General features: G+C 40.9%; 3 protein-coding genes across 3 annotated transcripts; 2 read left to right on the top strand and 1 right to left on the bottom strand.

Annotated features, from left to right (window-relative positions):
* Positions 1–4170: 4170 nt before the first annotated feature.
* On the bottom strand, positions 4171–23246 carry LOC139446181 (uncharacterized). The gene is made up of 11 exons (XM_071227487.1): positions 23217–23246; positions 17652–17753; positions 13426–13519; positions 11859–11926; positions 10621–10739; positions 9095–9170; positions 7431–8077; positions 6457–6575; positions 5399–5584; positions 5086–5181; positions 4171–4242 (listed from the first exon to the last, which is right to left on the bottom strand). The coding sequence occupies exons 1-11, from the start codon at positions 23244–23246 to the stop codon at positions 4193–4195; spliced, it is 1587 nt and encodes a 528-aa protein (XP_071083588.1). The 3' UTR covers positions 4171–4192.
* Positions 23247–29279: 6033 nt separating this feature from the next.
* Positions 29280–92837, top strand: LOC139444875 (ERC protein 2-like). The gene is made up of 15 exons (XM_071225874.1): positions 29280–30719; positions 63104–63478; positions 64890–64988; positions 67418–67564; positions 68643–68810; positions 69273–69440; positions 70153–70301; positions 71053–71176; positions 72403–72549; positions 73625–73824; positions 74975–75110; positions 76025–76156; positions 78919–79079; positions 83981–84128; positions 90369–92837. Exons 1-15 carry the CDS (start codon positions 29769–29771, stop codon positions 90525–90527), a joined length of 3264 nt encoding a protein of 1087 aa, XP_071081975.1. The 5' UTR covers positions 29280–29768; the 3' UTR covers positions 90528–92837.
* A 21794-nt stretch (positions 92838–114631) lies between these two features.
* LOC139446819 (protein mono-ADP-ribosyltransferase PARP3-like) lies at positions 114632–130375 on the top strand. The gene is made up of 11 exons (XM_071228154.1): positions 114632–114734; positions 119405–119618; positions 120318–120443; positions 121073–121258; positions 122496–122849; positions 123293–123355; positions 123988–124083; positions 124547–124630; positions 125757–125934; positions 126769–126912; positions 127941–130375. The coding sequence occupies exons 2-11, from the start codon at positions 119424–119426 to the stop codon at positions 128114–128116; spliced, it is 1602 nt and encodes a 533-aa protein (XP_071084255.1). The 5' UTR covers positions 114632–114734; positions 119405–119423; the 3' UTR covers positions 128117–130375.
* The last annotated feature ends 13804 nt before the right edge of the window (positions 130376–144179 follow it).

Raw genomic sequence — 144179 nt, 5'->3', positions numbered from 1 at the left:
CCCATGGATTTTTTTATAGAAAACAGTTTTCCCACAAAAAGACGGGAGTTTGGGAGTACGTGTGTACATGGTGATGCCCCTTAATGTAACAGTTCCTGCCACTGATTGTGTTATGTTGTGTTTATTTGTTGTTCAACGCCACACTCTGCAATATTCCAGCTGTATGAGTGAGTGAGTATGGTTTTACGTCGCTTTTAGCAATATTCCAGCAATATCACGAAGGGGGACACCAGAAATGGGCTTCACACATTGTACCCATGTCGGGAATCGAACCCGGGTCTTCTGTGTGACGAGCGAACGCTTTAACCACTAAGCTACCCAACCGCCTCCACCCCAGCTGTATGATGGCGGTTTGTACATATTCGAGGCTGGACCAGACAATCCAGTGATCGATAATGTGAGCAATGATCAACACCATCGAGGTTTGACAGCCAGATCCATTGGATCCCCTCTGATGACCGTTGTTGGGGTCCTACTCTACCCCAGACTCCCTACGGAGGGCTTGGGCTCGAGTCATGAGGTTTCACAGTAATATATAAATAGGAGATTATTAACAAAATCAATCAGTGGTTCATCATTTAATTCCTCGTCAATAAACACAGGTCATACTGAAGTACATATATACAATATCACAATCCATGTTCATAAAGACACTGTGGGTAAACACAGATCAATCAAACAAGTTTGATATTATTCATCTAAAAACTCTTTAATATCATTGCACTTCATTCTGAGGTAACACAAGATTACAGAATCATTTCATTCTAGGTGAATTTCAGTGACATCTACTACAAAAATTTAAGTTTTGAGAAAATGAAGTACTGGAACCTTTTTTCTGAAAACAGAAATGACTACTTGTATCAAGTATCACCATTGAAAGAAAAAGATTCAAACAAGAGACATAAAACGTTACAATTCTTAACAATTTCCTTATTTAAGGATTAAGAAAATATAAGAATTGGTTCTCAGGCAATGTTTTTTTAAAGTATATTGCACGCAGGCAGGGTCTTTTTTTTCAGTTGTTCAAACTAGTATGCAACCAAATAAACAATTGTTTACAATCATCCCAGGAAACGGCCTCCCTATTAAAATGTATTCCTTGATGAGTAAAATACTGGAATACAGTATTTGACTACCATTTGGACTTTAAATATTTAAGGATTTTTTTATTTTTAAATAGAAATAAAAACAAAACGTGCAGCGAATTTTATGATGATGTGGGCAGTGCCTGAGAACCAAGACCCTTATTTTTTTTAGCCTAAGACACATACTTAGAACTACGCCATCACTAAGAGCTTGTACCACCCAACATTATTTACACTATCTCATGATGGATACACTCTCTATTGACAATAATATTTGTGTAGCTTCCATGAGAAAAGTCATCACCGGTCGAGGTAGTAAATTCCAACATGATTAAAATCAGATTTTTTACTCCAATTCGATACCTATCTGTGTCCAGAAGTAGAGAGCATCCATATAAGGTGTGACCTCATCAATTTAACAGACTGATGAAAGTAATGGCCACATCAGAGTTTGTATTGGCACTATCGTCTGATAGTGACTTTGTTTGTAATATTCCGCTGCTCACCTAGCTGTGAATGGGTACCCGGTAGGATGAGATTGTAATGTGACTGTTAACCTTCTATCACCTCATTGTTAACTTGGGTTGTAAACTCCCCAGTGAGCTGAGAATGAAAATCGACTGCAAACTCATCCATTGACCAAGGTAATTATAATGTAGAGCCACGAGCCCTAGCAAACAGAAAGATCAAACTATTATTTATGAAATAGATTATGTGTATCATAAATATAACAAAAACAAAGATAATATCAAAGTGCACATAAATAACAGGATGTATATGAAGTCTATTGAGGCTGAGTTTCATCATCTTCCCAAGGCAAGAGAGTTAACTGACTATAAAAGTCCAGTTTCCACCCTTGCCGAACTTGGCTGGTATTATGGAGTTACATTTTGGCTGGACTAACGAATCTATGCATAGTCCAATCAAAATCGCGCACCAAAATCGAAATCCGGTTCGTAAACTGTCGTGCAGATTTCAGTCGATTGCAGGATTTGCAAAGCATGTGCACCGCCAACACGTTGTCAGGAGATATTTACCAAATCTTTTCATGTTTTTAATCAAGGTGTTCACATGATTTGATGCATTTTGCGATGTAACGCATTTTGCGTTTTATCACAATATAGATCTTGATTATCGATCAGATTGTCCTGATCAGATCGCGCCACTATTTTGTGTGAAGCAAACGCAAGTGATACGAGAGGTGGAATCTGATTGGTCCATAGGAGAGGCTTAGAAGGGACATAACTGGTAATAGCCACTGGTGGCGCTACGATCGAGCCCAGTAATTCCAGCCTAGTTCGGCAAGGGTGGAAACTGGACTTTTAAAGTCAGTTAACTCTCTTGCCTCGGGAAGATGCAGTTTCATAGACCCTTGGGATCACAGAAACTATACTTCTTAAAAAAATAGTGTGATAGCCGCTTGTCATCATGATATCATGACATAACAACAACAGAATTGAAAGGTGAATATTGTGGACATTTTTACTATTGCAATAGTTAGATGTTGACATTTTCCCGAGGCAAGGGCGTCAAGTTGGAATTTCGTGGCACTATCGTAGCATCAACAGTGGCTACGATTATGTCCCTTCTATGTCCCTCCTATTGACCAAACAGATTCAGCCTCTCATATCAATTACATTTGCTTCAAACAAAATTGCGGTGCCCAGTCAAAGAGATCTGATCGATAAGCCAAATCTCTATTGTAATAAAACAGGTCTCACCTCGCAAAGTGCATCAAATCATTTGAGCACCATGATAAAACACATGAAACAATTTAGAAAATACCTGAACACCCAGTTGAAAAGCTTTGCAAATCCTGCAGTCGACCGAAACTTGCTCATAGAAATCCATGTTGCATATAAACCGGATGTCTAGTTCGTTTTATATACGTGCTTTTGATAGGACCATGCATAGACTCATTTGTCCAGCAAAAATGTAACTCTGGAATTCCAACCTGGTTCGGCAAGGGTTGAAACTGGACTTAATAGTCAGTTAAATCCCTTGCCTCAGGAAGATGGATGTCGAATATTACAAAATGCAAAATGTTAAGTTGAATGAAATACAAGATGATTAATCTCTGAATGCATACTAAAACACTCAAAACTTGAAATCAGAAAAGATGTGTTTCTGTGCTTCAGCCCATCTCCAAACACATCTAATGATTAAGAATGCAGAAACAGGTCGGACAACTGCCAATTATCATAGCAGACTGTTTATTAAACATGTTAAAGTGTCACACACACTTGACATATATATGCACAAATATATGTACAAATCAAGTGTGTAGAGCCCCATGTTGGCTAATGAGAACTAAAAACCAGAATGTACAAGATAAGATGCATGGAAAGTGTGACTTTAAATAATATTTTACAACATTTTTAATAAGAAAAAAGGGATGTCATGGAATATGTGTCACCTCAGTTGCTGTCTTTTAAACATCTTAAAACAGGTGATGCTAAGATTTGTGATTGACATCATGAGCATTGATCCCCCCATCAACAAAGTCAGCGAGCCTATGATTTTAAGAGATTTTGAAGTGTACCATCATTCATAAGATATTAAAAATGATCTATCAATGGCCAAGTTTCTATACACCAACATCTAGGGGTCCCTTTGAGTGCTGCTTCAGTAATCCTGACCTTGAGCCTTGATAACTGGCCTTGAACTTTAACCTGTGTCAATATACATCAACACTCCCAAGAATGACGATATCAGTTTATTGTCTCACGCAGGGAAAGTGATATCTCTCTGACAATAACATAATAAATTGAATATAATCAGTCATTACACTACCAATATTTGGCAAGATTGCTGACTTTGTGTGCTGGCGATTAGGTGCCTCACTCTGGCGGTTTGGGTTTGAATCCTGGACGGGACTCAACCCCAAAAAGTATGAGAATCTGTAATTTACTAAGAAAGTGTTATCCTAAACATAACATTTGTTACATTTGACCACCTTCTAAATGGCATTGTGTGTTCATAAGTTTGGGGAATATCTCCATTCCTCTCCCATTGCTGTGTCACAGAGATACATCACTGTGAGGTGACAATACTACAGTGTTGAGGCATCAGTTTTTCTTGCGCTGCCATTGTATGTCTGTCAGTCATCAAGACAGGAGTTCATGAGACAGCCTCTTCCTCTTGGCTCTGTTTTCCTCTGAAAGTACAGAAGGTAACAATATAATACGCTTGAATATACATGTGAATATACAACACAGGACCCACTTTCACAATGCGATCTTAGATCTAAGATGATCATAACTCCCATACTTTAACATAGGCTTACAATAGTCTTAGTGCTAAGATCACTTTGTGCTAGTGGGCCCAGGAGTTTTACCATAGAATTGACTTGCCAATCCAGGAATTAGTGTTTAGATGAAGTTTAGCTACAAATGTTAAAATACGACATCAATTGCTTGATGGTTCAAATGTTCAACCTGATCGGACTTTCCAACAAATAGCTAGGCTGTGGAGCAACATGTCCAACTTGCCCCAGTCTGGTAGGCTAGATTGTCAGACAACTACAATTGTGTACTTTAATTTTTCATGGAAAAATGAAAACAGTACTAGAAATATCAAATCAAATTACCAAAGACTAGTATTTTGACCAAATACATCCCATTCTGAAGACCAACCGCCATTTAAGCTGGTTCATCGGCAAGAATTGGGTACTGGGGATGTTACCTACCCAGGACACCCTCCAAAGGGCAGGTGACTGACAGCAGCCGACTGTGTGTCCTCAAAGAGCCAGTCAACAGTAGGCACATCAATCTCCATCATCAGTCACCATGTTAAATAGGATCAGTCACAGAAATAGAATCTTCTCAAGTGGTCATCTGTCTGGTACTGATCTTATTCAGTTGTTCAGATAATCAAACCAAGGCACTGCTCTACCTTAAAGCTGCAGGGTACTGGGGACAAGCCTTCATATACCCTGTGGCCCTGACAAGGCTAGGGTCAACATGCTGTTGTCTTGTGCTGCTGTGCCACTGTGGCGTACCTGCTGACTTCCTGGAGCTGCTCCTCACGGTCCGGCTGTTGTTCAGCTCCTCCAGGTTGTCTGGGTACACCACCTGGCTCCACACCTCGATCTCATCTGAAACACACACACCCTAACATAAGACCACCTGACTCCCTTCTGGTTCACTAGAGTGCTATACTAGACAAACAAGCTTCTTACCGAAGTCCTCTGCCAGCAGAGGAACTGGTCTACTAGAGTTCTATACTAGACACAAAGCTTCTTACCAAAGTCCTCCTCTGCCAGCAGAGGAACTGGTCTACTAGAGTTCTATACTAGACACAAAGCTTCTTACCAAAGTCCTCCTCTGCCAGCAGTGGAACTCGTCCAGTTTGCTGGTTGTGCTGTAGTCCCTCATTCTCCACAGACTTGCGGGACTTGACAGAAGGTGCCGGTGTGGATGTTGCTACAGGTGGACCGAGGCTTGGGGACGCTGCGGCTGTCGTCACCTTGGATGCACTTCTGGTTCGGGGACTTGTGGCTGTGAGGGTGAAGAGATAAGAGATGTCAAGCATTAGTAGCACTTTCTATATAGAGACTTATGATTAATGAAAATGTCCAAACAATTATTCTTTGGTCAAAGACTGTTGATAACTAGGTTTCAGATGGCAGACATATTTTAGAGACAAAAAAACAATATTAAGGCATCAAAAATCTCATTTTTAGCTAAAGACAATATTTCAGCACAAAAATCAAATGTTTACTTTGAATCAGATATAAATGATTAACATGTTTTATCAATGCCAAAACCATATTTTTGTCAATAAATATTTCGTTATTTGCATATCTCGTTCTATATCCCTAAGAGACTAAGAGACAAATCTGTATAAGGTCTCAGTCGAAGTTTTCCTAAAGACATGAAACATTTATAGATATAGACTTCTTAGTTGTTGGTAAGGAGGTTGTTTGTCCCTGTGTTCTTCTGGACGAAGCTTTTGAATTGATTGATGTCCTTCTGGACGAAGCTTTTGAATTGATTGATGTCCTTCTGGACGAAGCTTTTGAATTGATTGATGTCCTTCTGGACGAAGCTTTTGAATTGATTGATGTCCTTCTGGACGAAGCTTTTGAATTGATTGATGTCCTTCTGGACATAGCTTTTGAACTGATTGATGTCCTTCTGGACATAGCTTTTGAACTGATTGATGTCCTTCTGGATGAAACTTTTGAACTGATTGATGTTCCTCCGGACGAAGCTTTTGAACTGATTGACTGCCTCATCCCAATGTTGATGTCTAATCAAGTCTTTGACAGGTACTTAGCAGTTGTAAAAACTTGTTTAACATAAAAGTGCCATGTCTCCATATCTTCCAAATGTCTATCAAAGACCAAGTTTTCCTATCCTGATATTACCGTTTTCCTTCTGTCCTCCGGAGTGTTTGTGCTTGAGCCTGGCCTGAAACTCTTGCTGCTTCAGCTTCTGGCGAAGGATGCGCTCCTGCCGTGCTCGCTCCTCTTCATTCTTGAAGTTCCTGCAACATGCCAAGCATGTTACTTCCTCTTAAAGGTGGGTTACTTTCATACATCATACTAATTTACCTTCAAAACCACAAGGCCTTTTACAAAAATGTCAAATGTTATACTCGGGAATACACTTTTCTTAGTAAAGTACAAATTCTAGTATTTTCTTGGGTTGAGTCCCATCCTTGATTCTCTCAGTATGAGGCACCTTATTGCCTGCACACAAAGTCACCGATCTAACCGGGTTACACTCAGCCACCGAGGTTTCCACATAGTCCGACCACTGGTAGTCCAGATCACATACTTTGTGTACCCCTCCAACAAGAGTAAATTGGCACGGCTCCCACTTAGTGGTACACACTTGGTTGATGCATGTCATCGCATCCCAATTACGTAGATCAATGCTCGTGATGTGAGTCACAGGATTGTCTGGTCTAGATTTCATTATTTTCATGCACGCCAAATATAGCTGGTACAACCGGGTGTGTATAGTGTAGTATGTAAACAAAGAACCAACTCTCTTGAACAGTATTAAGTTATATTAAGGAGTGACAGCTTCATGTGGGAGGAAAGTCCGAAGTAATGAAGATGTTTGGTTAAACCCATGAGCACAAGTATAACGCTGACAAACCTAGAAACATAATCCGGGCTTACCAGGATTCTAACGCAAGATCATAGGTTTATGGCACGTCTAAGGGATGCAACTCTGCACAGTAAATTGCAGTGTCTTAGACGAAAGTGCCACAGACACCGTAATTGTGAAAACAGACCAAAACCACCAGACAAACTGATCGGTACCAAAATTACAAAATGCAAAACAAAAAACGATTTTGTTCTACTCACATTTGCATAATTTATATACTCACCCTTTGGCTAGCATTTGTTCCACTAGGACAGAGGTGCTGACATATGTTCCATCCCCTCTGCTCTCAGTTTCCATGGTAACCATCTCCGATTCACTCTTGACCTTGTTCTGTTCATCCTCACTGACCTGGCCAGCACCTTCAGCCTCGACATTCTTGTCTTCCATGACAGCACAGGCTGCTGCAACATCCTCATCATCCATGTTGAATGATGTATGAACCTCATCTTTCCCCGTCCCTGGCCTCGTGTTGGGCACCATCCTGACTGGGGGCTCACTGGAAGGGTGAGGTCTGGAGATCTTCGCTGTGCTGGGCACCACCCCGGCCGGCAACTCACTGGAAGGGTGTGGTCTGGAGATCTTCGCTGTGCTGGGCACCACCCCAACCGGCAACTCACTGGAAGGGTCAGGTCTGGAGATCTTTGCTGAGTTGGGCACCTCCCCATCTGACGGCTCATTTGCTGAGTTGGGTGCCACATTGAACGGAGGCTCACTGTAAGGGTCAGGTCTGGGGGCCTTTGCAACACTGGGCCCTGCCCTGTTCACTCCATATGCATATGGGCGGGGAAATGTTGACCTCTTGCGTGACTTTGCAATGGAGTTGTCAATTGTCTGATGCTTCATATCTTCCACCTTGTAAGCTTCTGGGGGCTGAAAGTAGCATGTAAGTGTATGTTATGCCAAACAACACAAACACATATACACATAAAGTGTTTAGAGGCTGGACTGATACACCTCCAGGTTTAGAGGCTGGACTGATACACCTCCAGGTTTAGGGGCTGGACTCGATACACCTCCAGGTTTAGGGGCTGGACTGATACACCTCCAGGTTTAGGGGCTGGACTGATACACTTACAGGTTTAGGGGTTGGACTGATACACCTCCAGGTTTAGAGGCTGGACTGATACACCTCCAGGTTTAGGGGTTGGACTGATACACCTCCAGGTTTAGGGCTGGACTGATACACCTTCAGGTTTAGGGTTTGGACTGATACACCTACAGGTTTGGGGGCTGGACTGATACGCTTACAGGTTTGGGGGTTTTGACTGATACACTTACAGGTTTGGGGTTTGGACTGATACACTTCAGGTTTAGGGGCTGGAGTGATACACCTCCAGGTTTAGGGGTTGGACTGATACACCTCTAGGTTTAGGGGTTGGACTAATACACCTTCAGGTTTAGGGGTTGGAGTGATACACCTCCAGGTTTAGGGGTTGGAGTGTTACACTTACAGGGTAATGGGCTGGACTGATACACTTACAGGGTAATGGGCTGGACAGATACACCTCCAGGTTTAGGAACTGGACTGATAGACCTTCAGGTTTAGGGGCTGGACTGATTCACTTACAAGTTTAGGGGCTGGACTGCTATACCTCCAGGTTTAGGGGTTGGACTGATACACTTCAGGTTAAGGGGCTGGACTGATACACTTACAAGTTTAGGGGCTGGACTGATACACTTACAAGTTTAGGGGCTGGACTGATACACTTCAGGTTAAGGGGCTGGACTGATACACTTACAAGTTTAGGGGCTGGACTGCTATACCTCCAGTTTTAGGGGCTGGACTGATACACCTTCAGGTTTAGGGGCTGGACTGATACACTTATGTACAGGTTTAGGGGCTGGACTGATACACTTCAGGTTTAGGGTTTGGACTGATACACTTACAGGTTTGGGGGTTCGACTGATACACTTCAAGTACTCCTTGTCTCCGAGACAGTTGCCCATACAGTTTCCAAAACTCCTGCAGAGAGAAACTTCAACATGAATACCATGACAATACTAATAAACATTACTCTCAAATATCAGATATTATTGTTTGAAGTAGGCTATATTCAGCTGGGGCTGGGGTGGATGCATGTTCATTACCTGAGTATCTGACGTGTGTCAGACATTAGTGTCTACCTTTATTACCTTATACATGTTTATATAGTAGACACAGTGGACGTGCTACATGCAAGTTTGATGATTGCAGTGAGTCCAGAATCAGTTTGTTTGTTTATTTGTTTGTTTGTTTAACACATCACTCAGTAATATTCCAGCAACATGATGACAGTCTGTAAATAATCGAGTCTGGACCAGACAATCCTATGATTGACATCATAAGCATCGATCCATGGGATACGATGACATGCATCAACCAAGTCAGCGAGCCTGACCACCCGATCTCGTTTGTCGCCTCTTATGGCAAGCATAGTCTCGTTTTATGGCAAGAAAACGTTGCTGAAGACCTATTCTAACCCAGATCGTCTTGGGTGCAAGAATCAGGTATGATTCATGTTGAACAGTGGCTCTAACAAGCAGAATATTTGGATGGAGTTTTTTTGCAAATTAATCAAACATCACACACTTCAAGAACAATATTCACAAGCCTGTATGAATGTTCTTCTTGTCATAATGTTATCTCAACACATAATTCCATAGATGACAGTCAACAAAATCATGTGATGTTAGACCCAGGTGCTTAAAAATTCAACATGGACAGTAAATTCTGTAACCTGTGCTACCAAATGGCTCTATTCACTCATAGTCTTCAAGGGGCGGTCGGGTAGCCTAGTGGTTAAAGCGTTCGCTCGTCACGCCGAAGACCCGGGTTCGATTCCCGACATGGGTACAATGTGTGAAGCCCATTTCTGGTGTCCCCCCACAATGATATTGCTGAAATATTGCTAAAAGTGGCGTAAAATCATACTCACTCACTCACAGTCTTCAAATTAAGTTATAACTCAGGATATAGGCTGCATAAAAAATGGTTCTTGGGCATATTTTTCTCAAAAGTGAGAAGGGCTGTGGGACTTTACTTATATTTTTTTTTTTTATTGAAAACAAATGTGATGCAGGAGGAGTACTTCTTTCCCACCAGAATACCAACAAACACAACAAACACAAATTGTTCTCGGCCCTTTAGGAAAATGGCAGTTGCCAAGCATTTTATTTAATGGATAAGAGAGTATGCTTGGTATCACATGGGAAAATATTTTTTAATGGCAATAAAAATTGCTTACGTTTAAGAATTAATGTGACTCACCGTGTCCAATAACCATTTCCTTCCTTCAAGTGTGGGCGTATTTACCACACAGACAGGTCAAATATAAATCTCAAATGTTACCTATGCATCATATCTGTAATGAAGTGAATTAGTGATGACAGACAAGTACTCAACATGCTCAACAATGTTATAGAATGCTACTTACTTGAGAGCTCTCTTGAGTCCATCAGTGACAGCCTCCTTCCTCGCCTTCTCGATAGACAAAGCCTTAGACCGGAGTCCCTCACTCACTCCATACCCGATGTCCTCATGGTACACTCCATCCTTGACACACATAATACACAGGGTTAGAATAAGCTGGCCTTAGACCAGAGTCACTCACTCACTCACTCACTCCATCCTTGACACACATAATACACAGGGTTAGAACAGGCTGGCCTTTGACCGCAGTCCCTCACTCACTCCATCCTTGACATACATAATACACAGGGTTAGAATAAGCTGGCCTTAGACCAGAGTCACTCACTCACTCACTCACTCACTCACTCACTCCATCCTTGACACACATAATACACAGGGTTAGAACAGGCTGGCCTTAGACCGCAGTCCCTCACTCACACACTCACTCACTCACTCCATCCTTGACACATATAATACACAGGGTTAGAACAGGCTGGCCCTAGACCGCAGTCCCTCACTCACTCCATCCTTGACATACATAATACACAGGGTTAGAACAAGCTGGCCTTAGACCAGAATCCTTCACTTACTCCATCCTTGACACACATAATACACAGGGTTAGAACAAGCTGGCCTTAGACCAGAGTCCCTCACTCACTCCATCCTTGACACACATAATACACAGGGTTAGAACAAGCTGGTCTTAGACCGCAGTCCCTCACTCACTCACTCACTCACTCTATACCCGATGTCTGCATGGTACACTCCATCTTGACACACATGATACACCAGTGATTGAGTCTTGTTTTTAACCCTTGTCAGCAATATTCCACACAGATAACAGAGACCATAAACAATCAAATGTCTTCCAGGCAAATCAGTGGTTGACAATCTAAGTTGGGTATACATGTAAAACTGCAGCACAGTGTCTCAGTGGGCGAGCACTACAATACCGGCATTTGTCCAGACAAGTACAAGCAGCCACACACATGGGCATGCACGTTGTCAGACCTTCACGCAGAAGGGAGGCGGTCGGGTAGCCTAGTGGTTAAAGCGTTTGCTCGTCACGCCAAAGACCCGGGTTCGATTCCCAACATGGGTACAATGTGTGAACCCCTTTTCTGGTGTCCCCCGCCGTGATATTGCTGGAATATTGCTAAAACCGGCGAAAAACAATACTCACTCACTCACGCAGAAGGTATTGTACTGAGATTGGTTTTGGGCTGCCCCTGCCCTTTACCATGAATCTTGATGTTTCCTCACCTTCAGCTGAACTTTGACCAGAGCACTGACACCAACATAAAAGCGGCCATTGTTATGATCAACAAAATCTGAAGAAAAAAATTTGAATTCCTTGAACATAATTTCATCCTAAAGTAATTATACAAAAATTCAATCTCTATTGCAAACTCCATACAAGTTGTCTCAGCTATGCTAGCAATAAGAATAATCTCACTCAACAAACTAAGAACCAGTCACAAATCATGACAGGGATTCACAACAGCCAATTAAACAGGCGAACCAATCCACATTCTAAAGCCAGGATGGCCACTACATTGTCCAATATTAGAAATACCTAGAGTTGTTTTTTGCAAACCGCTAGTTGTTATCGATATTTTGGAGTGACATTGAGACATGGAGTGAGACAGTGTGAGACACAGGGTGAGACACAGAGTGAGATACAGAGTGAGAAACGCAGTGAGACACAGTGTGAGAAATAGAGTGAGACACAGTGTGAGAAATAGAGTGAGACACAGCATGAGAAATAGAGTGAGACACAGCATGAGAAATAGAGTGAGACACGGAGTGGGACAGTGTGAGACATGGAGTGAGACACAGCGTGAGAAGTAGAGTGAGACACAGCGTGAGAAATAGAGTGAGACACAGCGTGAGAAATAGAGTGAGACACAGCATGAGAAATAGAGTGAGACACAGAGTGAGACACAGAGTGAGACACGGAGTGAGACACAGAGTGAGAAATAGAGTGAGACACGGCATGAGAAATAGAGTGAGACACAGCGTGAGAAATAGAGTGAGACACAGCATGAGACACAGAGTGAGACACAGTGTGAGAAATAGAATGAGACACGGAGTGGGACAGTGTGAGAAATAGAGTGAGACACAGCATGAGAAATAGAGTGAGACATGGAGTGAGACACAGAGTGAGACACGGAGTGAGACACAGAGTGAGACACAGAGTGAGAAATAGAGTGAGACACAGAGTGAGAAATAGAGTGAGACACGGCGTGAGAAATAGAGTGAGACACAGCGTGAGAAATAGAGTGAGACACGGCGTGAGAAATAGAGTGAGACACAGCGTGAGAAATAGAGTGAGACACAGCATGAGACACAGAGTGAGACACAGTGTGAGAAATAGAATGAGACACGGAGTGGGACAGTGTGAGAAATAGAGTGAGACACAGCATGAGAAATAGAGTGGGACACAGAATGAGACACAGTGTGAGAAATAGAGTGAGACACAGAGTGAGACACAATGTGAGAAATAGAGTGAGACACAATGTGACACACGGAGTGAGGTACAGAGACAGACAACATAAGGATGACTTCCTACACTGCTACATCAGCTTACCCACAGTCTGGTGAGACACAGAGTGCAACACGGAGTGAGACACATAGTGAGACACACTGAGAGAGACACACTGAATGAGACCACATAAGGATGACTTCCTACACTGCTACATCAGCTTACCCACAGTCTGGTGAGACACAGAGTGAGACACAGAGTGAGACACATAGTGAGACACACTGAGAGAGACACACTGAATGAGACCACATAAGGATGACTTCCTACACTGCTATATCAGCTTACCCACAGTCTGGTGAGACACAGAGTGCGACCAACCATTGAAGCCAAACGTCTCATTAGCGAGATTGATCAGTCGCCATCCCTCGATGTAGGCCAGCTGAAACATAACATGCGATTCCTGATTCCTTAATCATCCTTATTATACCTTCAATATTCAAAGTTCAATCATAAAATCTACTACAGTGAAATCTGTCACTCAAACTGCAACAAGCTAAAATATTTCAAGTTAAAGGGTTTTGATAATGACAGCATAATGCAGTATGGAGTTGGATATGTAATCTACATGAAACAAACAGAACTAAACCTACCTGTCGACTGTATATTGTGTTGGACATATTAACAACATGTTCAGTATCTGTCATCTGCATATTGTGTTGGACATAATAATAGCATTAAACATGATTAATAGCAGATTCTACAATCTTTTTATTGTTCCATAAATACAAGCTTTGCAAAAAAAATAGAATCAGTCAACTGCTAAGTGTACTAGGTATAATATGTATCATTAGTACTGAAACCTACATGTTGTCTACTTAAAGATGCACAAACAAGCTTCATCCGGAGTAGTTTATGACAGATGAATATTTTCAAAGAGAGGGAACTTTTCAATAGAATGATTTAGAATTATAAATTTAAATAATTTTCTCGAATGACTAAAGGCATAAAGACATATTAGCCAGTATTAATGTTTAGGGATCATAGAACAATCCACTCACCAAAATATACTGAACAACAAAAGTTCCTGTGTCATTGAATAAGATAAGTTATGTTTTTTACCAAATCTGAAACAGTTTCTGTTTGCAACAGATAAAAGACTCCTGTAAGTGTTCAAATGGTTTAATTTGCCATACTGACTTGAAAATGAAAATGCGTGATTTCATAAAAAACATGAACATGCCAAAGGTCAATTTACAAAACAATAGCTTGTGTGTCCACCACTGGTTGCGATGCAAGCAACACATCTCAGTCTCATGGAATGGATCAGGGGTCGCACAAAGTCCTGTGGAATATCTGTCCATATCTGCTGGAGCATGTTTCAAAGTTCCTGGAGTGTCTGTGGACCACGTGGTTGACGTCGAAGGCGCCGATCCATCTCATCCCACATGTGATCAATTGGTGAAAGATCAGGGGAGCGAGCTGGCCAGGGGATGACATTCACGTTGTTTTGTTGAAGAAAATCATCAACAAGTTGAGCAATATGAGGCCAGGCATTGTCATGTTGAAAGGTAATGCCTGGGCCATGACGACGCAAAAACGCAAACAACAGGGCTGATGATCTCGTCGTGGTAGCGCTGTCCATTGAGATATCCCTCCACCACTATCAAACGGGTCTTCTGTCTTGCTGTAATCTTACCCCATACCATAACGCTGCCGCCCCTGAACCAATCTTCTTCCATGACACAATGATTAACGTAATGTTCACCTCGACGTCAGTACACTCGAATCCGTCCATCGCTGTGGCTGAGGTGAAAACGAGACTCGTCAGTGAATAGAACTTGTCCCCACTGCATGGCCGTCCACTGTAGATGCTGTCTGCACCACGGTGATTTCCTGTCAAAATGGGACATCTGGCGGATCTTCTGGCGAAATCCCTGCACATCTGAGGTGACGACGTACGGTTTGTGAAGATATTCGTTGAAGGCCAGGGATGCTTATTGCAGTCACTGTTGCTGGCTGGAATCGATTTTGTAGGTGTGTTGTTCGAATCCAGTTGTCTTGTCGATTATTGGTAACGCGTGGCCTGCCACTTCGAGGATGGTCTCTGACTGCATTCGTCTGTTGCCAACGTTGCCATAAACGCCAAATGGTTCTTCTGTGGACGTTGAATTGTCTTGCAACATCACGTTGACTTGATCTTGCTTCAAGCATACCAATGGCTCACAGACGCTTATTTTCAGACAGGCGTGGCATTTCGTTGTGTTGATTAATTGCGTAATTTTGTTGTTTTTCTGCGTGGTCGTTGTCAGTACGATGCTAAACATGCATATGGAATCCCGTTAACGCGCATGTTTTTATACCCATTCTTGGGTATTGAAATACATGGGCTTGCATAAGTTGACTTTTGCATGGAATGCATGCTTTTCTGTAGTTGCGTTTTTGTGACTTGATTCCATGCATGTACTACAATATTGAAAACCCAACTTTACTTGTTTGAAAAATACACAAAAATATTGGTGTCACAGGAACTTTTGTTGTTGAGTATATACTTTTCGAGGGAACGCTTGATAGTTTCTATGCATAAAGGTCTAGCAGTGACAGATCATCGTGACAACAAAAAGGTCATGGTTGTGTCAGGAGATCTGGTAATGGTGGAAGCGCTGCAACTTGCACACTCACCAACTCCAACCATGGCTGTGCCAGCCACCGAGCTATCTACATAAGGCTAGGTGATTGAGACTGATCCTTCCAGTGTTCTCTGAGAAGTATGGTGGCGGTGGAAAAGTATAAGCAACCATAACTATCCCATCTAACATCACACGACTAACGGGATCAATGTTCATGATATCAATCACTGGATTGTCTGGTCCAGACTCAATTATTTACAGACCGCTGTCATATAGCTGGAATATTGCTGAGTGCGGCGTTAAACAACAACCAACCAATGTTATAGAGTCTGGTTGCAGATAAGTCAACGTTGGGCGTGTCAAAATAAGAAAACTAACCACAGCCTACATTGTTCTGAGTGTCCGCATTGCACTCCCTGACCCCGTCCACTGAGGAAGTCAGCACTGACTGACACACAGATGGTAGTATTAGATCCATACAGATGATAGTCAACAGTCGACTCAGTCCCTGCATGGAGACAGGAAATGTACGACAATACCACAACAGCATGCACACAAAATCCTCCCACAGCCTGACAACATCAGATGTGACTAGCTGGCCAGGGACTGTAGCAGGAGACTAGCAAACTCCTGAGATGATGGTAGAGGGTAGAGTGTACAGTGCATCGCTGTCACCCCGGACACCTCACTCTTACAACACAAACTAGCCCGCACAGACAAGGTCAAGGCAGGTAATGTCCAAACCCAGGTAAAAAGTGATATGCTCTCAGACCAGAGAGCAGACTTTCTGAGCAGGTGATTGGAGCTCCATTAAAAGTGAGCCAGTATTAAAGAGAGGTAGACACCTGGTGGTACATGACACCATGTGGCAGCATCCAAAGATGGCTGTTCGAGGTGTCCACTCCCCCTCTGTGGTGCATAGTATAGTATTGGGTCATTGATAGAATGAGTTAGGATGACTACTTTCATTGGAGGCAGGTATAAGCAATATGAAAAATATTATACTAGAAAATGAAGCAAAACAATCTTAAAATAAGCATGGCATAGACCTTGGCGTGTAGGCGATTTAATGACAATTCATGTCCGTAAAATCTGAGAACTTAATCGACTTTAAAAGTCCAGTTTCCACCCTTGCTGAACTAGGAGTTATGTCCCTTCTAAGCCTCTCATATTTACCAATCAGATTCCACGTCTCGTATCCTTTGCATTTGTTTTTAAAAAAATGTCTGCGCCCAGTCAATACGATCTGATCTATATTGTGATAATACAGGTCTTACATAGCGAAGTGCATCAAAGCACGTGAGCACCTTGATTAAAAACATGAAAAGATTTGGAAAATATCGAGTTGGCGGTGCACATGCTTTGCAAATCCTGCAATCGACAGAAATCTGCATGACATTTTATGAACCAGGTTTAGATTTCTGTGTGCGATTTTGATTGGACTGTGCATAGACTCATTAGTCCAGCCAAAATGTAACTCCATAATACCAGCCTAGTTCGGCAAGGGTGGAAACTGGACTTTCATAGTCTATTAACTCACTTGCCTCGGGAAGATGAGATCACTATGAAGTGAGAGAGTGATGAGGTTTAAACTGTCATCAACAATACAACCATGATTACACATGAACCAATAAACAGATGTTTAAAAGAACAACATCCAGGGATATATCTAGGATTCCACCCTAACTGCCCATGCAATTGGGAAAAAGCTGTGAGATTGTTCAAAATTGGATTTTTTACTGTTCTTATTTTTGTAAATACTGAGGTATTGGGACATTTCTAATTCAAACTGGGAATTGTTTCTTTTATTTGCTGCAGACTTAGGGCCAAATATCCACCTCTGAACAGGTCTAGATAAATCCCTGAATATCAAAGTTTGGGTGTGGTGGCTTTTTTGTCAATGTGTGTGGAAATAGCAAGACTGTGCACGTTTTGCCTGCTCACCTTGAGTCCTGCAGCGCCCGTTCTCTGACTGATGAACTCTGGGCCGAGTCGCTGGCGGAGAGCATTCTGGATGGCACTGTGTTCCTCATCAGAGAACTCAGCCTACAGTAAATACACATATGTACTCATCAGCCTACAGGAAATACACATATGTACACATCAGCCTACAGTAAATACACATATGTACTCATCAGCCTACAGGAAATACACATATGTACACATCAGCCTACAGTAAATACACATATGTACTCATCAGCCTAAAGTAAATACACATATGTACACATATGCCTACAGTAAATACACACATGTACTCATCAGCCTACACTAAATACACATATGTACACATCAGCCTACACTAAATACACATATGTACTCATCAGCCTACACTAAATACACATATGTACTCATCAGCCTACACTAAATACACATATGTACACATCAGCCTACACCAAATACACATATGTACACATCAGCCTACACTAAATACACATATGTACACATCAGCCTAAACTAAATACACATGTGTACACATCAGCCTACACTAAATACACATATGTACACATATGCCTACACTAAATACACATATGTACTCATCAGCCTATAGTAAATACACATATGTACACATCAGCCTACACTAAATACACATATGTACACATCAACCTACACTAAATACACATGTGTACACATCAGCCTACACTAAATACACATATGTACACATCAGCCTACACTAAATACACACATGTACACTTCAGCCTACACTAAATACACATATGTACACATCAGCCTACACTAAATACACATATGTACTCATTAGCCTACACTAAATACACATATGTACACATCAGCCTACACTAAATACACATATGTACACATCAGCCTACACTAAATACACATATGTACACATCAGCCTAAACTAAATACACATGTGTACACATCAGCCTACACTAAATACACATATGTACACATATGCCTACACTAAATACACATATGTACACATCAGCCTACACTAAATACACATATGTACACATCAGCCTACACTAAATACACATATGTACTCATCAGCCTACACTAAATACACATATGTACACATCAGCCTACAGTAAATACACATATGTACTCATTAGCCTACACTAAATACACATATGTACACATCAGCCTACACTAAATACACATATGTACTCATCAGCCTACACTAAATACACATATGTACTCATCAGCCTACACTAAATACATATATGTACTCATTAGCCAACACTAAATACACATATGTACTCATCAGCCTAAAGTAAATACACATATGTACACATCAGCCTACACTAAATACACATATGTACTCATCAGCCTACACTAAATACACATATGTACTCATCAGCCTAAACTAAATACACATATGTACACATCAGCCTACACCAAATACACATCAGCCTACACTAAATACACATATGTACTCATCAGCCTACACTAAATACACATATGTACACATCAGCCTACACTAAATACACACATGTACACTTCAGCCTACACTAAATACACATGTGTACACATCAGCCTACACTAAATACACATATGTACACATCAGCCTACACTAAATACACATATGTACTCATTAGCCTACACTAAATACACATATGTACACATCAGCCTAAAGTAAATACACATATGTACACATCAGCCTACACTAAATACACATATGTACACATCAGCCTACACTAAATACACATATGTACACATCAGCCTACACTAAATACACATATGTACTCATCAGCCTACACTAAATACACATATGTACACATCAGCCTACACTAAATACACATATGTACTCATCAGCCTACACTAAATACACATATGTACTCATCAGCCTACACTAAATACATATATGTACTCATTAGCCAACACTAAATACACATATGTACTCATCAGCCTAAAGTAAATACACATATGTACACATCAGCCTACACTAAATACACATATGTACCATCAGCCTACACTAAATACACATATGTACTCATCAGCCTAAACTAAATAGACATATGTACACATCAGCCTACACCAAATACACATCAGCCTACACTAAATACACATATGTACTCATCAGCCTACACTAAATACACATATGTACTCATCAGCCTACACTAAATACACATATGTTCTCATCAGCCTACACTGAATTTCATAGTTTTGCAACTGTTTCACACATGTCAAGCATTTTTATGATAAACTTATCCATGACAAGAACAGCTTATTGAAGTAAATCTGGAGATCACTTGTGTGACCATACAGACATGCACTCTCTCAATCCACAGGTTTACTTTGTGAATCATACTGTGCATTAAAGCTTATGTTCATTTCTTCAGAGCTCCAGATAAGTTGGTGAGCAGTTGAGTTTTTACTCTAGGGTTTCTATTTTTTTTGGGTTATTACATTTTTCATTGGGTAACCAATATCTTTTCACTGATCTATTCATCTCTCTATTAGGTTTTTCCAGTGAACATTTTAAGATTTAAAATAAATGAAATAATGTCTAGAAGTATATAAATGTTTTAAATATATAGGCTTGACTCGGAAAGTAAATTAGCTCGTCAATGTGTTTCAGAAATTAGCTCCTTTATATGCATGATGAAAAAGCTTCATTGGATATTTACGCGACCTTTTTATTTATACATTTGAGTTTTTCATTCAATGCATGCGTTTCTGTACGCAAGTTAATTGAAAGTAATTGGGTTTTGAATATTATGAGCATCGATCCACTCACTTGGGATCGATGACATGCATCAACCAAGTAAGCGTATCTGACCACTCGATCCTGTTAATCGCCTTTAACGACAAGCATAGTCGCCATTTACAGCAAGCATGCGTTGCTAAAGACCTGTTCTCCCCCAGATCTTCACAGGTCACATCACGCATAAGTACAGGGGATTTATTCTGTTACCATATGTTCATTAACCACTGTTAACCATCATCATTAAAGCCACACATTACTTATATCAAACCAAAAGTTATGTTACTACAGAATGATACCACATCAATTCAGAACCCATCCGCAGACATACGGAGCAGTGACACCAGTATACGTTGTCTTCAGAGTCCTTTTATGCATGCTTCAGTGACTCTGCTCAACAACACGAAAAGCCAGTTCCTGTAGTTGGAATTGAAAATATACAATTTCAAGAGGCCACCTTGACTGTCAGATGCAGTTCTCAAATGAATTGCTGTAATTTCATCTTGACCATGTAGACATAACATCATATCTCTGTATCATTCGTAATATCACTGTGAGTTTAAAATGGAAAAGAAATTTCATTTCATTGAAACAATGAACAAACATTCAATTTCACTTACTTTTATTGTATTATGTAGGGCTGGGGAATCTATAGCTCACCTGGTTCCAACTTAAGTTTTGCATATGTTTAGGTAGATATACATTTGATCTAAACATATCAATTTTTTTTAAAAAAACGAAAATGGACTGGTAAACAAGCATATTGCTTATGTTAATACTGCTCCATGACACAAAATGCATGGTACATTTAAAGGGACAGGATGTTGATCATTCTGAAGCTTTGTTTGTGAAAAAAAGCTGATAACCCTTAAGCTTACTCGGCTCTGCTTGCCTTATTCTGCAAGAGAAGTTTCTGCTCCAGTGACCACACTGCGGGTGCAGGCTTATCATGTGACCAGAATTTTCTCTTGTTTATAAACAAACACTTATTCCGAAATAAGAACAGACTAATGCAAGCCTTTCAGTGCACTTTACATGCTGTTTTGTATAATTATATAGACATACCACTACACTTGCAACAGTGAGGTACATGACAAAATAGCGTTACTCTTCAAGTGTAATCACATCCCTAGCTTTCCGTTGGGCTTCAAATGACAGCATGTGGAGGATAAATGCGCAAATGGGAATAGTTTGTCATGTTTTAAGATATTTTTTATTAAGTTGTGTTCATCTAAATGTGAAAACTCATCTAAAATGAAACAGATGTAAAAAAACATGAACATGATGAATGGGTCGTGTACGATGTGACTGAGGTAGTTTGCTAGGCTGTCCGCAAGGACCTCTGGGTAGGAGAGTAATTGGCTTCATACGGCCGAGGCATTTATATTGTAATCTAGGTGTTGGTAATCACTGGCATCTAATCTAATGAAATTGACAATTAGTACTTTGTAACTCATCCGTTAGGGACGTGATGTCACACCCGGAAATTATTTCATGCATGATTTAAAAATACACAGAACTGTCCACATACTGTCCCTTTGATACAACAATGAAGGTCGAATGTAACCAGTGAATTATACATGCCAAGTTATATGTGTATATAAACGTGCAGATTCTATTAATCAACACTGGAACATCTCTACATTTTGGAAGTCATAAGCTCGGCTTACCAGACTGGACGACATTAGGCACAGGGTCATCAAAAATTCATGAATCCACCTCTGATTAAATCATGTTTTGAGGCATAAATATTGATCATCTAGAAAAAAATAGGCAACAATGCAGTTTACCGGGCACAGCCCGAGCTACAGCATCCAGTCAATTACCGCGCTTTAGTGCTACTGGGGTCTCGCTATACCGTTACCATGCCTCACACTCCGGTGACTCTCGCTTCACGATCCAAAACCCCTTTTCGGTCTTAGGGAAACTTACACATCTTAACGATCCAACACACGTTTTTGGTCTTAGGGAAACTTACACGTCTTTACAATCCATCACCCCTTTTCGGTCTTAGGGAAACTTACACGTCTTTACAATCCATCACCCCTTTTAGGTCCTTAGGGTTAGCTTGCTTTGGGCAAGGGTTAGCCATAATTTCTTACCTTTTCAAGTGTTAATCCAGTTAATCTGATTGGTCGGTCATGTTGACATAAACAATGGCGGGTGTGGTTTCAAGAAAAGATTAATGGGAGATCGGATGGTGACGTCACACGCAAGCGCAATTCATTGTTTCCTGAATTACACATCAGCGGTAGAAACTAACATTTTTGGTCCGCTAGTCCTTATAATGATAATATATAACAAAACCCTTAAAGATGGTAAATTTCTACTAGTCCTTATGATACTATTGGGCAGTTTGGCAAGGACTATAGGACTACTGCCAATTTCTAACCCTGCGCATGCTTGTTAATGACCCGTTAAACAGGCACTGATTACGTGTGATAGGGCTCGTGGTCCAGTGTCAGAGTGTCAGCTAATTACCGCATTAATTAGCCCAGCTGGTGAGCCGGGGAAGGGCGTTTGAGCCCCCGCAGCGCTAACTAGTCGAAACTCGACGAAACTAGTAACTCTAGCTACAACGACTATACCACCAGTGCAGCCCTGCACTTCATTTACTGGATCTGAAAAAGTGCGCCCGGTAAAGTGCACTACTCACCCCCAAAAAATTCAGAATCCTGTACGTTACAGTGACGTGTAGAAAACTATGGTGCGCATATGAAACGAGGATAATTATTCTCACTGTCGAGTCGAGTTGTAGCCTAATATGTCGTGGGAGTATGTGACTATGCAGATGCCACATTCACCAAGTCAGGAGATTCAATTCGAGACATGAGAGAATATTTTACCTGTCCAAAACACGCGGGCTTGGGCTCCATTAGAAACTTCCTTATGTCTCTCGTTGATCGGTACTCATATCAAATTTAAATTTACCGCCATGGCACGGTAGATTTGACATTTTGAATCCCGCAAATTCAACAAGCCACTACAACATTTCAGACGAATACATTTGTATCGTCATTTCGTTTCTTTTTTCTTTAATTGTACCCTGTTTTTCACAGACTTGTGACAAGCAGTGTCGTTATTTCATTACACTGAAATTTCTCAGAAACTCGATAAAAAATAACATCAACAATAACAAATTGTCAGAAACCGGAAACGGAACAAGTTCATGTACCATGGTTGGGATGCAAGATCCGGACCAAACCGTAAATTATCCTAACATTAAACCGGAGAGTACACACACTGAAAAGATTCGACACATTTATATGAAGTGGTCCCTAGAAAACACATTTAAAAAGTATTTATTCCATATGGCATAACAAAAACTCTGAATACTGTGGTGAGGTGAATTCATGAAACGGGGTTTCAACAGATCATATATTGCGCTCATATAGCCACCTGCATGCACGCGTCTGTGTGTGAAGCTGCTTGTACTTGTCCGGACTAATCCCGGTTTTATCCTCAAAGAGGTTGTACATAATGTTGATATCTTGTAGACGAAATAAACGACAAGTGGTCGTTGTTTATCGTGCAAAAAAGGGAGAAAAAAACTCTTGGGGTTGCGCGCCTAATTGTTTATTCTCCCTGAAGTGTGGTATTAGGAAATAAACAACGACCAAGGGTCGATTATTTTTTATATGAGATATCAATATTATGTACAGCAGAGACTATATGCATCTTGACCACAGCCGAGAGAAAAGCCGCAGGCATACTCGGTGTATCGCTTACATTCATTACCGCGGCAGTGATCGTTAATGATAATCTACTGCTGAGGCCTGTCCCTCGGTATAAGGTCTCTGTTAGTCCTGCACCATGACCGTGGAATATATTTATTTTATGAAAAAATAATAATCTAGAAATGCATACAAAGGCAAGTCTAGACAGCTCAAGCTAGCTCTATTCCACATCAGTATAGGGATTTTTTATTTTTTTGAGTCAAGAAGGATCTTGTGTAATATAAGATTTCAGAGACTAAATGTTAGTCTAGGTCTCTGTGTACAGCATCTTTAAGGGTGTTACTAATATGTACAAGCTTTTTCAAATATTTACCCGTAGTAAATAATGATCACTCCCTGAATAGGATCCGACCTTAGGTCGAATTATCTGTACCTTTCCTCCTAATACCTATTGTCATATCTCTACCTCTTTTGGATGCAATCGTTCGGCCACTGCGATTATCTGTATAACCCACCTACATTTATGGGGAACAACTTACCACACACTTCTCTCTAAACATTAATGTCGTCCAATAATGACGTCATCAAGTTGTTAGCGCATATTCGAATCTCCAGAGATGACGTCATGACAGAACAATGTCTTGTCGTGAAATATAAGATAGCTTCGCTATAAATCGCAAAGGGCAATGTAGAGCGAAGCGTGGTTTATTTCACGATAAATCATTGTTCTATCATGGCGTCATTTATGGAGATTCCAACATGCGCTCGCAACCTGATGACGTAAATCGGACGACGTTATTGTTGAGAGGGACGTGTCGAGTGAGTTGTTCTCAATAGATGTATCTGGACAATTTAGATGAACGCAATGGCCTAACGAACGCTTCCAAACGTGGGAGAGATATGGCCATCGGTATTAGGAGAAAAGGTACAGATAATCGACGTGAGGATGGTGAGAATATGCGGGAAAGACCAAATTTAACTCCCCTGTTCCTAAAATGGACTTGTCGGATTCGATTCAGGGAGTCATCATTGTTTAAATAGGGTAAAAATAAATAAAAACGTGTACTTTTGATATCTCATATAAGAAATATAGACTCTTGGTCGTTGGTTATCGTACAATAAAACACTTAAGGGAGAATAAACTTTTAAATGATAAAAAAAAACTTACGTGTAAATTTCTTGCTTAGTGTACAAAGGCGCAACAAAAGATTTCGATTTATATTAGAACAACTTATCTGAGTTGTACATGGGAATAATTATTACAAAACAATACACCTCATTATATATAGACACACCACACACGCACTCAAGAGATATGGATGTACGGACCTTGGAAGAGTAAATGTGCTCACACAAATTCCAGGGTTGTTTTCGTGCATACAGAAATTAGTCTGGAGTGTTATATAAGCATTACTTTAAACCTCCTTGGCGGTCATCACAACTTAGCGTGAACACGAAGTATTTGTTTATCAGAATATGTCATAGATGACATAAACAAATGTCATTCCTTCTGCAAATCTTATCTTGTACGTTTGATTCACATTTCATTCACAGTATGTGCAGTTTCATTGACGGCAGGGAGACGACTTTCCAACATGACCTTTCAGAAGCAGAAATATGCAACATTATCTAAGAGTGCCTTCCCTGAATGTTGTAGATCTTCGGTAATTACTGTAGCTGGAATATTACTGAGCGGGCGTTAACAATATTTACAGGGGTGCTGCCATGGTTGTCCAGTGGTCGTTTTGCAAAGTTCAGCCCTTTAATCTCTTATGGTCTGCTGGTCGTGGGTTCGAATCCCAGATTCGCTCCGATTATGATCCATGGTACAACAGTATATACACTATCTGAAAAGAAGGCCTGCCACAAGTGCAAGTTTTCATGCCGTTTTTCTTTCCTCCCACCATTGTGACACAACTATTGTTCAAAGCAGCGTATTATAAATGAACTGCGTTTGTTTGTTGTTTAACGCCGCACTCCATATATTCCAGCTATATGACGGCGGTCTTTAAATATTCGAGATTGACATCATGAGCATCGATCCACGCAATTGGTATACGATGACATGCATCAACCAAGTCAGCGAGCCTGACCAACCGGTCCCGTTAGTTGCCTCTTACAGCATAGTCGCCTTTTCCGGCAAGCATGGGTTGCTGAAGACCTATTCTACTCCGGATCTTCACGAGTACAAATGATCTACGACACATTCTATATCAGATAAATATGACATACATGGTGGTACATGTTGGGAACTTCATCAGTTCTCTGCCAGCAAGGAACTGAATGATAATAAGAGCTATGTAAGATGCATTCAATCTCATTAAAAACAGACATTTGTTCTCGCTGCCACTACACACAAGTACGGTAGCCAGCACTAAGATATGAGTTCATGAGATTGAGAAGCATGGGGTATCTTCTGATTATCGCTGAATGGACGACTCTATCGAAAGAGAAGAAACGTCAGGTGTAGTTAATATATAAGTGAGGGATTGGTCATTTATCATCGGGAGGACGGGAACTGAAACTGTTCTTGAGACTGGGTTCGGTCAAATGGGGCATACATCATGTTTTGTATCAAGACCAGGTCTATCGATATAGAACATCCATTTCCTTTGCATAGATTTGTGACCTTTTCGCGAACACCTGGTATCATCACTATTTGATAGTGATTCATAAACACATGCTTATCGTATAGTCGGAATCGTACAGTCGACTCTGCTTTATGCCGATATTTCTATTGGAAATGGAAGGGGTTTTGTGCAGCTTTATTTCAACTAAGCATTACAACTGTATATTGTATGTGGATCCGGGTCGGGATGTAAGTCCCCAGTGGTGTGTAGTCAGAGCCCACTAAATGTGGGTCCGGGTGGTCATGTATAGACTGTGACGTGGCTGACTGTAACACGATACGCTGTTCCCGCTATGAACCACTGGTTTGCCTGGCCCCTGCTCGATTATTGCGTTTTGAAGCATTCCAGAGATTTATACATCCGACCTTTATATGTGATCTGGCATACTAAATTAAACGTGTGACAATTTTAATACCACGTCCAATCCTTTAGGCGGTATGTTCAACACAATTACACGATTACTGAATGCGAAATGCCAAATCACAAAATACATCCGTCCTTTTCCAAAAAGCGGTATCCGGGCTTGTAATCTATATCAAAACATGTAATCTATTGAATGACTTGTGTAAAAGATCTTGCCTAGATCATGCTAATGTTTACACAACATATATCACATACAGACTGAATACTACAATTAGCGACTTGACAATTGGTACAATAATTGTACCATAGCGTTTACACAACATATATACATCTACGTAATGATCCAAATGCCACAAATTAACGAGATGAAGATCCTACCACGATCGTACTAACGTTTACACTGGCGATTTAACGGTCACTTATTCTAAATGGGGAAGTGTGTCTTTTAGTTATGTACACTTGCATAAAGGAAGAAGAGAGGCATGCACAGTTACAATTGTTCGCGGGGTAAAGGGGCAGATAACGAAGATTGGTGGACGGGGATTATGCAGATGTCAGTGATGACACGACCTAACTTCTGTAGCTATTGTATTTTAAATTACTATAGCTATTGTATTCTTACGTTACTGTGATATGTTTAACAATGGACTAATTGACAGTGAAGAACAGGTGCGCCCACATACCAGTAACTGGTAGGAGTTAATTTTGCCAAGAAACTTTCTACGAAGATTCATTAAACAAACATGACAGATAAAAAGGTGTAAACAATTACAAACACATCAAAAATACCTTGTAAATATACTATACACAAAAAAACACTTTGAAGTCATAAATTGTATTTCGAACGAAATTGAGAATATTTTCCAACTCTTGATTTCATTAACAGTTTAAGGTTAAAAAATACTGTGAAAACCTAAACAAAGAATAATATCCTTTTTTTCCTGTTCATAATCTGAGATGTCACCGAAATATATATATATCGATTATTTGAGAGCATCCTGTGGCGTCTGCAATGTGGTGCTTTTGTCCGGATTTTAAAACTGACGTCCTACGAGGTACTATTTCCATTACAACTTACTCACATGCATCATTACCCGCACACGAAACCAGTGTAAGCTAAAGACAATCTAGCTCTTAAAGAACACAAAATGTATAGAATAAATAAAGAAGAATGTGTTATATGACCGTATGTCTGTTTGAGTTAAATATTTTAACCATGTTTGATCATTTTTAACTTTGACTTTAAAAAATATATGACTAAAGCCATTAATTTTCTTATGTTTTTTTCTTATCCATGAATATGTCACCTGCAAGTTTATCTGCACGGGAATACGTAGCTACACATACAGAAATAATATATCGACCCATGTATCCTGTGGGTCAATAACATATTTCGTGTTTGTACAGCTACGTACACCTGTGATATAAGTTACATAATGCTGCATTTCAGTACACATCAAACCTGTTGATATATATGTGAGACAGCCATAAAATGAGTATATTTAATATAACGGCACACCAACTGACAAGGAATATATATGACCTTGAATTTGCGGACAATACACAGAGGTGCCATCTGCATATTGAGACCTAACTGGCGATATCTCCGCTATTCGCTGCCGCACAAGATTTCAGTTATAGGAAGAAAGTAAATAATACTAGGTGGGGCTATAAACTTTTTAAAGCCCTCAACGGTCAAGCGATAATGAGAAAGACATAATTCTTAATGTTGTGTTGCAATTAAAATGATTTTGTTTATCAGCAAAGCCAGAACGCATTGAAAGAAATAGAGGGTTACATCACGCGTTAACGCAGGGTAGAATAAACACTCTTTATAGTCGACGCAAAGTTGTTTTTTAACCAGATAAGAAATGCAATAACAAGATACAGAGCAAAAGTCAATTCTCTTCGATCAACAAAAAAAAAATTATGATGTATCCTCAGTCATACTATCTGTCGTCTATTTAGATACATAAATTCGAAGAAAGATACAATTTTCATTTAAAAAATGGCGTTATATCAAGTGAGTCTATAAAACTTGTTATGTGACTTAAAAAGCCTTCCTTTTATTTATATTTTAATTTTGAAGACGAATAAATAACTTGCCCATCCCTTCTCACTAGACCCAATGTTTCTATTGACTCCTTTCTCGGTCAAGGAACGCGTTCATCAGACGCCTGTAGAAATCTATAATAGTAAGTCATACAGATAGTAGTACAAACAGGATGCTGCCATTTTGGGAGGGAGGAAAGAAGATGGTCGCGGAGCGAGCGATGGGCTAAGTGTCAAATCTAACAAAATGCGATGTGATGTGACAGTGTAACAGCATGGAAATTATTCATTTTCGGAATTACTACATATGGAATAATCTGAGGTTTGAATAAGCCTATACATCGCGGATCGCTCATTTCGTGTTGTTTACACCAAAAATGGCATGAATAATGGAATCGGTGCCAGGCATGGCGATGCAGCCTCAAAGTCGGGCAGTGCATTGAGTCATTAATGATAATAAGATCATTGGACTTGTCAATTTCGATATGATCACATCATATTTGCTTTGAAAATCTCTCTGACGTACATTTACAGCAATATAATGTCAGTTTAAAGATGATACAAAGCATTCTGAAGCGATGATGATCCCAGACAAAACTGGAGAATGACAGGAAGTTGGGTAATGAATTCCAAAATTCTTCCTTTTTGACGAGACCATAACTTTAACTCAAAAACCATGTTCAGCCAAGGCTCAAGTCGGCCTTCGAGCAAGCAAAGCAAGTTTGACCAAGCTCTGAATCTCAGCATGGGTCGACCAAGTGGAGGTCAGCGCGACCTAAATATGGACAAAAGTCCTGGCAACATTGGGCAAAGGAGTGCATCTCTCGGGCGTGTCCGGGGCAGGACATCATCCGAGGGTTCGGGATCGGGGGCACTGGGATACCAGCCGGGATCAAGCCGAACCAGCCCCCTCAGTCTTCCCATGGATAACTACAGTTCCCTCTATGGATCAACCAACCAGGGATACATCATTGAAAATCTTGGCATCGCTGGGATGTCCCTGTCAGGCAAAAGTCCCATGGAGCCAAGCAGTCCAGGTTCATCTATGCATAGCAGCAGGACTAATAGTTTAACTAATGTGAGGGACAGATCACTAGATCGTCTGGACAGAGAACACATTTTGATGGGTGAACGTTCTTTAGATAGGCACATTGACCGCATGCAACTGTCAACCCCTAACATGTCATTTAAGGAAAGTTCATTGGAAAGGGAGAAGCGAACATATAATCGTGATCGATCGCTGGATCGTGATCGAGATTACCCTCATATGGGAGCACGATCTTTGGAACGTAGTGAGCATTCTATGGGAAGATCTCGATCCAATGAAAGAAATGGGGACTATATTCCCCCAATGGGTCCATACTTATCCCCAAGCCCAACATCACAATCAGAATATAGAAACTCCCTCATTTTTGAACTCCAAGTGCAGGTTTCAGAATACCACAAAGAGTGTGCCAAATTACAGAAAGAACTGGAAACTGCCAAGGAGAAATTAGGCTCTAGTATGAACAGCATTAAGACTTTTTGGAGCCCAGAGCTTAAGAAGTTACGAGCCTTGAAGAAAGAAGAAACTGCTAAATGCAACCTTTTGAACGAACAGTTAAAAGTAGCTCAAGCTGAATTAAAGGTAAGAAGGAAAGAAAATTGTATGATTTTCAAGAATTTGTATTCTGCATAATTTGCTATCCATTCATGTTGAGGGAATGCCACAGATGAATCTCTTCATGCTTTTGGAGATGAATAAATACAGATGATATCTGGCTGCATGAAGAATCTTATAGCTGTTTCATCTATGTTGGGGTCCTGGGGCCAAGGTGCCGGGTGAAGTTATTTTAGTTTGTGTCTTCTGTTGATGACCATCATCAACAATCCGATGTTCATTTCTCACTTTGTACTTCCTACCTGAGCAGACACTTTGCCGAGAAATTTAGAGATACATAATTACATGTTCATTGTCTGCCAAGCCTAGACTTACATCTAGTCTCTAAAATGAAACTATTTTACAGAAAAAAAACAGTTTCTTTAAGTGGCCTTTGCGAGTTATATGATGAACAATGTTTCTATGGAGATGCACCTTCTTTATTACAATGAATGCAATGTTTTGGTGTAGATACTAACACTGTTATCAAGCCTGATATATCACTATCTCCCATCAGAAATTATAACAGTTGTTAAAATATCGTAATAAAATATAATAAGGGAGCCCGAGATTCTTCATTATCAGAAGTAATCTAGACTTGCCAACTATTATAGATTTACATGGGCTGTATTGGCTATACAGTAAACTGCCGTTATAGCCAACTCAGAGGGACCACTCATTTTAGTTTGTTATTAACATAATTCGTTATAAGCATATATATATACAGTATAAATACAGCAAATGGCCGGGAATAATAAAAACAGTTTGTTATATTCGCCTGTTCGTTATAAGCGTGTTTGTTATAAACGTAGTTTACTGTACTTGTTTCAGGGTCTGTTGACAGAAAATGTCAAGCCTGGTCCTTCTTTAAGATGTGTTCCTTTGTTGTATTGTATGGCTTTCCTGTCAGGTTCATATATAGGGAGCAGGCAGGTTGCCGCAACATATTCTGATACTGCAATTCAATTCCCACATGGGTACAATGTGTAAAGCCCATTTCTGGTGTCCCTTGCCGTGATATTGCTAGAATATTGCTAAAAGCGGTGTATAACCTCACTCACTCACTCAAGGGAAGGATGGGCCCTATGCTTGTTGCAAGGGACTGTCCATTTGTTATTCTTTGTGGAAGGTGATGGGGTGTGTTTGCTGATTTTATGGCTTTGAAGAAATAACCTGCATTTCAGCGCTTACAGGACCAAAACATGACCTGAATTTAAGAAAAATCCCAATATTGAACATGATGTTATATTTTTCATAATTTGCCTGTCAAGATGGCCAAGGGCACTTAGTTTTGAACCTTTACAAATCCTTTCAGTCACTACTATTACCCATAATAGTCATTTCCAGCAAGAATTTCACCCTTGGGCATGTTTGGCAATAGTTTTGTTCTCAAAACAACAGCAACTGGTGCATGATAATCCTGTTATTTATCTACTAGAAAAAACAAATCTGGACCAAAGTCCGGTTTTGGACAAGTGGATAAACTTGGGGACCATAATGTCTGATACAGTCATCAAGCTAAGGCCACACCTTTTTTTTATTTTTCATTTCAGGGACCCACTGCCCCTATTGAAAAGGAGCTTGAAAAGTCCTTCTTTAAGATGTGTTCCTTTGTTGTATTGTATGGCTTTCCTGTCAGGTTCATATATAGGGAGCAGGCAGGTTGCCGCAACATATTCTGATACTGCAATTCAATGGGAGATGGCAGTGATTGAGGATAATTGAGTCGCTGACTTTTGACGATGCAGATTACAGTGTTTGACATTTCGCATTTGGGTTAAATTTGTATGCCAGCAAAATGAGTGATCCTAAATACATTGGTTTTGAAAGTTTTGTGAGATGCAGGCAGCTTTGGCTAAATTGTCAGCTTGTGAACATGCAGTGTGTGAATCTGTGATGTGGAAGCAGTTCTAATGATGTACCTAAGCCCTGATGTGATAACCCTCGTGGGGATTCCAGGAAAGGAGGGCGGTGGGGTAGCCTAGTTGTTAAAGGGTTCGCTCGGCCTGGGTTCGATTTCCCACATGGGTACAATGTGTAAAGCCCATTTCTGGTGTCCCCTGCCGTGATATTGCTAGAATATTGCTAAAAGCGGTGTATAACCTCACTCACTCACTCCAGGGAAGGATGGGCCCTAAGCTTGTTGCAAGGGACTGTCCATTTGTTATCCTTGGTGGAAGGTGATGGGGTGTGTTTGGCTGCAACTATTCTGCAAATTCCACATACACAGGAAAATATTAAAATGGTAGGTCTGACAGAAGCAACTATCACCATGGGACTGCCTCTGTCTGAGGTGTAGTGGATAGAGAGTGTCTGCCTGGAGCACATGCATGGTTCAATCCCCAGCTGTGTTGTGGCAAAAGACATGAAAAGATGGTACTTGTTGTTATCCTGCCTGGTGCTCGGCATCAACGGGATAAAACAAGGACTGGTTGGCTCAGTCACCGTGAGTGGGGTATTTATGTTAAACTGAGGCATGGTACTGCAGAGAATGAACACCATAAAACCAGCAGTAGTCCAGGCTAAGTACAAGCAGATAAACACCGATGTGCAGGCTCTTTGCCGTATAAGTGCAGTAATCTTGAATGCAATGTCAAACCCCAATTGACCCCATCTATGAGCACTGGGTTGTGAGGGTCTATGGCTTGGCTGATTGAGGGTCATTTTTTAAGACTGAACGTGCCAAGTGACATTTCATGGACAGGTGTTTGCTGGCCTTAGTGCCATGTTGCATGTTTCTCGGTCAATACTCCACTCCTGAAATGTCAGGTCAAACTGAGAGTTCAGAACAGTTGTATGTACCCGACTTAGGCAACAATCTAAGAAATAGCGTCAAAACATTTTCTATGAGACTTATGGAATATTTCAAAATTGTACTCATTTGTGTTGACAGTTTAATCTGGCTTAGCTTTTAATACAGCAGTCTACATTTGTCTAGACCTGTGGCTTTCCCATAGGGAAGTCTGCAGCAAATGTCAGTTGAAATTCGCAAATTGCTATAGAAACATTTCATGTGAATATGCTTATACCTAATCATGCTGATTTTATGGCTTTGAAGAAATAACCTGCATTTCAGCGCTAACAGGACCAAAACATGACCTGAATTTAAGAAAAATCCCAATATTGAACATGATGTTATATTTTTCATAATTTGCCTGTCAAGATGGCCAAGGGCACTTACAGTCACTACTATTACCCATAATAGTCATTTCCAGCAAGAATTTCACCCTTGGGCATGTTTGGCAATAGTTTTGTTCTCAAAACAACAGCAACTTGTGCATGATAATCCTGTTATTTATCTACTAGAAAAAACAAATTTGGACCAAAGTCAGGTTTTGGACAAGTGGATAAACTTGGGGACCATAATGTCTGATACAGTCATCAAGCTAAGGCCACACCTTTTTTTTATTTTTCATTTCAGGGACCCACTGCCCCTATTGAAAAGCAGCTTGAAAAGTTATAAATTAAACATAAACATGATAAAAGATTTATTTACATTGTGTCTCCCACTAGTGTTACAGACCCTCTTATACAATATAAAATGTTACATATAAATTCCATGTCAACATCACTATCAGTGTTTCTAGAAGCCAGCTGCAGTTTTAACTCCACAGCAGAATGACTTTCTTATAAATAAATGATTGACAAAACCATTTTATTTTTATTTTGACCAACATTGTGTGGAAAAGCTGGAATAAATCCATAATATGTCAAACTGAAAAAGTATGGCCTAACATACTTGTACCTTGTTTCAACCCTGAAGGGCTTGAGTGACCCAATCATCTAAGGTACTGCAATTCACTGTGGGGAGTGTTAAGTCCCTTAGGCATGCCAGAGTCCTCTGATCATGTGTTCGAATCCTGGTTCACTCTGATTATGTTTCAAGGTTTGCCAGCACCATACCCATTCTTGTGAGGTTCATCAACGTGATTAATGTCCTGCATAATCTGAGCTGTCCACAACACTTGAACAAGAAGCTGACTTGTCAGGATATAACTGCAGTACTGTTCAATTCGACATTAAGCCAACTTCACTCACTCGCTCACTGTTTCAACCTTGTATGCAGTGTCCAAAGGTTTCTTACTATCTAAGCAAAATTCAGGCTTACTAATGAGTCTGATATATGTCCACCGAATTTACTTCATGATGTAAAAGCAGTGTTCGAAATTATGAGGGTCCTAGAGGTGAGATAACTTGAAAACTGTTCAAAGAGGCGTGAAACCTCACTTGCTTGCCGGATCCTGCCCGCTCGCTCACTTACTCAGTCACAGGTTCCTGTGGTCCGTGAGACATCCCCTAAATCTGTAATACATATTACTGTATTCGACGTAATAAGCGCCCAGGGCGCTCTCAAAATTAGAAATAGGGGGCTCTTATTAAAATATTATTTTGTTGAAAAAAAGTTGAAAGATAAATTTCGTGTTCATGTACGACAGATATATTTTTCCAGAATTTAATTGCCCATAATTAAGGTTGCATAATTATAACACACGAGTGCGTATCATACACGAATAAATAAGTCTTGTGAACATTGATCAATCTGAAGGGGTGCTAATTGGGATTGTTCAATAGCCAATATATTCGCAAATATCACTGTGGGTGCTTATTAGAGCGGGGCGCTTATTACGTCAAATACGGTATCAATATTATGTTTAGGACCCCTGGGCAAAATGATGTATTGTTTCAAATATGATACGATACAAAAAGGAACTGTGTCATTTCACTGCCACTAGGTATGTTTACTTCCTATGGCTGTATACCCTTCACTGTGTTAACTGCATCATCAAAGATGTATTGGGGCTTCAAAGTGTCCAGCATCAACCTCATTGTCAACTGGTCAGACACATAGCTAGCTGATCTACTTAACAGCATGCGGGATGTGTTTAGTCTGTCAACCAAGAAATCCAGATTAAAGAGCTTCGCTTACACAGTTAACTAGGCCATTTGTCCCACAAATTAAGTAGGGCTTGTAGAGCTTAAGATTGGTCTGTACTTTAGGCCAATGATACAGAATTTTCAAATTATCCAAAGACATTTCGTAATTTCATTAATGTTAGAGAAGATAATATTGAACATGTTGAAATTATATCCAATTATTGAAATGTCTATATCACAGTCTCTGCCAAGACCTTTTGAGTCTACTAGCAAGTACTTGGCCCTTAGCGATATTTTCAATAGATTTTACTGTCATCATTGTTATATGGCATCGGGAATTTATCATGGCCTACCCAGAGGCTGATGTTTGGAAATTTCAGTAAAAATTCCCTAATTGGAATTATGATTTCCATTTTATGTTAATCAAGTTAGAACCAATGTCATGGCTTTGTAGGGGCACCTTGTATTGCCCTGATAACAGGACCAATAAACAGTAAAAAGGCTTTTATGCTTACTTTCACATTATTGCAATGTTCAAAGACCTGAATTTAGGGGAAAAGTAACTTTGAAAAATCCCATTTTTGAACAAAATTTGGATTTTTTTCACCATATTGTCCTGCCAAGGGCACGAAGTTTAGAACCTTAGATAAATCCTTTGGCCTTTTTGAGATGACTTTGCAAGACAAAACAGAATTTTACAAGACTGATATCATGTATATATATATATATGCTGTTTGTCTCCTGAAAAATCTCTGCGCATGTAACATATCCAACATTATTATTGTCGCACAATGTCTGGTTTTGGGTACAATGTGTGAAGCCCATTTCTGGTTATATTTTAAAAAACTGTGACTTCAACAAGTTGTCAGATTAACCTTGATTTATAGATGAATTCGTTTTGAACAATGGTATCCTTGTCAGTCGGCCCAGTGTTAAGATTTGTTAGGACCTGTTTACATATAAAAACATCCGGCAGTTTTGTGTGAGATTTTAATGACGCATGCACCTGGCCTGGCCTGTCAGAAGTGACAGAATGTTGCCTTGTTACATGCTCAGTGCAGTGTGAAAATAGTGTTAGGTTATGGTGCAGTTCTCTTCACCACCTTGTAGTCCAGGTTTTGTTTCATCTGGGTCAGGGCCATGATAATGTTAGTTCATTAGTATCAGTCTGGGACATTAATTGATGGGCCCTAAATATCCATTTGCCCACTGTCCACACTGTAATACTGATCTGTTGATGTGGTGGCATTGATTTGAAATGAGATTTGTTTGTTTGTCGGCTGTTTAACGCCGCACTCATCAATATTCCAGCTATATGACGGCAGTCTGTAAATATTTGAGTCTGAACAAGACAATCCAGTGATTGGCCTCATGAGCATTGATCCACGTAATTGGGATGTGATGACATGCATCAACCAAGTCAGCGAGCCTGCCCACCCAATCTCGTTAGTTGCCTCTTATGACAAGCATAGTTGCCGTTTACAGCAAGCATGGGTTGCTGAAGACCTATTCTACCCTGGATCTTCATAGGTCGATTTGTAATGTGAAAACTGTACCATGATTGATCTTTACCAAAGGTATTCCCCCCTACAACATGTATAGACTACCAGGGTAGCAGGGTTTTACCTTGATTCACAAAAGTGAGGGCCAAGAATATAATTGAAGGGTCCTTGCAACCAGTATAAGGGTCCTGTAAAGTAATGAAATCATGTATTATACTGTATGTTTGGATAATTACTTTGGAGCCGAGAACAAATCAATGATCATGTGGACAGTGGTCATGATTGATGGATGAAATGACAGACATCCATAACAGCTCTTGATGTGCTGTAGGTTCATTGAATATTAGTGTGCATCCCTTGGGACTCAATATACTTTTTCAGTGCCCAATCTCAACATTTGTGCATCATGTAAAACCCTGAAGTTGAACAGCAATATGTGTGAGCATTGTTTGCAACAGACTTTATGTTTTATATTAATTACTAAAATAATAAAAGTTGAAAATGAATGATGGGGTGGGGTAGCCTTGTGATTGGTTTAAAGCATCCGCTCATCACACCGAAGGATCACACCACTAAGATACAATGTGTGAAGCCCATTTCTGGTGTCCCCCGTTGGGATATTGCAGGAATATTGCAAAAACCTTACTCACTCACTCAACCTGTTCTCAGGGGTCCAGATGTTTTCTGCAAAAGTATTTTTTGTCAATGTATGCCCTATATCATCTAGTTATGACATTAGAATTATGACAAGGACCCCTTGACTTTACTTCTTGATTTCAAACACAGTGAGGTATGTTTTTTGCTATTTTATTGCCAGCTCTATTGGCAGTCTCTACATTGCCTGGAGAAAGGTGCAGAGTCTAATGCTATGAAAGTGGTTCATGTTCTTTGAACAAACAACATGGACTGAAGACATGGCTATTGCATGTATAAAAAACTGTCTCATTGTTTTGAGAGAGAAACAAATTTCAGGTTATGCATGTAATGTCTCAAATAATTTTTACTCCAAACTATACAGACAGGCTGGTGACTCAAAAATATGATTAGCCTGTCTTGAAAGTTGCAGGCCCGCTTTTGTAACTATATGCTTGGACAGATAATTATTTTTCGCAGATTTCTTTTCTCTGTGTTTTAAACATTTATAACTTTATAATCACAAAGATAGCTCTTGTTCTCCAGTAAGCGAGTCACATGTCAATGCCTCGTTCTAAATTGTCAGTTTCAATAGCAAGGAAATTTTCGACTGACAGTCAGGCAGGTTGGAATAAATTACGCCTACCCGGACAGAAATGTTACCATCTACGGAATAGCAGGATACTTCAGGCAATTGTACATGTTTTAACATGTATCTGGGTATACTCGTAACTTTTATTTAAAGGTTTTTCAATAACGCTAGAGTAGGGTAATCCTAACCACAGTGTTTGGTCACCCGATGTTCCTGTAGACGTCACTAAGGACACGGTGAGAGATAACATCATGCTATCATCACTGTGGATGGGCTGATGATGATGAACCCTTTGATTCACAAAAAGTCGGAGTACCACAGTGTTAGTCAAATGTTGGCCTAGTACATAGAGTGGAACCTCTGAAGAGGATCTCTCCAAGCCTGTTTCTCATTATGCTTAGCGGCAGACACTACACACAGATAGCATCACAGTCATCCTTTCGCCACACTTGCTTATCAAAGGATATTGTCCTATCTTCCATCAACACTGGTACCAGTGTGAGGATAACATCCTGGTCAAGACTCGGCAGCCTTGGTTGGAGGGGGGGTTAGCCATGTGGGGTCCAGGAGTGTACGTGGCTTTATCTACGATCACAGCAATCATGCTCCTCACACATTTCTCTTGTACTGAGGTGGTAGTAACATAAAGGCCCCCATAGGGATTGTAGGTTAGAATAGGTCCCCAGCAACCTGTGCTGGTCTGAGGAGACGATTTGATGGATTTGGTGGTCAGACTCGCTGACTTGGATGATGGCAGATGTCATCCTGCCCTGACAGTGTGGATCATTGCTCGCAATATCAGTCACCGGACTGTCTGGTTCAGACTTGATAATTTACAGGTTGTGGTCATAAAGCTGGAATATTGCTGAGTATGGCATCAAATAACAACGGCACACACACAGAGAGTAACATAAGGAGCACGGTCACTTTATAGTTTATTGATATCAGAGAGGAAGAGGAATGTAGTGAAATCCAAGGTTCAAAATTTCATGTGTAAGAGTGTCAATGATACTGTTAAAATGGCATGACTGAATATGTTCCTGGTGCTTGAAGTGCACTCGTAGAGATATTTTTTTTATACATTGTGAAGAGGTTTATTATGAAGCCCATGATAAATGTACTGTCACAGCAGTCAACTGGACAAACACATGGAAATTGAACATAGAAACATGCACAGTATCATACACATGCTTGTCGTAAAAGGCGACTAACGGGATCGGGTGGTCAGGCTTGCTGACTTGGTTGAAGCATGTCATCGATCCCAATTGCGTGGATGGATGCTCATGATGTCAATCACTAGATTGTCTGGTCCAGACTCAATTATTTACAGACCGCCGTCATATAGCTGGAATATTGCTGAGTGCGGCGTTAACCAACAAACCAACCAAATCATACACATATTAAACCTGAGATTCAGAAATTGTAAAGAAATCCAAAGAAATACTCTTAGTAACATATTTTCACTACATATGGAACATTGAGGTCATATCACAAGAGGTATTGTTTAAGGTTTGTGTCACAATTGACCATGTACCATTAACATGCAGTCTGGTTTTCTGCTGTACAATTTGAATCAAAGGATGCTCCAAACCTTTTAAACATAATGAGGGTTAGGGCAGTGGACAAGGTCCATTGACGCTCATTAATCTTTTGAGTCATCCTTCACTGAAACATGCAAGTTAATTACATCAATTAGTTGTAATGATTTTAGATAATAATCATCATTGACATGTTTCAACAAGTTCAATTATAATGCAATGCTAACTTCATTCAGCGTGTACATCACTTCTTGTCTATTGATTCAGCAAGCCAAGTAGAAACCATGTTGGACAGGATGGCAATCAATGACTGAAGACACGCATGTATGGTGCAGAGTGGGTCACTGCCTGATTAGGTCCAGGGGGCATCGGTGGACCAGTCGAATAATTGGTGGAGTTGTGTCCCTTGGGCGTACCAGAATCTGATGATTGTGGACTAGAAACCCAGATTATGATTCTTGGTTTGTCAGCACCTTGGGTTCACCAAAGTGATCTCTATGACCTCTAGTCATGGGACAGTACACCGATGCAACAGTGCATTGCGATTTTTTACTCCCCATCACACTTGCACACTAAGTAAAAATATCAATTCTTACATTCAGTGTTTGCTTTAATAACTGTGACACTGTGAAGTGAAAAAATATGTATTTTCATCCATTGTGCCATACTTGACACTGCCAACCGTATATCGTCAGTGTGGCAGGTATTTGGCCTAGGGAGCACACATAAAAGCACATGCAAGTATCATGATATGTATCGGATCGTGAGCAAGGTATCGTGATACTTATCGGAATTGGTGTATTGTCCATGCCTTACTAATGGGTTCACTGTGGTCATTTTATGAGATATGGGAGTGAGTGAATGAGTTGGGGTTAATGCTGCCTTAAATTAACAGCATTCCAGTTATATCGGGGCGTGTCATCTTGAAATGATGCAGGTCTCAGATGTTCATCACTTTGGTGAAACCCACGAGCACAGGTTTGGTGACAAACCTTGAAACATAATCATAGTGAACAGGGATTCCAACCCATGATCAAGGTTTCTGGCGTGCCAAGGGGACACAGCTAATTGCAGCACCATAGATGACTGCCCCCCCCCCCCCCCCCCCTGCCCCTACTAGATATGGCCCTGATATATGGACAGTAGTGTTTACTATGTTACAATATAGGGGATCCTGGGGTCCAAAGGTTTGTTGCTATGGTATTTAAATCTAACGACCCCCATGACTTTCCGTCCCTAACATTAGAAGATTAACAAGTCTTAGGGAGGATTACATCACGTCAGTAAAAATAATTGGTTGGCGTCATGTAAATATTTAGTTGTGAAATTGCTGAGTTTATTTCTTATCAGATGTCACCTCTGTTTAATGTGACATTCAAAACATGGAAAAAATGTAGTAACCATGGTGACATATCTTTAATTCCAAGCATGTCTAGTCAGTGACACCTTCAGTTTTATACACTTTCGCTGAATTGTGTTTACTCAGTTTGAGGTGAAAAGGCAATATGAACTATATATGAACTGTTTTATAAAAGAAAATTTTGTATGTTTTTCATGGGATGATTATGATCATATTCATGTGCACAAAATGCTTTTAACCCGGTGGAGTTTCTGGGTTAAATTTCTAGAAGGATCTGGCAGTCAGGTTCAGTGATGGATATGTCATACCCTGGTGACGTGAGTGTTGCACATAGCATCAATCACTGGTTTGTCTGGCCAAGGCTGTATTTACAGGCAAGCCGTCATATAGCTGGAATATTGCAGACTATAGCGTTAAAAAAACCCAAATTATTGCTTCTGAGGGTCACTATGGAATAGTGGTGTAGATGACATCATTCCCTGTACAGAGTTATGTCCCATGGCTCTAGCAGGATCTGCTTATGATGGGTTTTAGGTTTCCTTGCAAGCAGCATAAACACATGCAGCTCTGGCCCTCACATTTGTTTTCTTATGTTTTGTGTGTGAAGGAGGTACTGAAAAAATATTGCTTATTTTTTACCAGAAGGTGAAATGTCGTTGAAAGGCATGTGAGTGTTCCACCAGCCGTCCTACAGCCAGCGTATTTTGAGTGGAATGCTAAGCTCTAATTATAGGCCACAGCTCTATTGATTTCATGCTTTTCACTTTACATCCATAGGATCTGCAGGTTATACACAATATCCTATGAAAACAAAAGAGCAATTGTGCTGTGATAATGATATTAAGTAGAAACCTTAGCCATCCTTGAAACCTGAAGCTACATTGGCGTACTTGCTGACATAGGTATTTTCCCTGCCAACAAAGTGGTAGCGAGGAAATAGGGTGACAATATGACGTTTTAATGCATGCAGTGCATGTTAATGTAACAATGACTTTGGTTGCTCTGTGCTCTGTTGAAGTATGTATGAGCCTAGCAAAACAACTAATCTCAATGTGGATTGAATTTTTGCAAGGCTTTTGCAAACCTACTGCAGTCAAGTCTCCCTGGCTGCGAGCAAGGGCAGAATGGAAACATGATTTGTTCCTATGTGTTTGGACTGATCTATAAAAAAATTTATCCAGATTCAAATGATATTTTTGACTGTCTTGTCAACTTTTTAGATATGCATTTATATCAGTGTTAATGTTTTGCGTAAATAATGAATTTGCCACTTATTGTGTGAATCATTAATATGCTTTTGTACTTTGTACTTTGATACATACAGATTGTAGATAAATATATTCAAAACTTTATTGTAATATAGGCCTCAAATATTGAAAATAGAAGCAGTCACACACATATGCATACAATGATTGTCACTATGTAAGGGCAATAGTCTTAAATGTGACCTTAAACCCTATTTCACTTCCCCTCACCTCCAACCATGGAGAATGTATATAGGTACCGAGCAACCCGTGCTGGTCATAACATGTGACTGCATGAATCATGTTGTCAGGCTTTGTGACTTGGTTGATTTGCATGTCACTGGATTGTCAGGTCCAGATGTAATTTTTTTGCTTGTCGTAAAAGGTGACTGCTTGTCGTAAAAGGCGACTAACAGGATCGGGTGGTCAGGCTCGCTGACTGGGTTGATGCATGTCATCGATCCCAATTGTGTGGATCGATGCTCATGACATTAATCATTGGATTGTCTGGTCCAGACTTGATTATTTACAGACCGCCGTCATATAGCTGGAATATTATCATATAGCTGGAGTGTGGCGTTAAACAACAAACCAACCTACCAGATGTGATTATTTGCAGACTGTCGTCATGAAGCTGGAATACTGCTTTGTGCGGTGTTTAACAACAAACGAACAATATTGGTGTTGTCATAAATACTTGAATATCCTCCATAAAATGACTTGGAAGTCACAGTCTTAGAGGCAGAACAGATGCAGCACATATGAGATGCAGGCTTTCCAAGAGTTCAAGCTTCTGTATGTGGCAGGTGAAGAAGCTCTACCATGATTACAGCACCATTTCTTCCAATGCATGTTTTATAGTAATACTAGTCAGACAGTGTTTCTGGCATGGGATACTTCATCAGAACCCACCAATCTATTTCTTCTTCATAAGATTGGTAGACATGCGTTGTCACAGTTAAAACACATTGTTCTGACATTGTCTGAATTTGCACATATATTGTTCTAGTCTGATAGTGTTGTCAAATATCATATACTCAAAGCTGTTTGAAATTGAAGTGTAGCTATTCATCATTTCTGTATACTTGACGACCCCATATCAATACCAGCTATATTATGTACATACTGGTATTACATAAGAAACACACACCATACATCATGCACAGCGTGGAGCAATCATTTCATATACCGTAATGAAGATACAACCCTGTCGATAATCCTGTGTATTAATTCTCCATTCTGTCATGATAAATACCCTGGACTCATTCTACACCATAGCTTTGCTTGCCTTCGAGTCTGGTTTGAATGACATGATGCTATAAATAGACATCCAATCTAATTACTGTGGTCTGGCATGGTTAAATCAAAGACAATACCACAAGACTTTTACATTCAGTCTCAATTGTAATACTTCCCATGCCTGTCTCATTACTAACATGATCAAAAGTCAGTTACAATGAATATGTCGCTTGGTCTTACATGGCTGTGATCTGGAATATACATCTATTGCAAACTCACATTCAGAAGAGGTTTATTTCATGTACTTTTACACTGTGCTATTATGATTTTACAGTGCCCATTGGCACTCTGGTACAAGGAACTTCGAACCCTGTCAACTGTACAAGAACCGTCTAAGATGACTTTATGATCCTCCTCAAGCTGCTTCATATCACATCATGGCTCAATGGCTGAGTCCCTCTTGGCAATTTGTTCCCTCGCCTTGAAAATGAAGGCAGTGGGTTAGGCTATCATTTGTCACACCTCTGACTTTTGTGTGTTTGATTCCTAAATGTGTACACTATCTGAAGCCATCCTGTGTCGCCCAATGTGATATTGCTGGAATATTGCTAAAGAACACTTTTTAACCACACTCTCTCACAACAATCCATTCTTTTAAGATTTTGACATCTGTCTTGACAACCAATCTTGGAAATGGTTCAGTTCCAGTAGGACTGGCAGGGTTTTATGCAGAAATGTGTGTCCAGTACGACACATGTATGGAATGGACGCAGAACCAAATATAGTTTGCATCCTGAAGGACACACAAAAATATTCATTGCACTACATTCGTGACAAGTATTAAAGTAATGGTTAAATCTTACAGTGCAGTACACTGTACCATTTCATTTCTTTACAGGAGCCTCATATTTTCTGAAAGGGACCCGTGAAAATCAGGGGTAGAATAGGTTTTCAACAACCCATACTTGCCGTAAAAGGCGACTATGCTTGTCGTAAAAGGCGACAAACGGGATCGGCTGATCAGGCTCGCTGACTTGGTTGATGGATGTCATTGTATCCCAGTTGCGTGTATCGATGGTCATGATGTCAATCACTGGATTGTCTGGTCCAGACTCAATTATTTACAGACCGCCGTCATACAGGTGGAATATTGCTGAGTGCGGCGTTAAACAACAAACAATAACAACAACTGAAAGGACCCTCTGGGCCCCTAGTTTTGTATGACAAGGTAAATCCCTGTATTAGTATTTGTACTTGTTTTTTGTAGTTTAATTTTTGTCTTGGAGAAAATATAAGACAGTTGATTCTAGCTGCTTGTATTACTCTGAGTTTCTCAGCAAGACCAGACTCTTCACCCTCTACTTATTTCATGCTGGTCAGCCTTAAGCCCGGGAACTGAGAGACCACACAAGGGGATCACTTCTCCATCAACTCCTTGTAAACTGTTGCCGGCCTGCGTCACCGATGGGGCTTTGCTGTAAACTAGAAAATGTTCGGTAGACATATTGGAGATTGCTTCTTTCTTCCTACAAGGCTGTGGAAGTTGCTGTTCAATTAGATCAGTTGCTTATGGTCTTTGAAGTTCTGCCAGGTATTTATGTGTCTGTGGTGAACACCGTTCTCACACAGACCAACAATGATAACGACTTTATTGCCTTGATTGCTGGCGTTGTGTTACTGGCGGGCCGTCAGGAGTCAGAGGGGGCTTCACTTGGGTAACATGGTTAGGTTATGTTGGTATTGCGCTGGTTTCTTGACTGACCACCAGAAAACTGGCATTGATCGTGCTTCAGATATCCCCAAAACATGCAGTGTCTGCCAAAATCTTTTCCAGCAGATTTTAGGTTTAAACATAGAGAAAACCTGAACAAATTGCCTTAAGGGACAAAGAGAATATGGAACAAATTGCTAAGAGGGACTCAGCCATTGAGCCATGATGTGATATGAAGCAGCTTAATGAGGATCATGAAGTCATCGACTTGTAAGTCAGAATTAGACATCAACACTTGCCCACAGCTGGAAGACTGGTTAGTGTATCCGGAACCTCTGGTTGATTCTTGTACAGTTGACAAGGTTCGAAGTTCCTTGTTCAGGAGTGCCTATGGGAATGGTAAAAATCATAATGGCACAATTAAAATATGCCCCCCAATGCCTCCTAATCATGATCCTTCCATCTCATAACAATAGACTTTGTATGCCAGGACTGTAATTTTTACTGGAAATGGGTGAAGGGAAGCTGTGATTGATTTTACACGGTTCACCTGTATAGTTTTGAACCTTCTTTGTAGATCTATGGGGTGTCCTAGTGGTTAATGTCATGAATAAGACCAGAATGCCATTCCCAACATGGTTAGGATGTGTCAAGCTAGTTATTATTGTGACATGGTGTCAGTATCGTAGTATTGTAAAACGTAGGAAATAAATTTCAATTCACAATAAATCTCAATTCACAAGCCCAATCTTCCTCTTGATTTCAGGTGAGAGTAGGTTCATGCTTGTAATAGCTGACTGAAATGCAGAAAAACTTAACTGATTGTGTGTTCATGCTTTAAGACATTGGTTTATTTGTGTATGTGATTTAGCTGGAATAATGCTTATGGTGCTGTTGTGTTGCAATCTTCTGGGAATTTAAGGCGGAGTAGACTCCCACATATGCTTTGTATGTTTGTTAGTTTTTTAAGGCCGCAGTCAGCAATATTCCAGCTATACGGCGGTGGTCTGAAAATTAATCGAGTCTGGTCCAGACATTCCTGTGATTGACATCATGACCATCGATCCACGCATTTGGAATGCGATGACATGCATCAATCAAGTCAGCGAGCCTGACCACCCAATCTCATTAGTCGCCTCTTACGACAAGCATAGTTACCTTTTACAGCAAGCATGGGTTGCAGAAGACTTATTCTACCCCGGAACTTCGCGGGTCTCCCACATGTGCTTAGCAAGTCTCACATATGCTTGGCGCTTGGGGCCGAAAAACTATGTGAATTACTTGCCAACTAGTCCAAAACAGTCTGCCCCGTATGAAAGGTATCCTTCAGGTGAAATATATTGCTTTGTTAGGTTGCCTAATACTTGTGTTCAATTATCAATATCTGGGTAGTCTTAAGCAAAGTAGCTTGTGTTCACTACATTGAGTCATGTTCAGGATGGTGTACCATCATGTTGTTGAGGTAAAATCTGTCAAGCTAAGTCAGTGTTGCCGTACGGTTATAAAGTAACCGGTTCATTGTACAGGGAGCACTTAAAAATATGATTTTCAGTACTTTGCTGGTCCTATGAATTAACCAGCAAGGTTAGGAATGTCCCAGCCTCTTGCCATAACAAATACACTAAGACATCATTCTGTTTTTGACAGTATTTATTCATAAATGTAGATAGAGGTTTTTGTCAAGATTGCTATTGTTAGACAATAATGTCATACTTGCTGTTGATCCAGTAGACAAAGAGGATTAAGTTTTGTAAATTACCAGCAATTACCAATATACTGAAACAGTGAAAGTTCATTTGTGAACACTCTTTAAGATTGTCTCTTTGTTACCATTGTTTTGAGGAATAGGTAAAATTTCTGATCTGCTAGGAAACAGGCATGGTAAATTTTAATTTTTTCACAAGAAATAATTTTTCCTTGTCAGCAGTCAGACTGGCTTTGATTTTACATGTTTTAGGTCTCTAAACTGTATACTTCTCGTGTTTGGTTTCCATGGTGTTCAGAGAGCTGAATGTATTGATGATAGTGGTTTTTGAAAGATATCTAGTATACTCAGGTGGTCTGTACTTGATGTCTGTGACAGATTTATTTCACATGTTGGAAAAATATTCACTTTGAGCAGATCAATTTCTGGCATGAAATCAGTGATGTTCTGGAAGCTGAAATATTGATATGTCAGTCTGTGTATGAGCAGAATACTGGATGTTGTCAAGGACAAGAATTATAAGCCTCTGTGCCCTCGAGTTTTCCAAGTTATCAACTTATCCGAAACAGAAAATTTTACCAAGTCAAACGAACGGATACAACAAAAGCTGAATGCCATCAGCTATAAATCATAGCTGTCTGTGAAGAACGCCACGGGTCGATATTTTTTATGGTAAAGTTTCTTGAAATCTAGAAGGCTTAGCTATTAATACTCATCGATTCTCAAGATGTCAATCACTGGATTGTCTGATCCAGACTTGATTATTTACAGACTGCTGTCATACAGCTGGAATATTGCTGAGTGCAGTGATACACAACAAACAGACATTGTTTTAAGACTGAGCTCTGTTGTAAATGACCCTAAAACTAGATTCACCAATTGGTCCCAAATGTGATTGGCAGTACCTGTTAAAAGAGAAACAACTGGTATTCAGCCTGGTTGATGCTTCCCTGCCTAATCCTACCAGGGGTTACCTGTTCGCAGACCCCCGCAGTATGATTCAGTACTATGATTCACCATTGTTTCAGGGACACTGAAGTGTCATTCACTCTGTCCAGACTCCAATCAACAGGTCAAATTCGAAGTTAATGAGAAAGTTGGTGATTCAGGACCTCTGGTCTCCAGGTTTCTGAGAGTACAAATCAAACTGTTCATCATTTTATTAGGGCGCTGTCACCTGCAGCAATCTCATACACATCCTCAGACTGGCCAGATAGAGTCCTACACTTCCTACACTGAACAAAGTGTAAATCACTAGCAGCATCTCCCATCATCCTGTAATTATTGCACTGGGAGTAGGACACTTGTAATAAGGGTTAATCACATAGATGTCCAACCCCTGGAGTGCTGATGAGAGCGTCAGTGGTGGACATTAGACCTACTCCTTGACAAGGTCCTGCCATCAAGGTTGTCTGTATGCAGCTCTCATCTTTAGATCTTCAGTTAGAATCATGTTTGATATCGCTGTGGCCACAAGACTTGGATTAGGAAGTAATCAGAAATATGGCAGTGTGCTGTAGGATTCGGTGATTGAGAAGGTTGGCTGGCTCAGACGGCTGCGCTGTTTGCTTTATTTAGCGAAGCTAAGCCACATTAAGAAGGCTAATATGGTGATGTTTGGATAAGGATGGCAATATGAGTTGTAAGAAATGATTTAGTTCTGTAAAATGGATTAGTTGACTGTTAATAGTGAAACGAAATATCTTCTGTTGCTGAGATTGTCTGTATGTTAGGGAAATCTGTGTCATGTTGGAATAATCTGTGTATGTGGGACACACTTTGATAGGCGGTGAAAGAGACACACTAACAAAAATTAATTTTTGATGTTTTCAATATATAGAGCTAATGTCATGATGTACATCCCACTATCATGGTTCATTCCTGAACAATAACTTCCACGAATGTCAAATTATCGATAGCCCCTTAAGAAAACAGGGCAAGTTTGGTATTCACCAGAGAAATTGCTCAATGTTTAGTAGGTTAAGGGTCCAGGGATAATTCTAGTATGGGGCCTTGTGCTTTTATCCCCTAAATTTAAAAAAAGACCCTCATTTTCAAATACAATGGGGCGTTTTAACATTGTGCTGTATGGGTTTACCTCTGGAATATTTCATCATGTCAGAATATTCCTGGAGTGAACCCTGAAGGTCACATGACCAGTCTAGAATTATTGATTGACTGATTACTATTAGAGTTATCAATTGAATACAGGTCAGTTATATGATAAGGACAATGGTCAATATCAACATATATCGCTTTTTGGTGGATTAACCAAATCTAGTTTATTGTGATAAAATTGGGAGAATTTGATGTTATTTTATGTAGATCATACACATGAGAAAATTACCAAAGGATTTCTGGTTACATGCATGAGGTTGGAATGAGAGCCACATGATGGCTACAGGAGGTCCATCATTCTGGGAATCTTGATATGGCTCTTGTAAATTGAATGTAAACAGCAAATGCAACTGTATCACATAACATTTCGCCCTTGCTGACCAAGTGGGCAGTTGGCCCTCAGCTTGTAGTGTTATTGGCAGCAGCTGTGTTATGCAGGTGAAGCTGAAAGCAAATAAGTTTTACAAGGTTTTCAGTTATTAGGTTGGATCCCACTCAGCTCATGGTGTGAAGGCCAGTTATGTTGCCACATGTCTGTTCTGGCCAGTTGTCTAAATCCGATGATGCTATTCCACAAGGTGGACTATTTGTCAAGACTTGAAGTGGAGAGTGGGGTAGCCTAGTGGTTAAGGCTCTGGTCGATTATGACAGGTCTTGGGTTTGGTTTCTTACACAGGTACAATGAGCAAAGCCAAAGTCTGGTATCTCTTTCATTATATGGTTAGAATATTGCTTTTCGTGAGGTAAAATTCAATTGGCTCGCTCACTCACCCTATACAGCAAAGATTGCTTTATGGAACAGGACCCTGCCCAACTCCCTGTGCAGAAAGTTTAAATTAAACCTGTTTAATATCAGTGTTATTTATTAGTGATATAGGACTCTGGTCTTATACTATGTCTGTGGATTGTCCAATAGTTTATCAGCAAGCAGTGCACTGAAATCTTCACTGTGGCAAACCTGGACAGTATGGTCCAGCAGAACCTGTACATAATGTAACAAAATTATCAGTTGACAGTACATATGTCATGCCAAACTCTTCTTTCCTGTCCTCATTGGAGAGTGTTGAGAAATTGTCTGGATAGGTGTAGACGATTCTATGAAACGTTGAGATGTTTAGCATCAAAGGTTTATCATGTTAAATGTTACATATTCTAAGGTTATTAGCTCTGCTATTTGTAAAATTCAATCTTATGTCATTGCATATTTTAGATATTTGGTTTGTTGTGTCTAAATATAGGTTTGAGAGTTTAAGTTGAATAATTTTAGTCCGACTCAAGTTTTAAAACACAAAATACAAGCGTGCCTCTGCAACTGTGGCATTCCAGTTTTGACAGTGTCTTCATGAGAGGATGACAGAACTAAATGGAAAGACGCTTCCCACTCAGACACTGCACTCTGACCAATGAAACCAGACAGTTTTGGATAGGTTTATGGATGATAATTTCAAAAGATATTGACAGACCAAATTCTGTAAATAGCTCTTTTGAAACCACAGATCTAAATCCATAGCAAGGTACATCAGTCAATACTGCCATCAAAGGCTATTTGACCACTAGCCATGCTGAACTTGGAAATGTTTCCAAAGAAACATGCTAACAAATAATGGTTCTGTTGTATCACCAACTAATGGGTACAAGCAGATTGAATGAACTTTGAGATGAAGACCATTTCATCTCTCATCTGCAAGGATATGTAGAAACATCCAATGATCCATGTTTTGCTTGACCAAACTAATAAGACGTTACATGATGTTCAGTTTTGGTTATTAATATGAACAGTCTGTCTTTGACCATTGTGCCCAAACACCATTCTAGTGATATATTTGCCCCGCTGGTTTATATTGGTAATTTTGGCGCCTATGGGAAGTGAGTATTGTCTTGTCAAAAGGATGGTATATGACTAGTTTAGGACCATTCGACAAAGGGATCTTAGCGCTAAGATGATCGTAACTCCCATACTTTAACATTTGACTTTTGAAAGTTGTTGCACTAAGGTTGCTTTGTGGAACTGTGCCCAGGGCCCTGTTCTACAAAGCCATTGTAGCACTAAGATGATCGTAACTCCCATACTTTCACAAAGATTTACGTCGGTCTTACTCTTAGCGCTAATATTTTTTGTGGAACGGTGGGTGCCGAGGTCCTTCTTCCATATAATGGTCTTTACACTATTGCTGTTGTCACTCTCAGACAGCAGTGCTAACATCCTGTTAAAGTTGCCCTTACCAATGGAGGGAAAAGTGAGTCCTAGCTTGTACAATAAGAACTGAACTTCTGAGGGATGCCAACTAATAGATGAAGATGGCAAAACAATGCCAGGAACTTTTTAAAGACCTGCATGTGCGAGTAATAAACAAGTAGACAACATGTTTTGCCGGATGTCGACTCTTGTGGAACAAGCTTGAGTCCCTGCTTGCCTCTCCATCCCCCCACAGATGCTAACTGTATATCATGTGTATGTAGTATGTATGGCGTGTGAGGTATACATAGCACTTCTGCCAGCAGGCGTAGTTGAGAGGAAGTGGAGGCACATTAATCCCTCCCTGCTTGAAACTCTGACATTTGTAGTGTCTGGTCCAGCTGCCCTACCTGCAACCTGTAGAGCCCTCGGAGAGTCGGACAGCCCACACCAGTATGGCATGCTGGTACCCTATCGTATTCCCTTGCATCTACATACACACATCCTGAAAACATAATCTTATGATTAGGTTGGATGTCTTTGCTTGTGCCTTGAAAACCCATTCTTGTGCATAAATAGGTCAGCTATGGATATATACCATCGTTTGTATGGTTTGGACTTCCTCTTGTGGATAATTTTGAAACAACTCAGACCAATGATGTGACAGATCCGTGTCCCAGTATTTTCTTTGTTTGTTTAACGTTTAATGCCTTACTTAGCAATATCCTAGCTATGTGACGTCGGTCTGTAAATACTCGTCTTGACCAGACAATCCAATGAGTGACATCATGGGCATCTACACAATTGGGATATGATGACATGCATCAGCAAGCTTGACCATCTTATTCTGTTTGTCACCTCTTGCGACCAACATAGGTTGCTGAAGACCAATCCTAATCCGGATCTTCATGGGGCTGTGTGGTTCAGACTACCTGAAGCTTATCTAGAAAAAGTTGAAAGAGATGATGGGTTAGATAAGTGTCCAACTCCCAGTCTTGTGAATGTTGTGAGTCGTCATACCCCAGAATGTGATGCCCAAATGTTGGGAAAATGAAGTACCAAAGCTGCCTTTGTGTTACATGCTAGTTAGGGCTGTTACGATTCCCGATTATTCGGTAAATCAAACCGTATCTCTTCATGAATTGAATTTGTTATTTGTGATCACTATTGCTGGTATTCCTGCAATCCAAAAGTTGTCATCTCGTAAAACAGCATTCACTCATTTACTCGCTGTACAAATTATATGAATTGATTTGCCAAAGGACCATGAGTAATATTTCAGTGTGGAGTCTTGTGCTTCACTACACTAATAAATCCCAATGTTGTAAACCAGGCTTCATTTCTTCAATCAACAATTGAAAATTCCCTGAACTTTGAGAGCTCTCTTTCTCACCAGAATCTTTGTTTCAGTTTCTGAAGACTACACATGGCATAGAATCTAGATGTTTAAATGGACATTTTGCAGAGTTGCACTAGGGGGCACGGGTGGCCCAGTTGTCTAAGGCGCTGCAATTCGCTGTGCAGAGTTGCGTCCCTTCGGCAAGCCAGAGACCTATGATTGTGGGTTCAAATCCCGGTTCGCCCCGATTATGTTTCTAGGTTTGTCAGCACCATACCCATGCTCGGGGGTTTCACTGAAGTGGTAAACGTCTGAGACCTGCATCACTTCGGGCTTTCCTCCTACATTAAGCTGACACACCGCGATATAACTGGAATATTGTTAAAAGCGGCGTTAAACCCAACTCACTCGCTCAGAGTTGCTTCGAGTCTGGTATGTGTGGACATCAGTGGAAGAGGACAACTTACAAATATTGGAGGGACCATGTACTATAGTAATTTGACTTCCATGACAATTTCTTCATCTACAGCCTTATACTACTAATAATAATGAACATTAAGCATTAAATACATTTTTATGCATATATATTAATCTGTGCAAAAAACAAACAAATGTCATTTGATGTCATTTTTTTGTTACTGTATGGACCTTATTTGACTGTTCACTGGACCAAAAGGAATTTCACTAGACCTGGACTTTGTTCACTGGACCAAAAGGAATTTCACTAGACCTGGACTTTGGACTGTTGATATACTACAAATCAATGATATGAGACACATGAGGATTGATTTGTTTTGTTTTTTCAGCGCATCTAATAAATTTAAAAAAGCAGTTCTGCTTTCTGTTATTTTCCCACTTTTCCTTCACTCAAGCTTAAACAAAGCGACACTAGTCTTATCGACTTGAGGACCATCGTTCCTTCTATAAAATCACATGTAACTTAATCATCAGTGGAGGGACAAGGCACTAAGACATCATGATACAAACAGCCCCCTTTGCCTGGATACATACTCAAACAGTTCCAGAATAACTCACTTGCATGGCCGACTTCTAAAAGCCATTTTGCATGTAGCTAGACTTCAATTCAGGAACTTACTTAATTCACATGTTGCATCAAAGGAATTAGACACAGAAAAGCAAGCAACATTTAGTGTACATTGAAACTAATTGAATCCCTCACCATCAGTATGACTCCACACGTTCCCCAGCTAGTTTCAAAGGTCCACTGCTCTTTGTGACTATACTTGTGAATTGGCCATGTGGATGTGATTAATCTGCTTTGAATAAGTGATAAGTTAAATTACCTTTGTACACGAAACTTGTTCAAGCCTAAATCAGAACCAGTATCTTAAAACTGAGCTGTTCCAAGTCTATATACTAGCAGAGGTTCCTATTAATGTATTAACTAGCCAGATGATACCTCATATGTTATCATAATAAGCAAAAAGGGTAGGAAAAAATATCCTGCTGTTCTGTGTAAATAATGAAGGCTTCTGAGAAGCAGCCCGTCCCAGCTGCCACAGAATACGAAGAGTCTTGCCTCTCCTGTCTGCTTCTTTACATTAGGACAGATGTTTTGCAGTACAGAGATCCAGATCAGCTGCTTTTTTACATGAAATGCAAAATCACCATGACCGAATTAACTGCCTGTGTGTAATTGCACATGAACAATTTAAAAACCCAATAGTACAACACGCTACGTAATTACCCAGTGTATTCTTTTAAACTTGCATGCATGTGCTTCTTGCCAAAAATTTATTTACTGATTGGATGTAGGCATTCCACATTCATGAACTCTACTACTGTTAATAATGCATGAAAAGGACACTATGTCTTGCTTATTGGTAATTAGACTTGTATATTACTATCACAAGTTTATGCAACATGTGACACACTTGGCAGCACATTGACAGATTAGAAGTCACCTGAAGCAGTATCTAAAGCAGAATTACTCTTTAGAAACTGTCTACTCATTGATGTGGAAATACAAAATAGATTGCACCAAGGGAATAAACATATTTTGAATGCTCCAAGACACTATCAAGACCCAATGTAAATGAAAACCCAGTGGGTAACTGCTCATAGGTGGGACAAAGGTATCTGGAGCCCTGGCAGTAGTGATGAGTGTCTACCAAATCTGCCCAAACTATTAGCCTACAGCCCTCATTGCTGGCCACATGCTCATGATGCACATGGGATGTCCATCTGTCTGCTACACATTCCTGACCCCAAGTGGCCAGATGGCCAGTTTAGGATGGCCAGTCTGAGGTCAATCAGTGACCAGGGCTGGTAACTGGGTAGTGACCATGGAGATAGTATGGAGTAGGTGCACAGTAAACACTCTCTTGGGTTTCCACACCAGACATGATTAGGAGCACTACTTGTGTGTTGACCGATGGAGCCTCTTTTGTCAAGCTCAATTACTTTGGTCATCAATGTTTTTGAATGAAAAGATGTGTTGGGTGTTTGTTTGACATTCTTCCATCATTGGAATGGCTTCTCTGGGATGATCAGTGCTTCATGTTCTTTGGCCTCTCTTAGATTTTTTTAAAAAGAATATTGAATTAGTAGTTGAAATGAAAATTATGTTTTAAGACCTTTTTTCTCTTTTTTCTTTTTTGGAAAAGAGATGTCGCTCATGTCAGCATGTTGAAATAGATTTTTAAGGATGATGTTATGACATGTGAAAGGTTTATTTTGTTTCATAATGACCTAATTTAAAGCTTGTTTATTAGTGATATTATTTAAGAGATTTTGCTGTGCAGAGTTGCATCCCTTGGGCACGCCAGAAACCTTGATCGTGGGTTCAATTCATGTCAGCACCGTACCCGTGCTCGTGGGTTTCTCCAAAGTGGTGAACATCTGAGACCTTCATCTCTTGGAATTTTCAGCCCACATGAGGCATACAGGCAGTGATATAACAGGAATACTGTTCAAAGCGGCATTCAACTCAACACTCTCACTCATTTATGTCAGAATTTAGCTTTGTCTAGACTGCACATTTTATTTTTGTTCAGGGTAAGCCATTTTGTTTTTGATCTCTTGGATGTCAATTACTGAAAAACTTTACTTTAAAATATTAATTCAAAATTAGACTGCTACAAGTATGACAGCTGTAATATGATGTAGCAACCAAGAGCACAAGACAGGACCAACGGTACACGTAAAAGCAAAAACACAATTCGACAAACTGGAAATTGTGGCATATCATTTATACTGATTATGAGGCAGTATTATACATGGCAGGACAGTCTAGCAGCTTCTGAAAAAAGTAGCATTGATAAGCAGCGCTAAAATTGTGACAGTCTTTCCATTGATTTCTATGTAATTGCAGAGGTATTCATCTGGAAATATTGCAAGCATCAGTGCAGACAACTGAAATAGTTGGTGCATGGTGCTGACATATTGAATCTGCAATTTTCTGCACACCCCTACACCATTCCTGGCTACTGCTTAACCCCCAACACCCCACCCTTGTCCTCTCCCACCCTCAACACCCCACCCTTGTTCTCTCCCACCCCTAACACCCCACCCTTGTTTTCTCCCACCCCTAACACCCCACCCTTGTTCTCTTTCACCCCCAACACCCCACCCTTGTTTTCTCCCACCCCTAACGACCCACCTCTGTCCTTTCCCACCCCCAACACCCCACTCTTGTTTTCTCCCACCCCCAACACCCCACCTCTGTCCTTTCCCACACCCAACACCCCATCCTTGTTCTCTCCCACCTCCAGCACCCCACCCTTGATCTCTCCCATCCCCAACACCCCACCCTTGTTTTCTCCCACCCCTAACACCTCACCCTTGATCTCTCCCACCCCCAACATCCCACCTCTGTCCTTTCCCACCCCCAACACCCCACCCTTGTTCTCTCCCACCTCCAGCACCTCACCCTTGTTCTCTGCCACCCCAAACAACCCACCTCTGTCCTCTCCCACCCCTAACATCCCAACCGTATCCTCTTCCACCCCTAACAACCCACCTCTGTCTTCTCCCACCCCTAACATCCCAACCCTGTCCTCTTCCACCCTCACACCCCACCTCTGTTTTCTCCCACCCCTAACACCCCACCCTTGTTCTCTCCCACCCTAACATCCCACCTCTGTCCTCTCCCACCCCTAACACCCCACCTCTGTCCTCTCCCACCCCTAACACCCCACCCTTGTTCTCTCCCACCCTTAACATCCCACCTCTGTTCTCTCCCACTGCTAACATCCCACCTCTGTCTTCTCCCACCCCTAACACCCCACCCTTGACCTCTTCCACTCCTAACAACCCACCTCTGTCCTCTCCCACCCCTAACAGCCCACCTGTGTCCTCTACTGCCCCAAACACCCCACCTCTGTCCTCTCCCACCCCTTACATCCCAACCCTGTCCTCTCACCCCTAAAATCTTGCCTTTGTCCTCCCCCACCCCCAGCCTACTCCCACACCTGCCTGCTCCTACCCTAACCCTACTTGTGGATCAGTCCACACAGCACTCAACAGCTGCCATACATCCTACATACAATTTAGCTTAAGTGGTTAAGTGTAAAATGTAATATGGAATGTGTAGGACTGTTCCTGTTATGAAGTGTTTTGTTTGGTTGAGAGATTTAATAAATGTCACTGTTCGCTGAGGTGATGAATCTGAAGTACATTCATGTTAATTAAGTTATTTCACGCACATTCCAGAACAAATATGAGATGGCCTTTGTCATTTGTATAAGTGATTGATAATTTAAGGTTTCAGCAGGTAGGATATTTGATGTTCACCCAAGGCAATGAAAGTATCATTAAGGTAGTTTGAAATATTTTCTCATTGATACTGATAGTTGGTCTGTCTATCAATGTTCATACTGGCTTGAAAAGGCCTTGAATTTTAGTGTCATTCAGCTACGTTCATACAGCTTTTTAGTCTTACACGCAATACAGTCAAGTCTCGTTAATCCATCCCTCATTAATCCGACAATCAGCTTTATCCGACACTGATGATGGGAACCGATTAATTCAGTGCTATTTAGACCTGTTAATCCGACAGTCCGGCACTCCGACCCCGATGCACTTAAATTGCAAGAAATTGCTGAAGTCACTTATTAATTAGTCTCGTTAGTGATCATCTACCCGCGAGTACACAGCCCCTTGTTTTGATAGAGACGAGTCGGCATATTTCAACGGCTGCAGAGATTAACTTGCTCACCAATAAAAAATTACCGCTTTAATTAAATAAAACAGGATTATTCACATGACTAGATTACCTCAATCTCATTAAAATTGGATACCAAGTTCTCGTAACTGCTGAGGACATCCCATTACAGGTCACGTTAGAACGACCTTTCATGAACTTCGACCGACCAATGAAATTACTAACAGGAAGTCGACATTAGCCACTAAGAAAGCAGCTTTCTTAAACATTGCGTCACTATTTTTAAATTGGCGACTTCCATTCCAGACGATGCTTTAAAATGTAATTTGAATCAGTCATACAGTTCGTAACAATCGTTTTGTGTTAAACTTTAGAGGTGCATGATTAGAAAACATATTCCTGCTAACAATGTAACATAACAATATGAATATTGCCTTTTTCCTCTCTTTTTTAATTACGTGTTTGAATTGTAATCTTATGTGTAGTTGTCCGATTTTCAATGATAAAACGTTGATACTACATAATTTCGTTTACCGGACAAACTCGTTAATCCGACATAATCATATGCAACCAACAATGTCGGATTAACGGGACTTGACTGTATATGATATGCTGGATTTAAACAAAAATATATTGACAGACTAGCCAATGCTTTGGGAGCATCAATCACTACTGTCCAGCAGAAGTCCTAGGTAGGTAAACATAGATAGAAGTCCTAGGTAGGTAATAAGCTCCTAGATAGAAGCCCTAGGTAGGTAAACAGATCCTAGATAAAAGTCCAAGGCTAAGGTAAGCAGGTTCTAGATAGAAGTTGGTTGGTTTGTTGTTTAACACTGTACTCAGCAATATTCCAGCTATGTGACAGCGGTCTGTAAATAATTGAGTCTGGACCAGACAATCCAGTGATCGATATCATGAGCATCAATCCACGCAATTGGGATACGATGACATGCATCAACCAAGTCAGCAAGCCTGACCACCTGATCCCGTTAGTTGCCTCTTACGACAAGCATAGTTGCCTTTTACAGCAAGCATGGGTGGCTGAAGACCTGGTCTTCAGCAGAGGTCTAGTTATGAGACAGGTGTTTGGTAGGGCAACATTACTGCATTACTGAGTCTTCCTCCCATGATAATCAGTGGTAAATTGACAGTCCCACCCCAACTGAAGCTGCCCTGTTGCAAGAGGTGACAGGGATAAATTGTAGCTTGGAATCCCAGTGGTGTGGTCCAAAGGTGTCTCAACCACAATGAAGTAGACATGCAGTGAAACCTTGTTACTTATGAGCACTTTAATCAGGAAGCCCCATTAATTTTTAATCCAGAAACTTGTTATTCCACAGCTTGCGACTTCAGCCACTAGCCTGAAGCCAAAGGCTAGTACAATTCTGCTTGGTCTAGTCAACTAAGCTAATAATAATTCATATTGTAAACAGTAAAATCAGAAAAATGATGCCAAGAGTGAGCTGGAAGACTGAAAGGTTTTGGGCACAGACTGATTTAGATGACTTTGTTGTAAAAGCTTATGTCCAGACTAACAGGGTTTGCTTTATACAGTTTAAGGACATGACGCTACAGGTAAGTTCGACTTTCCATGCTTTGAGTGAAGGATTAGGATGCTCATTGTCGTCTTTGTAACACTGTAGAACTGATTGGTTGACGGATCTTTTGAACACTGTGCAGATTTACTATTAACTTCAAGGTCACTAATCAATTTTGTTCAAAAACAGGAAATTAAGGTCTTATTTGTTTTACAAAGATAGGAATCAATCAGAAAATTTAGATTCAGTGCACTTTTTGGACATATTGGCCACAGAACGCAGTGGTACTAATTGAAGTATCTGTGGGCATCTGGAAGACTGACAGATTATACTCTGTCAGGGAGACAAAACAACAGACATACTGACTGAACTACTGCTATACCAGTTACATGTAGCGATTCTTTATGGGCCCTCTGGCCAAAACAGCATCAGCCAGAATGCCAAGATGATTGTCTGGCCTCAGATGAATGTCAGCTTGACCCTTGTAGACAGTTGAATCTTGGGTGAATCTCCATGGCCAGTGAGTCATATTTTATGTATCTGAAGATCTCATTGCCCTGTAGAGTGTCTGCCCTCAGAGCAGAAGCTCGGTGGTTCGATCCCCGGCCTCGTCAAACCAAAAGACGTTGAAAGATGGTACTCGTGGTTACCCTGCTTGGTATTGGCATTTAGGGGATATAATATGAACTGGTTGGCTCACAGTCAGTATGATGTATCTGAGTGGGGTATCCATGCTAAACTGCGGCATGGTATCTCAGTAGGCTAGTCCCATAACGAGTGTATAGACACACACTCACACACACACACACACACTCACACACACTCACACACACACACACACACACACTCACACACACTCACTCACACTCACACACACACACACACACACACACACACACACACACACACACACACACACACTGACACACACTGACACACACACACACACACACTGACACTCAGACACTCAAGTCACAGTATGATATATAAGTGCAATCATGAATGTTAAACCCCATTTCACCTCACCTCACCTCACCTCAACTCAACTCAACTCACCTTGCCCTGTGTGACATTAACATGATTAAAGCTGGGTTGTTGGATGTCCATCCCTTCCCTCCATGTGTTGACTTTCATTATGTTAAATTCTGGTGATGTGGGCTGTGTCTTTTGTTTTGTGAGATTAGGCGTCAACTGTCAAGATCAATAGAAAGGGCACTTTCTTGGATCCAACTGCAAACTTTTCAATATATATTCATCAAGCTTGGTAAGGATGTTATTGATTCTGTGTTGTGAGCATTCACCGTTTTCAGTTTCAATATTGTCAGGTTGTTGACACTGTTCTGTATTGCAATGAGGATTCTGTAGAGATAAAAATTATTTCATTAGCTCAAACAGGCTTCACTTGAAGAGTCTAGGTATAGTGGAAGGTCCATTGATAATGTTGATCTATGTAATCCTTTTCTTGTTAAACTGCCTTGGGCAGTATTGACATTGTGAGAAGAAGGAAGGTTTGTTTCTATTTCCAGCTGATATGTCACTGTTCTTAGACTTGTGTCTACTGACAAGGACGTATATATCTGTTCTTGTTAGGATATTTGTTTGTGTGTGTATGTGTGCATGTGTGTGGGGGGTGGGGGGTTGGTGTGTGTGGGTGAGAATCCCAAGTAAATTAATGAAATTAAAGTAAAATGAAAATGTCTTTTTCTCATATGTATTTTTAATACCGAGCCTAATAGTAAGAAGTTAAAATGAAATATCAGTCGTACAGGTTTGTGTTGAAAAGAGGATTCAATTATAAGAGTTATGGCCCTTTGGTATGGTATGTCCGGTTGTGCAGTTGTTTCGGTGGGAAAATGGCGACATTCATGTGCCTCATAAGTGCAGTCGAGGGGCATAAATTCAGGAAATTCAGACATGTTCGTTTCAAGAAATTTCTGTTTTTTCGACTACCAACATTGTATGAACAAAACAAATTTCTGTAAATCAGCTAAAAATAAAATAGTCAACTTATTATTAAGAAATTATTATGATGCCATGTTCTTTTTGAGTTGATGATATGTCCCATTTAGTTGACTAATGATGATTACTGAATAAGTATGTATAACAATATTGTATCTTGACACACAGCTGTCTACAGGGTATGAATAATGCATTGAGTCGCTAGTGTTGCATCATGATTCAGAATATGATACTGATAGTCATTTTACACAAGAACTAAATTTAATATTATGACACCTCTAACTTGGAAAATCCCTTTGATGAGTGTAGTTGTGTTGTAGAAGTCACACTGATGAGTGTGTTCGTGTTGTCAATCTACCATATTTTCTTGAATATAGTGCGCATTTTTTTCCAAAATACACAGCTGTGTTGAAGGGGATTGCACATTATACACGCAATAATGAGTTTTGATGGGTTTTTTCCCCAACGGAAAGACATTACCGTGTGCACGAAAAACCGAAAATACCATGTAAACAAATCCATACTGAAGTACGCAAATTAATCATGTAATTACACAGCCTGACTATAATAGTAAAAGCTGCAACTAAAATAACAAGATATTTGAATATATTATTCCTGATAAAAAAAATAGTTTCAGATACAATTTTTGCCGATCCTTGCATTAAAATCCTGTAAAGTTATATCATTGGGTGTGTCTTGACCGAATCACCGGTAGATTCCAAGAAAACGTGTGTACAGCTGATTGCTGTTTCAGGCTTAGTTTATGAGAAAATACACTAGGTAATCTTAATCCCTGGATGTAAAACAATGCTTAGAAGAACAAAAAATACAATTTAAACCTTAAATCAACATGTCTGGGGAATTTTTTATCTCTAATTTCAAATTTGACCAAGTTTCTCATCAACTGTTTGTTTACCGGAATTTGCTGAAGGGGTATGGTGTAATTTTTTTCTGCACATAATATTCAAAAAAAATTTCTCCAAAATACTGAATCCGCTAGAGGGGGGTGCACATTATACTCGTGTGTGCACTGTACACAAGAAAATACGGTAGTCAACAATATTCCACCAGCTCAAGCCTTTGGTCTCTCCATTTCACGGGGGCACGGGTGGCCCAGTCGTCTAAGGCGCTGTGATTCGCTGTGCAGAGTTGCGTCCCTTGGGCACGCCAGAAACCTATGATTGTGGGTTCGATTCCAGGTTTGCCCCAATTATGTTTCTAGGTTTGTCAGCACCATACCCGTGCTCATGGGTTTCACCAAAGTGGTAAACATCTCAGACCTGCATCACTTCGGGCTTTCCTCCCACATCAAGCTGACACGCCGTGATATAACTGGAATACTGTTAAAAGCGGTGTTAAACTCACTCACTCACTCACTCACTCACTCACTCTCCATTTCTCAGCTTTGAGGTACAATTGAGCATGCTCCTTCTACAAAAATTTCAAAGATTCATATGATTCCTGCCCAAAAGTTGTTTTGATCATTGACTTGCCTTTGCATGTGTTTGTGATGGGTAGAATAGACTTACCTTTTGTTACGAACACATGGTATCATCACTATTTGATAGTGATTCATAAGCCTATACTTATGATTTTGTCAGAATGGTGCAATTACAGAGATCTAGCAGAGATGTATTATAATGGAAATGGTTTTGTCGCTTTTATAAGATTATGTTGTAGCAGTGGTTGTACTGACCATGGTCTACTGTCTGTTACAGAAACATGCGGGGGTACTGCACGACCTGGAAGTGAGTAGTTCCGGCAAGGAGCAAAGCCTGGTGGATGTGGGGGAGTTCGACACCATGAAGAAGGACAAGGCCCGCATGAAGAAGGAAATTGTTATACTCCGTAGAACCATAGACGAGATGGAACTCAGGATAGACACACAAAAACAGACTCTGTCTGCTAGAGATGAAAGTATTAAGAAACTTTTAGAAATGTTACAAAGCAAAGGTCTTGCAACTGGGAAAATGGAGGAAGACCGTAAAGAACTAGAGACATTAAAGTCACATATAGTTGAAGAAGAAAGAAAACGACAGAGGGCGGAAGAAAGAGTAGGAGACAAAATGAAAGAAATCATGAGGTTAAATGATGTAAGTACATACAGTTAATTCCTTGACAACATCACAAGGGATAGGCCTTTATCTCAGTGTTGAGTCAGGGGGCACAGGTGGCCCAGTCGTGTAAGGCGCCGCGATTCGCTGTGCAGAGTTGCGTCCCTTGGGCACGCCAGAAACCTATGATTGTGGGTTCGAATCTCGGTTCGCCCCAATTATGTTTCTAGGTTTGTCAGCACCATACCCGTGCTCGTGGGTTTCACCGAAGTGGTAAACGTCTGAGACCTGCATAACTTGCGGCTTTCCTCCCACATTAAGCTGACAAGCCGCGATATAACTGGAATACTGTTAAAAGCGGCATTTAACCCAACTCACTCACTCACCCCCACTCAGTGGTGAGTCAATGGGATGAATAGCAATGTTTGAAGTTAAGAATGAGTGTTAGGTTTTTGGTCATAACCTAAATGATAAAAGATTAAGATTTAGAGGGAACCTAGATTTAAAAACAGGGTTTTACCTGCGACCTACACCATTGTACACACTTTGGATTGCAAATGGACTCAAAAGAAATACAGAGTGTAACCTATTTCTTGAAAACTACTCCATAGATTCTTTTCAAACTTGGTGAACACCTTCGATACCAATAGGATAGGTGCAGTGTCAAGTTTGATTTCAATATTTGGATGTTACAAAAATACATCTATTTTTCATTTGTTTACTTAGAATGTTTTTACTTAAACATATATGCAACCTATAAGTTGACACCTACTTCATATTTGCGGAACTCTTTCCACACTAATAGAAGCGGTGCAGTGCAATGTTTGATTTTGATAAGTCTTAGAACATATGGATTTTAACATGTTTTGAACTTAGCGTGTGTGACCTATAACTTGAGGACTAGTTCATGGTTTCTTTTCTAATTTTAAGAACACTTTCTACACTTATAGGAGAGGTGCAGTGCAAAGTTTGATTTTGATATGTATATTTTCTGAAAAAATATGATTTCTTTCTTGTTTTGAAATTAGACTTTTCTTTATTTCAACATTTGTGTGACCTATAACTTGAAAACAACTTCATGGATTCTTTTCCAATTAGGGGTACAGTTTCTATTCCAGTAGGAGAGATGCCGTGAAAAGTTTGATTTCGATGAGTGGATTTTCTGAGAAAATTTTGTGTTTTTCATGTTTTGGGGAGGGTCAGAAATTATTTAGGTAAACATCAGGGGAGGAAACAATTAGGTTAATATGAAAGTATTTGGGGAAGGCGCCAATTTATGCATTTGCTTGGATTATTAGCAGAAAGTACATGTCAATTACGTCTTTTCAAGGCCTTTCATGTGCTTCATTTTTTGTCTTCTTTGATTATTTAAAGTATATGACTGAATTATAACAACTATTGTTTTTATATGCAGTACAGTTGTTTCTTTGTGTTGTTCATCAATCTGTAGGAAATGATGAGAATGAAGGATGATGTCAGTGAAGCTCAGTTACAGCTCAAACAGCAGCCTGCCAGTAGTCACACTATGCAAGCATTACTAGAGTCCAAGGTAAGCACACTATTCAAGGATTACTAGAGTCCAAGGTAAGCACACTTTGCAAGCATTACTAGAGTCCAAGGTAAGCACACTATTCAAGGATTACTAGAGTCCAAGGTAAGCACACTATGCAAGCATTACTAGAGTCCAAGGTAAACACACTATTCAAGGATTACTAGAGTCCAAGGTAAGCACACATTGCAAGCATTACTAGAGTCCAAGGTAAGCACACTATTCAAGGATTACTAGAGTCCAAGGTAAGCACACTATGCAAGCATTACTAGAGTCCAAGGTAAGCACACATTGCAAGCATTACTAGAGTCCAAGGTAAGCACACTATTCAAGGATTACTAGAGTCCAAGGTAAGCACACTATTCAAGGATTACTAGAGTCCAAGGTAAGCACACTATTCAAGGATTACGAGAGTCGAAGGTAAGCACACATTGCAAGCATTACTAGAGTCCAAGGTAAGCACACTATTCAAGCATTACTAGAGTTCATTGTAAGAACACTATGCGAGCATTATTTGAAAGTGCGTGAGTCGATATTTAACTCCCCATCGGCATATCTCAACCGTGAACCGACATTTTGTGAAAGACTCCCACGTTCAAGACATCCTTGTTCCAAGGTGTAATGAGAGCTACAAGCCTTCTGGACTCAATCAGTCATGTGTGTGTCTGGAGGTGATAGTGGTTCCTCTGAGGCCAGAGTCTGATAACTTGGGTCAGCTCAGGTTCCATCCCATATGACAGGGCACCATCTGACCTCCATTCACAGCCCTCACAATAAATAAGATACGGCCAACAGGGATGTGCTATTTGTTTAACGATTTACGTTGAGGAATCAGATTTCTTTGTATTTTTATTTCCCAATGGTGAAGGATTGCATTGCCTTGATGTTTTTTAGGACAAAAGGCCATGACGTAACTGTCATTGGTGATTTGATTGACTGTGTGATTTGTTTATGAGACAGAAGTACCATTTTGTGCAGCCATCCCTGGTTATAATGAGTTTGATACAGATTTGGCTATAATGTACCCAATTAGCATCTCCCAGGAAGGGTCATAAGCATGATGTTCTGTTGAGGTGAAATAGTCTAGATGTAACAAAGAGATTTTGAGGCTCCCTCAACTGCATTATCCAGTTGACAATTAAAAAAAAAAGCCGAAACATTTGTAGATATATAATTCTCCAAACAAGTTAAAGAACACCCACTTTTGGAAGTTTCTGTGTTGCATGTGAAAAAAATGGTGTTCTTTATCTTCTTTTGAGTAGTTTACTTTACTTCAAACAAATGGGGTGGAGGGATGGCCTTGTTCGTACAGTGGCTTGTCATGCATAACGCCCATGTTTGATTCTATATTTGGTGCCATGTGTGCCTCTTCCTGATGATCCAGCTGTAATTTGTGGGAATAGTGTTATAACAGCAGTGTAAAACCAACTCACTCACACACTACACACACTTGGTAGCATTTGGCATATTTTCAAAAAAATTACTCACAGCTTACATAGGAATGAACTGTGCTCCAACTTTGGCCAACATTATGTCCAAATGTATCAACTGGTGATGTAGTAGGGCCATGTTTGCTGTGATTTGACTTTATCATCCAAAACTGGCTCCCACAGGAGATATGGCTTTGATGAGATCAAACGATATCTACACTGTAGATATCGCTGCAATGAAATTACATCACAATGCTTTGCAGACCATTGTGAAATCTCTGGTTACCATGACGTCACAATCAAATGACATCACTAATGGCTCTGCTACTGAAGCTGTTTGCACTACTTTTTACACTGAAGACACTGCTAATTACTGTCTACAAATTGAAAAAGTTGAAAGAATGATGTTGGATGATAAATAAAATCTCACCCGAGCGTCTTTTGATATCAAATATATCAACACGAGTTGATAAAAGTGGCAAAAGTCCTCGGCAAGCCTCGGAATTTTTCCACTTTTATCAACTCGTGTTGATATATTTGATATCAAAAGACACTCAGGTGAGATTCTCTATGTATCGACTGTTGCTGAGATCTGACTGTGTTGCCTGTTGCTGAGATCTGACTGTGTTGCCTGTTGCTGAAATCTGACTGTGTTGCCTGTTTCTGAGATCTGACTGTGTTGCCTGTTGCTGAAATCTGACTGTGTTGCCTGTTGCTGAAATCTGACTGTGTTGCCTGTTTCTGAGATCTGACTGTGTCAACTGAGATTTGACTGTTGCTAAGATCTGACTGTGTTGGCTGTTGCTAAGATCTGACTGTGTTGCCTGTTTCTAAAATCTGACTCTGTTGCCTGTTTCGGAGATCTGACTGTGTCGACTGTTGCTGAGATTTGACTGTTGCTAAGATCTCGCTGTGTTGACTATTGATGAGATCTGACTGTGTTGTCTGTTTCTGAGATCTGACTGTTGACAATTGCTAAGATCTGACTGTGTTGACCAGGACTCCCGGATCTCTGCCCTGGAGAAGGAGGTGAAGGAGCTGGAGGACCAGATCTCCAGGATATGTGAGGACGCTGGGGACCGGGAACGCCGTGATGGATCTCTCAAAAACAGTCCTAGTGCTAAGGATAAAGTCCTCAAAAAAGAGGTGTGTTTTGGTTTCTTTGACTTGATGGGTATAAAATACATAAATAGGGCCCAGTACATTATTGGTCTACACTGATGCATGGAGTAGGACTATTAGCCCAAAAGACAGTATGTTGTCAGAGTTATCTGAACCCTGTTTGTATATGGTTCTAACTTCCTTTGTATTGTTATCCTTTGTCATTCATTTGTTGTCAAAGATGACAAAAACTGATTTGTAGATCGAGGACCTGATGTGGATGCACATGTTTTGTGTTTGTATATCGAGGACCTGATGTGGATGCACATGTTTTGTGTTTGTAGAGCAAGGACCTGATGTAGATGCATGTGTTTTGTGTCTGTAGATCGAGGACCTGATGTGGAGGCACATGTTTTGTGTTTGTAGATCGAGGACCTGATGTGGATGCACATGTTTTGTGTTTGTAGATCGAGGACCTGATGTGGATGCACATGTTTTGTGTTTGTAGATCGAGGACCTGATGTGGATGCACATGTTTTGTGTTTGTAGATCGAGGACCTGATGGGGATACACATGTTTTGTGTTTGTAGATCGAGGACCTGATGTGGATGCACATGTTTTGTGTTTGTAGATCGAGGACCTGATGGGGATGCACATGTTTTGTGTTTGTAGATCGAGAACCTGATGTGGATACACATGTTTTGTGTTTGTAGATCGAGGACCTGATGTGGATACACATGTTTTGTGTTTGTAGATCAAGGACCTGATGTGGATGCACATGTTTTGTGTTTGTAGATCAAGGACCTGATGTGGATACACGTGTTTAGTGTTCGTAGATCAAGCACCTGATGTAGATGCATGTGTTTTGTGTTTGTAGATCAAGGACCTGATGTGGATGCACATGTTTAGTGTTTGTAGATCGAGGACCTGATGTGGATGCACATGTTTTGTGTTCGTAGAGCAAGGACCTGATGTGGATGCATGTGTTTTGTGTTTGTAGATCGAGGACCTGATGTGGATGCACATGGTTTGTGTCTGTAGATCGAGGACCTGATGTGGAGGCACATGTTTTGTGTTTGTAGATCGAGGACCTGATGTGAATGCACATGTTATGTGTTTGTAGATCGAGGACCTGAAAGCCCATCTGAGTAAGAAGGACACGACGCTGACGGGTGTGAAGATGAAGGTGGAGACGCTGGAGAGGCAACACATGGAACAGAAGCAGTACATCGCGGTGTTGAAGGAGCAGATCGCAGCCAAGGAACTACACACTGGCATGCTGCAGACTGATGTAAGGCAAACTCTGGCTATGTGGCTAGTTTGAATGTATACTTCTCAACTTGTGACAGGGATAATCAGATATGTCAGATATATTTATATATACACTTGGCATATCATGAGAATAATCTTTTTGTATCATGGACTGATAAAAATATCCGCAAGTGGAGAATATGTTTGGGTTACTTCCTTTAGAAAGATAAGTAAATCTTGATAAAGTTTCATGATATTTGCAGAGGAATTACACAGAACTTAGTTGATTGTTTTGCTTCAAATTAAAAGAACCTCGTTAAAGATCATGGATTTTAGACAAATTATTTTTTTTTCAAGTGACACTTAACATAGGCCAAGTGAACTATTTTTTAAAGTTTTCCCTCCTGTAATGAATAAAAGACTTCAATATTCCTCCATCTGTCTTTCACTGACTCACCAGTATGTTTGTGTATCCTGCACTGTTTGTGTCCCCCACTTTCAGATAGAGGACTTACAGGACAGAATGAAGGAGAAGGAGTTTGCCATAGACAAGAAGAGTCGGCAGTCCCAGTCAGCCCAGGCCGAGAAACGACGCATGGAGCTTGAAATGTCAGAAATCCGAGACCACCTGGACATCAAAGACAGGAGAGTCAATGTCCTTCAGAGAAAGGTGAGTTGTCATGTCTATTTGGATCACCATCGTCCCCAACAATTCAGTTTTGGTCCCAATCTGGCTCAACACTTCTATCTGGGCCCCAATCTGGCCCAACTCTTAGTCTGGGCCATGATATGGTTCAGTACTTCTATCTGGGCCACGATCTGGATCAACTCTTCAGTCTGGGCCCCAATGTGACCCAATCTGGCCCATGATCTGGCTCAACACCTAGTCTGTGCCATGATCTGGTTCAACACCTAGTCTGGGCCGTGATCTGGCTCAACACGTCAGTCTGGGCCATGATCTGGCTTAACACTTCAGTCTGGGCCATGATCTGGCTTAACACTTCAGTCTGGGCCATGATCTGGCTCAACACTTCAGTCTGGGCCGTGATCTGGCTCAACACGTCAGTCTGGGCCATGATCTGGCTTAACACTTCAGTCTGTGTCATCATCTGGCTTAACACTTCAGTCTGTGTCATCATCTGGCTTAACACTTCAGTCTGTGTCATCATCTGGCTTCATTTTAAGTGTTGAGCCAGGGTACCATGACACACAGCAGGGTACCATGACTCACAACAGGGTACCATGACACTCCACCATTCAGCTCACCTGTTGTAAGCCCCTGTTACTCAGTGTCAATTGTTATTGATGACAGGCTCAAGGCATAGGCAACTTATCTAGATTCCCTACAAGGTGACAGTGTAAACATTTGTTTTCTTCCTCAGATTGAAAGTTTAGACGAGTTAGTGAAAGAGAAGGATGACCAGCTCAGCCAGGCCAAGATGCGGCTGTCGACGACCTTCACCGACTCCAGTGATAGTGCCATATCTAGTCTGGAGGAGTCACTCAATGAACGAGAAAAACAGATAGAAAGGTAATGTGTTACAGCTCTGTAGATTAGATAAGTTGTAAGAAACAACTGTCACTGTGGTATTTGTAATTACATTTCCCACTTCCCTACATCGCAGCCCCGTCACTTCACAATGATACCAACAGTCTGCCTCCTCCTCCAGTCCTTGTGTCCATACATTTTTGTCACACATTCATTTGTGCAATTGATGATTTTGGTCGATGTTTTAAGTAGATAAGTTACCAGGGCATAATAGGAGTTAAAACATTTGTTGCTTTGTCTGAAATAAGCTGTATGAGTCTGAAGTGTGTATTAGCACAATGTACCCCTTTTTAGATGGTATACCAATGAGGGCCGACTTTGGACTTGTTTAAGTGCCTGCCGAGTTTTATCATGGTGATTGTGACATGATAGGAATTATTTTTTTCAATTTTTTTGCTAACACTCAGACAGTTTCCTTCACAAGTATATTCTAAAATAATCCACTTCTGCGCTTATAATAATAATAATAATAATAATAATAATAATAATAGCAATAACACTTGTATTGCACAACTTCCAGATAAAGTATGCTCCGCATGCATACTATGATGTTGTTGGTGACTTTAGCATTAAATGACCGACCATTGTGGTAGCCATGGCATTTTTACAGTCGTAACTCTTGGGACACTATTAATTTCTCGGCAAGGACTTGAACAAAGAAATCACCACAGTTTTTTTGCCAAGACGTTCAACATGCCCAACAGAACACTTACTGACCGGATCCATGTTGCAGGTTACGTGAGCAGCGCGAGCGAGTCGACAGGGAGCACCAGGATGAAGTGAGCACTTACCTCAAAGACACCCAGGAAATGAAGGCAAAGATAGATCAGCTTGAACAACAGCTGAACGACAAACAGGTCAGTCAGTGCACGCACGCACACACAGTTTAGCTGACTGAAGATGGCATATGTAAGGTGATGCTGAAAGGTATGCTTAGATGGCTAGGTGACGTGGTCACATAGAGGGGTGTTGGATTGCAATGAAGACAGATTTGGTATGCATGGTTATGTTGGCTGGGACGACCTTCATGAATATAGTTGCTATAAGCCTGAAGCAAGACATTAACCAAGTCTGCAGAGGACAAGGCAGGATAGGAACATGGGCCTACTGCATCTGTATCAGTTAAGAAATGATGAAAACCATCAGAGTTATGAATAGTTTGCAATTGCAAATGTGTTGGATTGACCTAAGAAAACTTCAGAAATTAGTCTAAATTGGCTGGAAGATGTGCAGTATTGCACTGGAAAGCACATATTATTTCAGAAATTGTTTCCTTTGGTTAATAGAAGAAGATGCAGAGACATTGAGTTGACAAATGTCTTTAGAGCATTTCATAGCAAATAACCTGAAACTTTGAAACCTAAAATTCTGGAGTTGAATTTCCATCCAACACAGCCACAGTCATATTGTACTGAATCCCACTCAGAATAGTTGGTCCAAATCAATATTGCTTCACTTGTCTCTGCTTCCCATTATGTTTCTATGATCTATTTCATGCTTCCCTGATTGTTGTATGGTTTTATGCAAGTATTGAATTTTCGGAATGAAAGTTCTGTATGGTCCACCAACCTGGAACATAAGTTAGCTGCATGACAGAATTGATTGTACAAGAAACAAAATTGTGCAAAATGTTCTGCATTTTGAGCATTTTGATCCCAATCACAGAATACTTCATGGATTCCCATTAAAGTTTCCCCATGATCTTGTGTTATCCTTATGAAGCCCGGGGGGAATCCGAGTGGGAGAAGGTCCACAACAACCTATGCTGGTCGTAAGAGGAGACCAAATGGATTGAGTGATCAGGCTCAGTGACGTGGTTGATTGCATGTCATCATACCCAACGACGTGGATTGTTGTTCAGAATATCAATCACTGGATAGTCTGGTCCAGACTTGATTATTTACATGCTCCCTTCATGTAGCTGGAATATTGCTGTGAGCCGTGTTCAGCAACAGACAAACAAAATGTTACACTTAGGATATTCATGAGACCAGGTGTATGTTTTTAATTGTAAGTTCAAACATGATTATGTGCATGATGAAAGATACAAGCATGTATTACCCCGCCGGTGTTCGTATCTCAGACTGAGCTGGTTGAGCTGAGAGCCGAGGCGGCAGAGTTGAGGTCCGAGCGCTTCAAGCTGGACTCCAAGATGCGGCAGCTCGAGTCTCAGCTGGAACAGAAGAAGTCGGACCTGGAGAGTCTCCGCTCGGAGGTAGAGCTGATGAAGGTGAGGAGGGCTACTGACAACCACTGTGACCTTATCTTTGGGTGGTATTTTAAAAACTGTTGTGTCAATGAAGACAGCAATGATGTTGTGGGAGACAAATGGCATGAGGACATTTTCATTGTTTGAGCAAATACTGATAGGACACTCTTCTATACCATTACCAAAGATTGAAAAATATATTCAGGACATTTTGGTTGACAATAAATGACTTTGAAGTTGACATTCAACTTCCTTCAGCAAAACATTTTAGTACTGACGCTAGTACCTTTATCAATCAAGCAACTTGCTTGGTAAGTGTACTAGCGTTTGCAGGTTTGATAAAAGTCCCAACATAGATCCTGAAATGTTGCTTTGAGGGAGCAAAGATGTTGAGATCCGCATCTTCATTATCTTTGGTCTCCATAGATCACCTGCACGTCAATAGTGTGAGGTTTTGTTGAGGGTACTTCACTGTCCATCTGGCTGTTGTTTTTTACAGTATTGGACGTGTCATTATCCGGGGTTTATGTGGGTGGTAGGGGTAACTACAATTTAATTGGAATTTTAGCAGATAATTTCAAAATTTTCTTAACATCACCTCCTCTTCTTATCTTCTTTAAAAATGTTCACTAAATTAAGATCTCATTTTGAAACAAAGCTGAATGACTACCAATGACTCATCAATCGGGAAGCAGAAATGTTTATTTATTGAATGAAGTTCTCATAATATATGTGTTATTTATGGTTTATCATTGAATAGATGCATGTTTATAGGGACTGGTTATTTATTACAGATAGGGAAGGGTCAGTTAAAGCTTTGTAAGAATCAGAATTGAATTGAATGTTACATGACTTTGCAACAAAATAGTGAAGTGATTTTATCCTAGAAATTCAAGGTAACCTAGTGACTAGAACAAAAGAGTTTCTCCAAATTTTCATGCCAGTTTATCGAGTCAACTCGAACTGTAATATTGCTGACTTCAGCATAAACCACCATTCACTCACTGCTAATCATGGCAGTCGACATGTTTACAATTCAAACTACTTCAGAAGGTGAAGTAAGAACGCCTGCTGACTCTGTATGTAACTTGTCTAGACAAGTCGTGAGAATGGCATCGACTCACCGAAGCTGGGAGGGACTCTGGAGCGGCGGATGTCGGACCAGACGGTGAAGCTGACCCACACGCAGGACGACCTGAAGCGGGCCCAGGCGGAGGTGGACAGGCTGCTGGAGGTGATGAAGGAAGCAGAGAATGAGAAGACGGAGAAGGACAACCAGATGAAGGAGATGCAGGAGTGAGTCATACCAGAGTGAAATGATGCATCGCTGCATCATGAATTATCTTGCCATGATAGGGGGCACGGATGGCCCAGTCGTCTAAGGCGATGCGATTCGCTGTGCAGAGTTGCGTCCCTTGGGCACGCCAGAAACCTATGATAGTGGGTTCGAATCCCGGTTCGCCCCGATTATGTTTCTAGGTTTGTCAGCACCATACCCGTGCTCGTGGGTTTCAACAAAGTGGTAAACGTCTGAGACCTGTATCACTTCGGGCTTTCCTCCCACATTAAGCTGACACGCTGTGACAAACTGTAATACTGTTAAAAGCGGCGTTAAACCCAACTCACTCACTCACTCTTGCCATGATATAATACATGATACGCTTTTTTCTGTATCGGTACACAAGACAATAGCCAACCCAAAACCCAACACATTTGGCATATTTTGGCAATTGGTGTAATCTGCTTTTCAAGTTCATTACTTAAAATAGCCGCTATAAACATGTGTCTACAGCTAGCTTTTCATTTGGAACCTGCTGTGAAATGTTAAAATTCAAAAAATGTCCATGTGATTTGTAGTACATATGCATATCGCGATACCTATCGTATCGCGACCTTTGCTGGATCGTTTTACCCCTAAGGGATATAGAGCAACAAGTTTCAACATTCAACTAAAATTACTTGTCATTTGTTTGCTGAAAAAAAGGATATTCTTAATGTTATTATGTACTCCACAGACAAGATATTTCTCATCCCATTAGTTGCCTTTTACGACAAGCATAGTCACCTTTTATGGCAAGCATGGGTTGCTGAAGACCTATTCTATTGGAATCAAGGGACCCCTAAATCTTTAACTTTTCACATAAGCATTCAAGGTGGTCAGGTGGTCTGGAAGTCTTGTTTTTGGTATTTAATACTCAGAAATCGCGCTGAGGGGCCTGCTTCTGTTTTTGCAAGTTCTTGCAACCACCTCCAGTTAAACTCTGCCGTCATTATCATCATGTTGTCGTATCAAGACTATGGGTTTCAATCAGTTCGATCATACTGGTCATTTGTCAATTTACAAGCCAAACCTTAGCATGAAATATAGTACAATTAAACTCAATTTTATGAAGTTTGAATTTCCGGGTCACCATGTCATGTTCGTGCTGTAACTGCTTGCTTCCAGGATCATCAAGGAGTACAAGGAGAAGATGGGGACACTGAAGCGGAACCAGCAGAGAGAGAAGAAGAAGAATGCAGAGCTCCTGGAGGTGGCCAGGAAGAGTGAGAAGAACATGACAGAAGATGCAACTCAGCTTCAGGTAGTGTGGAGATAAAAATAACCACTGCAAGAATAAACTATTATACAATTCATATTTATTTTCAGACAAAAGCAAGAAGAAACAGTATGACACCTTAGTCACTATTGACATCCAGCTTGCTTAACTGTCTTCCTCATACAAGGATTGTATCATGAGTTGTGTCCCTTTATTTTCTACATGGATCTGCTATTCATGTGTTCAAATCCAAGATTGGTTTCATTAATGGTCTGTCAGTTCATGATAAGTACATCGACAACAGAACCGCTTCAGACTTTCCTTTAGCATCAACCAATATGCCATAACTTTGCTGAAATACTGCAACAATTGCCAGGGACCCGTGAAGATCCGGGGTAGAATAGGTCTTCAGCAACCCATTCTTGCGTAAAAGGTGACTCTGCTTGTCGTAAGAGGCGACTAACGGGATTGGGTGGCCAGGCTCGCTGACTTAGTTGATGCATGTCATCATATCCCAATTGCGTGGATCGATGCTCATGATATCACTGGATTGTCTGGTCCAGACTCGATTATTTACAGACCGCCGTCATATAGCTGGAATATTGCTGAGTGTGGTGTTAAACAACAAACAAACAAAGCCATTAATCCTGTCTCACTTGTATACATTAACTGACAGTTCAAAATAAAACTGAAGTTTTAGGTTGAAGTTGACATTCTAAAATTGTTTGGTAATGCTGATGTGAATCAGACCCCAATGCCATCGTATCGAGACAATAATCAAGAAATATTGATAAGAGAATGTCGTGAGAAATATTTTGGATTGAGGAATGACAGTAATCAAGAAAAATATTTTGGGCCCAGATGGGAGTGCTTCGAGTGAAACGTTGCCTGGAGTCTGATTTGTGTTACCTGGTCTGTATGAATAATGAAAGTATAAGGAAGTCTCTCCATGGTTGCAGACGGACATGAGGGCGAAGGGAGAGCGTATCGAGGAGCTGGAGGAGGCGTTGAGGGAGAGCGTGAGGATCACGGCACAGCGGGAGATGGACATGGCAGAACAGAACAACCTGGTGGAGGAGTACAAGAATGAGGTCAGTACACCCTGTGGGTACACTCTGTGAGTCCGTCACTGTCAGTACACCCTGTGGGTACACTCTGTCAGTCCGTCACTGTCAGTACACCCTGTTGGTACACTATCATGTCACTGTCAGTACACCCTGTTGGTACACTATCATGTCACTGTCAGTACTACCTGTTGGCACACAATGTCAGTACATGTGGGTTCGAATCCCGGTTCCCACTGTTTTGTTTGTTGGTTTGTCAGCACCATACACATGCTCACTGGTTTCACCAAGCTTGTAAATATCTAAGACCTGCATCACTTCAGGCTTTCCTCCCACATCAAGCTGACATGCAGTGATATAACTGGAATACTGTTCAAAGCAGCATTAAAACCAACTCACCAGTCCATGCAAGCCTTTCAGCCCACAAAGGTGCTCAGCTTCTTGTTTCACTGACTTACAGTTAGCATCTGTTTGTTTATCAAAGCAGCATTAAACCCAACTCACTCACTCACTTCTAGTGTATCTGGAGCATGCAAGGCCATGACAGATCATCTGTTTGTGTTTGTGCGCAAATGTCATCCCTCAAACAGTTGTCATGTTGTCTGTTTATGAATGGAGATAAGGGAGGTAACTCAATTACCTGATAGTGTGCACAATGAAACTAATGGTTTTTCTGATGATGAATTACGACAAGGGAGATAACTCAATTGATCTTGCTTATTTGAGAATTTGTTCATAAGTGAATAAGGTTTCTTTAAGATGATAGCCAAATCAAATATAGAAATAGTGATGTAATTGCAACAAGTCTTTTGCCTACTGAACAGTCCCTGCTCTATTTCGTGATTCCACTATCGCAGAATATTTTGCAGAATTGTATTCTTGATGCAGAAATGTACCCATATTGTAGAAAAACACTTTTTGTGCAGAACATAAGTAGAATTTAGCATGTTTCTACAGTGGAATCCGTCAACTACACTGCAGACGTTTGCAAGTGTGAATTGAAAGTGGGTTCTCAAAACATAAAAGTTGCAGATCAACATGTGAATTAATTGTTTTTATCCCCCGCCGCGCGAAAGCGCGAAGCGGGGGATATAGTATTCACGACCGTCAGTACGTCCGTCCGTCCGTACGTCCCACCTGTTTGTTGCCGCGATATCTCAAGAACTAAACACTGGATTGTCTTCATATTTGGAACTATGGTGTATATACAGACTCCGCAGACACCAGTCGGTTTTGGTGACCTTGACCCCATTTTCAAGGTCACAGCAGGCATATCTGCTTTTGGAGTTGGAAAACGGTGTTGCCGCAATATCTCAAGAACTAATCTCTGGCATGTCTTCATATTTGGAACTATGGTGTATATACAGACTCCGCAGACACCAGTCGGTTTTGGTGACCTTGACCCCATTTTCAAGGTCACAGCAGGCATATCTGCTTTTGGAGTTGGAAAACGGTGTTGCCGCAATATCTCAAGAACTAATCTCTGGATTGTCTTCATATTTGGAACTATGGTGTATATACAGACTCCGCAGACACCAGTTGGTTTTAGTGACCTTGACCCCATTTTCAAGGTCACAGCAGGCATATCTGCTTTTGGAGTTGGAAAACGGTGTTGCCGCAATATCTCAAGAACTAAACACTGGATTGTCTTCATATTTGGAACTATGGTGTATATACAGACTCCGCAGACACCAGTCGGTTTTGGTCACCTTGATCCCATTTTCAAGGTCACAGCAGGCAAATCTGCTTTTGGAGTTAGAAAACAGTGTTGCCGCGATATCTCAAGAACTAATCGCTGGATTGTCTTCATATTTGGAACTATAGTGTATATACAGACACCGCATACACCTGTCAGATTTGGTGACCTTGACCCCATTTTCAAGGTCACAGCAGGCAAATCTGTTTTTGGAGTTGGAAAACGGTGTTGCCACAATATCTCAAGAACTAATCGCTGGATTGTCTTCATATTTGGTACTATGGTGTACAGGCGGGGGATATTTCGTCACTCTGTGACAAATACTTGTTGTATTAATTTCTGTGTTAATGCAAATAATTATTTAAAATATTTGAAAATTTGTGTCAATTTAGAATAATACTATGTTCCTCTAAATTTCATAATTATGAAAGTGTTAAATTAATAGTCAGGTTAAGTTTCTAAGTGATTCCACCTTTTCTATTGAGATTCCTTGAAGAATGTCTTAAGGTTCACAAGTCATGGATAAATATGTAAAAAAAACACCTTTAATTTATGCAAAATAGCTTTAGAGTTTGCAAAACTTCGTTCAAAATTCATGCAAATTGATTCAGAGTTTATCAAAATTTACTGTGTGATAATTTTTTTTCCGTTGTGGAATTCAGCAGGGACTGACTGACAAACCTGATTTGCTGGTGTATTGGATGATGTGAGGCTGTGTTTAAGGATGCCAGTGATGGTTGTTAATTTATCACGTTTGTCATCTAACTAACTGACATTTGGTGCCCTGCTTCAGTGTGAGGAGTATTAATGCAGAGGAAATCACGACATGGCGACATAGTGTACTGTGTACAAGATAAACAGTGCCATCAGAATACTGGGTGAAAAGTGAAAAAGTATCACGACATGACACGAAGTTGATGCAGTGCAAATACAACTAGAAACTTGTGTATTAGACTTTGAATTAGACCTACTACTGTGAAATTAAGACATCCTTGTGTGCAATTGTACATATGTGTGTGCAATTTGACATACTCGTGTACAATTAGACATATCTGTGTGATTGAGCTAGAAGACGTCTGTGTGTGTGTTTCAGATCGACATCCTGAAGAGTGACCAGGCATCTTTGCAGCACACGAAGGCAGACTTGACTGCCAAAGTGTCCGGGATGACCAAACAGCTGGAGGAGAAGGAAGCTCGTCTCCGCCGTCTGCAGTCTGAGCGACACAAACACCTGGAAGAAGTGTTTGAGATGAAGTGAGTACACAAGGCTTTTCATGCAGTACACAGCGGTTGTGTGTGTAGCCTAGTGGTGAAAGTGTTGCCCGCTAAGCCTGGGTTTCTGGTAGTGGTGCACCACTCAATCATGATTGGTTTGCTGATTGTGTAGATGCCAAAATATGTTTATTATCCCCCGCCACGAAGTGGAAGGGGGATATAGGAATGGGTGCTGTCCGTCCGTCACATTTCCTTTCTGGAGCAGATCTTGAAAACCGTTCGATATTTCTTCACCAAACTTGGCACATAGATAGATCTAGTGGTGAACTGGTGCCTTTAGATAGTTTGGGATTTTTAAAAAAGTTATTTTTCGAGTTTCCATGGCAACGACTTTGATTTAGACTGAAAATGGCAGTAGTCCTCGTTTCCGGAGCAGATCTTGAAAACCGTACCATTTTTCTTCACCATATTTTGCACATTGATGGGTCTAGTGGTGAACTTGTGCCTTTTGATAGTTTGGGATTTTTTTTAAAAGTTATTTTTCGAGTTTCCATGGCAACGACTTTGATTTAGACTGAAAATGGCAGTAGTCCTCGTTTCCGGAGCAGATCTTGAAAAACGTACTATATATCTTTACAAAAAGGCTCAGTGAACACAGTTCTCAGGAGCTAATGCATTGCACACACCCGACATGTCATATTGGCGGGGGATGTGAGTATTTCATGCTTGTTGATCAATAGATCAATTTCCGCTACACCTGTCACCTAGTGCTCTATACCTGTCACAGGGGATTTGATTCTATTTGCAGGGGTGTTCAAATACCAATATTTCCTAATTGCCCAAGGGGAAGTAAACTTGAAATTTCAACGTGCCCTGCTAAGTTAGAGAAAAGAAGAAAATTATAATTTTAACAACAAAACTTTATTAACTGAAGCAACAGCTAATGGTAGATGTGTATAATAGAACAATATCATAGTCACTAGAAGTCAGGTGCTATATAGTATATAGTCCAGATAACTTAGCATACTTTGGCATGAATACCAGATTCACAAATGCATTTAAGAAGCATTTCATTCTGGCTGAAACTACAGCAATATGTTTCATTGTGTGTGTGTGCTCCTGTATCATTGTCACAAGCATTGACTGAGATACACGATGAACTGATAAATCAAAAGCACTTTGGTGTGACTACTCATAAAGAAATCAACATGATCAATATATCCTCTATTGATACTTTTAGTCCGATAAATACAAGCCAAGTAAGTGAACAATTATTATCCTTTTGAAAATATCTATTTAATTACAAATCTCTGATGAAAAAGCAAATCAAGTAAGGTACCTGGTCATAGTTGATTGGTCATTTCCTGCAAGGTGATGTCATCTATATACATGATTGGGTATCCTTTTCCTTTGACGCAGAGTGGTAAACGACTTAAGACCAGCTGTTTGGCCCAGTCGTTTAAGGCGCCGCAATTTGCTGTGCAGAGTTGCGTTACTTGGGCATGCCACCATACTCGTGCGTTTGGGTTTCACCGAAGTGATAAATGTCTGAGACCTGCTTTCCCCCCACATTAAGCTGACACGCCGCGATATAACTGGAATACTGTTTAAGGCGGCATTAAACCCAACTCACTTAAAGCCCCACCCTGACTATAAATAGCCCGCAAGGTGGCGGTGTTTCAGTTTCGAACAATGACTGACAATGTAAACACAACCGAGAGTCGGGAGAGGTTTTTTGAAAACCATACGGGAACAAGATCACCATTGACCGTCAAACTTCGTATCAACTTGAATGACAAACCATGGATACAATAAATGGCTCCATATTAAGATATAAGTCAATAAATTTTCTGTAGTTTTATCATAAAAAATCGAATCGATCGTGTTTGGCGTCTGCATCGATCACAGTGGGCGGAGTTTATTTACGTTAGCGCTATAAATAGCAAAGCACATGGTCAGATGTTCATGTGACACATTCAATGCATTTGTGGTCAAAGGGAATTGTGTTGCATATTTTTACGGCAGAACAGCAGCAGAACATCAATTTCGGTTAATGTAACCGTAACGATACTTAAATACGAAATTGACGACGCGATTCTTTCAGTTCAATCCGAAAATTACAGATATTTGTTTAGTTTTGGTCATTTGCATTCAACAGTTAGATTTGTGCCACACAATAATCAGTTTATATTCATAAAACTTAAATTATTACACAGATTTTCAACTAGTGTTTAGGAAGGGGCCTAATTTGAAGCACCAGAAGTTCCGCCAATATTTCTCAGCTTGACTACAATAGATGAATATGTCACGTGTATCAACATGACAATGCACATAAGCAACTGGTAAATAAGTAACGAAATATACTTGATTTTTTGACCTACAGAAGGCGTATCCAGATAATATTGTACTTACGATAAACGAAAACTCCAATACATAATTATATTCCAAGACAACTTTAATTATGAATTTCCTTTTCTTTCACAGACTTTTCACACACAAAACTGAGTTTGATCATTAGATCCACACTTGTCCCATGTATGTTTGTTCGGGGTATTTGGGTACATTTCGCGCACAAGTTATGAAATACAATCTGGGATCCCTTTCCCGTTTTGTCCACACAAATCCTTCATCTGCTGCAACGTTTAATTACGTTTCTTCAAGTCCAAGTATCTACGATGTCTCCAAACACTTCGTTTATTTAGCTCAGTCCAGAAGCAATGTGTTCAAATCCACGAATTTCTGCAACATGGTGGCCGCACCATTCCCTAACTGCGATTGCCTGTGCCGTGTCACGCATGGTTGACAAAAGAAGTGTGAACATACATATTCGGCTTCATCTGGTTCCACTATGAAATCTAGCTGTCACATTGATTCACTAATCGCAAGAATCGGCACTGAATTTATCAAAGTTTCTGTTGCACTTGCAAGGGCGGGAAGAGAGGCGCCATCTTGTCGATTCGAGTTGTGAATCGGAATGATGTCATCTTGAATTGGAACTTTCTCCACGATAAAGTCACCAATGTCATTATCGAAATGACCAAAGGCTCCCTGAATATCTCGAACAAATCTTCGTCAAATTAGGCTTCACATGAAAATGTTTTGTTGCTCATATTGAAGACAAGCGAAATTGAAAAGTTCTTGACAGTTGTAAGCAGCAACTCGATGCGCTCATGGGGCGTGGTTGCTAGGAGATCGCGTGGTCAGAAAGGGGAAAACAATTTTTTTTAGAAAGTAAGAAAAGAAATACGCAGTGCAATCCAAAAGTACCATGTACAGGATAGTTTTTAATAATAATATTCACGAAAAAAAATCTTTTCTAAAAATGCAAATTAATTTATTAATTTATCCAAAGGTCGTAACCCTGAACACGAGGTGGGTATTTGGAAGGAATTTTTGCGATGACGCCGTGAATGAGGCCGTGTGTATTACATTGTTGAATTCAACTGCCCAGGAAGATTGTTGAGGCATTGAAATTTTGACAGATGTTCGTCATGAATGGAGAGAAAAATGTATCTGAGAGAAACATTGTTGCTTTGAGCTTCGAGACAAAACATGTGTTAATGCCGAAGTAGCCAGCGACCTGAATGTAAGCTTGATGAAAATAATGTTAAAACCCATTTTCACATGACAGAATTAATGTGAACTAATATTTATCTGAACATCGTTTCGAAGTCTGTGAGGCTGTCCGTATTTTATTATTTATATCTCCATTCCGACGTGAAATAATATGTCTTCGTGTCTCAATTTTGCTGACGCTGTGGAAAATTGCGCACCGATCTAATAAAAGAAATACTACTAGATTTACCATTGCACCGTCATAAAAGAACCAGGTCAACTTTATCTTTGTTCCGTTGTTTATTAAAAATTCGTTTCCGAAGCAAAGCGAATCGATCTACATCATAACTTAATTCATAGACTAGATTCTAGTACCAAGTGTTAAACACTTTTTTTAAATGTCATAAAATAACTTACACAATTATTGAAAGAGATTTTTTTTATAAGTAATATATTTTATTTCGTCCGCCCGCTCTCTGGTTAGTTTAGGCTTGAGGAGAGAAACACATACAAACAATATGGATGGCCTTATGCAAATGACACTTGGCATGCCAATCAACAGGGATGTGGGTCACTGGGACCCACCAAGTTTCACGGATCGAGTTACTTCAGCATAAGGGCTTCATCGGACAAGTGTGACTTTGCCAAAATACATTGCTAGATCTACTTGGCAATGAAAGAATGTCACGGAAACGACAAAAAACTACTTTTATCACTTGAAAATATGTTTGACCATTACCAGGGTTTTCTACACGATCGTTGTCATCCAGATTCCAGATGAGGCAAGATGAACACAACGAAGAAAAACATTGTTGAAATCACCGATTGCCGTATATATTGTGAGAAATGCTATTTATAAACTGCAGATATACTGTACATCACAGGATAACGATTGGTGCCCCAACACATATTATGTTTCTTGTTCATTTACACTGCTCATATGCATCACGACAAACGTATTTCGTTCTCGTCCAGAGATCTATAGAAATATAATTTGTGTGTTGGACTGTGTTGGATAAATCGTGGATATTCCACTGTATCATTTTATGAAGATGTGAAGACGACATGGCAGGTAGGTTTTGAAACCAAAGACGTACGCGTTTGTTGAAAAGTCTTGGAATCGTTTGGTAGATATTTATATTACCATTAAAACTTACGTCCTTGTTGTCAAACGACCCACGTGGGTGGGTGTTTACATGACGTCACCCGTTTACGCATTAACCAATGAAATGTATGTGTTATCATGACGTCATATTGACCTGTCAGATCACTTGTATAAGCTCCGCCCACTAGAGTGCGGTAGTTACTACCGCAGATGGGGCTTTAAGATCAGCTTCACTTCTGGCTTTCCTCCCACATTAAGCTGACATGCCTTGGTGTTTCAGACAAGAGGCAATCCAGGCAGCAATATGTGAGAAGGATGCGAATATAGCTCTGTTGGAGATGACCAGCACCAAGAAGCAGAAGAACACAGAGGAGATGGACCGACTGACCAAAGAGAAGGAGAAGCTCGCTCAGCAGCTGAAGGAGTTGGTAGGTGGAGCCCTTGTACTGTATGTGTCCCCATCCACCATTAGCTGAAGGAGTTGGTAGGTGGAGCCCTTGTACTGTATGTGTCTCTGTTATTAGCTGAAGGAGTTGGTAGGTGGAGCCCTTGTACTGTATGTGTCTCCACCCACCATTAGCTGAAGGAGTTGGTAGGTGGAGCCCTTGTACTGTATGTGTCTCTGTTATTAGCTGAAGGAGTTGGTACCTGGAGCCCTTGTACTGTATGTGTCCCTGTCATTAGCTGAAGGAGTTGGTAGGTGGAGCCCTTGTACTGTATGTGTCTCCACCCACCATTAGCTGAAGGAGTTGGTAGGTGGAGCCCTTGTACTGTATGTGTCTCTGTTATTAGCTGAAGGAGTTGGTAGGTGGAGCCCTTGTACTGTATGTGTCCCTGTCATTAGCTGAAGGAGTTGGTAGGTGGAGCCCTTGTACTGTATGTGTCCCTGTCATTAGCTGAAGGAGTTGGTAGGTGGAGCCCTTGTACTGTATGTGTCTCTGTTATTAGCTGAAGGAGTTGGTAGGTGGAGCCCTTGTACTGTATGTGTCTCCACCCACCATTAGCTGAAGGAGTTGGTAGGTGGAGCCCTTGTACTGTATGTGTCCCTGTTATTGGCTGAAGGAGTTGGTAGGTGGAGCCCTTGTACTGTATGTGTCTCCACCCACCATTAGCTGAAGGAGTTGGTAGGTGGAGCCCTTGTACTGTATGTGTCTCTGTTATTAGCTGAAGGAGTTGGTAGGTGGAGCCCTTGTACTGTATGTGTCCCTGTTATTAGCTGAAGGAGTTGGTAGGTGGAGCCCTTGTACTGTATGTGTCCCTGTCATTAGCTGAAGGAGTTGGTAGGTGGAGCCCTTGTACTGTATGTCTCCCTGTTATTGGCTGAAGGAGTTGGTAGGTGGAGCCCTTGTAGTGTATGTGTCCCTGTTATTGGCTGAAGGAGTTGGTACCTGGAGCCCTTGTACTGTATGTGTCCCTGTTATTGGCTGAAGGAGTTGGTAGGTGGAGCCCTTGTACTGTATGTGTCTCCACCCACCATTAGCTGAAGGAGTTGGTAGGTGGAGACCCTGTACTGTATGTGTCTCCACCCACCATTAGCTGAAGGAGTTGGTAGGTGGAGCCCTTGTACTGTATGTGTCCCTGTCATTGGCTGAAGGAGTTGGTAGGTGGAGCCCTTGTACTGTATGTGTCCCTGTTATTGGCTGAAGGAGTTGGTAGGTGGAGCCCTTGTACTGTATGTGTCCCTGTTATTAGCTGAAGGAGTTGGTAGGTGGAGCCCTTGTAGTGTATGTGTCCCTGTTATTAGCTGAAGGAGTTGGTAGGTGGAGCCCTTGTACTGTATGTGTCCCTGTCATTGGCTGAAGGAGTTGGTAGGTGGAGCCCTTGTACTGTATGTGTCCCTGTTATTAGCTGAAGGAGTTGGTAGGTGGAGCCCTTGTACTGTATGTGTCCCTCTCATTGGCTGAAGGAGTTGGTAGGTGGAGCCCTTGTACTGTATGTGTCCCTGTCATTAGCTGAAGGAGTTGGTAGGTGGAGCCCTTGTACTGTATGTGTCCCTGTTATTAGCTGAAGGAGTTGGTAGGTGGAGCCCTTGTACTGTATGTGTCCCTGTCATTAGCTGAAGGAGTTGGTAGGTGGAGCCCTTGTACTGTATGTGTCCCTGTCATTAGCTGAAGGAGTTGGTAGGTGGAGCCCTTGTACTGTATGTGTCCCCACCCACCATTAGCTGAAGGAGTTGGTAGGTGGAGACCCTGTACTGTATGTGTCTCCACCCACCATTAGCTGAAGGAGTTGGTAGGTGGAGCCCTTGTACTGTATGTGTCCCTGTCATTGGCTGAAGGAGTTGGTAGGTGGAGCCCTTGTACTGTATGTGTCCCTGTCATTAGCTGAAGGAGTTGGTAGGTGGAGCCCTTGTACTGGATGTGTCCCTGTCATTAGCTGAAGGAGTTGGTAGGTGGAGCCCTTGTACTGTATGTGTCCCTGTCATTAGCTGAAGGAGTTGGTAGGTGGAGCCCTTGTACTGTATGTGTCCCTGTCATTAGCTGAAGGAGTTGGTAGGTGGAGCCCTTGTACTGGATGTGTCCCCACCCACCATTAGCTGAAGGAGTTGGTAGGTGGAGCCCTTGTAGTGTATGTGTCCCCACCCACCATTAGCTGAAGGAGTTGGTAGGTGGAGCCCTTGTACTGTATGTGTCCCTGTTATTGGCTGAAGGAGTTGGTAGGTGGAGCCCTTGTGCTGTATGTGTCCCTGTTATTGGCTGAAGGAGTTGGTAGGTGGAGCCCTTGTACTGTATGTGTCCCTGTTATTGGCTGAAGGAGTTGGTAGGTGGAGCCCTTGTACTGGATGTGTCCCTGTCATTAGCTGAAGGAGTTGGTAGGTGGAGCCCTTGTACTGTATGTGTCCCTGTTATTGGCTGAAGGAGTTGGTAGGTGGAGCCCTTGTGCTGTATGTGTCCCTGTTATTGGCTGAAGGAGTTGGTAGGTGGAGCCCTTGTACTGTATGTGTCCCTGTTATTGGCTGAAGGAGTTGGTAGGTGGAGCCCTTGTACTGGATGTGTCCCTGTCATTAGCTGAAGGAGTTGGTAGGTGGAGCCCTTGTACTGTATGTGTCCCTGTTATTGGCTGAAGGAGTTGGTAGGTGGAGCCCTTGTACTGTATGTGTCCCTGTTATTAGCTGAAGGAGTTGGTAGGTGGAGCCCTTGTACTGTATGTGTCCCTGTCATTAGCTGAAGGAGTTGGTAGGTGGAGCCCTTGTACTGTATGTGTCCCTGTTATTGGCTGAAGGAGTTGGTAGGTGGAGCCCTTGTACTGGATGTGTCCCTGTCATTAGCTGAAGGAGTTGGTAGGTGGAGCCCTTGTACTGTATGTGTCCCTGTCATTAGCTGAAGGAGTTGGTAGGTGGAGCCCTTGTACTGTATGTGTCCCTGTCATTAGCTGAAGGAGTTGGTAGGTGGAGACCTTGTACTGTATGTCTCCCTGTTATTGGCTGAAGGAGTTGGTAGGTGGAGCCCTTGTAGTGTATGTGTCCCCACCCACCATTAGCTGAAGGAGTTGGTAGGTGGAGCCCTTGTACTGTATGTGTCTCCACCCACCATTAGCTGAAGGAGTTGGTACCTGGAGCCCTTGTACTGTATGTGTCTCCACCCACCATTAGCTGAAGGAGTTGGTAGGTGGAGCCCTTGTACTGGATGTGTCCCCACCCACCATTAGCTGAAGGAGTTGGTAGGTGGAGACCTTGTACTGGATGTGTCTCCACCCACCATTAGCTGAAGGAGTTGGTAGGTGGAGCCCTTGTACTGTATGTGTCCCTGTTATTAGCTGAAGGAGTTGGTAGGTGGAGCCCTTGTACTGGATGTGTCCCCACCCACCATTAGCTGAAGGAGTTGGTACCTGGAGCCCTTGTACTGTATGTGTCCCTGTCATTAGCTGAAGGAGTTGGTAGGTGGAGCCCTTGTACTGGATGTGTCCCCACCCACCATTAGCTGAAGGAGTTGGTACCTGGAGCCCTTGTACTGTATGTGTCCCTGTCATTAGCTGAAGGAGTTGGTAGGTGGAGCCCTTGTACTGTATGTGTCCCTGTCATTAGCTGAAGGAGTTGGTAGGTGGAGCCCTTGTACTGTATGTGTCCCTGTCATTAGCTGAAGGAGTTGGTAGGTGGAGCCCTTGTACTGTATGTGTCCCTGTCATTAGCTGAAGGAGTTGGTAGGTGGAGCCCTTGTACTGTATGTGTCCCTGTCATTAGCTGAAGGAGTTGGTAGGTGGAGCCCTTGTACTGTATGTGTCTCCACCCACCATTAGCTGAAGGAGTTGGTACCTGGAGCCCTTGTACTGTATGTGTCCCTGTCATTAGCTGAAGGAGTTGGTAGGTGGAGCCCTTGTACTGTATGTGTCCCTGTCATTAGCTGAAGGAGTTGGTAGGTGGAGCCCTTGTACTGTATGTGTCCCTGTCATTAGCTGAAGGAGTTGGTAGGTGGAGCCCTTGTACTGTATGTGTCTCCACCCACCATTAGCTGAAGGAGTTGGTACCTGGAGCCCTTGTACTGTATGTGTCCCTGTCATTAGCTGAAGGAGTTGGTAGGTGGAGCCCTTGTACTGTATGTGTCCCTGTCATTAGCTGAAGGAGTTGGTAGGTGGAGCCCTTGTACTGTATGTGTCCCTGTCATTAGCTGAAGGAGTTGGTAGGTGGAGCCCTTGTGCTGTATGTGTCTCCACCCACCATTAGCTGAAGGAGTTGGTAGGTGGAGCCCTTGTACTGTATGTGTCTCCACCCACCATTAGCTGAAGGAGTTGGTAGGTGGAGCCCTTGTACTGTATGTGTCCCTGTCATTAGCTGAAGGAGTTGGTACCTGGAGCCCTTGTACTGTATGTGTCCCTGTCATTAGCTGAAGGAGTTGGTAGGTGGAGCCCTTGTACTGTATGTGTCCCTGTCATTAGCTGAAGGAGTTGGTAGGTGGAGCCCTTGTACTGTATGTGTCCCTGTCATTAGCTGAAGGAGTTGGTAGGTGGAGCCCTTGTGCTGTATGTGTCTCCACCCACCATTAGCTGAAGGAGTTGGTAGGTGGAGCCCTTGTACTGTATGTGTCTCCACCCACCATTAGCTGAAGGAGTTGGTAGGTGGAGCCCTTGTACTGTATGTGTCCCTGTCATTAGCTGAAGGAGTTGGTAGGTGGAGCCCTTGTACTGTATGTGTCCCTGTCATTAGCTGAAGGAGTTGGTAGGTGGAGCCCTTGTACTGTATGTGTCCCTGTTATTGGCTGAAGGAGTTGGTAGGTGGAGCCCTTGTACTGTATGTGTCCCTGTCATTAGCTGAAGGAGTTGGTAGGTGGAGCCCTTGTACTGTATGTGTCCCTGTCATTAGCTGAAGGAGTTAGTAGGTGGAGCCCTTGTACTGTATGTGTCCCTGTCATTAGCTGAAGGAGTTGGTAGGTGGAGCCCTTGTACTGTATGTGTCCCTGTCATTGGCTGAAGGAGTTGGTAGGTGGAGCCCTTGTACTGTATGTGTCTCCACCAGTGGCTGGCCTTTGAGGAGAATAAAACATGTTTTTGTTCCTAATATATGATATTTACGATAAGGAGTCATGTGAGAGTAATAATTTCTTTTTCATTTTCTTTAATAAGTTAAAGACATGTTTTCATTCACTGAGGTAACTTGTAGGAATACGATGCCTTTGTGCCTTTGTGTATTGCGAGCCAATTTATTTGCAGCCATGTTTGTTTACATGAGCACTTGTGTATCGGAAAACCACTTTTAAAACAGCTATGCAAACGTTGTTCAGTAGTTTTGTGTTTGCTTGTTTGTTTGTTTGTTGTTTAATGCCGCACTCAGCAATATTCCAGCTATATGACGGCGGTCTGTGAATAATCGAGGCTGGACCAGACAATCCAGTGATTGACAACATGACCATCGATCCACGTGTTTGGGATCGATGACATGCATCAACCAAGTCAGCCTGACCACCCGATCCCTTTAGTCATCTCTTACGACTAGCATAGTCGCCTATTACGGCAAGCATGGGTTGCTAAAGAGCTATTCTATCACGGATCTTCACAGGTCCAATAGTTTTGTGAGTGAGTGGGCATCACATCGTTGTATAGAGATTTTAAAAGTAGTTTCTCCTGGGTTACCTCATTTGTGTGTTCTTGGATTGTAATAGCACGTTCATTGGGTGGGTTTACTGCATCAATGACACCATCCATTGTTTGATAAACTTTTGTAATATTACCTTGATTACAGTCTAATTACTGTAACTCTTGAATTGAACGCGAGCGTGAATTAAATGCGAAAAATGCGAATTGTCTTTGTTCGCTAATATAAATGAAGCTTTGCATTTATGTCTCAAAAATGACTTTCAACAATAAGACGGCCTCACTGCACACTTTGGATAGCGGAAATACCAACTTGAGTATTCTACCTACTTCCTTAATGCCAGTCAACAGAATACACATATAAACTGTGTGTTGTTTTTAGGAAAACACTGTTTATTGCTATGAGAAATGCTTTTCTCAGTGCTAATAGGCAGTGCTACTTACTGTTTGATCAGATTAATGTAAGGATATGTATCATTCCACTGGGGATGGCGTGGGGGGAGTTGCATTGATTTTGAGTCGCATTTTTGGCTAGGAGTCGGCATTAATTTGGAGACGCATTAATTTCAAGATTTACAGTATTTAGACTAACAATTTGCGCTGTGTTCTTGCAAGCCCTTTAACCAAATGATTCTGTGTTGCAGACCCAGAACCGAATGCGGTTGATCCACAAGGAGCACCATAGTAGAGAAGAGAAGAAGAAGTCAAAGAAATCAGCTGCCCAGAGATTACGCTCAGCCACCCCGGAACAGGTAGACCCCTATGTTCTCACCGCCCCCGATGCCTCTCTCATGGACCCCTAGGGATACCTGGCATACTACTTACCTTACAACTCTCATTACTCTCCAGGCTCCCACTGGGGCCCTCCAGACAGATCTGCATAGCATTACATCCGTTCCGTGCACACACAAATCCTTGGTAGACATTACTTGCTCCATTAAATTCCTCCTGGAATTTGTAATATGAGTGAATGTGTGCATGATCTCTCAAAATATGGAGTTGATAGCTCAACCAGCTCGCAAATATTGATCAGTGATAAGATCTGTCCGCAACATCTGTAGAAAACAACCAGTTAATTTAAAATGGAGTAAAAAACATATTTATTGCTTTACTTAAATCTACGACAAAGGGCATTTTTAAATATTGTGATATCATATACAAAGAAAATGCAACTTGTATTTGTATGGCTGCAAATCTAAGCTAGATCTTAGTCTTTCCTTTTATTAAATCTTGTTCCTTTCTTGCATGTCTAGCAGAAAGTGATTTTATTATTGTACGATAATATGAGCTACATGCATAATCAGCCTTCATCTATGTTCACTGTTCATGTATACATAACTGATTGTTTTAAAAAAAAACATGTGGGCTGGGCCCAGTTTGTATAGCCGACATTGACAAATTCCTGCATTGTGTTTACACACGTCTTGAGATTGTTGTCGCAGGAATTTCATTTCATTTCTTCACCACTTGCATCTATCAGTTCTTGAAAGAGTCATGTCTCCATTCTGTTCGGCTTCTCATGTCTGCATTTCAACACTGCCTACATGTATTGACTTAGTTACATGGTTCCCCCTCTAAAAGTCCCGTGATTGTCCCACCATGGTTAGCCAGTAGGGATCATTATTCATTCCATGATTTGCATTGACTGAATGACATTAAATTGTTTGAAAGGCATTATATATGCAATTGTCGTTACTGTTAATCCTCCACCTACTATATATATTCTTTACTAAGTCCCTTATTCAGTCTTGCTTGACAACGGTGTAAGGTTCTATACCGAAACGTCGCTTTTTACAGTATTAAAGAAGTTGTTATCCATAAAATTGTGTCTACCTTGAATGACATTGATAAAAAGAAATGTAAAATAAAACAAAATCTGTTGAAACAGACCTGTTTTGAAATATCAGTTGCGAAAATTAAAATAAATTATCTTTCTAGAGTAATAACTATTTTCTTACTTGACTCGCATGTCACGTGTACACGTCGAAAAAGGTTAATTGGCACTGGATTTCGACAAGTGGCAAAAGTAGAAGACTTTACTTTTCTCAACCAAACGATCCACAGAGTCAGAAATGAGGCTCTGTTGTCCGTGGGTATTGCCTCATGTATAGTACTATAAAAAAGTTAAGGAGCACTCAATTCTTTCATATTACTATAGTTAATCTGTCAGGTTTTCTTTGACTTCTTTAGAGTAGTATATTTGAATCCAAGGAATGTTTGACTTTCCCGTTTATTTCAAACACAGTCATGTGAAACAAGGAATCAGTAATGATGCCTCACAGTGTCCACTGCCCACCTATCACCATGGCAACAGTATTGACACCCTGCTTGTCTGTCACAATGATTGCATGTGTTCTGGAGGACAGGGTAGATAACTCTTCCCACTTGAATAACCACTCAACTGATAAATCCGGAGCATTCAAAATACTATAGTTCTGTAGATTTTCAAATGGCATATATGACTGGCATTAAGAATGATTTAGTCAATACAAAATTTATATATTGCTATAAAATCAAAGTTTAGCAACTATACATATATATCAAACGTTTTTCATTCCAGATAGCAAATGTTATCTGCTTGTAGGGCCTGACGCATATATATTCCCAAGCATCTTGTCTTTCTGCCATTGCTGTATAGAAATAGAAGCTCTTACGGTGATTCATACATCCAAGTTATTCATAATGCTTTAAGCCCTAGCTTACAAATGTGCTGCATTTATTATTCAGTTTAGCATGACTGTTTTAGCTTAAACTGAGTTCCTATGTTGTATTTTGTTCTCGTGTTGATTATCAATGGTGCTGAAGTTTGTATGTGTGTGTATCTGCTGTAGACTGCTAAGCCAGTGAGTGCTGTGTGTTAGTGGTAATCTCAACTGTGTTTAGTTCTACCGTTCTTTGCTCACGATGTGTTCAAGTCTTGAGCATGTGTAGACAGTTGGAGGCTGCATGTGTTGCAGCTTCGGCTCAGTTCATATTGATAAGCCCTTTCCAAAAAATAATCTTAGCACTCCGACCGTATATACAGCCTTCGAAATCCATGCAAGTTTGTTAGCCTGAGACTACTCTATTGTGTTGAAGGCTTGTAATAATCCAATGATGGTAGTCCTCATAGACTAGTACTAGTAGCATTTGAGGGCTATAATTCTGAACCAATTCTCAATGCTTCAGTTTTGCTTCAAGTTGGAATTGAGTAAAACTGACAGAAAATCCAAACATAGTTAACATCTTTTTCTCATTCAAGCAGGACCAACAACCAACTTGGTAATATGGTTTACAATAGTCCTCTGGACTAGTCTTATAAAAATGAATGTCTTAGGCTGCATAAGTATAAAAGAGGGACTGTGCTCCATGATCTGAAGCCAATTTTCATTTAAGGTCTAGACACTTATCAGAAGCATGTTTGTCTCTAGGTATTGGGGAAAACATAAACTGCTGGCCTGACATACGTCATACATTAGAGTTGACAGATATATTTCTATATTAAGTGATCTATTTGAACAACTGTAATCAAGTTTGCTTGGACTTGTGATTTCTCTGAGTCTTGTCCCCGTTAAATGGACTACACTGCTGCATGGCCTCTAGCTCTCTTGACATTGTAAGTAATGATATGTATCTCTGTGTAATAATGGAACTACTGCGAGATTGATATACATCATAATATTTTAGTAAACAGATAAATGTTTGTTTTGAGTTACATGAATCCAACTTGTTACTTGACCTGAGCCACCCCCCCTTCCCCCCCCAACCCCTTTGTATATGCTACTCAAAAATAGTTGAGGACCACCTGTCTTTCAATTACCATAGTTATGACAGATTAACTATAGTACATGTAATTAGAAAGAATCAGGTGTCCTTAATAGTTTTTGAGTACTATATATGAGATTGGATTGTCTTAGCGCTAAGATTTTTTCTTGGAACAGGCTTATAGAACTAGGGCTGTAACTAATGATTGTACTGATGACACCTATGTATCGTATCATGATGTCTTGTCATACAGATAATATCTACAGGGTTCCAGATAATTTGGTGGGTAATTTAGTATTTACACATGTTATCATTCACATTGGGTATTGACAGTTTTCATTGGGTATTCAATATATTTTATTCCCTTCGGTCCAGTCGTTTGGGTATTTATCAACCAATGAATCGACATTTTGAAAAAAATGTTGTTTCGGGTAAAGTCTTATTTTCTTCTGTTCACGTTCTACCCCAAATGTGTCAGATGTCAGATAAGCTCTAAACAGCGATAAACATGTGCCAGTTGCCATAAGCGATATGTAGCATTATTCACTGCAGTGGAGTTGATGCATTTAATCAGTATATAAAGATGAGTAATAATATTCAGGTACGCAAGCTGAAAAGGCTGCATTGGGGTCTTACACACAGTTTTGTTTTTGGGGTTTTGAAATTGTCCACGCATATATTTACACAATGAACACAAAAGTAGTAGGGCAATAGTGATTTATTTTGTGTATTTTACCCACTTTATCTGGAGCTCTGTAATTATGAAAGGACATGCTTCCAGTGGCATATAGTTGAATGATAAAAAAACATTTTCTCAGGGTGTTTTCATGAAATTACCAGGAAAATGGACAAAGGTCTCGAATCTTTCCGCTGGTGTACAACTTCATGGCATCATATTTTGTATCATGTATCATGCGAACGTACCATCATGATACGTATCATAAAGTGACCTCCTGTGGTATTGTACCCCGACAGCCCAACTCTCCCGAAGCAGAAATTCCTACTTAATACTTACATTGCCAAATCGATACGTTCAGCTTTAACAGCAGAATTTGGCTTCAATGTCCTGACAGCTATCTGTGATGATTCTAAGTGTTCTTAATCCAGGAATCCCATCCTAGTTCATTTTAGATGGTACATAGACATTGTTTTAGACTGTTTATTTACCAGTTGTGATTGTAAATGAGATTCTGTGAGGACAAGTGTAAGCTATGTCCTTATGAGTTAAGAGTGGTAATCGTAGACTAGAGATAGTGTCAAGGAGAGTATTTTAAAATTTGATATCTAAATTGTCCACACATGTATAAAATCAAACAATGTTACCGCTGTATCAAACAGTAATACCAGTTGCTTTAACATCCAATTTGAGTTGTTTTATTAATCAAGATTTTTGAGGCCCTGTAAGGGTTGGAAGAAAGCTGTTGTATATTATGTCTGACGTAAAGAGACCCTGACTTGTAAATTGTTGTTCTACATTGCCAGTCAACTACCAGTTCGATATATGTATATACAAAGGTATATTTAATGTTAAATTGCAATTATTGTGATGATCTGTGTGTATACTGACATGTGCAATCGTAGATGATATACATATATATCTTAGCAACTAGTGTGATTGACTGTAGTAAGTACAAGCCCCTTATGTCAAATGCTCAGACAACTCAGATTGAGTATCACCATGGTTACGTCCGTTTGGTTGGTGTGTCGCCATGTTTCCATGGTTACAACAACTAGGAATAAGAACAACCATGTTCCTGAGTAAATCAGCTTGGTTGGTGTATAACCATGTTTCCATGGTTACTACAACTTTGAATGAGAACCATCATGTTTCTATGGTTACTGCAGCTGGTTGGAATCCCACCATGTTTCCACGGTTAGTAGACAATTTGTTGTTGGGGACTAGTCTCCGCGTATTGGAATGTATTTAATAACCTGACCTAACATAAAAAAAAACCCATTGATGTAACAGTTAGATTGTGACTGAATAAAAACTGTTAAGACCGTGATGTCCCAAATTGTCAAAACTGTCAACTTTTATGGCTGGGTTCTGTTCTTTATTCCAGACACTGTTCTCAGTTCAGTTTGCTAACTTTAAAAAATGTCGCCTTTCAAACATTTTGCCTTATTAATCTTAATTCAAAAATAGCATTTGTGATTATATGCAGTTACTTACAGTAACAACACATATTAATATGTGTTATCTGTGTCATTGTAACCAGTGACTCGTGATCCCATTCAGGGGAGAGCACTCTGTCATGATGTAGTCGTATCATGTAACCAAATGAACAAGGACTGATGTGATATTTATAGCAAGGCTAGAATCAAAACACTGCTGGTTTCTCTGTAGGATATCCCGATAGAAGGATATTATAATAACCTGTAGGATATCCTAATGATGACTGCCTGGTGTTATCATTTCATGGAATAATTCAGATATCGTGGTCGTCATTATCACCAACCATGTTGTAAATGTTAAAACATATTTTTTGTCCGTTTAAGAAATTGTTCAATCCTGATTTGTAGGCAGCACTCTGTGTGTATTCCTGTGTGCATTAAGATCACACTGTAGACCTAGCCCACCATATCGGCTATTGCTGACCAGGCACTAATTATAGTCACATTTGGATTCATATAAAACATACCACTTTTTATCATTCTGGATGGATTCATTTTTCATGAAAGTTAATGAAGATGTAGAGTGTGAGCAAAAATTGAACACTGAATCCCTTCTCACATTGCCATAAGCAGTCACTGAAATAAAAAATTCTTTACCAGACAATAAGTCTGATGAAATTGTTTTTAATCAGACCTCAAGAAGATTTATCCGCCCCAGTTTGTTTATACATTCAGTGGCTAGTTTCTATTATCGGACATTGGGGCTGTTAATTTTTAATTTTTTTTAGACATTCACAATTTTTACTAGGTCCGGTCGGACGTAATTTAATTGACTGCATAAGGGAGAAGTTCTTGTATACAAATAACACAGAGCATGCATGAAGTATGTGATAAGAGGTCCTGGTTAAAATAGGTAGTGCGGACATTACTGAAATGATTCCCCCAGCAGCCATGCGGTCCTACATGTACAATGCATTATACTGAGTGTACTAGCTATGTGACAACAGATGACAGATTTTGTACAGCTCTTGATGTATTGTTTATGCATGCAATGAGCACTGTTACGTCAATAAAAATACTGAAATACCACTGTGCTTTTCCTGTTGTTTGTTTTGTTCCATCTCTTTTTGTTGACATTTTGACATGGGATGGATGTTGTACTATCCTTCTGTTGCCGATCTTTTCTTCAGTTGATCATCAGTTTTAAGGGCTGCAGCATATTCATCTATTCTATCTGGACGTATATTTGTGATCCAGGGTCCCCACAAAGCAGTCTTCCTGCTATAATTGTTGTAAGTCTGAGTTAAAGTAAAATAAAGAGTTATGATCGTTTTAGCGCTAAGGTCGATGTGTGGAACGGGGCCTTGGGGGATTATTAAATCAATACAGAAACAAGTTGATTGTGTGTAGTACAAAACTTTTTTAACATTATTCAAGACAAAATACCAGCAGGTGAATATTCAGATGAAAAGGTAGCAACAGGTGGTTGGTTAGGCTGCATGTTTAACCACAGGAATCTGAAAGTATCAGTTACACATTACACTGTATATGTTTTTGAGGTCACTATGTCATGGATTCTTGGACAAGGCAAAAAATGTATGAGTATCTCAAAGTCAAGACATTTTGGGTGAGTGAGTGAGTATGGTTTTACACCACTTGTAGCAATATTCCAGCAATATCATGGTGGGGGACACCAGCAATGGTCTTCACACATTGTACCTATGTGGGAAAATGAACCTGGGTCTTCGGCATGAGGGGGCACGTGTGGCTGTTAAAAATAGCGTTAAACCCAACTCACTCGTTCTTTGGCTTGACATGCGAATTCTTTAACCACTAGACTACACCACTGCCCCAAGAGTGGCCAAGACATAGTGAAGGTAGAGATTGGGTTGAGTGTAGAGATTGCAAAGTCAAATACAAAACTGTGTAAATGTATAAATTATGTTTGCTTTTCTTTCATTGAAATATGACAAGATACATGGGAGTTATGTGTAATGGCATTGCAGTCCTGGGCCCACTTGCACAAAGCGATCTTAGCGCTAAAATGATGGTAACTCCCATACATAGGCTTACAATAGTCATAGCGCTAAGATTGCTTTGTGTAAGTGGGCCCTGGTGTATATATTTGTAGTGAAGGGTGTTTGTTTGTAAAAAGTGATATAATTTCAATATTTAGTGAAAAGTTCAGATTCCTGTGGTTGCACTTGTTCACCTGGTCAAACGGATTAGGACTTCATGCTACAGTAGAGAGAGTTTCACTGATTCAAGTGGAGAGAACAGAACAGTACTGACACAAACTAAGACGTGGAATATTATTATGATTGAGATTGGTTGGGTAAGATGGATGTAGGGGAAAGCCATGATAGGTGGATGACATACTAAGAAGATGACCTCATGGTTGTTGACTGGTCATAATAGTGCTGCTATACCAGACTCCGTCCATGGAACAATACACAACCAGTCACTGGTTTGCTGGCCCCTAACACCTACATTTGATCTTCTGGGGGGTTGATCTGGATTTAAAAATATATATATTTCGCTGAACATGCTGTAATGGTTGGCTCATCAACGTCACAAACTGTTGGCAGGATTTGAACTGAAAAATAGCCTGCTAGCCTGGGGCTGGAACAAATTCCTGCAAGGGACTACAAATTTCCAAATTTCCCCATTATTTTAAAACTTTTAGCATTACATATGTTTACCTGGGCTAGTAAAGCTTTTCTGTTCTAGCCCTGCCGAGTCAGTGCACAATTACACACAATCTGCCAAGTTGCTAGGGATGGGTATTGGAGGCTTAAAGTGTATCACAATATTTTGCAATACACAAGGCCGTATTGCGATATTTATCACGATATATTGTATAATTCTAAATTTTTAATACTGAAGCATACTCATACATTAAGGTATGAATGAAGTTTTTAAATTGAACAATACAAGATGATGGTACAACATAATGTTTACTCATTCAATAAATACAGAGCCATCTTCGGGTCCCAGATGCTCGCACCTGGGCAGCAAAGGCAAGTATATAACATTAATAACATGATAAAAAAATCTCAAATTAAAATCACCCGATATATCGAGCATGAAAAAATAATATTGTGATACGTATCGTGGAAAGAAAGAAACTCAATTTACCGATATACCGGTAATACCTCACACCCTCACAAATCACAGTACCTGACCACCTGATCTCTTTTATGGTCAGTGCCATTGACAAGCATAATCTACTGGGCTCCTTTTCCGCCAAAGAACCCACACGGGTATCAAGGATTGTTGGTTTCCGCTACTGCCATAATATGGTAGCACCATGATCATAGTTTTCTCCATTGTGGGAAATGTTGTGACCCGTGTGAGTTGACGATTTTTGACCACATTAAAAAATGTACATAGCAATATGACACCCCAAAATAGTACAACTGATTTAAAACTCAAGAAATACTGGTTTTAATAGAAATACTTTTTTGCACACATTGTTGAAAGAATTCATCTCTAACCTTTTCATGATGTACTCGTACTCCAAACAAAATAACATTTTAGCGTTACATTGATGTCATCAGAAAGAGTATTAAGTTTGTTCAAAACATTAAAGTCTAACATTCTAAAACCCAATTTGAACTGAAATGGTAGTCAGTCTAAATACGTACACATTCTCGCTATTGAAAGATTAATAAATCTTAATTAAGTACACCATTATTTCCACACAGACAGAACACCTTCACAAATGTTCCTTCCCTTGTTGGGAAACCCTCTCTGAATCTTCCTTTCTGAAGGGAAGGTCGGGGAGCCTAGTGATTAAAGGGTTCGCTCGTCACGCCAAAGACCTGGGTTCGATTCCAGACGGGTACAATCATTGTACTACAATGTGTGAAGCCCATTTCTGGTGTTCCCCGCCTGGCTGGAATATTGCTAAAAGCGGCGTAAAACCATACTCACTCACTCACTCACTTCTTTCTGTAGCCCGATGCTTGTGCTCACCTTGTGTGTGCCTGCAGGTTGTACGAGCTATACGCAAGCTGGAACATAGGAAGAAGCGGATTCGAACTCTCATTGACCAGCTGCTGGCCACGTGCCTTGACCTTGACCCACACCTCCTGGAAGGACTTCCCAGAGTGCAGTTGGACAAAAGACCATGCATGATTAATTTTCACACTATGTCATTTGAGCAGGTAGGAGAAATTAATATGTATTATTATTGGACCTTTTTTCAGCCCCTTCATAAGATCAGCCTGAGTCTGTATGATTTGTCACATCTTGCATCATTCATGTCCCCTGTTAGGTCAACATCTGAAGCTGACGATATTCTGCCTATCTCTGCAGCTTCCACTTGCGGTTGTCAAGTGAGGGTACGATTTTATGCTGAAATATTCAAACCGTATGACAACAGTCTGCTAATGTCTGCTTCCCCCTCTAGCTCCAGTTCCATGAGACTGGATATTGGTCTAATATATGTTTCTGCCCACAGCACCTGCCCAAGGTGACTCGATAGTCTGGTCTAATGTCTGCTTCTCCTTACAGCTCTTGCTCCAGGTGATATGATATTCCAGGCTAATGTCACCTTCTGCCCACAGATCCTGTTCTAAGTGACTGGATAGTCTGGTCTAATGTCAGCTTCCACCTACAGCTCCTGCTCCAGGTGCCTGGATAGTCTCATCTAATGTCTGCATCTCCTTTCAGCTCTTGCTTAAGGTGATATGATATTCCAGACTAATGTCAACTTCTCCCGACAGCTGTTGCTCCAGGTGACTGGATAGTCTGGTCTAATGTCAGCTTCTTCGTACAGATCCTGCTCCAGGTGACTGGATAGTCTGGTCTAATGTCAGCTTCTTCGTACAGATCCTGCTCCAGGTGACTTGATAGTCTGGTCTAATGTCTGCTTCCCCCTACAGCTCCTGCTCCAGGTGACTGGACAGTCCGGTCTAATGTCAGCTTCTTCGTACAGATCCTGCTCAAGGTGACTGGATAGTCTGGTCTAATGTCTTCTTCCCCCTACAGCTCCTGCTCCAGGAGACTGGATATTATGGTCTAACGGCTGTTCATTCCCTTAGATTCTGCTCCAGGTGACTGTATATTGACAAAAAGTCTGCTTCCCCCTACAGCTCCTGCTCGAAGTGCACACTGTGGATCTAGAGAGTCGGAATTTACAGGACTATGCTAATGTGTTGTTGCAGAGGATTGGAGCAGTTAAGCCAGATGTTCTGGACACATTCATTACGCTACTAGAGTCATCTGACGCAGAGAGTGGAGCGAGTTGTCAGAGTAATTAGAACCAACACAAAGAACACTGAACATAGTAGATGTAGTTGTGATGTATCAGTACTTCACAAGGCTTTTTAGTCAAGACACATTTGCAAACCAACATTGAAAAGAAGGGGTAGTGAGAGCAACTTTGGGTCACCCTATGAACAGACAGTGTAGTGTTGTAATGTGACCTACATCACACAGACCTTTGGCCCCTCACAAAGCAATCCAGTTCTACGAATTCTGTCAGTATATGTTCAAGACTGGGTGTTATGACAGCTGTAAGGCTTCGATCGCTTTGTGAAACGGGGCCTTAGCTGGTCCGTGTGTTTAGCATAGGATAGGTGTGGAGTGTGACAACATGACCCAACCCGTTTTGTGCCCTATTGCAACCTAAATATGCATTGTGTAATCTTGACCCAGATCGCTCACATGATAACAATGTTTCCTAATACTTGTGTTGTGTGGGCGACAATACAGCAATCACCCATTAACACAACTATGGGTTGCGTCCCTTGGCCACACCAGAAACCTGTGATCGCGGGTGCATCACTTTGGGCTTTCCTCCCACATTTAGCTGACACCCTGTGATATAACTGAAATACCGTTCAAAGCGGTGTTAAACCCAACTCACTCACTCACTCACTTGTGTCATATTATTGTCAGTATTGGTCCAGTTTGGGCTCGTCTCTCACACAGAGTTCACGGAGGTGAAAATCTACATTTCATTTTCTCACACCCACACAGAAATCACAGGCTAATGTCATTATGCACGCAGTGTTCATTTTAAGAATTGACTTCAACTTTGTGGGAGTTGTTTGGAGACGGATGTTTCAGTTAGGGAAGGAAAAAAAAGTGTCTGAAGGAACAGCGACACATTGTGTGAACGTCACATTACAAGTTGATAGTGATGTTTTCGTGTCATTGCCTCTCATACCAGAAGAAAGGCGGGTTGTTTACCTTATATTGGCTCTTACTCCAGTGCATGCTCAACCCTTACATCCAGCTTCCTCAAGGGGGCACGGGTGGCCCAGTCGTCTAAGGCGCCGCGATTCGCTGTGCAGAGTTGCGTCCCTTGGGCACGCCAGAAACCTATGATTGTGGGTTCGAATCCCGGTTCGCCCCAATTTTGTTTCTAGGTTTGTCAGCACCACACCCGTGCTTGTGGGTTTCACCGAAGTGGTAAACGTCTAAGACCTGCATCACTTTGGGCTTTCCTCTCACATTAAGCTGACACGCCGTGATATAACTGGAATACTGTTAAAAGCGGCATTAAACCCAACTCACTCACTCACTCCAGCTTCCTCAGACAGTATATTCCTTTTGACAAGATACCAATCGATATGCACTTGACATTATCATTAACATGACATTTGTGATATCAGCTATGCAGTCATCATGTCCGACAACACACGTGCATGTGGTCAAGCGCTGCGCGTGTACATTCATCACACAGTCAACTCCGATGTACTGAACAAGCGAAGTCCGCTGTCAACACCAGGAAGTGGATACCAGAGATCTGAGATTTGGTTCGTTCTAGCAGATACGTCGTTATATCCGACTTCGATACATCGAGAGTTGACTTTACAGTGGACAAGGATACCGGACAATCCAGTGATAACACCAGGCTCTTTCCCATAATGGCGCGTGATGATTCCGATATGAGCTTAGCGCTTCGTTCCATGGCCTGCTGTCCATTTGTAGTCTAGGTCTAGGTCTGTGTTTTTAGAGTAATGAGTAACTACATTATGCAATATGCATGTAAGAGGCGACTAACGGGATCGGGTGGTAAGGGTCGCTGATTGGATGATGCATACCATCGTATCCCAATTCCGTATATCGACGTTGATAATGTCAATCACTGGATTGTCTGGTCCAGTTTCGATTATTTACAGACCGCCATCATATAGCTGGAATATTGATGAGCGCTGTGTTAAGCAACAAAAAAAACAGACAAACCAGTTTGTGTTTGAAAGACTTTAACCAAACGTGCACGGGTTGACCTAAGCTAGTTCCTTACAATCTCGTTAAATTTAGATCTTTGTCTAAGATCTGATTTTAATGAGATTGAGTTCCTTTTAACGATAAGGACATCGTGGTTGTAGAAGTTAGAATACAAGGGGCCACGTGGGACTCCATTGTCTACCAAAGATATTCAGTGGGACTTTGTTTATGACGAAAGTTCCGTTCTATCCAAATGGGTTGGTCAAACCGTATAAAGGACTTCCACTGAGTTTTTGATGTGAGCAAAGGATGTGGTCTGAACTGTGAAGTGATCCGTATTAACAAGGTGACACTGTATACAACAGTTGTGATAACGTAGATTAGACTGTCTATCTGTAGTGTAGCAACGTTTTCATTGTTAGTGAGTGAACGTAGATTAGGACTATTCGGAGTAACTGGAGGATATATGTATATCTGTTGACGGTACACAGCAGGGCTGAACTATACCCAGCGACACCTAGCGGACAAAAGTAAAATCGACAAACAATCTTTCAATTTCAAATTCCTTTACAGCGATTATGAAAATTTTATACACTATGTTTTTACACCATAGCTTCGTATGAAACCATCTATGGTCGTATTTCTGCATAGACGTATTTTATAGCAGATCTATTTTTAAGTGAAAAGTTTGATAGTTTTTTAACGCTCACTAAGTCCATATTTGCTTATCTTATTAACAGTGATGTTGAAAGAAACAAATAAGTTTGAGATGTGAGCATCAAACAAATAACGTACCTTTACTTTCCCCATTACTTTATGACTAAACCGGCTGACTTGACGGGAGTTCTGATAAACGTATTATTCAGTCGGCCGATGATGCCTGACTGTTTTTAAAACCAAGCCCGTTAAGTGATGCTGTAAAATGCGTCTATGCAGAAATACGACCATGGATGGTTTCATACGATGCTGCGTTGTGTATCTTCGGGGAAATTGGTCGTAATTCAACTTGACATTTTCGGATTCGGATCCTTTACCTGCCCCTTTCATCCTAGACATTTTTGGAAAAGATTGCGTTTCGTATTTGACGAAACTAACTTACTTTGCAGATGAAAACTAATTCAATGGCAGTGTGGATTCCACAAAAAGTGTGTTTATGTAATGCTAAGACCACAGGAGGTTGTAACGTGAAAAAACAAGATATATGGTAACTCCCGGTGTCAATACTATAGTACTTACCCTGTGGCTAAGACAGAAGACGTCGTGCCCTCACTCGCGTACTAGAACCTAGCAACTAGTATCACTGTCCCAGGCACACGTGGATCTCTATACGCATGGCCATCTTTGGAATCGACGGCCGGGTTTTCTGTCGCAATTGTGACTTCTGTTATAAACCTCAGCAAATTAAGCATTTGTTATTCGGGGTCAAGTCATACTTAATTATCAAGTGTATTAAGTCTTCATTCTGATTAGATGAATACGCTGGACATATTCGCCACAAATGCTTAGTTCCGATTCGAATAGCACGGGGCTAAAAAAAACACACCCAAGCGAGAGAAATTTTGTAGCCAGAGATAGAAGCGATAGAGATGGTGACGTCACTTCCGGATCAGTATTTATCATATGATATAATGGCGATATAACACACTGGATAGTAGAGGATGGGATCAAATGTGCTTTCCGATTTTGTTTTATGAACAACAAACATAAAAATAGTTACCTTTTTTTCTAAAAAGGGGAAGAGATGTTTCCGAAACAAGGGTTTATTTGTTGTGGTCTTGAATGTCTATATTAGAGAGAGTAGCGATAGCGCTAGAAATGTTTGAATATCCAACCACAGATGCTAGTAATACATAAGTGTAACATCTTGGTGTCATTCGTGATCACTCGTGTCATTCCGAGTTACGGAAAGACGCGAGTAGCTGTGAATGATGTAGATATATGTTATGCTTATAGCGACAGATAGATATATTTTTTAAAACAGTTGTATTTCAAATTTGAATTAACGGAATTATTGTTTTACAAACATATACGTATCCCATATATGTAGATTATTTTCTACTGTATTTTATCTATTTGTTACGCGCAGCGAAAGGCTGCTGTGTTGGTGAACTTTTTTCCAAAGTGACAAAACGGTTGTATTGCCATTGTTGTTGATGTTGATGGTGTTGTTAGAAAATGTTAAATGGTTGTGATGCAATGTCTTTCATTGATATCTTTCGCTTTTTCTGATATTTTCTATTAAACCAGTTACTGTTTTGTTAATTCGAGTGTGAGTTGATGTTTATGGCCCAACATCTGACAAATGGCAGTCTGCCTCAAGTATTCGTATACACCTGGAACAAGTTAGACGTCACTCCATCATCTTCATCAATCGCGAACTTCCATCTGCATGTGGTATTGATCTCATTTGATACAAGGGGCGGTCGGGTAGCCTAGTGGTCAAAGCGTTCGCTCGTCACGCCGAAGACCCGGGTTCGATTCCCGACATGGGTACAATGTGTGAAGCCCATTTCTGGTGTCCCCCGCCGTGATATTGCTGGAACATTGCTAAAAGCGGCGTAAAACCATACTCACTCACTCATTTGATACATTTCTGTTCCCACCAATACCCGCTGCTGCTGATACATAAAAGACCCGTGAAGATCCGGGGTAGAATAGGTCTTCAGCAACCCATGCTTGTCTCCCCTCGTGAAGATCCGGGGTAGAATAGGTCTTCAGCAACCCATGCTTGCCGTAAAAGGCGACTATGCTTGTCGTTAGAGGCGACTAACGGGATTGGGTGGTCAAGATCGCTGACTTGGTCGATGCATGTCATCGTATCCAAATTGCGTGGATCGATGCTCATGATGTCAATCATGTGATTGTCTGGTCCTGACTCGATTATTTACCGACCGCCGTCATATAGCTCGAATATAGCTGAGTGCAGCGTTAAACAACAAACAAACAAATAATACAAGAACAGCTTTTCAGTGAGTGAGTGATTTTGGGTTTAACGCCGTTTTGAACAGTATTCCAGTTATTTCACGGCGTGTCAGCTTAATGTGGGAGAAAATCCCGAAATGATACAGACATTTACGACTTCGGTAAAATCCACAGGTATGGTGCTGACAAACCAAGAAACATAATCGGGGCGAACCAGGATTCGAACCCATAATGATAGGTTGCTTGCTCAAGGGATGCAACTGTGCACAGCGACTTGGCCACCCGTGCCTCCTGTTTTCCAGTCCTGTTCCTATCACATTATGGCAAGAATCAGATGTAACAATTGAAAGGATTTTGGGGGAGTCATGTCGTATTGGGGAAGAACAGATTTTGTTGATACCCAGGGTAACTTAACAGGTGCACGTGCGTTATCGTGACGAGATTTTACGTCCTCACCTTGTCCCGGCTCTACAAGTACCATTTTCACCATGTCAAATGCTCATTCCCACACAGCAAGAGTCTGTACAGATTTCCTGAGAGCTCAAGGTCACGGAAGCTAGACAGACGTCTGTAAACGTCAACAGGGCCACACAATCTGCAGCAGTAGTCCATATTCCGATCCGAGAGAGACGGTCGGGTAGTCTAGTGGCTAAAGCGTTCGCTCGTCACGCTGAAGGCCCGGGTTCTATTCCCCACATTGGTACAATGTGTGAAGCCCATTTCTGGTGTCCCCGCCGTGATATTCCTGGAATATTGCTAAAAGCGGCGTAAAATCAAGCTCATTCACTCCAGTTCCCGAGAATTCCCGCGCTTCCAACTGGTGCTATTCATGTGACACAGGACACGCTAGTCGACAAGAGACATCACAACCCGTCTGCACACTGTTTGATTCTCATTTTGTCAGTAACCTGTGGGATGGAGACTTCGTATACTCATCGAGATGTCACCGTGATATGTGTATCTGCTGGTACTTATACGTATCAAGATCACTCTACGATGACATTTTGACAGCTAGTATTGCGCCAGCTCTGTTAAAGGATGAATGGCATGCCATTCCACAGGGTGTCACCTGCTGGCTTATTGGTGACATGGGCAGGGGGTGTCGTGCAACCATGCTGGTCAAAGGTGGACCAAAACGGTACTAGACTTAACGATTGCCGAGCTGGAGATAGTGATGTCACCGACACATGCATGCAGCCACTTCTCCGTCACCGTTTAATGAACTTTGAAACCTTTCAACAAACACACCGCCCACGTATCGCTTTTAACGCCTTGTAGAAATCACAGAATTGATGAACACATGAAATCGAGGTCCTGTGAACATTAGATATCATGCTGACTCGTACATAATGGCGAGACTGAATATGCAAATTACATAAACTGACATTTAGTTACAAAGAAGACATAACTATACAATAGCAAATACATTAAGGTGAAGGTGAAATGGGGTTTAACGTCGCGTCTAAGATTATTGCATCTACTTAGCGACGTACGTGCATGCACGTGTGTGTGTGGCTGCTTGTACTAGTCAGGACTGATGCCAATTTATAGTGCTAACATGAATACATAGTACACTGGCTCCGGTCCGAACAGTCTTTGTTTTAGCCCCTGAATGCCGAGCGCCAGACAGGGCGATTTGGGATGATTTGTTTATTTGTTGTTAACGCCGCATTCACCAATTTTCCATCACTATGACGTCGGTCAGGACCAGACAATCCCCTGATTGACAACATGAACATCGATCCACGCAACTGAGATACGACAACATGCATCAACCACGTCAGCGAGCCTGACCACCCCATCTCGTTGGTCGCCTCTGACGACAAGCATATAGTCGCCTTTTTAAGGCAAGCATGGGTTACTGAAGACCTACTATACCCCGCTTTGTTATGACGCGGCCGGGGATCGAACCCATGACCCGCTCTACGGGCTGACGGAGGCGGTCGCAAATACAATTAGCCCAGAGTAATATGGCGATTGCAATTTAATATTATGAACATGATATGTTAACACTTGAACCTCTCAGTTAAGGCTAGTACAAACACATCAATTACCATCTGCAGGTCCATCCACTTTAACACAGCCAGTGTACAAGCGACAGTGACACATATTGAAATGTTATACCACGAGACAAAACTAACCAAAAACAACGTAGTTAGGCACACTGAAATAATGTTCAGTTATACTAACTTTGGAACTGGAGAAAAAACATTTCTTTCACTGTGAACACAAACAATATTAATATAGTTCCAGAATTGGGCGCGAACAAGAAGAACAAGTGTCTGTCTAGAGGTTCAAGTTTGGTTGAAACGAGTAGGTTGTCTTTCCGATGACACTTCCGTTCGAGGTAGTAGTGCTTTGGCTCCAAAACTACTTCCGGTGTTGTGTATGTTCATCAAAATGATGTTTGATACTGTTCGCTGTGTGTGTGATTGAGTTGGGTTTAAAGCCGCTTTGGCCAGTATTCAAGTTATAATAGTAATAATAGGCTATATATATTGCGCATATTTCCACACCACTCAGGGGCATGCTCGAAGCCCTGTTATTACCCCGGTCACTTGATCAGTGTACAATCAACAATCATTCTCAGCTCCCTGGGGAGTATGCAACAACAGGTTAACAACAGAGGCACATTTCGAACAAAGTCGCTTGTGAGACACCCCACATATGCTTGAGTGTGGTCAGGACCGAAGACCTAGAAACTCTCAAGCTGCCCGAATACCAAAGCGTGTAAGATTAATGTGGGAGGAAAGCCCGAACTGATACAGATCTCAGACGTTTACCACTTTGGTGAAACCCATGAGCGCGGGTATGGTGTTGTCAAACCTGGAAACATAATCAGGGCGAACCGGGATTCGAACTTCCGACCGTAGGTTTCTGACGTGTCCAAGGGACGCAACTCTAAACAACGAATTGCTGCTCTTTAGGTTAGGCCACCCGTACCCCCTCGTTGTGTGTGAGTGAGGTAATGATATTTAACGTTATTTACCCCAGCGATGGCACGGTCTATGCAGAAACATATATTGGCCACGCAAACCACTGATTGAGTAACACGTCATCGGGTATGACGACATGCAACAACCAAATCACAGAGGTTATCCATCCGATTCACATAGTGGTCGGCTCTTACAACAATCAAATCACAGACGTTATCCATCCGATTCACATAGTGGTCGGCTCTTACAACAATCAAATCACAGACGTTATCCATCCGATTCACAAAGTGGTCGGCTCTTACAACAATCAAATCACAGACGTGATCCATCCGATCCACATAGTGGTCGGCTCTTACAACAATCAAATCACAGACGTTATCCATCCGATTCACATAGTGGTCGGCTCTTACAACAATCAAATCACAGAGGTTATCCATTCGATTCACATAGTGGTCGGCTCTTACAACAATCAAATCACAGAGGTTATCCATCCGATTCACATAGTGGTCGGCTCTTACAACAATCAAATCACAGAGGTTATCCATCCGATTCACATAGTGGTCGGCTCTTACAACAATCAAATCACAGAGGTTATCCATTCGATTCACATAGTGGTCGGCTCTTACAACAAATTATGATGTAGTGGGGACATAGTCTGGCACGGAATCCCCCCGGGGATTGGTTGTTATGAAGAGGGGTGCACCTTCCCCACAAAGTATCTTAATATACCTATTCAAGTATTAATATGCAACATCACCTGTTGTGTATAAAATCACGTTTTCAGTAGGAACTACCGTAGTGTTTGTATGTTTGCTTGTTGAAAGCTGCACTTAGCAATATTCCCGCCATATTACGGCGGCCTGTAAATAATCGCGTCTGGACTTGACAATCCAGTGATCGATATTGTGAACAACGATTCACACCGTCTGGGTACGGTCAACCAAGTCACCGAGCGTGGTTTCTCTTTCGACCAGCACAGGTGGCTTGGAACTTATTCTGAAATCAGGTGATACACAAGAACCATGGCTGCGCGAATGGTCATAATAAAATGATGAATACAGAGAAAGTAAGAAGAAATGAACACTCCTTTCGGCTCTGGCACAGTGACGAATGCAAAGCGACAGTTGGGGAGATGGGGAGTGAGGTTAGGCTATAATGCTGGTTTGAATAGTTTCAGCCGGACGAAAGCTCGAAGAAACGACTCGGTATGGTGCTGACATACCAACGATCGTAATCAAAGCAGGCGTGGAAATCAAACCAACTGGGTCCACTTAGTCCACATTACTTCATATTAAGGAGGAATTAATCAAATCATTACGGCCTGTCTGGAGTTCATGGTAGCAGTATCGACATCGCCTGCTGAGTGAGGTCAAGGTCGAAAGTCGCATCAGCCAGACAATGAGTGAGTGAGTTGGGTTCAATGCCGCTTTTAACAGTATTACAGTTATATCTCGGCGTGTCAGCTTAATGTGGGAGGAAAGCAGGTCTCAGACGTTTACCACTTCGGTGAAACCCACGAGCACGGGTATGGTGCTGACAAACTTAGAAACATAATCGGGGCGAACCGGGATTCGAACCCACAATCATAGTCATGTGGGAGGAAAGCCTGAAGTGATGCAGGTCTAAGACGTTTACCACTTTGGGCCAACCCATGAGCACGGGTATGGAAGTCACGATGGTAAAGTATTGTCAAGAAGTTTACCATGCATCCACACTATCTTGTCATGAGTTACACTCTACAAATAATTACCCGAGGACCCGACCCCTGATGTGGTCAGACCGCCGAAGAGGTCAAGTCCGAGGGTCCTTGTTTTCGGATATTTACCTCGTCAAGAGTAATCATTCGTTTAGTTATACCGAAATTCACTTTAAAGTTTATGAAGCCTTTAAACCGCCCTCTGTTTCAGTACAGTAACTCAGCTGAACCGTGACATGTGCGTACCAGACGCTATCTTGGTTTCCGGTCAATATTCATCACGTGACAGGTCAATACTGATCATATGACGAGTCAATATTCGAGGTCAGTGTCAGCCACATAACTTCGGGGTCTACATTGAAATGTTTCGTCACTTGATACGGGTAATCTAGTGATTGACATCATGAGCATCGATCTACGCAATTGGGATACGATGACATGCATCAACCAAGTCTGCGAGCCGGACCACCCGATCCCGTTAGTCGCCTTTTACGACAAGCATAGTCACCTTTTACGGCAAGCATGGGTTGCTGAAGACCTATTCTACCCCGGATCTTCACGGGTCATTTGCACCTGTGAGGATGCAGGGGCCGGTGTGGGGTCATCACCTCGGGACAGTTGTTAGGTTTCTGCCCCAGGCATTCAGAAATTCTTTTTTTTCGTTTGAGGAGGGTGCGAACCCGTTTGTGCTACATCTGATGCCGGGCCCTGTTAAGTGGCATTTTGCATGCCGCAGTGCAGAACGCTGGATGCCATGAAGTGTTTATCTGGTACGCTGCATGATGCCAGTATTTCAATATTGAAATTACATTTCCGTCTTTTTTTTCTTGCAAAAGAGTGAAAAATCAAAATATTAAGCCCCAAGCTTTTGCGCACACATAGTCATACATTGAATGTGAAACTCCAAGTCAAATTTACCCGTACCAGCTGTGTACACTAATACGACTCATTAGTTCTTAAATCCGATGCCAAGATAAATCGAGTGGTACACCGGATGCCTTGAGAAGCGAGGATGGCCCCCTCATTTAGGGCGACTCCGGGTCAGAGCGTCCCCAATAACCCGTGCCCAAATACACGAGGCGGTGAGATGGGAGATCGGCTGGACGGAACAATGCTACTTCTGGGAGGTTAAAGGACAGGTAGGACTGACCATGTGTAACCTGGCTGACAACCTGACCCACACCCCTGGGTCAAGGCAAACACAGTCAACCACTGGTATGTCCACCCCTAGCCAGATTATCTCCGACATCGTCATGATAGTTTCTACCTACAAAGCACACAACCCATTCACTACCTTAATTACCAATGGACGTTTTCGCGGAATTCGTGCATATCAGGGTGCTGCTAGGCTCATTTTAAGTGTAACCAAAACCAATTTTATGCTCCCTAGCGGTCTTTATGGTGAATTGAGGTTTACTTATTTTAAAAAAGTGTGTTTTCTATGTGTAAAAGAATTATTTTTTTCTTATGTGTAATTGTGAGCAACTGCTTTTCTGCTGCAATGGTAGTTTCGCCCTGCTCATGCATGGGCCAAACACCCTCGGGGCGTCGGATCTTGAATATGCATGAATTTCTCTATCAGCGCCTGTGCTCTGACCCAGTTGGGTTGAATTCAGATTCGGTTATATATCAAGAGCCACTGCTTCGCATTCCAGCACTTCCCCGTTGTGTTTCTGGCTGAGACGTATCTGCCTGGAGTGAGGGGACACTGTCTACTGACCGACACGCGTACAGCTGTAGACCAGTCGTGCCTGTTTCCCACGCGGCCGCTACTTCCGGCTCCTTCATTATACCGGTATACCGCTGTTGAACATCCTCACGCTTATCTTGAGAACTGTCAGATGATTGTCCGAGGCAGATAGGGAAGGGCTGCTGTCTTCCCTACGGACAAAAATGCAGCGATCTGCTTGTTCAGGTTATGCGATCGATGTTCTGTACTGAATGGTACTGACCCTTAGGCATTTCTTTAGTACCAACTTTCCGTATGCTTTAAAACAAAAATAAGTGGCCATATATCTGTTGGGGGAAAAAGAACTTTTCTAAAGCATATATACTGCAGTTTATTAACCCAGACAGCAAGACACAGAGTCATTAAGACAAAAAATCATTTCACAGCATTTTGGGACGATGGAGCCAAAAACCAAGAAATGAAAAACGCCTTTGGGGTTAATCATTCATGTCTAGATTGTTTCTTTTGAAGATTTGATTTGACGTGTCTTGTTGATTGTTGTTTATATTACATACTCGATCTGATTATAGACATTATATTTGTTTGTGTGTTGTTTAACGCCGCACTCAGCAATATTCCAGCTAAATGACGGTGGTCTGTAAATAATCGAGTCTGAATCAGACAATCAAGTGATTGACATTATGAGCATCGATCCACGCTATTGGGATACATTTACTTGCATCAACCAAGTCAGCGAGCCTGACCACCCGATCCCGTTAGTCACCTCTAATGACAAGCATAGTCGCCTGATACGGCAAGCATGGGTTGCTGATCGAAGACCTATTCTAACCCGGATCCTCATGGGTCTTTTGAACTTATATATAGACGTACTGGTTTTTGCAAGGTCGATTCCCTTTCGTGTTCCTGTCTTCTAGTATTTTAGCATCTTCAGAAAACGTTGTCCTTTTCTTAAAGAGGTCAGTGAGAAGTGTTAATTTCACGACAGATTAACTATATATGAAAACAATCGGGTGTTCTTTAACTTCTTTTGAGTAGTATGCTGAAAGGTTTTTTGTTTTATAAATTGTTCTCATTCATGATACATGTGTATGTAGTATTAAGAAGTGAAATGACAAAAATCTAGGATCTGCATCTTTTAGACGACATGCCCATGGCAAACGGTTCCCTTTATTTACTTTTTTAAATATTCATTTCTATTTAATGTCTTAATTAATATTTAAGAGTTTGTAACTGATGCCATGATATAATAGTAAGTGAATGAGGTTGGTTTAACGCCGATTTGAACAGTATTGCAGTTGTATCAGGGCGTGTCAGCTTCGTGTGGGAGGAGTGAGTGAGTGAGTTGGGTTTAACGCTGCTTTTAACAGTATTACAGTTATATCGTGGCGCGTCAGCTTAATGTTGGGGGGAAAGCCGGAAGTGATGCAGGTCTCAGACGTTTACCACTTCGGTGAAACCCACGAGCACGGGTATGGTGCTGACAAACTTAGAAACATAATCGGGGCGAACCGGGATTCGAACCCACAATCATAGTCATGTGGGAGGAAAGCCTGAAGTGATGCAGGTCTAAGACGTTTACCACTTTGGGGAAACCCATGAGCACGGGTATGGAAGTCACGATGGTAAAGTATTGTCAAGAAGTTTACCATGCATCCACACTATCGTGTCATGAGTTACACTACAAATAATTACTCCTGACGAGGTCAATCTGCGAAAACAAGGACCCGACCCCTGATGTGGTCAGACCGCCGAAGAGGTCAGGTCCGAGGGTCCTTGTTTTCGGATATTTACCTCTTCAAGAGTAATCATTCGTCTTGTTATACCGAAATTCACTTTAAAGTTTATGAAGCCTTTAAACCGTCCTCTGTTTCAGTACAGTAACTTAGCTGAACCGGGAAATGTGCGTACCGTGAAATTGGTTTCCGGTCAATATTCATCACGTGACAGGTCAATACTGATCATATGACGAGTCAATATTCGAGTTCAGTGTCAGCCACAAAATTTTGGGGTCTACATTGAAATGTTTCGTCACTTGATACGGACAATCTAGTGATTGACACCATGAGCATCGATCCACGCAATTGGGATAAGATGATATGCATCAACCACAGTGCCGTAGCCAGCCGGGGCCCTAGATTTTTTTTATAGAAAACAGTTGTATTTGAATCAAGTTGGGGACAAGTGAAACACCCCCCCCCCCCCCCCCCCCCCCCCCGTGGGTTGCCGAAGACCTTTTCTAACCCGGAGTAACAGAAGAAAGGGACATCGCACCCCAAGCAGAGAGGGTGTTGTAACATCCAAGGATTATATCCATTTTGACCAACAGATCCTCTCTCAGATGACTGAATGCAAAGTATTGAAACTTTTATCAAATGAATCGTGGGGTGTATTAATGGGACGCGTATTATCATAAAAGGGACGATGTTAATGTCATAAGCTATGCATTAACGTTGAGAATTAGAATGCGACGCGAACCCAACCACTTTTCCCACGCAACGTGCAAGTAAATAAAAACACAGGTATTGCAACATACCTCGCTTCATGTAGAAACCCGCTCGTGACGTTGCACGATCTCTCCAATTTGATTGGCTGAGAGCTGTCATGTATAGACATGTCGGGCCGGCCGGTATATACAGCGATAGAGCCGAGCTAAGACTCTAGCTGCCGGTTGTCTACCAGCCTGCTGATATATCTCTCCAAACAACCGTTGTCTTACTATAAGGTAATGCGTTTTATGTGTAATAGTCCGCATTGAGTATGTGATATAGAATAAATGGTGGAGAAACGCCACCACTTGCAGATGTAGTAGATTGCAGAAATATATTGATTAATTTTCTTCCCGAAAGCGCACTGCACCGTTAGTACATGCTGATCTAATATAGTACATATATATTTCAAAGTTACTTGTGCAAAACTCCTTGGCTATATCCTTATGTTTATGTACGTATTGTTTCTTATTCAATATTTCATCGCATAAGACTTATATAGCCAAGTCATGGCACTCGTTCTTTCAACCTCAACAGGGCCTCCCAATGGTGGGCGTGGCACTTGTTGTGGCCAGCGTTGTATGGCCATCTGTTAAGAATGTGTGTGAGCGATATCTGGTAAATGAGGCCCCAGAACGGTCGGTGTTTGTCTAATATGCTGAGATACAGATTGAAAGGATCAAAGTAAACATAGCCTGGATATACACATCTCGTTTTATCTGGAGGGGATAGATTATCCTCGCCGGTTTACCTCGCCGGGTTACAGCGCCGTGGTATTCCCTCGTTATAACGCAAGCGCGAAATGCACACGTCTTGCCCGTTCACGTCCACAGGGTGAGAAATAGGCCACCAGGTCACCGTCAGATCAATGTGACCCTCTTAACTTCGAATTATCAGGTCATTTCCTCCAACCCTACATGTTTGTATGTTTCCATCTGCACGTGAACAGTGAGATAATTATGCACGGTGTCCCTCAACACCCCGGCACACAAACGCCAGCTCCATGGGATTCATGGAATATCGATGGGTTATCGGTTGATTCTTCAACGAGCTCCATGGATGCCAAACGCTGAGCACATAGCCCTTAACACAGACGTTGGGTGGATTAATTAAAATTAACTCAAGCGCTTGATGTTTGTGCATGGATCTGAACTAACAGTTGTTAAATACAGCACGACCTTGCTCCCTTAATGCACTGTTATTGTCAGAGATCTCAACACTTCTCTATATGTTAATTATTCGATGCACTGAGGATGCTAGCAGCATTTGATTCATTTATATTTATTTTACATACAATAACCATGCAGTGAATACATTTAAGTTATGATTATCCTACTCAAATGAAGTAAAGAAGTAATTACTCTCTACTTAACAATTAATTCTCTCCTCATAATCTAGCCCTTACCTTCAAGGGGGCACAGGTGGCCCAGTCGGCTAATACGCCGCAATTCGCTGTGCAGAGTTGCGTCCCTTGGGCATGCCAGAAACCTATGATTGTGGGTTTCGAATCCCGGTTCTCCCCAATTATGTTTCTAGGTTTGTCAGCACCATACTCGTGCTCGTGGGTTTCACCGAAGTGGTAAACGTCTAAGACCTGCATCACTTCGGGCTTTCCTCCCACATTAAGCTGACATGCCCGGATATAACTGGAATACTGTTAAAAGCAGCGTTAAACCCAACTCACTCACTCACTCACTCACTCCTTACCTTCAAATACCATATGTATAATGCTTCCATAAACCTACCCTAATTCTTTATCTATTCTTTATTTATTATCTAATCAGGTACTACATGTTATCTTCAAGTTAAATAAACATAATATAAACAACACTTGTGTCTCACAACGACCCATGTTAAGGTTGCCACCCTCCGATCTGGTCATGAATTCTTCCTGGTCTTGGGAGAAAACCTTGCTTTAAGCGCCTGAACAAGTGAATTTCAGGTGACAATTTCTTCTGCTGGAGGCTCCTTGCTACACTCTCACTTGTTTTAGAGTGAGTGAGTGAGTATGATTTTATGCCGCTTTTAGCAATATTCCAGCAATATCACAGCGGGGGACACCAGAAATGGGCTTCACACATTGTACCCATGTCAGGAATCGAACCCGGGTCTTTGGCGTGACGAGCGAACGCTTTAACTACTAGGCTTCCCGACCGCCCCCCTGTTTTAGATGGACCAGACAATCCAGTGATTGACATCATGAGCATCGATCCACGCAATTGGGAATTGATGACATGAATCGACCAAGTCAGTGAGCCTGACCACCCGATCCCGTTAGTCGTCTCTTACAACAAGCATATCTTGACTGTGACAACACCTGATTTCACTATTTTCTCATATGTAAATTTTCATTGACATGGAACTATTTATCACATAAGCTATGTGATAAGAATTTTCATCACTTTCGATCTTCTCTTTATTCCATGATGGACCAAACTGATAAGTTATTTGTAAATGATATGAAATATAATTATTTTGTCACAAGGGCAGATCCAGCATTTTTAAAAGGGAGGGGTCCAAAATATCAAAATCCTCTCTCAGTCAGTTTTACTGCCAAGAACATACTACATTTGGTTTTCAAAAGGTAGGGGTGGGCGACTCTACTTGTTGTAAGGATTGACTAAGGGGATCGGGTGGTTAGGCTTGATGACTTGATTGATGCATGTCATAGTATCCAGTTGCATGGATCGATGTTCATGATGTCTATCAGTGGATTGTCTGGTCCAGAGTTGATTATTTACAGACCGCCGTCATATAACTGGAATAATGCTGAGTGCGGTGTTAAACAACAAACAAACAATCAAATAAAACTTGATAACACATTTACAGTACGAAACAAGAGTGAATGACAGCTTTAGTTGATAAATATATTTTATCCCCTATTGAGAGAGATCCTGATTAGTCAGGTTATGACAGGTTCTATGTCTAGGTGTGTATCTCCAGTGTATTCACACCTTGTAGTAGTGACCTTGAGTGCTTCCCCATTACAGATCAGCTATGTCCTGCACGACTGCTCACCAGCTTTATAATGAGGTGGTTACAGAGCACTGGGTATCATGGCTACACAAATACAAACATGGGGTTGCTATCCAGAATGAATGCTGGTGTGTTTTGTTGGAAGATAATGCAAGCAGTATTTCATGCATGTTTGTGCCATTCATTTTCTAGGCATTAAAAAAAAATTGATCTTTGTAGTGTAGGTATCCTTTCATATTTTTCATAAACATAAATTATTCTCGAATAATGCATCATCTTCAAAAATTTATTAGTGAAATGAAAAAAAAAGAGATTAAACATTTTAAATGTGCAAGATTAGCGTTAAATAGTGTTATGCATGTACTACCTACTTTTGAAAAATTTATAAAAGTGACATTAATGACCTTCCACGATGCATATGTGCATAATTAGAATAGAACTCTACGAGAATCTTGTTATATTCCGGGGCCCTTGAGTGAGGCACATGTTTCTGCATCATACTAGCCATTTCTTGATATGAAGAAAAATAAAATTTTTGAAGGAATTTTTTCATTGACTAAGTGTTAGTCTACCAGAATATGTGCATTAATTTTTTTATGACCGTCCCTTTTTTGTGTGTGACCCTCTCCTGATTCCCTGTGAAAAACCTCCCCTCCCCCCACCCTTTCTGTAATTCATAACTGGTCCCTTACGAACTGACAACTTGACAAGGAAGTCGAGGATAATGATAGTGCTTGTGTTACACAGACAGAGCTGATAACATCACCAGCATGTTCTATAAATGTCCTGATATAGGAAACTTCTGTCACTGAGAACAGGATTTGAATGTGGGGCTTAATTTATAAGCAAATTGTGGATTAACCTGTCTGACTGGTATGTTAAGGAAATGGCATTTTGCAAAGTATAATAAAATGGATATTTGACACAACGCTACCCTGAAACAACCCTACCCTCAGACTATGTTACCCTCACACAATGCATTCTTACACAGCACTACCCTCACACAATGCTATCTTACACAACACTACCCTCACACAATGCTATCACACACAACACTACCCTCACACAATGCTATTTCACACAACACTACCCTCACACAATGCATTCTTACACAACACTACCCTCACACAATGCTATCTCACACAACACTACCCTCACACAATGCTATTTCACACAACACTACCCTCACACAATGCTATCTTACACAACACTACCCTCACACAATGCTATCTTACACAACACTACCCTCACACAATGCTATTTCACACAACACTCCCTCACACAATGCTACCCTCTCACAATGCTACCCTCACACAATGCTGCCCTCACACAACACTACCCTCACACAATGCTATTTCACACAACACTCCCTCACACAATGCTGCCCTCACACAACACTACCCTCTCACAATGCTACCCTCACACAATGCTGCCCTCACACAACACTACCCTCACACAATGCTACCCTCACACAATGCTGCCCTCACACAACACTACCCTCTCACAATGCTACCCTCACACAATGCTACCCTCACACAATGCTGCCCTCACACAACACTACCCTCACACAATGCTACCCTCACACAATGCTGCCCTCACACAACACTACCCTCTCACAATGCTACCCTCACACAATGCTGCCCTCACACAATGCTACCCTCACACAATGCTATCTTACAAAACAATACCTCACACAACACTACCCTCACACAATGCTATCTTACACAACACTACCCTCACACAATGCTATCTTACACAACACTACCCTCACACAATGCTATCTTACACAACACTACCATCACACAATGCTAATTCTCACAACACTACCCTCACACAATGCTATCTCACACAACTGTTACATTGTGAATGTACAAACCCTGCTTCAAGGACCGTACAAGGCCATGTCACAATGCCTGAGTTTGGTTTACAGATAACAGTACATCATCAACATGCCTCCAAAGAGGAAGGGGGGGAAGGCGAAGGGCAAAGCTGGAGGCAAGAAGGCCAAGGTGGAGGTGGAGGTGGAGGAAGAGGAAGAGACGCCTACGCTGAAGGACACCATCAAGACGCTGAAGGCTGCAGACGCGGGCAAGAAGAAATCCCACAAGCCTGACAGCTTCATCCCAGGGAGTGCCTCCTATGACGTAAGCAGACAAGATGGGAATATTCCCTGTGAAGATCCAGGTTTCTACTGATCTTCAGCAAATTGTTATAAGAGGCGAATAGCAAGAATGCATGTCATCGAACAAACGTGAAGTGTCGGTTTTATTAGTCCAGTGGTTTCTGATGTGATGATGTTTACAGTGCGAGGAAATGCATTTTGAGAGAATTAAGGTGCATGGTCAAATTGCACATGTCAAATAAAGGTCAAAGTATAGATTATTGCGAAAAATTCCCAACCATGTCTGTGGAGCCTCAGTACTCACAACTCAAATACCAGACCCATGAATATCTGGGGTAGAAGAGGTCTTCAGTAACATGCTTGCTGTGAAAGGCGACTATGCATGTTGTAAAAGGCGACTAATGGGATCGGGTGGTCAGGCTTGCTGACTTGGTTGATGTATGTCATCGTATTCCAATTCCATGGATCGATGCTCCTGATGTCAGTCACTAAATTGTCTGGTCCAGACTCGATTATTTACAGACCGTCGTCATACAGCTGGAATATTGCTGAGTGCGGCGTTAAGCAACAAATAAACAAAACAAAATTAGCCAACATGTATGGTATTCGCGTTTCTTTTGGCGGTGAGTTTTTATCAGTATATGGTCTCTTGAGTTCAAGATGACTCCCTATACATGGCGCCAAGGTTGTAGTTGATGCTACATGTAAGTGTTGTCTGCAGGTGGAGGGGGACTATGACTGCATGTTGAACCAGACGAACATCGGCTTCAACAACAACAAGTACTATGTGATACAGGTGCTGAGCAATGGCGGCAAGTACTACATCTGGAACAGGTGGGGCAGAGTGGTAAGTGTGTTACGCTGGAGGTGTCCTTATCGTTGCAACTTCTATGAGTGAGTGATTTGGTTTTATGCCACTTTTAGTATTAGGCGATACTTTTTCAGAAAATTAGTTTGTGGATTCAACCGATCTTAAAACAAATAAAAAGCACCATATTTTTATTTGGCTGACTGTAAACGTCCAAGTTCACCATAAAAACATTTTGAAGTCGATAAGGTTACAATGGGTTAAATGGTGAGACGTTGAACCTGACACACATTATGAAGGTATCATGATAACCTTTGATAACAAAAAAAAATTGAAATTAATTTTATTAAATTTTGTCCCCATCTACCAACCAGAATTGTTTTAAAGTAAATTCCATAAACAAAAAAACTGAAAAAAGAATTTTAGCAATATGATGACCAGGATACCAGAAATGCTCTTTGCACATGATTGGTAGAAGGTGTGAAGCCCATTTCTGGTGTCCCCGCCGTGATATTACTGGAATATTGCTGAATAAGCGGCATAAAAACCATACTCACTCACTCACTTTGCACATGAAAGTCTTGTAGGGAATTGAACACATATCTTTGGTGTGATGTAGAAATGCTGTAACCACTGGGCTAGTTCAGGTTTCCTGTTATATTTTACAGGGGGAGTCTGGTGCCAATGCTTTGAAGGGACCAATGGAGCTGGCTGCAGCAACAAAAGATTTTGAGAAGAAGTTTCAGGACAAAACCAGGAACAAATGGGCCAACCGTGGCAGCTTCAACCCCGTGCCAGGAAAGTACACGCTCATCGAGATGGCCAATGATGATGAGGAGGACGAAGTGGATGCTGTAAGTAGTTCATGTAGACGATGTTGTACCAACAGAGTAGTGGGCATTGATACTCAGTTGATGGTGGCTTTCTTTGGAAAATTTGGTGTGATGTTTGTTTGATGTTTTACGCCGCTTTCAGTAATATTCCTGCTATATGACGCGGTTTGAAAATAAACATTGTGGACCAGACAATCCAGTGATTGACATCATGAGGATCGATTTACGCAATTGGAATCTATGACATGCATCCACCAAGTCCGCCAGACAGACCACCTGAAGGGACACAACTCTGAGATGTGAGAACTGCTGCACCGCTGTTCACGAGGCAACATAACCTCCATTTGGGTTTAACTTACAACATGTACAGACAGCAATATTTCAGTTACATCAAACTAGCATGTGTCGGGCAAACCAGCAATAATCCATGCCCTCAGCGAGCATGATGACACACAACAATGTTATATACTGTGACCCCTGATGCTCATTTTGGTAGACTTAATGGCAAGCATGGGATACTGGGACAAGACAAGAGAACCCACAGGCTCTCAGTGGAATATTATTCTTTTCATGTTGTTAGTTCGGTGGGGAATATTTGTCTATACATGTAGTTAGTTCTGTGGGGAATATTTGTCTATACACATACTTGGTTCTGTGGGGAATATTTGTCTTTACACATACTTGGTTCTGTGGGGAATATTTGTCTATACACATAGTTAGTTCTGTGGGGAATGTTTGTCTATACACATACTTGGTCCTGTGGGGAATATTTGTCTATACACGTAGTTAGTTCTGTGGGGAATATTTGTCTATACACATACTTGGTCCTGTGGGGAATATTTGTCTATACACATAGTTAGTTCTGTGGGGAATATTTGTATATACACATACTTGGTCCTGTGGGGAATATTTGTCTATACACATAGTTAGTTCTGTGGGGAATATTTGTCTATACACATACTTGGTCCTGTGGGGAATATTTGTCTATACACATAGTTAGTTCTGTGGGGAATATTTGTATATACACATACTTGGTCCTGTGGGGAATATTTGTCTATACACATAGTTAGTTCTGTGAGGAATATTTGTCTATACACATACTTGGTTCTGTGGGGAATATTTGTCTGTATATTGGTTCTGTGAAAAAAAGTCATTATACAGTCTGTTCTGTGGGGAATATTTCTTTTAAAATTACGTACAAGGCTTACTGGAAATAACATGTTTCGACTTCTGTGTTACCCAAGATTCTCTGTTCCAGCCTGCCATGGTTGACACAAAGGGAAGAAAAGTAGCAGACAGCACTCTAGATACCACCACACAGAAACTGGTCAATCTGATCTTCGATCTCGACATGTTCAAAGATGCGATGAAGAGCTTTGACATCGATGTGAAGAAGATGCCACTGGGGAAGCTGAGCAAGACACAGATAGCTAAAGGCTTCGAGGTATTGGAGGAGATCGAAGATGAACTGAAGAAGAGCAAGCCTGCCGCAGCCAAACTTAGGGAGCTGTCTTCCAGGTTCTACACAGTCATTCCGCATGACTTCGGTCGCAAGATTCCCCCATCTATTGCCGACTCAGAGACTCTCCAGAAGAAAATGGACATGTTGTCGGTATGTTCAGTCTGCTGTTTCTTTTGTTAATAAGTTGCTAAATAATCCACACTATCTTTCCGGGAAGCGATGAGCGTTAAGGAATTGACTTTTTGTAAAGTACTTGTTGTTTAGAGACAGTAACAATAATTGCTGACAAACTTTTTGGAGCATGGTACTTTCGTTTCATTGTAAAATTATGATGGCATAAGTGATATAAATTTGTCACAACATCTGAATCATTGTCCAACACTGTAATATTTTGTTACCATCCTCATCTTGAATAATGTATTATACACTAACTAACTAGGATGAAATGTGTCACCTATTCTAATTGTGAAAACATGTGACCTTAGAAAAGTCTTGAGTAACTATAGCAACTGACTTGCATGACCTTGACCTCCACAGGTCCTGGAAGAAGATGGATGTGGTGCTGTTAATGTATGGCAACATGTGGGTTTCAGGTGCTGGGAGATATCGAGCTGGCTCAAAGCCTACAGAAAGACAAGGACAAAGCTATCGCAGCTGTAAGTCATCTCTCCATGATTCTCTTTTTGCTTCGTTTGCATTTTGCTGATGGGATACTGGTTTTATCCAGTTGAGTTCCAGGGGCAGAATGACCTTGATACCACATATTGTAGTAAGATGCAATTCAAATGGGGCGTGCTTTGGCCAATGTGGCATCTGAGTATGGACAGTATCTATGAAGAATTCGTCACAACTAAAGGCCAAGGCCCATGACATGTGAGACTGGTAATCGACCAACTGAGAGTTAACTGACATTGTTAACAGCACTGTGAAGATTAGAATTGGTCTTCAGCAACCCATGCTTGTTGTAAGAGGTGACTAGTGGTCAGTCCCACTGATTTAAGTCATCGTATCTCAATTGTGTAGATCGATGCTCATGATATCAATCACTGATTTGGCTGGTCCAGATTGGATTATTTACAGGCCACCATCATATAGCTGGAATATTGCTGAGTGAGCATTAAACAAAAAAATAAAAAATAAAAAATAATAATAAAGCTGACAATGGAATTAATTTGATTTCCATTACTCTGCTAGTAATATAACCCATGTTATGATTTTAAATCTTTACTTGTTGATGACAGTGCATGAAGAGATTTTAAATGGTTATCTATGTATTGGTTTTTTTCAGTCAAAGGATGCAGCTATCCCCAACCCCATTGATGTCAACTATCACCTTCTCAAGTGTGGCCTTGAACTTGTTGATCCTAAGTCTGAGGAATTCAAGGTGAGAAGGAGTTCTCCTGTAGCCTGTGTTGAATGTAGGAAGAGATAACAATATGGTTAGAAAACACAGGACAGTAGTGAGTGGGGTTTAACAGAATGAAAAAGTAAATTTGGGGAAAAAAATAATTTATGATTTGTTGAAATTAGGTTGTTGGTAAATGACCCTACAAATAAATTGCTATTATGGACTGACCGTTTGATATTCTTCGGAGGGGGGCCTGTGATTTTATTGACAAAAATAAATTGCAACAGAAATTGTTTGAAAAAAATTACTACATTTTGGATTGTTGATTTTTTTTTAAATTGTCTGCCACATACCTACAGTCCCAAATACATTGTTGCAAGGCGTTTTTTGTAAAGAAAATATTTCAACTCATAGTTTTGTTTTTTTTAACAATATATGGTTTTGCTCATATGTCTAGTCTCCAAACAACATCCCAGCCCTCCCTCGTTCACTTTTGCAGGTTCTCAACAAGTACAAGGATTCCACTCAAGGCTACAGGAAGGTCAAGATTCAGCACATCTGGAAGGTCAATAGGGATGGCGAGGTCAGTATTTTGGACTTTGCCGGACACAAAATATTATAGCCTATATGCATACATCCTGAGAATGAAGGAAAATACATTACATTTCAAGTAGGTACTGTAGAGATGTTTCGCTGTTTGAATCATTATAACAACTCAAAATGGTAGGTTTGTAGGAAATTAGGGCTGGGACGAGTCCAAATTTACCCCCTGGTACCCACCACCCTATTACCTGACCCTACCCCACCCGGGTACCTGCTGTATATATCAAGAGATAGGTACAAACTGTCCGATTGAGAAAGGTTTGACCGCAGCCCTGGCAAAATGTATTTAGATACACGTATAAAACGATCTGATCAGGCATACACTATAGTTTATTGCATGAAGCTTTATTTTTATTCAAACATATAAAAGTCAGAAGGAATGGGTGCATTGTCAGAAAGATATGGGAACATAAGTGACTTTGTGCAACCATAGAGTTTCAGATAATTTTTGTCATTAAACAATATATCACGTGACTAACTACGGGTCCGGGTAGTCCCGTGGGTACCCTGGTCCTACTCAGGACCCACCCAACCCGAGTACCTGAGTTACCCGTCCCAGCCCCATAGGAAATACACTCCAAGTAAAAGTATCAGTGGGTGGTTTTCGTCAATCTTAACTTTGGAATCCCCATCTTTGATAAACGACTGAACATGTGCAAGTATATGACAACATATAAGCTTAACAGGAACTAGAAGTAATATTACATACCACATACCATCAGCCTTGGACTCCCATGCTCATGCAGTGGACCTCTACAAAGTTAAAGTAACACATGAAAATAGATAGGTAAGAATAGTACTCAAAAGAAGTTTGGGACCACCCAATTCCTTCAAAGCCTGACAGATTAACTATTGTAATATGAAAGAATCAGGTGATCCTTAACTAATTTTGAGTAGTATATATCTGGCTCCCGTTCCTCAAAGCGATCGTAGCCGTAAGACGATCGTAACTCCCATACTTTAACATAGACTTACAACAGTCTTAGCGCTAAGATCGCATTGTGGAACAGGGCCCAATATGAAATTTTCAGTGCTCAGTTAGCTTACTGTAGCTGTGAAAGATGTTGGAATAAAGTATAAAGTTATTAGGGTTGCTTGCTTTACAGGATTCTCGGTTCGCAGTTCATAACAAACTTGACAACAGGAAGCTGCTTTGGCATGGAACCAATGTGGCCGTCGTGGCAGCCATCTTGAAGAGCGGTCTGCGTATCATGCCACACAGTGGTGGCAGAGTAGGGAGGGGCATCTACTTCGCCTCCGAAAACGGGAAGTCTGCTGGCTACGGTGAGTAGTGTCAGGAGGCAAGGATTACACAGGTGTATCGAGAACTCTGATGCGTGAGAGGCCAGATGAAATGGGGTTAAGGATTATGTTCTTATATAGTGACATGCATGCATGTGTGTGTGTCTCTGTGTGCGTGTGCATGTGTGTGTGTACTAGTACAGACTATTGACAGTTTTAATGTGCTAGCCCACTGTGATACCATGCTGCAGTTCAATATGAATACCCTACTTAGAAACAGTATGCTGACTCATACCAAAACAGCCGGGTGTCAGGAAGAGTAATAATAAGTACCATCTTTCATATGTTTTGGTATGACATGGCCAGGGATCAAACTATGTACTGTCTAGCCACTAGATCACAGAGACAGTCCTGATGCTCTCTCTCTATGATTGTGGTTTCAAATCCCGGTTCGGCCTTATTATGTTTCTAGGTTTGTCAGCACCATACCCGTGCTCGTGGGTTTCACTGAAGTGCTAAACATCCGAGACCTGCATCACTTCAGGCTTTCCTCCCACCTCAAGCTGACACTCCGCGATATAACTGGAATACTGTTAAAAGTGGCGTTAAACCCAACTCACTCACTCACTCACTCACCCACCCACCCACCCACTCACTCACCCACTCACCCTCCCACCCACCCACCCACTCACTCACTCACTCACCCACCCACCCACCCACTCACTCACCCACTCACCCGCTCTCACCTCACCTCACTCACTCTTCCTTTATATGTGATGTCATGTGTTGATGTTACCATACTACCCTGTTGTTTACAAATGGGGATGTCATTTAAGTATCAGTACTATATATTGCCAATCTGCTTCTTTTCCCCAGTCGGCACCAATGGCAAGACCGGCATCATGTTCCTGAATGAAGTCGCCCTCGGCAAGGAGAAGCACATCGACCGAGACGACTGCAGCCTTGTCACGGCCCCAAAAGGATTTGACTCCATTGTGGCCAAGGGGCGGACCGAACCAGGTGAGTGGTCTGACCCACGAGATCAATGATCAATGTGACTCCTGGTTAACAACCAGTATGTCAGTCTGTGTGTTCATTTAATGCTGCAGTCAGCAATATTCCAGCTGTAAGGTGGCAGTCTGTAAATAATCAAGTCTGGACTAGACAATCCGGTGACTGACATCATGAGCATGGAATTGGAATACGATGACATACATCAACCAAGTCAGCAAGCCTGACCACCCGATCCCATTAGTCGCCTTTTACGACATACATAGTCGCCTTTCACAGCAAGCATGTTACTGAAGACCTATTCTACCCTGGATCTTCACAGCAACGATCTGCTGTGGTATGATGACACGTAAACCACCAAGTCACTGCACCTGACCACCCGATCCATGAGGTCATCTCTTATGACTAGTATCGGTTGCTAGGGAGCAGAATCCCGGAATCCCCACTGTGGTCTGCCACAATGGAGTTCACATCAGTGAAGAGTATATATCAAGGTGTGTCGGCTTAATGTAAGAGGAAGTCCCAGTCATGCAGGCCTCAGACATTTACCACTCAAAATGTGCATAAAACCAATGAGCTAGGGTATGGTGCTTACAAACAGGATTTTAATCAGGGCATATCTGGGATTTGTAAAACGATAATAGGAACCTGGCACGCATAAGGGAAGCAACTCTGCACGGCAGTTTGGGTTGTCTTAGACCTTGCTACTGCATAACTCATATTCTCAGATAATGGTTCTCCCCTCATATGAAGACATGAAATTCCGTTTAAGATTTGATCTTCAGCAACCGATGTTTGTCATAAATGGTGACTATAACGGAATTCGGTGGTCAGGCTCGTCGACTTGCTCAGATCAGTACTCATGATGTCAGTCACTGAATTGTCTTGTCCAGACTCAATTATTTGCAGACCTCTGTTGTATAGTTAAACAACGAAGAAACAAACACAACAAATTCTCAGCTATTGGCCTCATGTTCTGTAATTTGTGCTGCTGTTACTTATTCAGAAAATGACACAAACCCCCTTGTCCGTTTCAGACCCCAAGCTGGACACTACCCTGACCATTGATGGCACCACGGTGACCGTCCCACAAGGCAAGCCCGTGCACCAGTCCAAGTTTGCTGGAAGTAGTTTCTCCCAAAGTGAATACCTCATCTACAAGGAGAGTCAGAACCGCATCCGATACTTGCTGCTCATGGAGTTCTCCTACTGAACATCGGCTCAGGAACTGATTTAACATCACCATTAGCTTAACATCACCTGCTAAACATCAGCATCAGCTCTCTTAAACATCACCTTAATTTTGTTGTTGAAACCTCAACATCAGCTTTAACATCACCAACTGAACATCAACATCAACTATAACATCACCAACTGAACATCAACATCACCAACTGAACATCAGCTTTAACATCACCAACTGAACATCAACATCAACTGTAACATCACCAACTGAACATCAACATCACCAACTGAACATCATAATTCTTCATGTTTCGTTAGAACCTCCAGCCGTGTAACATCATCCACTGAACATCCGTCATCTTCAAAGCATTTAACTTTTACTCAAAAAAAGGTTTCAACCAACATCAATTGTAGAAAATAATTTCAGGTATCAGTAGGTATTGCAGTATGATGAGTATCATAAGCATATCACGATACAGGTACTGGCACACATGTGTGAAGATGCATGCACTGTAAAGTCACATCGTAGCATGTCTACATGCTTACTTACAATACAGATGAAAACAATGGAGAGAAATGGTTGAAAGATTAAGAGTTGACAATTTCATTACAATTGTTAGAGTTTCAAATTGATATATATACGTTGGTATTTTAAAACATATTTTACCTTAAGTGTTATATACAGATAGTTTATGACTGTTTTCCCTGAATATCTTAGTTGATATTCTTTGTTTATAGTCGTAATTACTTGTTGATATTCTTTGTTTATAGTCGTAATAACTTGTTGATATTCATACGTTTATAGTCGTAGCTCCTTGTTGAGGTTGTGAACCCAAACCAAGTGCCGTTACTTTCTTGTGTAGTGATTCTAGTTTAAATGACAGGCTCTTGTTATTTCCTTGTTATGCAAGTCATTATATTTCATCATTTTGCAAGTTCAATGTTTACTCCTGTTACTAATATTAACATTTTATCCTTAATTTGTATTCTTGGTTTCCATTTTAGCTTTCAGTAAACAAAAATCTTAACTGTTGTAAAAAACTTTTCAATTTGTTGTATATTTCTTTAGTCTCTTTAAGAGTTGATTTTTCAATGGTATTTGGTATGATATTAATTATTTGTCTCATTACTGTATATTTGAATTTGTTTTACTTGCATATTTGTTGTTTACTTGTTTTCTTAAGACATGTTTTTGTGAAGAACAATCATTTTTTTAATAAATATATCTCTTATTTAATTTTTATTTAAGGTTACATCAACCCCTTTTTTATGTTACATCATATATATTATTTGTTTAAAACCAATTTTTTTTAATATACTACTCCACTTTTGACAAGGATATTTTTATCATGATTCACAAAACTGATTCTCATATGTCACGTGTATATTTAAATAAAATGACATATCTGAATATCCTTATCAAAGGTTGAGTGGTATAATAGTTGTATTGTATTTCATAACAAGAAACAGAAAACTTCATTTTTGTTCATTTCTAAATTGCATAATACTAGTGTCATGAAACATAAAGGACCCATTTCCTGGAAGTATTGTACCATCCTCATCAATCAAGGACCATGGCATTTCTATAAATATTCATATTTTCATGAAATATTTTTGCATTTATCAATCTGTTTTTATAGGGCAAATGGTGTATGAAAATTAAGGCTTGTGTGCCTGAAAAAAATATTTCTGTATATATGTATGTACATAGCTGTGTAACTTGTGCATAGGTGTATAGAGTGCCACTGTAGGCTACAACACATCGGTAGCTGGAATGTACATAACATTCTCCATCCATCCCTCTTAACACCATGTATACACCAAGGATGTACTGAAAGCATACATTTTCAATTTATGTTTATGAAGATATTGATGAAGCTACGTCTAACTGACAAATAAGATCCATGATGAAAATGTGTCATAACATTTTCATTCCTAATATATACAAAAAAAATTGTTTTTAAAATTGTTTTTGAAAAAATCATTTCTGTTAATAAATGAACCCATAAGTATTTAATTACCATCAAGAGGTCATTTGAAATTCAAATCAGCATATTCCAAAAATATTTTCACATGATGTGTTCGCTTCTTTTTAAAATGTTTCCGGATATTTTTTTTTTTTCAAATCGTATGTCCTGTTAGTGTTGTGCATTCCTCGTTAACAGAGGGATGCATGGAGAAGAACTACCGCAACATATGAGAAGAAGTATGTTAACAGCATATCTGTTATATAGCAATGTTCTCATTCCCGAACAGAATTATCTTCCTCACCCAACTCGTCTGATTGGGGCGGGAGGGGGGGGGGGGGGGGGGGGGGTGTTCCAGCACAGTCCAGTGTTACCCATCTGGTTGACTGACATCTAGTCTCTGAATTGAACATATCTTACAGAAAAAAGGCAGTTGTTAAATTATCTTAATCAAAATATAATAAGAAGGAGCTTGGAGACTCTCTTCATTTTCAGAAGTAATCTAGACTTGCCAAATATTATAGACTTGCATGGGCTGTATTGGATATATTTGTATCAGGGTCTGTAAGACAGACTACCCATCTGGATAATGTGATGGGTTTCTTGGGACCCAAATGCTGGAAGCTGAGACAGACTGCTGTAACATACTTGGTCTTATCTCTTCACTTTGCTTGTATATATATAGGACACACAGTGTGTTGTAGTGTCGGTATATCATTGTGTAGCTAGTTTTATTTGTTTCATTAATATTTAGTCTTAGATGGTACATGTTCAGAGTTCATAAAGTAACTGTATTCACATACACTTTTAATTCTGAATTGAAAACATAAAAAGCTAATAAAACTTTCCTATTTTCAAGCATTTTGATCAATTTTAGTTTTCAAATCCAAAGTTATATAATGATCTTTTAAATTCAGCTAATTCATAAAATGGTCTTCCGATTCTAAAAAGGGGTAGAAATATCCCGATTGTTCCTCCAGTGAGATTATCAGTGTATGTTAGTATATATTTTATGTGATGGAGTGAGTGCTGAAAACGATCAACATCCAAAATATCAGGGTATGTAGCATCTCATGATGACTGCTCCAATGTTTGTAACCAGAGCGTTACAGGCAACACCACCAAGTAGCTCTTTACTGAGGACATAGTCACTCTTCCATATCTGGCTCGACCTAGGGTCAAACACATTGTTTTTATTCACCAGGCAAGGAAATTATCAAGAGCCAACAAATTTTATATTTCATGTGGTAACTTTGGGTTATCATATCTAAACTAATTAAAAACATATGCCCATTGCTATTCCAGGTATATTAACTTTTTGAAGAAATTTAACATGTATGTTACCGAATTTTAAAGAATCATAATTATTTTTTATTTTAATTTGGTTATTTGCAATTTGACATCAACATTAGTATCTTATTTCATTTATTATGATCAGGTTTACTGAATCGAAAAAGTCAAATAACATTTTAAATTTCAAATTGATATTTAGCATTAATTATTTTCATTACCTGTATGAAATGTGATGAATGATAAACAAAAGGAAAATATTTTGAGTTGAATTAATATGATATAGAATCAGAGCTCTTGGTACTTTCTCCGACCTGTTTTAGACAGTAATTAGTGCACTTCAGCTTAGCATGACTGTGATAAACCCAAGGTGTGTGCGTGCTGTCAGGCACATAGCCAGGCAGGGGGCACATTGGGGCACCTCGGTCATTGCTGCCATAGCAACTGACTGGCTCATCGGTGGGACTGTGATGAGAGACTAGAATAGTTTTCTCCTTTGTATATTACATACATTTATCATATGATCTTTTCTGGAATTTCAAAGCATGCTGTACTCTCACTTGAAGTGGTTACATTTGAAGTAATAGTTCATATTTTGTCCAGGGTTTTGAGTTTCGGACTACTTACCTCCCTTGGCTGGAAACTCGATCATCTCCCTTGACTGTTTGTACATTTTGACATATTTATTAACAGTTCAAATGCTATGATATCTCATCAGCTTAACACTTTGAAATATTTATCCACTAATCATTTTACCAAAAGCATGTATAATTTCAATTATAATACTAATTGAACAATTTTTGAATGTATCATTACAGGTGTGGGTAGCATAGCTCTTAAAACCATGAAATGGGATCAAATAAATGGATTATCATGTTTTAGTAAAACACATATTTGTACTGTAATGTCATTTTCATCAATTTTTCCATCAATTGTCTTAAGCGAGGTTTAGCTGTATGGACACTTTGCGTCGAACCCTTTAATCACTTTTCTAGATTTCACATATCCCAACCCTCATCCTGTATCAGCTGACTATATGTCATGCACCCATCATATCACCTGTTGTCGTTGTCAGGTAGCGTAGAATCACTATACATCCTCTCTCTCCAAGGGATAAAGCCACCATATTGTGATAGTGTCAGGGAGTAGTAGGGTAGCCTAATAGTACATGTGTTCACTCTTCATGCATAACGTTCAGGGCCCACTTGCACAAAGCAATCTTAGCGCTACGATGATCGTAACCCTATGTTAAAGTATGGGACTTAAGGTCACCTTAGCGCTAAGATCGCTTTGCGGAACATTGCCCTGGTCTGATTCCCAAATGGTTACATTATGTGACTCATTTGTGGTTTCATGTACTATGATGTCTGTACCCTTACTTGTAATGAATTGTACTTCCCCAATGGTATTATCTGGGCAGAGAGGAAATAATATTCCCTAGAATAGTGAGGATGGATCACCAAAGCCATTACTGGTGTCACATTTTGGGCTGTCATAGCTAGGTGGTTGTACCCATAGTTTCACGACTTTGTATCACCATTATTTCCGGTACATTTCTTATCACAAGTCATGTGTGTAAAGGCTTTAAGTTGATGTAATATATGTTCGGATTTGTATTGTACTTTTTGTAGTGTTCAGTACCTTTCACTGATCTTCAGCAGTTCAATGTTAGATGTGGATATCAGTGTTAGGACATCAAAGTGAATGTGAATGCAGACTTATAATTGTGAACAGACAACCATCCCTGGAAGACCAGGATGTTTTCCCCATTGTGATCTGATTAAATACTCTGAAGTACACTGGCACCTTCAGACTTGTAGTATTTTATTTATAAGTAAAGCTTACATTTGTTAAACGACAGCATTATGCTTGCATCTATTTGGGGACATTTATTGAAATCAACAATTTTGCAAAAAGATATGAAATAAACAACTTGTCCAAAGCGTATTAGTTGGAATACAAGTGAAGAGGGAGACAACTCTCAAGTACCTGGTCATCCCTGCTAGCTAAATGTGTGGGTGTGTTGTGTTGCTGTACATTTAGCTCTGGTTGTAAAAGCATTTTCTTATTTTTCCTGTAAAGTGACTTTATAAACATTTTAAAGTGTGAAATAAACAGATTTAGAATCAATTTGTGTTTGGATTTTTTTATGAATTTTCCCCCACATAATTGAAAAATATATAATCTACTAAGAAACAGAACAACTTGGATTTTCCAGTGCCTTGTTTCTCTGTGCTTTTATTATAAATACACTGGACCTAAAAAATTAATAAAAGAAGTTGTACATAAAAAGTGTCATGTACTATGCACTAGAGTGAGTGAGTTGGGTCTCATGCTGCTCTTTGAGTCAGCTTAATGTGGGAGGAAAGCCCGAAGTGATGCAGGTCTCAGACGTTTACCACTTCAGTGAAACCCACGAACACGGGTATGGTGCTGACAAACCTAGAAACATAATCGGGGCGAACCGGTATTCGAACCCACCCATAGGTTTCTGGCGTGCCCAAGGGACGTAACTCTGCACAGCGAACCGTGGCCTAAGACGACTGGGCCACCCGTGCCCCTTCATACACTGGACCTATCCATCACTTTAACTTCGTTCACTGCTTAAAATAAAATTTGTTTTCACATAATAAATATTTGAGTACTACCAGCATGTCCATCGAACAATTTACTTTGTCGTAAAACATCAGGACAATTTATGTTTTTCCAGTATTTCTTGAACAAATTGTTAGTTTTTTTTAAATCCCATAGAGCATGGTCAAAACAAAATTTAAAATTTAAACTATCACGAAAGAAATCCGCGGAACATGATTAATTATTCCTACTCCAAACTACACATACGCAAAATGTCAGTAATGGCCAGAAATAGCTTCTCGTTCCTCTTGTTGATTAACCCTGCACTCATAAATGTTCCATTAATAAGGGGGCGGTCAGGTAGCCTAGTGGTTAAAAGCGTTCGCTCGTCACGCCGAAGACCCGAGTTCGATTCCGACATCGGTACAATGTGTGAAGCCCATTCCTGGTGTCCCCTGCTGTGATATTGCTGGAATATTGCTAAAAGCAGCGTAAAACCATACTCACTCACTCCATCAATAAGGAAAGCCTGTAAGTCTGGACCAGACAATCCAATGATATGAGCAGTGATCCACGCATTCAGGGTACGGTGACACGCAATCCACCACGTCACCGAGTCGGACCACCCGACACATTAAATCCTCCTGTGACCAGCATTGGTTGCTGGGGATCAATTCTAAGAGGGACTGGTGATCCCCATAGAGCATAAATTGCCCTTTTTTAAATTGGATTCGAATCTCTTAAAAACATTCTAGGTGTCATCTAAAGTGTCGGTTTTATTAGTCCAAGGTTTCTGATGTGATGATGTTTACAGTGCGACGAAATGCATTTTGAGAGAATTAAGGTGCATGGTCTAATTGTACTGGTCAAATAAAGGTCAAAATATAAATTATCGCGAAAAAAACAGACCACACATGTCTGTGGATCCGCAATAATCACTGCTCAAATACCAGATCCGTGACGGTCCGGGGTAGAATAGGCCTTCAGCAACCCATGCTTGCCGTAAAAGGCTACTAACATGACCGGGTGGTCAGACTCGCTGACTTGGTTGATGCATGTCATCGTATCCCAATAGCGTGGATCGATGCTCATGATGTCAATCAGTGGATTGTCTGATCCATACTCGATTATTTACAGACCGCCGTCATATAGCTGGAATATTGCTGAGAGCGGCGTTAAACAATAAACAAACAAACAAAACAAAGCCTTTTCCATATGGCTGCCATATTGAAAATCGGATTTGAACCTTTACAACACATTCAGGTGTCATGCTTGGTGGAAATAAGCAAGGGAAATTTGACCTCCTCCGTCCCAGTGTTTATGAAGCAGATGTTTAAGACGCGGATTCCTGTGCCGGACAAGCAGGCAATGACATGAGATGTCTTGACTTTCGTGTCAGGCGAGCCAAAAAGGGATATTTGATTGGGCGTCTTTTTAAGCTTTGTATCATTCGAACCGGGCACAAAATAAAGGTATAGTATCGAATAGTGAAAGGGTATACATCATAATAGAATGGAGATGTGATATACAGGATAACCGAGGGTCGAAGACGACATTAGACATAATTTTTAGCAAATACGTGCAGAACCCGGCATTACTGTACTGTTGTTATTGAAATGTACATGGTGTGTTTATTTATACTAGTGAACCCTAGTTCTGATTATCGCTGTTCTTAGCACCGACAGTACAACAGAGATAGTGCTACTAAATTTGATGCCGTTCAGTGATAATAGCTGTCACATTGCATCTCTATGTACTGCTTCGCTGACCGACATCCACTGGCTGCTGATACATATAAAGTGACAGTATGTATATTTCCTGATTTAAATAATATTTGAAATTGATCCCCCTAAGCTACTTCGTTTAATGTGGGGAAAATATTACATCATTAAAACACACTTTAAAATATATTACTAAAAAGAGGATAAGGGACACCCGATTGTTTCATATGACTATCTGTCATGATGTACTTAATATAGGGCGTTCTTTTAACTTCTTATAAGTAGTATATATTTCCATTATGAAGGAGGGGCGGTCGGGTAGCCTAGTGGTTAAAGCGCTCGCTCGTCACGCCGAAGACCGGGGTTCGATTCCCGACCTGGGTATATTATGTGAAGCCCTTTTCTGGTGTCTCCCGCCGTGATATTGCTGGAATATTGCAAAAAGCGTCGTAAAACCAAACTCACTCACTCGTAATTAAGAATATAAAAGGGATTTAAAATAGATGCACGTGAGATGGCAAATCAATATCAAACAAAATTATAATGCTTATCACACGCCACTCACACCAGCATACATTAAACAATGTTTCAATGCTGATTTGTTTTTACATATGTACTATCATAGAAAGTCATTATATACATTTATTTTAAAATATACATTTATTATGACTTTGTTATAATTATATAAGGCCCAATTAACAAGTCTAATTTAAGTCATTTAAGATTGCATATCTTGCTCGTGATTGCAATGATGATTCTCAATTACGCAGATACAATCTACTTCACAGCTGGCACTAGCTAATTACAAAGTGTTGACCCAGCTTGAGAATGGGCACAATACCGTGGACAAAGCTTCTCCCAAGTTGGCTTCGTCGTCCTAAGACTACGTACGACACGTAAACAAATGTCAAATCAGTTTTGAAGCGTTGTATATTTCACGCAGGTGTTCGCCAGCATTGGCACGTGATGTCATGGTTACGAGTTAAACCAATCGGGGCTCACTTCCGTTGCACGAGTTTCTTATGCGCGTTAATTCCAGACGTCATGGAAGCAGAAGTGGCGTATATGCAATGGTGTATGTCAAGTTAATTCCATTAAGCAGGTAAGATTATTCTTTTAAAACTGCCATGAACATAACCTTCGAGAAATGTGATTGATGTTCCTACAATGTACGCGCTACAATTCTCGTTTGGAATGTTTAGTATGAGATGTATTTAATGAAGGCTACAAGGTGATGGCTTGTCCTGGTGAGGTGTGGTGTGGTATGGTGTGGTGTGGTGAAATGGGGTTAACGTCGCGTATAACATTATTGTTCTTATATAGCGACGTGCATGCACACGTGTGTGTGTGCGTGTGTGTGTGCGCGCGTGCGCTCGCTCGCTCGCTTGTACTAATCCTTGAGTGAGCAGTGTGAATGTACATACGTTTCTCTATCTCTTTCCTTTCCTTTTTTGTTATTTGATTTATTAACTGTAAATAAGCATACATGTAAAAATATGGGAGAGGGCGTTCTAAGTTGTGATAACTTGTGTCCAATCCTTTCATGACTAAACTAGTCCGGACTAATCCCGATTTTATAGTGCTAGCCTACTGAGATACTATGCCGCAGATTGACATAAATAGCCCACTCGGACACAGTATACCGAGCCAACCAGACAACGTGTACCGTATTTTAACGTCTTTTGGAATGACGCTGCCGGGGATCGAACCCCGACCTTCCGCTCTCCGGGCGGACGCTCTACTACTAGACCACGGAAACGGCCCTTTGTCTCGGTGTGACTCTATGGTGTGTGACATGAATCATAAAGGTAAATACAGGTGGGCGGCTGGGGGGATGTGTGTACAAAGTTGCACGAAGATGTATGAAACGATTTATGATTTGTGCCCTTGAAACGAACCCTATAAACCTCATTTGAGAAAACGTGAAAAAGCAAAACAAGGGCAATAACTATATAACATATTTATTCTCGATGGAGGTTTTCAACCTTGATGATATATTCATAAATTCATAATGTATTCACAATGTCATCTCTAGTGTTTTGCGAAAAGAAAATTGCCGTTACTGTGCGCACAGGGACTTACCCAGTGTCAGTATATCAAATAGAAGGAAAGGGGTGTAACGAGGCCATTCAATAAGTTCGTGCGAGGACGAATTCAACAACGTCCACTGTAAATAGTGAGTATGGTTTTACGCCGCTTTTGTCAATATTCCAGCAATATCACGACCGGGGACACCAGAAATGGGCTTCACACATTGTACCCATGTCGTGAATCGAACCCGGTCATCGGCTTGACGAGCGAACGCTTTTACCACTAGGCTACCCGACCGCCCCTCCACTATAAATACCTCTATAAGACTATACTCATTTCAAGCCAATACATTTAGCTTCACATTGAGACATAGAGACATAAAGCAAACAGATAAATCGAAGCCGTACTTTTGGAGCTAGCGTATTCAAGCCCCTGTGACTGTGCCCGATGTTGAAAAGATCAAAGAAGGTCAATAACTCTGAAAAACGTAAATTGTAGATGATCGTTTTCGAATTCGCTCACAATAGGTATTATTTACCGATGAATGCAAAATGTCATCCTAGTAGACACAGTGGCGACCAAGAAAAAATGTCCCCACTGAAGTCGAAAGGACGGATGGATCCCAAACCTATTTATCTCGCCCACTTTGTGGCAGGGGATAATACATTTTGTATCAGTGTCAGTTTAAATCAATTCTTCGGCCACAACTTGGAGTTGCAGTAATGATTAGTTCTTCGGGAAGCGACTGTAAAATCTCTACGCTATCCCACCATTTCTGGTATAAATTCTATGACAAAAGAACAAATATAAACAATAATTGTCATATTGTTTGTTCACTGATGCCACGAGTTTGGGCAAATTAAAAACGTGAGTCAACAAATGGAAATTATTTAATACACAGTCTAATAAAAACCTATTCATATCTTTCAACCATAAGCAGTGATGACACACTGTACCACCATTTTCCAATAAAACAGAAAAGAAACACCCTGCTAACCACAAATACCCTGACACAACAGGATCCCCAAACAAAACAACGAAAACCAAAATACCAATCATAACCATATGGTATCACATGCATATAAATACGATGTATATGTTGCAGTCAGTGTCTATAATCAGACAATATGTATATTGGTCCAAATTAAAATGAGGGTATAAAACACATTTTAATCAATCTAAAATCCAGTCTAAATTTCTAGGCAATATGTACATTGCCTGAGTGAATCAGTCAATACTAGTATAGATTTATTGACTGAACGTTTTAGTCAATATACATACTGCCTGATTGTGGATTTTGACATATACACGGAGAAACTTTCATGCAGAAACATGATTATAAAAACTATTTACTTTTCATTATACCTGAATTACATGAGTCAACTGTGCAGTTTGTATTTACCAAGAACTTAGTGCAAATAGAAGCGGCTAGAACTGTATATATACATTCATCTTTTAAACATGGATTCCATTTAATCAAAGACGTCACCAGGGCATATTCTTACTAAGTTCGGGCGGTCGGGTAGCCTAGTGGTTAAAGCGTTCGCTCGTCAAGCCGATGACCCGGGTTCGATTCCCGACATGGGTACAATGTGTGAAGGCCATTTCTGGTGTCCCCCCGCCGTGATAATGCTGGAATATTGCTAAAAGCGGCGTAAAATCATACTCTTTCACTCTTACTAAATTCTAATCTTTTGATTTTATTTTTTACAAAGTATGTTCGAATCAATGCCAGCTTTTCGATAAAAAGTGGATTTCGGTGCAGCATTTACAACATATTAAGGACGTGAGAAAAACTTAGGGGCCTCTTATGATCAATAGCATTGTCGCCAATAAAAACCCTCGCCAAAAATTCGTAATTAACATGATATAGGTACTGTTTAGTGAAGACATATATTTCATGAATGGCAATTTCTATGTTCTATTATGGATATGCATACACTAAACCGCTTCTAAAAATGCCATTCAAACAGTTCGGTACTGTTTAACACTAATTAAGGCCTGTCAGTTAAACAGCGAAACCTCGTTGCTTCGATCCCCATTAAGTCGATGTAATGCAGATCTAAAGTCGATGCAGCTATATTGTCCCGGTGGAATCTTTTTCGGCGTTATGATCTAAGACCGACACTACCTAATGAGGGGAGTTGAAATGGAGTTTACTTTTGCGTCCGACATTATTGCATTTGTATAGCCACGTGCAAGCATGTGTGCGTGCGCGCGCGCACGTGTGTGTGTGTGTGTGTGTGTGTGTGGCTGGTTGTACACAGTATACTGACTCCGAGCCGAACAGTCCTTGTTTTGCCTCTTAATGCCGAGAGTCATGAAGGGTAACAATACGAACCATCTGTTAACGTCTTTTGGTATGACGCGGCCGGGATTCGAACCACAAGACCACGGAGGCGGTCCACTACGTATCGAAGATTAATCTTTGACATATACGCGTATTTCATTGCCTGTCCCTCAAATATACAGGTAGTACGTTATACCTAGGCGACCCCGGTGCCTGGACATGGGTTACACACTGCAATTGTCCGTGGTCACGTGGGCTCCATTCTGAGAAAGCTATGTTATGCTGGACTTTCTCTGTGAAGAATGTGGTCAGTAGATATAGGGGTGTATTTTGCTGGTCAGAATGTTCCGAGCAGCGGGGAAAGTATAACCTTCCGCATTCATGGTGAAGTGTAAGAATGAGTTGCGGGTGCTGTCCACAACCAATGATACCCCAGTTACCGTAGAAAGGCAGTTGTAGTGTCAGCTGAGGTCGTCTGGAAGCCTGTGTTCAAACAGATTGTCCATTTGGCGTAGAACATAATGGTAAAACAATTTCGTTTTGCACAGTAGTCGCCGTAAAGACAGTGGAACCTCGGTAACTCGAACTCTTGTTATCTCGATGTATCGTTAAAGACGAGTGAGTGAGTGAGTTAATATTTAACGTCACATCGGCAGTATTTCAGCCATATCGCGTTAAAGACGAAAATGTCCTGTAGTCCGAACACAGTCCCTTGGACACAAACGCATTATACTCACCGCCAAAAGAAACGCGAACCATAGAATGAGTGAGTGAGTGAGTTGGGATTAACGCCGTTTTTAACAGTATTCCAGTTATATCACGGCGTGTCAGCTTAATGTGGGAGGAAAGCCCGAAGTGATACTGGTCTCAGACGTTTACCACTTCGGTGAAACCCACGAGCACGGGTATGGTGCTGACAAACCTAGAAACATAATTGGGGCGAACCGGGATTCGAACCCACAATCATAGGTTTCTGGCGTGCCCAAGGGACGCAACTCTGCATAGCGAATCGCGGCACCTTAGACGATTGGGCCACCCGTGCCCCCGCGAACCATAGAAAACATGTAGAGAAGTATATGCGTAAAGAAGAGAAGTTTCCAGTGTGTACCAATTAATGACAAAACTAACAATCAGTCAAGTGTTACCACAGAGTGCCCTTATTCTTATCACGATATGCTGCACGTAATTTCCAAATTTTACACGCTAATCCTGCACGAGACAAATGGGGCATCGCGAGTCATGGATCTATGACGTCATATGTGAGGCGTTCATAAGAGTCGGTTCACACAGCATGCCAGTATATTTGTTTGTGCATCAAACCAATCTAATATCTGTTTGAATAATATCTTTTCTTGCATTTACAACATATATGGTATTTGCATTTCTTTTGTCGGTGAGTATATAGATCACGGACTGGGACGCCGAATAAATTTGTTCGACTCTCAAAATACCGAACTACGTGTTTAAGTTCCTGCAAGGGTTCGGTGATTTGAAGATATCTGCGTTCGCGTACTTGTAGTGAGTGAGTATGATTTTACGCTGCATAAAGCAATGTTTCCGCAATATCACGGGTGGGAACGCCAGAAATGGGCTTCACACATTATACTCATGGTGTGAATCGAACCCGGGTCTTCAGCGTGAAGAACGAACACTTTTACCACTAGGCTGCTCCACCGACCCTAGCGTATTTGTAGATTGCCACCAAACTAGAGTATATTCGATTAATGGGGACACTGTTTATACAGGCACATATGTCATTGTTTGATTGCAACACAATGACATGCATCAACCAAGTCAGCGAGTCTAACCACTCGATCCCGTTAGTCACCTTTAGATACCATATGAGTGAGTGAGTGAATTGGGTTTAACGCCGCTTTTAACAGTATTCCAGTTATATCACGACGTGTCAGCTTAATGTGGGAGGAAAGCCCGAAGTGGTGCAGGTCTCGGACGTTTACCACTTCGGTGAAACCCACGAGCACGGGTATGGTGCTGACAAACCTAGAAACATAATCGAGGTGAATCGGGATTCGAACCCACAATCATAGGTTTCTGGCGTGTCCAGGGGACGCAACTCTGCACAGCGAATCGCGGCGCCTTAGACGACTGGGCCACACAGGCAAAACTACAAGAGGATACTGTTCAAAACATGCAAGTTTTTCTCTTTAAAAAATGTTTTGCAGTTTTGTTTCTGAAAAAATCCCAAATATGGTTCTCTTATACAAACATCACAGACTATTTGACTTGTATTACCGGCTTGCTTGTGAATTAGAAATATAAACCTCTAAGATATATAATTATTTTTACTTGATCGTTTTATATGATTAACAACGAATGATTTTGAAGAAAACTGATCATAAAGGGAGGTAAATACAATAATTTTAATGAGCTCGGTTGCAAAACAGAGTTACCCCCCTTGTCCTGTTTAGATGATGGTTTTACAATCACAACGATTTCAATGTCCATACATAATTAAGTACCAAGAGATGTATTATTCAACCCAGTGGGAATAGTTATGTCCTAACACTAGGCTGCATGGTGTATGTTTATTGATTTTAAACGTAGAAATGATCAGATGTATCATAAAATGATCACTGTAGGTGCACTATGACTAACACTGTCGGCATGTAATCTCACTCACAAGGCGAATAAATACCTTGTCGCTAGCTTTAGTTTGAACACTAGATGTGTGTTAACAACATCGTTTATGTGGGTATTTACAAACAGTTGGCCCAAGAGCAGGAGAGTTATGCTTGAGAGGGTAATATATATCAATATGTTTTAACTACTCAGCGCATACAACTCAAACCTAGAATGTTTAGAGGAGATATCAGGACAGATTAATCCATAGTCGTATTCCCTACAGGTTTGGAAAACCTCTGAAAAATCATAATTATGGCATCATAATTCACTTACCTCGCCACGACCAACCGGGGGTGAAAGTTTATTGAGAGGAGGGAGGCAGGCTGTTGTTTTGATCTCTACTACGCCGCAATCATAACACACGTGCAAATCGTGCGTTTCAAACTATCTGTGTGACATCCAAATGGAATAATCTGTGCACAATATAATTCGTGTTTAAGACAAACAAGGTCGTATGGGCTGGTTAAAGCCATACACACTCATGTGCTACTTTGCACGTGCTAAACGTGCGTTTGGGTGCATGCCACCGACATGGCATCTGCGCGAACACGCGAACAAATAATTTAACCATACATTCATTGTATGTATCAGTATTAATAATGTCGCATGTAATGTGTTATTCATGTGTTTTGCGCTTCATATGAAAGATAAATAACAACAGATAATAAAAGATTGACAGAACTCAAGATAATTTTTTGAGTAATCGAGTTTTTACTCTAGGGTATCTATTTTAATTGGGTTGTTACATTGTTTATTGGGTAACCAATATTTTTCACTCATCTATTCATCACTGTGGGTTTTTTTTCTCAAAAAGAGTGAACATTTTAAGATTTAGAAAAAAATGAAATAATGTTTTAGATGTATATAACTGTTCTAAATTTATGGGTTCGACTCGGAAAGTAAATTATCTCGTAATTGTGTTAATTAGCTCCTTTGTACGCATGCTGAAAGAGCCTCTTTGGGTATTTACGCGTGCTGTTTTCAATTTTTGAGTTTTTCATTTAATGCATGCGTTTCTGTACGCAAGTTAAATGAAAGTAATTGGGTTTTGAATATTTTTGGGGGCGTATTTTACGCAAATACGCTGTTTATCTGCAGCTCTGGATTTATATCATTTGTGTGTGTGCACAGCTCTTTGTGTATATTTAAAAACAAGGTGTTGTGTTCCGGCAAATGTAAAGGACTAACTGATCTTTAAAGATATAAAGAGTTGATGCATTTCATTTCAAGAAACGATGAAGTTTCATATCCCTCATCCAAACATCTTTAATTGATTGTTTTAGAAAGAAATGTACTTGCTATGATCATATCACACTAAAAGTGTATGGTCCCCGTGAAGATCCGGGGTAGAATAGGCCTTCAGCAACCCATGCTTGCCGTAAAAGGTGACTATATATGCTTGTCGTAAGAGGCGACTAACGGGATCGGGTGGTCAGGCTCGCTGACTTGGTTGATCCATGTCATCGTATCCCAATTACGTGGGTCGATGCTCATGATGTCAATCACTGGATTGTCTGGTCCACACTCGATTATTTACAAACCACCGTCATATATCTGCAATAGTGCGGCGTTAAA

The sequence above is a fragment of the Haliotis cracherodii genome, unplaced genomic scaffold, assembly GCF_022045235.1.
Source record: "Haliotis cracherodii isolate W230 unplaced genomic scaffold, xgHalCrac1.p SCAF_6, whole genome shotgun sequence".
In the NCBI taxonomy this organism is placed as follows: Eukaryota; Metazoa; Mollusca; class Gastropoda; order Lepetellida; family Haliotidae; genus Haliotis; species Haliotis cracherodii.
Note: the sequence above shows the minus strand (reverse complement) of the source record. Positions and strands in the feature narration are given on the sequence as shown.

Coding starts and splice junctions, on each gene's coding strand:
- LOC139444875 (XM_071225874.1), top strand. CDS start 29,769: ATGTTCAGCCAAGGCTCAAGTCGGCCTTCGAGCAAGCAAAGCAAGTTT. Junction 64,989..67,417: donor AAGCATTACTAGAGTCCAAG/GTAAGCACACTA, acceptor TGTGTTGACCAG/GACTCCCGGATCTCTGCCCT. Junction 84,129..90,368: donor CTCAGCAGCTGAAGGAGTTG/GTAGGTGGAGCC, acceptor TCTGTGTTGCAG/ACCCAGAACCGAATGCGGTT.
- LOC139446181 (XM_071227487.1), bottom strand. CDS start 23,246: ATGGAGCCCAAGCCCGCGTGTTTTGGACAG. Junction 13,520..17,651: donor CGGGCGCTGCAGGACTCAAG/GTGAGCAGGCAA, acceptor GTTATGTTTCAG/CTGGCCTACATCGAGGGATG. Junction 11,927..13,425: donor TGTGTCTCACCAGACTGTGG/GTAAGCTGATAT, acceptor TTTTTTCTTCAG/ATTTTGTTGATCATAACAAT.
- LOC139446819 (XM_071228154.1), top strand. CDS start 119,424: ATGCCTCCAAAGAGGAAGGGGGGGAAGGCGAAGGGCAAAGCTGGAGGC. Junction 120,444..121,072: donor GGAACAGGTGGGGCAGAGTG/GTAAGTGTGTTA, acceptor TATATTTTACAG/GGGGAGTCTGGTGCCAATGC. Junction 122,850..123,292: donor AGAAAATGGACATGTTGTCG/GTATGTTCAGTC, acceptor TGTGGGTTTCAG/GTGCTGGGAGATATCGAGCT.